The sequence below is a fragment of the Prionailurus bengalensis genome, chromosome D3, assembly GCF_016509475.1.
Source record: "Prionailurus bengalensis isolate Pbe53 chromosome D3, Fcat_Pben_1.1_paternal_pri, whole genome shotgun sequence".
Lineage (NCBI taxonomy): Eukaryota > Metazoa > Chordata > Mammalia > Carnivora > Felidae > Prionailurus > Prionailurus bengalensis.
The window spans coordinates 79,658,366-79,802,544 of NC_057356.1; the positions used below are offsets into that span (position 1 = coordinate 79,658,366).

General features: G+C 44.8%; 1 protein-coding gene and 1 long non-coding RNA gene across 5 annotated transcripts; one reads left to right on the forward strand and one right to left on the reverse strand.

The window, feature by feature from the left end:
* The first annotated feature begins 13,494 nt into the window (after positions 1-13,494).
* LOC122470061 lies at positions 13,495-14,317 on the forward strand. Its single transcript, XR_006293810.1, has 2 exons — positions 13,495-13,868; positions 14,015-14,317. It is a non-coding gene; the product is annotated as an uncharacterized LOC122470061 (long non-coding RNA).
* An 8,027-nt stretch (positions 14,318-22,344) lies between these two features.
* On the reverse strand, positions 22,345-101,257 carry RNF152 (ring finger protein 152). Of its 4 annotated transcripts, none has more exons than XM_043559017.1 (3): positions 100,844-101,116; positions 91,929-92,037; positions 22,345-30,102 (listed from the first exon to the last, which is right to left on the reverse strand). In XM_043559017.1, exon 3 carries the CDS (start codon positions 29,953-29,955, stop codon positions 29,344-29,346), a length of 612 nt encoding a protein of 203 aa, XP_043414952.1. In that variant the 5' UTR covers positions 29,956-30,102; positions 91,929-92,037; positions 100,844-101,116; the 3' UTR covers positions 22,345-29,343. The 4 variants fall into 4 exon arrangements, with proteins under 4 accessions (XP_043414952.1, XP_043414949.1, XP_043414948.1 ...); XM_043559014.1 differs by lacking the exon at positions 91,929-92,037 and adding an exon at positions 99,468-99,591; XM_043559013.1 differs by lacking the exon at positions 91,929-92,037 and having other exon boundaries at positions 100,844-101,257.
* Positions 101,258-144,179: the final 42,922 nt, after the last annotated feature.

The following is a 144,179-nucleotide window of genomic DNA, read 5'->3' on the forward strand; positions in this document are numbered from 1 at the left end:
TTCCTGGGCCCTTCTCCAGTGGGGGCTGTGAGCAGAGCCCAGAGTATCCCCGGGCCCCACCAGCTGCCGACAAGCCAGAACCCCTGGGAGAGCCAAGGCTAAGCTTGCTTGCTCACAGCTAGCACGTTATCAGTAACTTTCCCAAGAGTGCAGTGAGAGTTAATGTTTATAAAGTGCTCTGAAAGCCTCTGATAAAAGACGCTAAATGGCATTAATAGAACACATTCTGCAGGCCCCGTGTCTCACTCGGGCTTGATTGATATGCGTCCCTCTTGCGCAGTAGGTGGACTCTTTACTTCAGATGAATTGAGCTCATTAATTAGGATCCTGCGTGCAGTTTGTTGTGAAGGATGCTTGGTTATTACCGTAATTAGGACCCTGAGCCAACCCAAGACTATCTCACTGTAAACATATGGGGGAGGGGAACTGTCTCCTTGAACCCTTTGTGCGCACAGTTGCTAAATTCAAGCCCATTATCTTGCACAGACAGGCACCTGAGGTTCTAATAAAATAGTCACTGATTGCAATGGGGCTCTTTCTTAGACGAGTCTCGGGTAAGCACGTGATTAATGCATTGCTTAATAGTGCTTCCCTATTTCCAGACATGAGCTCAACTCTGGTCCTGTAACACCTCCATACATCATTTCCACTCAGCATCTAATAGGCATTATGAAGCAGAATCAAGTTTCTTTACCCATTTGCCATCAAGGGGCTACTTCTATCAGCCAGAAAAGTGGTGGTATCCTTAAGGCAAATCCTCATAAACCTGGTTGCAGGCTTGTAAAGCCTCTGGGGAGCTTTAAAAAACATCTGGATGCCCAGATCCCAGCTTTAGAAATTCTGATTCATTTGGTCTGGGGACTAGGCATCAGCATGTGTGTGTGTGTGTGTGTGTGTGTGTGTGCGCGCGCACGCGCACTGGCATCTTTCTTTTTCTCCTCTTTCTTTTAATTAATAGAATTTATCTTTTTAGACCAGTTTTGAGTTTACGGAAAAATTGATCCTAGTCCAAAGAGTCCCCATGTACCCATTCACATATACCATATAGAATATATATAAATAAATTATATATATAAATGAACTGAGTCATTCAAAGGTGCAAGCAGAGCTGAGAATTCAGTTTTAGTGCAACCAATATCTACACAACTGGACTTCAACAGCTTTTTGCAAAAATAGTTTCTGATTAAGCCACAGCCTAAACTCTTCCAGGTTTTCTCAACACTTGTCCCTAAAGTAGCAGGCATTCATTCAAATGAAAATGGCTCTGTTCACCATCGTGGTTTATGCCTTGGACATAATGAATGGCCTTACCGATTATTGGAAGTCTTGGGGGGTTCTCTTCCTTCTTAGGTTAAAGGGAACATATATAGAGATAATACAAGTTGTGGCAATCTGGAACTCTCTGGAATGGTTGACAATTCATGGAACTTAAGGAAAATTCACATAGTACTTCTAGAAAGTAGTTATGTGAATGTTTTTGACATTAATGGTCTTGCTGGAAAGATCATTAGTAGGACAAAGGGAATAATCCATTTAATTGAGAATAGAAAATTTGAAAAAAAATGTGTTTTTTCATAGCACCCATAAGGGAGTAACATACTTACTTACCCAAGTCTCTTGGGTCCCTAATCATTCATTCATTAAACAAGTATTTATCCAGCATTTACTATGCTTCAGGTTCTAGGTGCTGTGGATAAGCAATAATCCAAACAGGTAATAGTGCTGCCCTTATAGAATTTACGTTCTAGTGGCATATTAGAATATGTACTCTCCCACTTACCCAAAACGTTGTTGGAATTATCTAACTAACAACAGTTGAATACTTCTGGAAATGTGAAATGTTAGGTAAATTGTAAACTTGAATGATATTGACATCACTATGGTTTTCATTAGACTGACATCAAGATAAAAGGAAACTCTAAAATTCACTATGAAATACACTTCATTACTAAATTCTGATTTGAGAGAAAGTTAATGTGCTTTGATACTGGAGTGATACAACAATCGGCTGGTTGAGGTATAAGTCATAAATCACATGTAAAATATAGAAAAGAAGTGAATTCGAGTTCCTTTTGTAAGGCAAACAGCTTATGGGTATGTTGGGTCTATTTCGGTTGATAGATATGTTTTAGAATTTTGTTAGTAGGAAATGGGATCTTTATTGAAGGGCGCTAGTATCTATCACTTAGCTTATGAGGCATAAGCAAACGTCCCTGAAATGAAGCAGCTTAGAACAACACAATTTAGCTTTTATTCAGCTCACAATTCTGTGAGTCAGCTGGGAGTTTTTTCTGGATTGGCTCAGCCGATCTCTGTTGGGCCCTCTCATGTGCCATGGCCAACTGATGAGATGGCCTTGCTCATGACTGGTGGTTTGCAGACAGGCTGGTCTAAGGCCTTCCAGCTGGGATGGCTCATCTCTTCTCCATGTGGCATCTCATCCTCCAGTCTCCTGGCCTCCTTCACATGGTGACCTCAGGGTTTCAAAACACAGAGAGAGCAAGTCCCGATGCTCAACTACTTTTCAAGTCTGTGATTGTGTCACATTTGCTATTGCCCTCTTGACAAAAGCAACTTACACGGCCAAGCCCAGAGTCAGTATGGGAGGGCACTACTCAAGGGCAGAGAAGGAAATTATAGAGGCATTTGTGCAAACAATCCACTCCAATATTCCTTTGCTAGGTATAGATTTTTAGGTGAGAATCTCCCAGAAATTGCTATTTTATGAGACGTTCCCCCTTTGATCATGGGCCCCACATACGCTCAGCTCTAATTGTTCCCAATGAGTACTGCACCGCCTCATGAGGTCTGGGATCTGGAGGTGTACACTTCATCCCCCGGACCATATGAGGCTCCCCCTCTGGGGCCCATGCTTTCCTACCTTAATGTGTCTTCATATACATCCCTAACTTCCACACAGACCACACCCCTGCATCTTTAAGAGAGGAGAAAGATGTTTGCAATACTGCTGGGAATCTCTCTCTCCTAGGACTCAAACCCAAACTATCTTCCTCTTCCTTAAGCTAGGAAACTAGCAGTGAACCATTGTTAGAACCACATGAAGGGGATTGAAGACCCAGCATTCACGGGAACCAGGTCAAGAAAGAGGCTCAAGAAAGAGAAGAATATACCTCCCGGGGGGATTCAGATCGGACTGCCCCTCAGAGATGAGAGGAAGTGCAGTAAAGAGAGGAAAGCCAGAAGAGTGTTGTTTTCTGGCTTCTGCCCCTCCTTCTTCGGGATTTGACAAAAATCCATCAAAAATTTGTTTCAGAGGCATCCGGGTGGCTCAGTCAGTTGAGCGTCGGACTTTGGCTCAGGTCATGATCTCACAGTTCATGAGTTCGAGCCCCACGTCAGGCTCAGTATTATCAGCCTGTCAGCACAGAGCCCTCTTCGGATCCTCTGCCCCCCTCTCTCTAGCCCTCCCCCACTTGCACTCCCCCCAAAATAAATAAATATTAAAAAAATTTTTTTTTTTTTGTTTCAAGTTTGAATAGCATCGGCATGAGTAGAACTCCCTGTCCTGGCACAGGAGGCGGTCTAGTCTAGTGGTTATGAGAGCGGACTTCCCTCGAGTCCTGCTTCCACCACTCGCTACCTGGGTGACCTTGAACGAGTTGGCCTATGGAAGCCTCCCTTTCTCACTCTGTAGTGGTCAGGGTTCTCCAGGGCAACAGAAGCAATGGCTACGGATGGAGATCGAGATCGATTTTAAGGAAGTGGCTGGCAAGTCTGAAAGATGCAGGACAGCCTGGCAGGCAGGCAATTCTGAGAATTGACGTTGCCGCGTAGAGTCAGAGCTCCACAGGGCAGCAGGCTGGAAACTCAGGCGGGGTTTCTACGTGGCACTCCTGAGGACACTTTCCACTCCGGGAGGCCTCAGTCTTTGCTCTTGATGCCTTCCACTGATTGGATGAGGCCCACCCAAGTTACGGAGCATCATCTGTCTTCCTCAAGGTGTACTCATTTAAACGTTAATCATATCTACAAAATACCTTCTCAGCAATATCTAGATGAGTGTTTGGCCAAACAGCTGGCACCATAGCCCAGCCAAGTTGACGGGTATAATTAACTATCACACTATCTATTAAAGGGGAAAAAATAGTATATGTGTCATAGAATGGTAGTGGAACGGAGCATGAAAAGCAGTAAGAATGGCTCCTTGGCATTGCTCTTGGTTGTCGTTCTTACCCATACGATACGGAAAGAGTAAAGGCTGGTCGTCCATGTAAATTAGGGCCATCTAGTCTGGGGAAGGGGTAAGCAGAAGGCTTGCTGGATTTACGGCAGGTAAGTGGTTTTATTCCTTATAGAACCAGAGTGGGGCATCTGGGGTTAGTTTTAAATTGATGTTTGCTTTCAAAAGAAACGGAATTTAAAAAGAGCTCTGATCCTTTAAGACCGAACTATTGCTTTAGAGACCCATCACCTAGCAACACGAAGATAATACCTTCTTTCCTCCAACAGGTAAACCTCTGGCTTCTCTAATTGAAATTTCAGGCCTCCTGCCACACTCCTGGAAAACTATCGCTTTAAAGGGATCCAACTGCACCAGCCAAACAAAGTCAAATTTGAATGCGCTAGTTTTCAAATGGCAGGCTAATGAGATTTTCATTGGGAGAAGAGATGTGGAGCTGTACAGCTCATAATTCAAGTAGCTTTGTTCCATTTGCATTCACTGGATTTCCCAGAAAGACGGCAGTAAAATCCTTTCTTTGACTCCTGTCTGGGGATCAAAGATAAGTGATAGAAGCAGAAACAAAGTGTAAATTGTAAGAAAATAAAGAATTATCTAGACTTTTCACCAGGCTGAGTTATCTTTTACTCTTCCTTCCCTATTCCCTGACACTCCCTTCCCACGTTCCTTACAAATGCTCTCCATTCTACTTCTGAAATGACGGCTCATGTCATGCTTTTCCACTCCACTGACGCTGCCCTTTCCAGCGCTCCTGATTGATCTCCCCGACCAAACGGTCTAATCTATTCTTTACGGCACTGGCCAGCTAATTTCTTTCAGGACACGGCCTTTCCTCATTCTATTTCTCTGCTCAAAAGTTTCAATAGCTATTATTGCTTTGGTGTTTTTCAACAAAGTTCAAACTCCTTTGCCTGGCATTTAAGACCTTCTGTGATATGACCTCAAATTTTCTTCGCAAGCTCATTTCCATATTTCTATGCAGTCATTCTAGCCAAACACAAGCTTCTTTTCCTCACCGAACATGCCCTGAGCCCTCGTGACTCCATACCTCTGTTTATGTTTGCACTTCCTCAAATGCCCTCTCCTTGAATCCCCGGAATTCACCTAGGCCCAGATACACCAATTCCTCCAAGAAGTCTTCCTTGATTTCCCTTCTCTCAAATAAAAATAGAGTCTCACCTCTCAGTTACACCTCCGCCGTGATATTGATCACATTTAGGGTAGGGCACAGTAGTTAGGTGCACAACTTTGGAGGCAGAGAACTGGGTTTGAGGCCCAGCTCGGCCACTCCTTATATATGTTACCTTGAACAAGTTGCTTATCTTCTGGGAGTCACAGCTTATGTTTGTCTTTTTGAAAAACGAGGTGGCCAGTGGTTGTGAGAGTTAAATACATTAAATCATGGAACGTGCCTGGCAGGGAGTTGATAGTAAATATTAACTCTTGTTTTTAAAAACTCTCATTTAGGGGCGCCTGGGTGGCTCAGTCGGTTAAGCGTCCGACTTCAGCTCAGGTCACGATCTCACAGTCTGTGAGTTCGAGCCTCGCATCGGGCTCTGGGCTGATGGCTCAGAGCCTGGAGCCTGCTTCCGGTTCTGTGTCTCCCTCTCTCTCTGCCCCTCCCCTATTCATGCTCTGTCTCTCTCTGTCTCAAAAATAAACATTTAAAAAAAAATTTAAAAAAACCCTCTCATTTAACCTTTATTATAGTCTATATATTCCCCATTTCATTCCTCCATTGTAAAACCCTCTGGGGGTAGAATCTGTATCATAAACCCATCCAGTTCCTCTCCCTCACAGTGCCTGCCATGTATTAATACTCAAAAAAAAAATTATACAAAATCGGGCTCACGGGGGCCTTCCCTGGGTACCCTATCCAAAATGGCTCCACTCCACCCCAGTCACGTGCTACCTCTCTCTCCACTGGGCCTCATCACGACGTGACACTAATTCTCATCCGAAGTCACAGTGTATGCCAACTGTTTTTGTCATATGTATATTTGTCACGCATATATTTTATTGTCTATCTCCCCCATAAGAATACACTTTCAAAAACACGGGACTTTTATGTGTTTTGACTATTGCTGAATCCCAGCACCTGGACCAGTGTGCATAGCGGGCATTCAACAAATGTTTGCTGAACACATGAAAGCATGAGGATCTCCTTTTCTTTCTCTCTCTCTTTCTTTCTTTCTTTCTTTCTTTCTTTCTTTCTTTCTTTCTTTCTAGTTGTATCTCTAAACAAAGTGATGATGTCTATTGCCAGTTCCTCAAAGCTAGCTAGGATTATAGAGAACAAATTAGAATATTAACCAGATAAGTTTGGTATACAAGTGTCAGGTGATTGGAAAGGGGCAGTAGCGATATCTACTGCTCACCCGTTTCTTCTCTGCCTCTCCTTTGGGGTGTGTGACAGCATAACATCTCTCTGCTTCCCTCCCAGTTAGGCAGGACCATGTTCTGGAGCAGAAGTGAAGCGTGTCACTTCCAGGCCAAAGCGTTTAATGACCAGTGTGAGACCCTCTTCGTCTGCCCTGTCAACTGAGGAGGTCACGTGTTCCAGGAGGTAGAGCTATGGAATGGTGGGCTCTCCGTTCAGTCTGGATCCTGAGATGTTGCCCAGAGGGCATCTGTCCTAGATTGAGACACCTAGACCCACAAACAGTGTTGTAAGAGCGAGAAATAAGCTTGGTGGTGCTCACCCTTGAGACTTAGGGGTTGTTTGTTACTATGCATAACCTAACTATGCTGACTAATATAAAGTGTATTGGGTGGATTGATTGACAAGTCAGAAGGAGGGTCTTGGCATTTACCAACAAATCTATCAATGCAAAATAGTGTCTCACCTGAAATATTAAATAACTCATAACGTATGCTCTTTAGTTTATTTCAGTGATCGTGGAAATATTCTCTCATCTTCCTTAATTGTCCCTCATTCTTTGTAGATAGAACTAATCTTTACTGGACTTCACTGGACTCCTCGCTTTGCCTGCTACCATATTTACTGAAACCTGTGCATCTCAGAACTGAATGGTCCTGATTCTAACATGCATGTGATTCAGTTAATGCTCTACTGTGCAAAGCAAGGACTGCCCAAATTTGACTTTACCAAAAAGTACTGAACTACAAAGGGACGAGGCTTTGACACTCGATTACCCGCCAGTTTTCTTTGGTTTTAGTTCTTTCTTTACAGATCAAAAATGTTTTGCCTATAAATTAACGTGACTTCTCAATAACAACGAACTCCACACACTCTATCTTCACATTGCGGATTGTCCTGGTCTTCTTTCTTCATATCGAAACCACCGTTCTTCCTAACATCTAACTAATATCGGTTATTGGCTTATAATCATTAATTCATCACTGATTCACTCAAAACTTTGCAGCATGAGCTTAAAAACAAATAGCTGCCATCTTCTTTTGTAAAGATGCCTTACTGTCTAAAGGACAGCCTCCTTGTACAGAAATAACAAGGCCAGCCCATGAATCCTTCCCCAGGACTAGGCGATGGATTTGCATGTGTCTGCCACTCTTTCTGCCCGTTGAGCAAGAATGGGTATTGTCCAGAGGATGAGATACGGTTCGTGTGCGCAGGATGGGACCAATGGATTGACTCTCCAAGGGATGAAGTCCCTGCTGTTGGCCGCCTTAGCACAATGCGCTAAATCGCTGAACTCACGAGTCATCTGCATTCTTAAAGAGGTTCCCAAACCTACTGATTCATTACTGACACCAACGCAACCCATGCCGGTGCTAAAAAAAAAAAAAAAATCCGATGATATAAGGCGTAGCCTATGCACTGAAGGGTCTTACGATCTAGTTTGGGTCATGAGTGACTGTGTCTTCTAAGGCAGAAATGGAGAGTAGTGCAAAATAATTACGTTTGCCGTTTCAGAGAGTCTGGAACTTTCTGTCATGTCTATATGACATTTTAAAAGATAATACACGATAAGGGCCAAGAGTAGCGTAGGCATAGCGAGTGCTACAGAAATCAAGAGCTGCCAAGGGACTGGGCAGTTTTATTGAGGAGATGAGATGAAGGGTAGGGAAGTCTCGCATCTGAGGTAGGAACCCACACGTGCAGGGGGCTGAGCAGAAAACGTGAGCGAGGGAGCAGATGGAGGTACTGAAGGTGCCCAGCCTGGACGGGACAGCCTCGACCCCCTCTGCGTACCAGCATGAGGCCGCGCTGCCCGACCTTCCGATTTTTCAAGGAAAACGCTAGAAGCGCACATTTGTAAGAAATGGCCAGATTTTAACCTGCTGGCCACTCAGGCAAGCACTCTGGCAGGTCAGATAGAACAGTTTCTGGCTGGACTGGGCTGCAGCGTGGCACCTGTTGACCTAGGTCAGCCAGGCGGGAGGCTCGAGCCAACCCTTTGCATTTCAGGAGACTCCACTTTTCCTGGGTGCAAGATACAGTTAGCTCTGATTAAAGTGACGTTAGGTAGAGCACATCTACTTTGCATAATTCCTTAATTTTGAAGAGGAAATGTATACTCCCTCCCCCCCCCCCCCAGATACTTAATTTTGCTCTGTCAACAGTAATGGTCCTGAGCCGCTGCCACACTGAAGGGCTGCGGAAGAGGGGGGGTGGCCGTGAGTAATTAAATTCTATTTGCTGAGAGCAAATGGCAGAGCCCTCAATCACACGTCAGGCCTCTTCGGCTGCCTCAAGAGGAAGCTGTTGTCCAGGATTATACAACTGCTACCTTGCTTCGTATTTTATTTTTTCTTGCGGTCATATGCACATAACATGTACCCTTCGTACCGTTTTGAAGCGTGCAGCTGCGTGACGTTAGGTACGTTTGCAATGTTGTGTAACCACCACCGCCGTCCATTTCCAGAACGTTTTCGTCATTCCCAACAGAAACTGTTTACTCACTAAACAATGCCTCTCCCTCCCTCCCTCCCTCCCTCCCCACCAGCCCCCAGGAACCTCTATCACGCATTCCGCCTCTGCACACTTCACGTAAGCAAAATCATGCAATAGTTGTTCTTCCGGGTCCGGCCTATTTCACGAAGCATAACGTTTCAAGGTCCAGCCATGCTGTTGCAAATATCTCATCTCCTTTTTATTTTGTTCCGCTCCCCCTGTTTCCTTCACCACTTTCCCCCATTTGAGTGGTAAATATATACCAAGAGTATAATATTTTTAGCACAAAAACCACCTACGTGTGCACCATTCAAAGCTTTAATTCTCTCTCGAAAAGAAAGGATCCTGATTATCCAAATCTATGGTTTTCAGACTGCCTGGATTTGAATTTTGACAACACCATCAACTATTGTATGATTCTAGCAATGCTGCTTAACCTTTCCATGCCCTAGAGTTCTCACACAAAAAGCCTGGAGAATAGTAATTCGTATGTATGCTAATATCCCATGTGATATACAACACAGTAGGAGCCATTCATTCGGAGCAGTTTTAGTCATTTAAACGTTTTGGAAACTTAACTTGGGGCTGATTTTGTATCTGTGCGTGCGTATTCTAAATAATGTCTTTAAATAAGTTCTTGTGGCCTACTGGTTAACCGGGGGCTGCTCAGGGACCCCGGGACTATCAGAAGATAAAGCTGCCACAGAGCCCTTGCACGGCTCCCTGTTCGGGTCCCATTCACGGCGGTCATAGTGAAGTTTGGGGCTAGAGGACACCTGACATGACAGGATCACAGAGACAACTCTCAGCAGGGAAGTTGACAGAAATATCTGAAAGGAAAAAAGGAAAAGCGAGAAGAAGGAACAGGGCAGGCGTAGATGGCAAGGAGGGATCTAAGCCACTGAACAAGGCCATTCAGCGTCGGGGCAGAAATTCTGACATGCCACTCACGAGCCTCAAGAGCGTCAACTTTTTCGATAGCCAAGCACTGTTCGAGAAGTACAGGTGCAAGAAAAGATACAAGTGAGAAGGCTCTCTACAGACCCCTTATACACAGGAACTAAGTTAGACCCCTCCCCACGGGCAGGTTACAGTCCAGTAGGAGACAGAGGTATGTAAGCCCACGAGTTCCATGATAGTGCCTTTCACAAGAAGAAAGGTACGTAAGATACCAGGTATCACAGAGGAGGGACGGATGAACCCTCTCTCGGAGGGTCAGAAAAGCTTCCCGGCCTATACGACATCAAGGCTAGAACATTGAGAAGTTCCCAGTCACACCGGGAAGGGAAAGAGAGACACCGTACGGACAATTGCATTCAGGGGACATTTAAAATCCTTAAACGCTGCTGGAATTGGAGAGGTAGGTGCGGGGAGGAGTGAGGACCCCTGCGTGTGATGCTAAGGTTTGGGGACCCTGGTCTTATTGATGGGACCAAGCCAATAAAGGGTTTAACCAGGAGAGGGGCGTGCTCAGAGATCCGTGGTTTTCGAAAGCTCACGCTAGCATTGGTGAAGAGTATACGAAGTGGGTAGTAGGGGGTGCCTGGCTGGCTCAGTCAGATAAGCGTCTGAAGCTTGATCTTGGCCCAAGTCCTGATCTCATGGTTCATGAGATGGAGCCTTGGTTCAGGCTCTGTGCTGACCGTGGGGAGCCTACTTGGGATTCTCTCTCTGCCTCTTCCCTGCTCATGTGTGTGCTCTCTCTCTCTCTTTCTCTCTCTCTCTCTCAAAATAAATAAATAAATAAACTTAAACAAACTATTCAAGTGGTTAGTAGAGATAAAGCAGAGAAGGCAGGGACATTAGCCAAGAATCTACTGGAATCTCGATGAGCTTTAAAACCAGGGCAGTGGCCATAAGAATGTCCAAGAAAAATAAACAAATTCTATGCTTCATTTTTTTTTAGTCTATTCGTTAAGATTTTATTTTTCTAAGTAATCTCTACACCCAGTGTGGGACTTGAACTCATGACCCTGAGATCAAGAGTCGCCTGTTCTACCGACTGAGCCAGCCAGGTGCTCCTATGTTTTTAGCCTACAGCCACTGCTTTAACAGGTATTTAATGAGCATTTACTGTTAACCGAAGCATTTCATTAATACATGTTATATTTTTCATATTTTTGAAGCATCTTCACAAGTGTGAGCCCTAGAGTATCTGTGCAAGGTGCTAGGTTTTACCGTCCTCGATTTACAAACGCAGAGACTGAGGTCCAGAGAGGTGAATTCATTTTTCCCAAGGCTACACAGAGAACTTGCTGTGAAGCCTGAGCTTACACCCAAACCTTACCCTGGACCAGGTGTCCCCCCTGCCCGCACCCCATGACGTCAACAGCTCAAGACAAATTCCCTGTTTATGCATCCCCCCCAAATGAAAGTCAGTTTGACAACGGGTTATTGGTCAGGGGGACGGAAAATGTCAAAGAAAGCCAAAACTTCTAGTGAACTGTAGACTTCTTGGAGTCATTGATCTAGATACAAACGGCCCAGCAAAGGGGAAGGAATGCAGGGCTGTTTCTGGTTTGTTTTTTAAATAAGTGGTGAGTCCACTTACCCATACACACAGCGCTGGCACAGTGAATCACAAGGATCTGTGGGGCACCTCACAGGGTGCCATCGCCTCCTTCCCGCTGCCGGGGTAAAATCTGTAAAATCTCTGTGTTAGAAAGGCCAACGGGGCCGAGAAGATCCGTCTTGATCACTAAGAAGAACCGAAAAGCATTTGGTGACCCATTTAGGCTTAATTTGCTTTCAGGCTTCTCCACCATCTGTGGAGGCTGGGAGGTGAGCCTTGTTTAGCTCATTAACACACACTGATTCTGTTTGGCGTCTCCATACGCCTGTGTCCCAAACATGAGTGAGTGCCTTCAAAAGGGCAAAGTCACATCTTCTACCTCTTGCTAAGTCTGTCATTTATTTGAGGCTCCCAGACCTATTTGTTGAAAACATTTTCCATTCAGAGTTAAATCTGGCTGGTTCCACCGCTGTATTTATATGACTGGGTCTGCGTTTTATTGCTGTAAAAAGAGATTAGTCCTGCTGTAATAATTTTTTTTCCATTTAGAGAGCACTTTGGGCTGAGTGGCACATTCAAAACCACAAGGTTGTGAAGCTGCTTCTTTAAAATCAGCCACTTTCTCTCATCAAAGTCTGTAAAAAATGACAAATAGCCTCTGGGCACAACCCCCACAATCACCTGGTAGGGAGAACAGCTTTTTTTTTTTTTTTGAGTTTATTTATTATTTTGAGAGAGAGAGAGATCCGGGGAGGGGCAGAGAGACAGGGAGAGAGAGAATCCCAAGCAGGCTCTGAACAGTCAGCGCAGAGTCTGATGCAGGGCTCGAACCCACAAGCTGCGAGATCATGCCCTGAGCCGAAGTCAAGGGTCAGACGCTTAACCAGCTGAGCCACCCAGGTGCCCCAGGAGAACAGCTTTAAAGAAGACTATGTTGGCAATCTTTCCCTGAACCCCCGTGGGAGAGGTTGCCCACACCTCAAGTTTAGACCCAAATTAGGGTCAAACAAATTAGTGGGAAAAGATTGGCTAGAGAAAAGGCAGAAATCTCCTTAGAATTTGTCAAGGAAAGTGATTTTCTTTTTTTTTTTTTTTAATTTTTTTTTAACGTTTTATTTATTTTTGAGACAGAGAGAGACAGAGCATGAACGGGGGAGGGGCAGAGAGAGAGGGAGACACAGAATCCTAAGCAGGCTCCAGGCTCTGAGCCATCAGCCCAGAGCCCGACATGGGGCTCGAACTCACGGACCGCGAGATCGTGACCTGGCCGAAGTCGGCCGCCCAACCGACTGAGCCACCCAGGCGCCCCGATTTTCTTTTTTTTTTAAAAACGTTTATTTTTGGGGCGCCTGGGTGGCGCAGTCGGTTAAGCGTCCGACTTCAGCCAGGTCACGATCTCGCGGTCCGTGAGTTCGAGCCCCGCGTCGGGCTCTGGGCTGATGGCTCGGAGCCTGGAGCCTGTTTCCGATTCTGTGTCTCCCTCTCTCTCTGCTCCACCCCCGTTCATGCTCTGTCTCTCTCTGTCCCTAAAATAAATAAACGTTGAAAAAAAAATTAAAAAAAAAAAAAACGTTTATTTTTGAGAGAGAGCAGGGCTGGGGGGCGGCGGGGGGGAGGGTTGCGGGCAGGGAGAGGGAGACACAGAATCCGAAGCAGGCTCCAAGCTCTGAGTTGTCAGCACACAGCCCAATGTGGGGCTCGAACCCATGAGCTGTGAGATCATGACCGGAGCCAAAGTCGGACGCTTAACCGACTGAGCCACCCAGGCGCCCCAAGAAAAGTGACTTTCAAGTTTATTTCTTCCGATAGAATTCCTTTTACCGGACAGAAATATGGTTGGCACCTTCCCAGTCCTCCCCTTGCCCTCCACTGGCGTCCCCCAGGCCTCCCAGGAAACATTCTCTGAAAACCTCTACTGCAGGCCAGCTTCCTCCTTTTTTAGATAAGGAAACAGAAGCCTGGAAAGACGAGGTGACCTGCTCAAAGGCTGACAGCAAATGACAGGGACAGTGTGGTGTCCAATGGGTCTCCTCAGCTGAGGAGAGAATTAACCAAAACAGCCAAAACAACATTCTGGTTCCTCTTTGATCATGTCGCTGTTCGTGCTTTTCTCCTGAGCAGGACTTAAGAGATCTTCAGTCTGGGTTCCTCTTCAGTGTGCTCCTGACCTCCCCTCAAGTGAGGACCGGTATCTTTGATTTTTTCTGCTTGAACCTGGGTTGAAACTACCTGACCTTTTGAGAACGTGCAGAATCCTCCGCCCCAGAATCCTCCCCTTCGTGAGTTGCAAAACAGACCTCCAGGGGACAGAGCCCGGGCCTTTGCACAATGGTTGCGGAGGTCGGGGGGAGGCCCACCCCCTGCCTCTGGGTCCCACTCATTGCCCTGCTGGGGGCTCCTCTCTGGCTGCCCCACCTCCACCCAGGGACCTCGCTGTGCTTGTTGTGTATGTCAAAAAACGGGCAAGCAACGTGCACATAAAATGTCAAGATCCAAGAAAACTGCAAGACCAACCTGCTTAACCAAGCATTTCTGGAAGGGAAGAGTCCTTTTGACTAATGCTTTCAGACGGTCTGCTCCCTGTCCATTTATCACCAGTTCCTGTTTGCCAATCCCAAGCATATCATTTATATGGGCCCAGAATCCCTGGGTAATGGGCATGCTGTAAAAATAAATAGAATAAATAAATTAGTTCTTGAGCTTCTCGAATAAATCCAGTTGAATTAAACGCACCTAAAGTCACTCAGTCTTGAAGAGCAAAGTGAAGACCGTAATGAAACAGGCTTCTGGTTTGGGAAAAAGTGAGAACAGGGAAAAAACTGTGCTCAAAGGCGTGAAAAAATTTAAAAAACAAAGCAGTCTTATTTGCACAGTTAGTTATTGTTATTTTCTAGACGCTTTGTCTCTCAAGTGCCTTTTTCCATAGCCTCAATTCGCCTTACATTTCTAGACCCTTCCACTGAAATTTGAATGCAGGTCTTTTTAAAAAAATTTTTTAATGTTTATTTATTTATTTTTGAGAGAAAGAGAGAGAGTATGCACAAGCTGGGGAGGGGCACAGAGCGAGGGAGACACAGAATCCGAAGCAGGCTCCAGGCTCTGAGCTGTCAGCACAGAGCCCGACGCGGGCTCAAACCCACAAACTGTGAGATCACGCCCAGAGCCGAAGTCGGACGCTGAACCGACTGAGCCACCCAAGTGCCCCAGTGCAGGTCTTTCAAATGTGGAGTCGGTGACAGTTACCTGACAGTTACTAGATCTGCCCAAAGAGAAGGCAAGATTGTTTACCTCAAAACTTACCGCTCCTAAAGGAAAGGAGAAAGTAGCCCAAATTTTCACATCCCTATTGTCTTGCCTAGTATGAGGTTTGTGTACTTTGAAGAACAAAACTCAGCCTGGATGAGACCCGAGCTAGCAACTCGCTCGCCCACACGCGCATTCGTGCCTCAGCCCTTGGTGGAGCCCTCACAACGTACCAGGCAGGCACTGCCCTAAGCCCTTGCTTTGTTTGCATCAAATGTTTTAACCCTCACAACGACCCTACAAATCATACACCGTTATTATCATTTCCATTGCAATACGAAGAAACTGCTAGTTTTAAATTCTTGCGGAGGTCACCTGATAGAATTGTTTTTAAAGGCAAAGAGCGAAACGTCACCCAAGATTTAAGACTCTTGTACAATTAAGGTAAATTATGTTTAAAGCAGACATTTGGCATCTACGCCTATAAAAGTTTCTATATTCAAGTTGGCCTAACTTGCATATTTTTTTTTTAGCTCTTCCCACCGGAAAGATAAGGTATCACCTTATAATTCAGATTGTTTTCCACCTGAGCACATGCGGTGTGTGGAGACCCGCCCTGCGAGTGTTGGCGGAACCGACGTGCGTCTGGCTCTCACTTTCGATCCCATTGTTCGATCCCGTACTCGCTACTCTCACACACGCTCACCAACGCACACTCGTGCTCCCACACGCTCAGGCTCCCGTATGTACACGCACATAGTCACACCCAGGCTCTCACACACTGATGCACACTCGTGCTCACGTTCACACAGCTGTGCTCCTGCTCAGAGACTTACATTCACACTCAAACTCACACCCACACTCATACTCACACTCTCACTGATGCACACTCGTGCTCACACTCACACACTTACCCACACGCACAGTCATACTCACACCCAGGCTCTCACATACTGGCGCACACTCGTTTTCACACTCACATACTTACCCACACCCACACACTCATACGGTCACGCTCACACACAACCTCCCCCTCTCCTCCCAGAGCTGGGCCCGGGATGAGGTGAGGGAGGCCTCCGGGAGTGAGCGCCTGCTCCGATGTGCCACGCCGGCTGCCTCTCGTGCCCGTCACTCCCTCATCCAGACCCTCCCCCTCCCTCCTAAGACACACACCACACACCGTCGTTCAGTACAACAAAACAGAGCGCGGTCGTGTGCCCCAGGTAGGCCGCGGGGAAACGCAACATCTGTAGGCGGCCGAGTGAGAGGGCTGGTATAGACCTGACATCAGTGAGTTCTGATGAACAAGTGAAGTCACCAAGGCATTCAGCCTTGGGCACGAACAGTTTAAGGAAGAGGAAATGACTTTATTGCCGGAAGACAGCTGAACAGGAACAGCTCATTAAAACGGGCTTGATGGGCAGGAAAGAGAAAGCAAACTCTTCCCCTCAGCAGTGGCAAGAATCTAAGTGTGGAAAGTGATGAGATCGGCAAAGAAGAGAATCCCAACCACCCGGGTATTCCAAAACTGCCAGCGCATCTGAAGCCTGCTGGCGCCGAGTTATCCCAGCAGACAGGCTGACTCATACCCTCATTCATTCAGCAAATACTCACTGAGCCTCAATCACTCCTCTGGGTGCTGGGGGGTGCAGTGGTGAGTGCAAAGCACAGATAGGTCCCGGTCCATCAGGGGAAAATCCAGGCAGCATTAACATGAACCCCTCTGTCAGTAGTACTGTGTTCAAATTCTCTTATAGGAAGTCTTTCCCCATGTAACCCCAAATCCACTAATTCTGCTTCTCCAAAATTTACATATTCAGTCTCTCCTCTATTTTATTTTATTTTATTTTATTTTGAGAGAGAGAGAGAGAGAGAGAGCACCCAAGCATGGGAGAGGGGAAGAGGGAGGGGGAGAGAGAATCTCAAGCAGGCTCCACACTCAGTACAGAGCCCAATGTGGGGTTCAATCCCACGACCCTAGGATCATGTCCTGAGCCGAAATCAAGAGCCAGGTGCCCAACCAACTGAGCCACCCAGAGCCCCATCTTCTTTTTTTTTTTTTAAAGCAAAACCCAGTTTTTCAGAACTGTATAAACTGAAGTCATTCTGAAATTAATAATGGTTTGTATATAAGAGATAAGTCACCAAATCTCTTTGGAAAAGGCTGGAGGAGCTCAGCTGAAATTTGAGGAAGTGCAAACCTTCTACTTTGGAATGAATGTTACCTTTACGATGGCTGGGGAATGAGGCAGACTAGCATGGGTAAACTAGGGACCATTTCTTGGTTGCCTGACGTACAGCTAGAAACGAGATGTGATTTGTCCTAAATGGGGTGGGGGATGTAATTTAACTGTGCAGTGGGGCCAATTGTGTTTAAAGTATATATAAACTGGGGTGCCTGGGTGGCTCAGTTGGTTAAGTGTCCAGCTCTTGGTTTTGGCTCAGATCATGATCTCCCAATTTGTGGGTTCGAGCCCTGCATCGGGCTCTGTGCTGGCAATGTGGAGCCTGCTCAATTCTCTCTCTCTCCCTCTCTCTCTCTGCTCCTCCCCACTCTCTCTCTTAAAATAAATAAACCTAAAAAAGTAAAGTATATATAAACTGATAGAAATTTATGGAAGCATAGATAGTCCTTATATTGCCTATATATTGGGTATATGGAAAGTAACTATTACAACTATTGATTTCATTCCACGAAATTTATATTTCTGTTAAAATGATTTCCTATGAAATGGGAAAACAATTTATTTTTAATTTATGTGTCGTGCATATCTTCGTAAACTCCTTTGTTTTTTTGTCTAGTCCTCTATGCAGCGGTTTTCAAAGTGTGGACCTCTGCCCATGGCAGGGCCAACAAATCTTCCTAATGGGTTGCCCTTGCCAATCTCAAAACTTTTTCTTAAGTGACTGCATGAAATCAACTCATTAATAACTGCCTACATATGTTCTGCCACATTTGGTATTTTTAAACCAAAATTAGTGCTTTTTAGATTTTAGAGAATTTAGGCATGGCTCTAATTCAGTATTTTACTAATATCGCAAGGCTCCAATTACATGTATGCATATGCAAATGGTTGGATTCCTACAATTTGGGGGAAGGATACATATTAATTATCAGGACTGCCTTGAATAATCGGTTTTTAATTGCCACGCTTCTTGCTTCTTCACAGCAAATTATTGTTAGTTTTGTTCCTCATTATCAATTTAGTTTGTTGTGGGTTGTTTTTAACCCCATAGTATGTAGTACTGAATATTTATGAATTTTTAGGCTATAATTTTCCAAAATTACTCTGGTATGTATGCACTTGTTCGAGTATGAATCATCCATTCTGTTATTACTAAAGCAGATGTATACATAGTTCCCCTCATAATTTACTGATATGGGAACATTTCATCAGTCATGTGTGCAGAACACGGAGTTTTAGCATGCAAATTACAATATAACATGAAAGTAAATCGAAGTATTGGGTTATTTTACATTTACATGTTATTGTTTTAAACAGCAAACATGCAGGCTAATGGTTTAATCTTATTACATAAAAATTAAGCAGTGTGTGTGTGTGTGTGTGTGTAGCCATATTTTAACTCTCTAGAATAAGTCAAATTGTGAATCATTATTCAAGGTCAGTAGTCTCCAAACTGTGTTTTACCAGATGTTAATAGGTGTTCTGCAAATAATGGATTCTTTACTCACCTCAGTTGGGAGAAAGTGATACGTATTATGTTTCCTTTTTCCAGATGTGCAAGGCCCTTTAGCATATTGTGATGATTAATTGTATGTGTCAACTGGGATAGGCCATGATGCCCAGATATTTGGTCAAACACTGGTCTGGATGTTACTGTGAAGGTATTTTTTAGATGAGATTAACAGTTAAATGGGCTTTGAGTAAAGCCCATTGTTCTCCATAGTGTGGGTGGGTCCATTCAAAGATCTTGAGAGAAAAAAATACTGACCTCTGAGGAAGAGGGAATTCTGCCAGCAGACTTCTTTGGACTCAAGCTATAACATTAACCCTTCTCTAGGTCTGCAGCCTACTGGTTTACTCTGAAGATGACCGCTTCTGTGATTTCATGAGCTAATTCCTTAAAATAACTCTTATAGATAGATACGTATACAATATGATAGATTTATATAGATATATGTGTATAAATACACACACACACACATATATATAGAGAGAGAGTATACACACACATACACATACCCTATTGGTTCTGTTTCTCTAGAGAACATGCTGTGTACGTTAAAGTCTCTGAAAAGTTCTGCAATTAAGAAAAAAAACTGTTCAACCCAGTATTATCCCAGTTTATTTAACCACAAAACATTTTTCACATAATACCTACAACTATCTCAAAATACAGCTTGGGAAATGCTTTTCTCAAGACAAGATCTTAGCGGTTGACCCATAGCCTATGTCAGCAAGCTCAGACTCGACACCTATTTGGCTCAGAAACTAATAGCATAACTATTGGAACAAAAGACTCGACGTGTCCTTTTCTTCTGCACATGGCACAGGCGGATAACAACCACGTGTTCTGTGAGCACAGCGAGGTGAAATGTTCATTGTGGAGCGGGTTTCACATACAGTGATGTCTGATGAAAATAACTACCCGTGAAACAGACCCCATGGCTGTGCTTTTGTAAAAGGTTCTTTTGTGGCTATTTCTGGGGACTGGAGAGTCATACTGAAATATCATCAATCGCCATGCAACACGGCATAAGGCAATGCACAGATGGCAGGGAGCCTGGCAAGAAAAGCCAACTCTGCCTCCATAAAAGGCATCGTGCCTCCTCTGTCTCTTATTGTCCCTTCTTGAATGTGTTTTCACAAATGGTTCTCGCTGACCCCAACTTATCCTTCAGATCTCGTTCTAGAAGCCATTTCCTCCAGAAAGCCTTTTCTGACTAATGCCTTACCCTGAAACCACCAGATCAGCCTGACCTCTTCCCTATTATGTGCATTTAAACACCACATACCTCTGCAATGGCCATAAATTGTAGGTATGTATGTATGTATGTATTTTTAAAATGTTTGTTTATTTTTGAGAGAGACAGAGACTGAATGCAGGTGGGTTAGGGGCAGGGAGAGAGGGAGGCACAGAATCCAAAGCAGGCTCCGGGCTCAGAGCTGTCAGCACAGAGCCCGACATGGGACTGGAACCCATGAATTGCAAGATCATGACCTGAGCCGAAGTTGGACGCCTGACCGACTGAGCTACCCTGGCGCCCCAACAGTATTTATTTATTAATGCCTGTCTTCCCTACAGGACTGTGAGGTCCAAGAGGATGGGGCCATTTCCATCTCGTTCATCTTGGCAGCATCAGTGCCTGGCAAGCATCGGAAATGCCATGTGGAGGAATGAATGGCCCAAGGGGAGCTTCCTCCTCCCTATTTTCCCAAGTGATTATATATAAATTATCCTTTCTTTACAGCCCAACTGGTGTACTCTCCAAAGATCTTCACTTTTTCAACCTCTAAAAACCTCTGTGCCAAGAGTCTGTGAAATGTTCACATGCATTTCATATGAACATCGAGTGTTCCTATGCATGCATGCACGCACCATACACATACACATGCATGTGTGCACACACATGCGCACCTCCACATTCACCTGCCCTTGCAAACAATAATAGAAGCATTCATTTATCGAGGCAAAATAGTGTGAAGAGGTGGGGAATGCAGGGAGCAAGAAGAGGAATGAGAGAGACTGAATTCAGTTGCAGCTACAGCGTTTTCTGGGTCAAGCATGGTGCAAAAGTTTTCAAACGTATAAAAAGAAAACCAGAGGCTCAGTCCGCTCCCAGGATCTCAGCTCCTTTGCCCCCAGCTCCCATCTACCCAGCTTGGTGCTATACTATGTACACGGAACATGGCTTTTTCTTCAAGAGTCATCACTGGAAACAAAAGCATTGAGAAAAACAAGGCACTGGCAGACAGACAGGCTTTCGTTTCAGGAAATCTGGCCGGATATTTGGAGGCGACACGTATGTAAGGACTGAAGGTGAGGGTGGCATATGCCGTGGACACCAGGCCTGGTTCCCATCACTTCCTGGCGTCCTCTACCATCCACTCCCGACCCTTCGCTGCTCATGTGCAGTGCCCCGTTGTTGGGAGGGGCCAGGGTGGCAAAGACCTCGGAGTGGATACAGGATCCCCCCGCCACCCCGACCTTCGTCCAACCCTACACCCAGAGGCAGAAAACCTGTGCTTTCCGAACAGAGTCGCATCTAAAGAGACTGCCAACGCGGACATTCTCAGACAAGACATGCACGTGGGGCTTGCCTGTGATCCCCTCTCATTCACCCAGTTCCCACGAAGTCTACAGAGAAGTCTCCAGATAAAGCTCTAGGCACAATCCAGTTCTGGAATGGAGGAGCGTAAGTTATTTAATAAATGCCTTACATGCCTTTCTGCCCCCTCCCAGTCGACTCCTTCTCCAGCTGAAAGAAAAATTCAAGCATGAGAAAGCAGCCCTAACAATAAGGGAATCCCTCCCCTCCCCAACACACCCACCCACACACACACACACACACACACACACACACACTCTAAGACCAGGGAAATCCATACCAGGAATTCTAAAATATGCTAAATAAATTTATTTTCAAAAATCTGGACTCCCTAATACAAAGCTTGCTCTTTGATACAAGAAATGGGTATTGAATCACAGTAATCTCACACTTTTAAAACTATGGGGATTATGTTTGAATTGTCCAGAGAGAGCCTGGTCATGCTTATTCTAGCATGCATGCATATCAGATCATCGATGACCCCTCAAGCAGGATTAGGCCACTTGCTAAACTAAATTGAAATTCATTCATGTGACCCAGAGTTACTGAAAGGATGCTTTTATCAAAAAAGGCTCTCCGGGGACACCTGGGTGGCTCAGTTGGTTAAGCGTCCAACTCAGCTCAGGTCATGATCTCCAGGTTCATGAGATTGAGCCCCGTGTAGGGTTCTGCACTGACAGTGCAGGCCTGCTTGGGGTTCTCTTGCTCCCACTCTCTCTACCCTTCCCCCTCAAAATATATATATATATATATATATATATATATATATATATATATATGTATTTTTTTTTTTAAAGGCTCTCCAAAACACTCTGCCCCACTGATGAAAACATATACTGAAAGATACCTCTCCAGACAGACCTCTCACTACACAGGAGCCTGTGTGAAGTTGTTCTACACATAGTACAATAAGATGGTCCACCTGGGGTCGGACACACACAATGCCGTTTCTAAACAGTAGAAGAGAAAGGTAGGGCCACCAGAAGCCACGAAAACCCAAGTTGCAAAACCATGTTTGGGCTTACTCATTACAAATGCGTTCTTTGGCTTCTCAGAGGAGCCACTTGAAGGTCACCTCCACTTAAAATTCTTGGCTCGGGAGCTCCTTGTTGCTTTATTACCTGAGTCTATTAAAATTCTTAGACTAGCCGATGATGAAAATTCTAGCCAATTTTTTTTTTCTCCGTGGAGTGGGAAGAAAAAAGAAACAAACGCGTGAGTCTATTTGAAATCGTTTTATGAATTTTAATCATAGCAAATGTGTTTTAACAGTAGTCATAAAATCAACATTACCACATATACAAAGGACAAGACACCAGTTTGGCATACAAAAATACCATATATTAAAATGGGGTTCATTGGAAAACCTCAGGACTTGCTAAGACACCATCTACAACAGAGAGAGCAAGCAAGAGTGCTTTTAAGACATTCAGATTTATAAACAGCAGCTTGATATCCCCCTTCCAAAGTCAATTATTTGGCAACATTTGAACAATATTTTCTACACAGCCCAGCAGCTCATTTATCTGTAGGGCTATTTGGCCCTTTAAAAGAAAAGCTCCCAAAATAAATAATCCACATAATTGTAAATGAAACACGTCAAGGACTTGAGTTAGCCTCTGAGCAGCATTAATCTAGCCATTTGACTGGAGTATTAGTTATCCAGAGGGCCAGGGAACCCACCAGTGGAGCTGGAAGAAGGGCAGGAACCCCGTGCAGCAGCTGCATGGCTTACGTCGGGGAGTTCCTCTGCCCCACGCTGAAACCAGCCTCCCCACCTGCAACCGTCAAGTGAGGCAAACAGGAACACGTGGTGGTATAAAAACTATATATAAAATAAATGACAACAACCAGGAGAAAAACCAAAATAGTCTCGAATAGTCTCGAACGAGTCTTCCCAATAGTATCAACCTACTCAAGTCAGGATACATCCACAGGCACAGGCATGGCATTCCACTGTGAAGAGGCCATTGTGAGAGTTTGTCTGTAATGATTCAGCAACCACCTCTAAGAGCAAGCTCTCAAATTGACCGGTGTGGGGACAACCCAGGGGTCCTCCTTGGATCCGCTCATCAGCTGAGCCCATTCCCTAGATGTCTTCAACTTCAACACCCTGAACTGAATTCGGCAGGCCATTCTAGAATGACAAATTGTGCTTGGCTAAGTTATTCCTAGTTGTCCTTGTGTTTTTTTCTTCAGCTGGTGTCTGCCATGATGGACCTTCAGCTCCTTTATATTTGGTTTTGGACCCATAATCCCATTATAGACTTCCCTCCTTTTATGCAAGTATTTTCTCACCGTCTTGGGCAGATCTGCCTATCTATTGCTATAGATCCAAGATCACGTCCCCACTGCTCCCACACAGTGGGTGGGTTGTCTCTCAGCCAGAAACATCAGACCAGGACTTTTCTGAAGCACAGTATAAGACAGCAGCCTGTTCTCCCACTGCTTAAATAGAGATGACACAGATTGAGGTTGATACTTGTTTCCCTCATGGGGGCATCTGCCTCATCTATTTCCTCCTTCTTATAGCCCATGCTCCTTTACCACCAACACATTCAACTGTCTTACTTCTGGATTCTCAAAAAGCAAATGTCAAAGTAAAAATCGAATGTCCCTTTGGAAAACTCTTGTTAGAATCACCCAGTAACTCACAGGAAGAACACAGAAAACTTCCACATGAGCTATTAGCCCTACATCCTGTGGTGATGAATTTAGAGCAGTGTTCTAGAAGAACAGGGACAGCTATGAGAGCACCCCCAGAAAAACAAAGAAAATACATGCTGTCACAGACTTTGAGAGACTCCTCTGTACTTTGCCCCAAATATTACTGATTGTCCCTAAAAAGATCATAATATGAATAGTATCAAAAATCTTAGACTAGAATAATAAAGTCCAGCTAACGAGATGAGTGTTTTCAAGCACCACTACATCACAAGTGAGAGATACATAGTGGGATACCCCAGGCAGTGAATCCTGAAAAAAAAAAAAAAAAAAAGGAAAAAAAAGAAAAACCCATTGGCCCAACTGTGCAAGGAAACTTGCGCAGAGAAATCGGAGCCATGTTGCAAGAGTTCAGGAATAATGGTACTCCCCGCATGATGCTTGAGCAGAGCCAAAAAACAAGCCATTTGGAAGACAGAAATTAAATGCCCCACCTGTTTATGTTCTTCAGTCATCAATGGCTTTCCAATAAAATGTATACAGTAGAACCCACCTCTTTGTATATTTGAAAAGTCTCATGGGTTTATTTCTATAGACATTCCCAAAGGTGGTTGGTTTGATATAATGTATGCAGCCTATAGCATGTGCTAAGAAATTAACATCTAAATTCAACATCATATAACCCACAAGTGGGAAGACATGACTAATAACATTTTTACTTGATTTTTTAACTCTTATTACAGCTACATTGTGTGTGTATCTACATATATGTCTATACCTACATGTGCAGATATAGATATATATCTCTATACAGTGGATCAGGTCAGAAAAAAAAATCAATGGCTTGAATTGCCACTTATTTTTTTTAGAAGTATTTCATGCTTAATAAAATTTAACTGATCTTCATTGCTTTTGAAATAGACTACTATTTTCAATAGTTACTGAATGATCTTGATCACTTAATTCTTTGGAGCTTCTATTCTGGTAAGGGTTACCTTTTAGATGGAAATGGCAAGGAACGGTCTTTCCTTCCAGGTCCAGGACAACAGATCAACTGACTGGTGACTTCTTGTGTGGAAAGAAAACACTGATTGGCTGGCAGCAGTATTCTTCTCAGATAAGATAGAAATTCAAACCTTTTCGATATCACTCCTCATACCAATAGCCTTTAGACCTCTAAGTTCCTCTTAGGCCTAAAGAAAAACTACCATTTTGGCAAAAAACCAAGCTAAAAAGAACAGTCATGCCCACGGATGAGTTCTAGGGAAAAAAAAATATTCACCGATTCTGCTCAGTCGAAACAAATGCGATGTTTATGAAATCTAGACTGGAATAAATTCCATACTATCAGGAAGAGTCTCATCTTTCTATGAAAACGTATTTCCAATGGAATTTTCTGCTTTCCTCTACTCACTTAAAAAGCAATTTTAGTCATTTTAATAACCCTCAAGTCTTTAAATTCCATGGGCAATGTTTTTTAATGTAAAAAAATAAAAGTCTTTGAGCCAGGCTGCAAATTTTTAATTTGTCCAGTGATAACTGAAAGGAAAAACCAAAGAGACTATAAAACAGTGTCAAATCTCATTCTAAAATCGTACCTATGTTTTAGTCTGGCACCTGAAAAAGGATGCCCACACATGCCCACACCAAATACAATGACAAGCTGGCAGACTTCAAGGGCAAACGAAAACCCTCTGTGAACACTGCAAAACGTGCTTGCTCTTACATTTCACACCTTACTAATGCAGTGAGAAGTTTGAGTAAGATGATAGAAGTGAAGAGGAATTTCATTTGACTTTTTTTTTTTTTTCTGTAACATTTACTTTTTGGACATAAGACCCTAAACACAGTTTCACAGTACAGGTCATGCATAGCTTGCAAGTCAAACATTTTACAGCTACTGTCTAACTACTATTTGGGGACGATAGATTCACATGCAGCTAATGATCCCAGAAACGGGGCTTCATAAAGCACTCTTTAAGCTTCGCTGATCATTCTTTGGCCCAACGTACATAAGTAACAACCCCTAAGGGTGATCAGTACATTTTTATTGTCATACTTGAGATCATATACTTTTTAAGCCCAGAAAGGAATTTTTCAACCAACTGCATCTTACTAAACCACAAACTGTCTTCTTGGCCTTACTCTGTTACTCTATTAACACTCTGATGCTAGATCCCAGTGCACACCCCTCCAGAACTGCACTGTCCACTATGGTAGCCACCAGCCATATGTGAGTGACTATGTTTAAATAACTTAAAATTAAATAAAATGCAAAAGCCAGCTCCTCAGTTGTACTCCCCCCATTCCAACTGCCCACTAGCCAATGTGGCTAGTGGCTACTATCTTGGACAGCAGAGGTTATAAACCATTTCCATCATCAGAGAAAGTTCTATTGAACAGACTAGATCTCAAAGGCTGCACCAGCATACGGTTTAACCTTCAAGGGACCTACTCTTAAGTCATGCGCAAGATTAAACTTAATTATATTCTTAAAGAAAATACCTTTTAGCTTTCTAATCATAAACCATGACCGGAACTGAGAACTAATTTGCCTTTTCATCACAACTTATGCCCCAGGTCACTACACGAAAATTTTCCAAAGACAATGCTGTTTTGATAGCATACTTGGCTCTATTTAACATATTAAGCATTCTTTTGCTTATGTCAAGATCATTAATAAAGATGAAAATTCATGCTTCTTAAGGTTTACTATTTACACAACACTCATTGTCCTTTATATAAGAAGGGGGAGGGGAACCAATGGTTTGCAATTTCAAAACTTCAAATCGCATTGTTTTTATTAAATGTCTATACTCTTCCTTCAATCAACCCTCCTGTCATTTTCCAGAGAGGTAGATGCTAACTAAAATGAATATATATATTAAAAAAAAAAAACCCTAAAGCAATAGCTGAGTTAGTACAGTGTATTCGTCCACCCTCGAAAAGATCATAGCCCAACAGAGATGTCAACGGGCCTAGGCAGGAGCAAGAGAGAACTACAGTGCAAAGTTCTCGACTCCCCTTTGCTGCAGAATTGCAAGCTGCCACGTGCCTCTGTGGGCCTCAACGGACTCATGTACAAAATGAAGCCGGCAGAGGCTGCTTTCAGCTCCCAACTTTCTGTGCTTTCGGTTGTGACTTTTTCATTGATGTGCAACTGTGACTTCTGGTTGATTGTGTCACTGGACTTTTGCCACAGGGGGCAGGTGAGTTGTTAGTGTCGTGGGTAAATGTCGGAAGAGGCCAGAGCAGTGGGATGTCAACCATCATGAAAACATCAAGTCTAGGAAAACTTTATCTGCAGGCTGAGATATGACACACACACATACACACACACACGCACGTGTGTGCACAAACGCACACCTTAACGAGCAGTGCATGAATAACTGCAGGCAGAATCCATTTAAACAGGATTTCTCATGTCAGTAAGTCTCACACAAAAAATTCTGGTTTAGGTGTTCTCGCTACCTTAAACTGTAAAGTCAAGAATCTATCACAGAGCCGATTAATTTTGCACTGCTTCACTGCAGCTCTAGCATGGGATTGTTTTTTAAGTTACGTGGACATTTTTATTCTACAGCTTTGCACTAAGAAACACAGGGCGCTGTATCATCACACACATTAGTGTCTATAAATAACCTACTTAACACGTAGAACTCTAGGACACGCTACGCTACAGGGCCAGTCATTTCCTACTGTACGTAAACAGATGTAGATTATCATTCAAAAAATTAACTTAAATATGGCCTGGCTGAAAATTGCAAGGGTAAAAGCCCATTTGAAATGTAGCATTCTTAATGCGACATTTTGGTGTGTTTTTTCTTTCTTTCTTTCTTTCTTTTTTTTTTTTCCTCCAAGAGGAATAGAAATTAGGTCAGACATGCATTATGGCAGCCTGGAAGAGTTTGAGAAATTGACACTAACCCAACAGTATATTATGTTACGTAATAGAGGATAGTATTTGGCTAATATGATACCTAAATTATTAATACCAAATAAATCCTAGATTATTTGTTGTATAATGCCCAATAGCTTACACAATAAAATGGCATTTTAACCTAATTTCTACTTTGAGCTCTCAAATACACTTGCTTTATGAATTCCATAAAAGAAATTAGAAGAGAATTGTCAAACTCATAGCTATTTCTGAACGCACACACATCCAGGTACAGGAATTTACCCTTTGATGCCAGTAGATCTTTCTTCATGAGCATCTATAGACTTACTACACACTGAAAAATATTTGAGAACTTCTGATGGAACTGGTCCACTGAAATTGGGAATGTGAGTTGTTAGTTTACCTTGTCACTTGTCTCAATAACAACATATGTTGAAATACAAGAGATTTTCTCACTTACGCCAACAAGAGGACACCGGAATTCTAAATGGTTTAGCTCTCATGGAATAGTATCTTTCAAAAAGTAATCATGGACTGTCTGTTAAAATGCCAGTCTAGGTTTGGCATCGATGGACAACATTCGTATCTATTACGATACCTCCAAATCGGGAGAAGAGACAGAATCTCTTCTGTTCCTCTCCATTCGTGGCTCACAGGATACAGGACTTGAATGCATAGAAGAGGAGCAAATGTTGGAAGTGACATGCGAGTGACACTTCACTGTGTGGGTCCCGGTGCTCAAGAGGGGGCCACCGTTTCAGACCCTGGACTCAGGCCCACAAAGTCTTACTCCCGGGATTCTTCTGAAAAGATTCAAAACCTGAGGTAAATCAAATGACACACACACGCACACACACAAATACGCAATATTTACATTTAAAATCCTTATTTTGTGAGATGGCTTGAGAAAAATTGGCATACAGGGTTCCTGTGGGATTAGGCATTTCTCATGATTACTCAGTTTATTGCTCCCCTGTTGGGCTTTCCGTTTAATAAACACATAGCGAGCTCTAATTACAAGGGAAGAAAACTGAAGGTACGTAACAAAACGCAACACGCTGGAAACACTTGTTCAGACATTTTCTTCGAAAAACGACTGTCCACTTCACTTATTTTAATGTGGGTGCCATTCAAAAAGTATAAAAGGCCTTAGCAACTGAAGGAAGGCTGGGTTTCCGTTAAAAAGGGGAAAGAAACCGGCGCTGCATGTTGCCGCTGAATTTTTACATGGATTCTCAGGTTTAATTCTACTGTATACATAGCATCTTGGTTTTAATCTACCACATTTAGAGAAGATCACATTGTATGCACTTGCACGGTTTAACGTCTAAGTAGAATACGTCTGTCTATCTCGTAACATGATTTTGAAAAATCATAAACTACAGTCCATTTAATAAATGATTATGAGGATGCATGCAATCGTCTTCGAAGCTGTTGCCGCCAATGCTCAGAATGATTTGCCTGGCGTGTCGTTGAGACCTCGCATCTACCCTTCGTGTCTGTCTGCGGTTCATCAAGCGGCAGGCCCAGAGGCCAGCGCTCGGCACCAAACGATCAGCGTCGTCCCCCCATCTCCTCACTGCGACCCCATCACCAACACCTGCTCAACCCCCAGTTGGCACCCACGAGAGACTTCCTTCCCTTGCAGCCCCGTTCAGCCACAGGATATCACAGTGAAGCGCTTAGAAATGCAAGACATGTTGTGCAGCACGATGCCCAGAAGGAAGACGAGGACGCAGGCCACCAGGATCACAGTGCACACCCCGGACCAGGTGGAGCTTTTCACCACGCCCCGCCGGTCCGGCTCCTCCTCCGCCGCCTCCTGGGGAGCCCCGCCTTGCAGGGGCTGCTGTTCTGCCGGGATGGTCACCACGGTGACGGACTTCTGCTGGCTCCCGGGCAGCAGGCGGCAGCCCATGTCTCCGGGCAGCAGCGCTCGCTCCTTGGCGATGGGCAGGGGCAGCATGTAGCACCCATTGCTGGGAAGTTTGATGAAGACCGGGGTGTGCTCGGACGCGTGCGGGATGGCAATGACCGCGAGGACCTCGGGGTCGTCGGGCAGCTGCGACACGGAGAAGCCCGGGGGCAGCTTGGTGATGCCCCGGCACCAGGGGCACCTCACGTCCTTCTGGCTCGTCCTCATCTGCTGGAGGCACACCGAGCAGCAGGTGTGTTTGCAATCCAGCAACTTGGGCCTTCGCCGGGGGCTGTAGTAATTGAAACAGATCTGACATTCCAGCAAGGAATCTTGGGAGAGCGTCTCCATGGTGGGCTGGGCGCGGGAAGGCCAAGGCCAAGGGGAAGGAGCGTGTTCTCAGAGTCCAGAACCCCCACGCCTTCCTTGTCGTCTTGCCAAAGTCGTGAGGAGATCAGGTAGCTCACAGGCACAGGGCATGCTCAGGCGTGTTCATTTCTGGAGGAAACAAACAAACAAAATGCACAAAAGTTAATGACTTCAAACAAGCCGAGATGGTCAGCACATCTGATGGACTTGTGCACCACCGTTCAGACGTCTTGACACTGGGTCAAAAGTGTAAAAATTTCCCACTCGTGAGGCTAGGATGGGATTCCTGCTTGTAACGTCCCATGGAAGGTAAATGAGTTGTCTGGGTGGCTTCTTACGGTAAATCCTTGGCTCATTTCTAAAGGGAACACCTTCATGGCCGTGGATGCTGCCCCATATGTTTGATAAAGGGGGAGTCTTGATCCCGTTCTGTGTATTTCAGTGGACCCTGGGTTGTTCTTCTAAAATACACTGGAGAAATTCTCCTGTTTTCAGTAAGTTTCTAGCATTTCCTAAAAGTCAAGGTCTTTCCTTAGGCCCTCTGGTCTTCTTTTCCTGACACTACTTACCCTACTGTAAGTATTCATTGCTAGATTCAGGCAACTTCCCAAACCTAGGGACTCCATGTAACTAGCTCGCTCATTTTATACAGGCTAGAACTATTCCTCTCTCATAGGAAATTAAAACGATGCCTCCAAAAAGCAGCACACACAGGCATCTGTTAGTTTTTCCCCACCAAATCATTGAAACAAAGTAATTCTTGTCATCTGGTTTTAAAGGAGACAAAAACAGAACAAAACCCCAAACCCACGGCAACAAAAACCAGCAGTAGCATCGCACCTTCAGGCAGCGGCATCACAAACGCACATAAAGACCACTTGTATCTTTCAGTCAATTCTAATTTCATTACTGTTTAGGCTTGCATCCGGCAACGGGACCCCAAGCAAATACTATTAACTCGCCAGTCGTAACCAAGTATTAAGTAGTGAAAGGCTGTCAGAGAAGATGGTAGGCAGCCCCCCACCATAAAACAGTAACAGCAAAAACAGTGTTAGCCTCCTGGTCTCAAAAGGAGGCAGAGCAACTTAACCGGGGTTTGAAGAACCCGCTAGTGTGCCAGTGTTTCAACGAAGGCTGCCCAACCCTGTTTCCTGTTGAAAGCATCCAAATTACGCGTCTCTGGATGGAGTCACGGTGACTCCGGAAGGAACGACCCAACCACTATTGCAGAAATAACTGCTAGTCCAAGAACCCCACCTGCCCCCAGAGCCACGAGCTAATGACACGGAAAAGCTCCTGCACGTGCTTCTTAAAAAGCAAACCTTTTTCTAACTTCCTTTGTGAAATTAAGAGGGTACTCCTTGCCAACAACATGGTTGGTTAAAAATCAAAACTAAAAATGCAGAAAAAGCTGAAAGTTAAAAATAATCACTGGCAAAAATTCACAGTGACAGTCAAAAAGAGCGACGTATCGTAAAACATTTTAGCTGTAGTGAGAGTGCCTAAATGCAATTATTGAAAGTCAGATAGAGTAACGGCATTCAGGAAGTTCGTATCATAATCAACTGCGTCTTTATCCACTGATTCAAGAAATGTTTACTGAATAATGGAAATTTGCTAAGGGTAGGCCTTAAGTGTTGTCACCGGAAAAAAGATATATATTAGGTGATTGACAGGTTAATCAGTTAGATGGGGGTCTTTTCACAATGTGTGTGTGTAGCAAATCACCACCATGCACACCTTAACAGTTTTGTCAATCATACCTCAATAGAGCTGAAAAAAGTAAAAAGTAAAGAAATAAATATCTATAGAGCATCTATCATGCACAAAGCACAATGCTAGTAGCTACTGTAGGATATAAGGATAAATCAGATCCAAATCCTACTCTTAAGCCATTTAAGGTTACGTATGAATAAAAACACGAATAGATTTCCTCTCCCACTCATTTATTCATTCAAATTATTGAACATCTAACACATGTGAAGCATTATGGTATTTGTCTTTGTCCCTTGTAACTAAGACCTTATCACTGCCCATAGGAGACTCCCAGCCTAGAGATGACCATTTATGTATGTAAACAGTTGTAATATAAATACAAAGTGATGCACGCCCTAGGGGAGCTGGAGGAATCAGGAATGATTCAATGAAAAATCTGGGTTATAGGGAGGATATTTAGGCATGGAAAAATCAGGGGACAGTTTATTTTCAGTGTGAGCAAAGGAAAGAGTGTGTGCAATTACAGAGTTATTTCTCAACCTGCAGCAACTGGCTAGAGGACTTTTTTCCTAATACTACAGTAACTTAAAAATGCCCACTCTGATTAGTCGGCAGTCAAAAAGAACGAAATCTTGCCATTTGCAACTACGTGGATGGAACCAGAGGGCATTATGCTAAGCGAAATTAGTCAGAGAAAGACAAATATCATATGACTTCACTCATATGAGGAATTTAAAATACAAAACAGATGAACACAAAGGAAGGGAAGCAAAAATAATATAAAAACAGGGAGCAGGACAAAACAAGAGACTCTTAAATATAGAGAACAAACAGAGGCTTGCTGGAGGGGTTGTGGGGGGGGGGAAGGGCTAAATGGGTAAGAGGCATTAAGGAATCTACTCCTGAAATCATTGTTGCACCATATGCTAACTACCTTGGATGCAAATTAAAAAATTAATTAGGGGCACCTGGGTGGCTCAGTCGGCTTGAGTGTCTGACTTCAGCTCAGGTCATGATCTCGCAGTCTGTGAGTTCGAGCTTCACGTCAGGCTCTGTGCTGACAGCTCAGAGCCTGGAGCCCGCTTCGGATTCTGTGTCTCTCCCTCTCTCTGCCCCTCCCATGCTAATGTTCTGTCTCTCTCTGTCTCTCAATAATAAGTAAATGTTAAAAAATATTTTTTAATCAATTAACTACTTAAAAAAAAAAATCCCCACCCTGGGGTACCTGGGTCTGTTAAATGTCCGACTTCGACTCAGGTCCTGATCTCCCAGTTGGTGGGTTTGAGCCCCATGTCAGGGTCTGCACTGACAGTGTGGAGCCTGCTTGGGATTCTATCTCCCTTTCTCTCTGCCCTGCCTCCACTGGCGCTCTCTAAATTTTTTTTAAAAAGCCCACTCTAAGAGTTTTATAGTTTTAGCTGTTATGTTTAGGTCTCAGATATAGATGCCTTTGAAAGAAACAAAATGCACACAGAACCTGCAAGCACCCTCCCACGGGCCCAGCTGGGGAGCACAGTCCTGCAGGGAGAGGAGAGGGGAGCGTGAGCACAGCCACGCGCAAACCACAGACTGTGGGCAGCCTGGAGCACCAGACCCAGGATGTGGGACTTTGTAGCGGGCAGTGGGAAAACACCAGAGGGTTATGAGTCTGAGAGCGATTCATTAGGTAGTCATATTCAGGACAGATTGGAAAGACCTGCTGGGAAGCTATTATAACATTAGACGAGAGGTAATGAGTAGTTGAAGGAAACAGTGGCAATTGGGATGAAGAGATGAGAAGTGCCGAGTGGTTCTAGAGAAGCCGGTGGGGAGCTGGCCGCGTATGGCAATGCAGGGCTGTGGTGGGAGAAGCCACAAGTGAAGTCTGAGAGGAGGGTGGCATCCGTAAGAGAAACAGGGATCCCGAGAGAATGACCATGAGTTCTGTTTGGGCCCTATTCCACTTGAGTGCGGGGAAGATATACGGAATAAATTATTCAGGAAGGTATGAAAGAGTCAAAAATAAATAAATAAGTAAAGCTGAGGTGTGCCTGGGTGGGTGGCTCAGTCAGCTGAGCAGCCAACTCTTGATTTTGGCTCAGGTCCCAATCCCAGGATTGTGGGATCGAGCCCTGTGGCGGGCTCCGTGTGGAATGTGGAGCCTGCTTAAGATTCTCTCTGCCCTTCTCCTTTTGCGTGCTCTAAAATAAAAAATCATAATCATAATCATATCTTTTTTTAAAGGCTGAAAATGTGGGGCTGATATTGCAGACAAGGGTCAGGCTTAGACCTCAGAGACCCAGCTGATGGCCACAGAGAACTGTCATCCAGAGACAACAGAACAGAACAGAACAGAGAGATACCCTTGGGGAACACATAGCTAAGTCTGATCAAAAGGAAGAATTGGGACAGAAGTAGAAGGAAACCCATCAACATATCCCAGCACGTATTGCCGGCAAAAAAGACGTCTGAGCAGCACAAGGTTATGGAGAGGGAACCTTAGGTGTTGGCGACCGCAAAGGCATTAGTACTTTTGAGAGCGTTTTCAGGGCAGTATCAGGGGCATACTGGAGTCTGCAGGGTGCTAGTGTGTGAGTACTGGAGTCCCTTATGAGACGGTGTGAAGTGAGGGGGCAAGCTAGTAGCTTGGAGGGAGAGGAATCAAGAGACACTTTGCTTTGAGAACAGAGAGCACAGGAGGCAGGAGGACTCCAAGCTGGGCGGTCTGTGCTGCGCCGTCCAACACAGGGAGCACCAGCCACAGTGCAGGTGAAGGTAGTGTGTGGCGTCACAAAGGGGCACGTCCACGGGCTGCTGCAGTGGGGGGTGAGGGATGCAAATCCCCACTATGTTAGCAGTTAGGGTAGAATCTGCTGATCTCATACACAAGGTACTGAATTTGTTTTTTCTTTGCGTGCACACGTGAGCAGGGGAGGGGCAAAGAGGGAGGGAGAGAACCCCAAGCAGGCTCCACGCTGTCAGCGCAGAATGGGATGAGGGGCTCGAACTTACGAACCGTGAGATCATGACCTGAGCCGAAACCAAGAGCCAGATGCTTAACAGACAGGGCCACCCAGGTGTCCTGTGAATTTATTTTTTTTCTTAAAGAACAAAAACAAGACACAAGGTTTGCTGGTGAACCTTGGCAAATGCTCTTATCTCTTCTTACCATTAAAGCCCGTGGACAGAGCTAAGGTCACAGTATGACAGACCACAGGGAGATGCGAATGTGTGCGCATGCAAAGGACTGACAGCTTTGAGCTATGGTGACAGAAACGACAACATCGGGGAGGGGTATGCGGAAAAGCACAGACTCCTGCAATTTTGTGAATCTGGAGGCAGCTTTGCTTAACCATGGCCTTTAGGACAACCACCTTCAATATACACGGAGCTGGAACAAAAAGGTTTTCCTGACACCAAAATGAAAACAGTGACCACCGATTTACTAACCGTCCTCCTTGCCAAATTATTTACCTTACTTCCATATAAAAACGCGGGAAGCAGCTTAGCAGAGGAGGAAGAACAGGGGCTTTGGCCTCAAGGAATCCTGGGTCAAATCCTTGCCCTATCACTATCAGCTGTGACACGAGAGCAGGTCATTTAACCTCTGGAAGCCTGCTTCGTCACTGGCTAATGAGTTAAGACGGAGGTGTAACTGAAGATCAAGTGAGTTGAAAGAGCTCGAGGACTGTGCTGTAGTGAAGGGTGCTGGTGCTCTCTCTCTGCCCCCCGACCCCAGACGCCTTCCGGTGCTGTGCGCCATCTGCCCAGAGAGCGCTTCCTGACTCTCAGAGAGCTGCCATTTTGAACAGCTTGGGAGGAGGCATGCCGGTGTTCGCCTCGGCAGTGCCCCAAGACCCGCCACACCATCGTTTTTCAACAAAACCAACAGGCGATTTTATTCGTGAATTTATGTGCCAAGTAAGGTTCACCTAACTGGTGTTGAGCTCCCTTAAAATTAGATTCTACCACTGGATTTCCAACACTATCCAAGGAAGGCTAGGCCCTACAATATAGGCTGAGCATAAGAACAGAATGGGGAAACAGTTCCAATTTACATGCCCAGCCACTCAAGCCATTTTGAAGGCCGCATCTCTGATTTATACATGGATTTGCTCTAGGGTAGGCCAGCCTGTACTGCATTCCGGTGTATTTTCTGCAGCGTAATTAGTAATAATGATGATTAGTTAGGTAAAGAGAAGAAAATTTATGAGGCTATGGACCGAAGCTAATGGTGATTCATCCCATTTCCCTTTCTTCAGAAACTGGAAAGGTGTGAGTCGACTACGGAAGAAAGGGAATGGAAACGAGGCCCACGTGAGCTGGAAAATAAATTCAGAGATCCTGGCCAAATGCATCACACACAAAGCACACACTGGCGGAAGCTTTAGAAACTGGAGTTTGATGTTTATTTCCTTAAAGGAGCAAGATACACGCTCAAATAAGACACTCATTACACTTAAAAGGAAAGTGCACTTTAGTGGAATGCGTACAAACAGGTGTATGTGGAAATACCCTGGAAGAATTTTTTTTTAAGTTATCCTTTTTTTAAATTTTTTTAAATGTTTTTATTTTATTTTTGAGAGAGAGAGAGAGAGAGAGAGAGAGAAAGCAGGAGTGGGGGAAGGACACAGAGAGAGGGAGACGCAGAATCCGAAGCAGGCTCCAGGCTCTGAGCTGTCAGCACAGAGCCTGACGCGGGGCTCGAACCCACAAGCCGTGAGATCATGACCTGAGCCAAAGTTGGACGCTCAACCGACTGAGCCACCCAGGCGCCCCAACTAGAACAATTTTTAACGTCACTACCATTTATTTTGAAAGACTCTGAAGTAAAGATCAAAAATCAGATCACAAAAAGAGGAATAGCAGCTAAAGGTGAGCATTCTCAAGAAAATTATGACTTATAAGATAGAACTTATTTTCAAACATATTTTCATAAAACAGTACTTAGTTTCATAAGTGATGTCAGCAGTACAATATACAGATCAAAGGCCTTGAATAGTCATTGAATGCAATACTAGCTCATGCCCTGTTTTAAAATACTTTTAAAAATGTATTGAGATTTGTGTAAATAGAGGGAGGTGCAATTTGGGGTGGGGGTGGGGATGCCCAAAACTAAAGGGTTGTGTATGTTGCTGTCGTTTGGGGGCAGTGGATAGCTGATGCTTTACAACATTGATCCATCCATTTTCACAAAATAAAATTTCCTCATTTTTAAAAACAACTGTATAATTTTAAGCACCTTTATAAAAGGTGTGGGCATGATAAAGCGCTACCATGAATTTAGTGGGTGGTAAAACAGCAAAGGTCTCCAATACTGAATTTTTATAGTCCCAGTTGCTGTTACAAGTTCAGGTATACAAGGATAAATAAGGCGATGAAGTAAGTAATGCAGATAGTTTTATTCTGCTTGCACTCTTAAGACTCTTCATTCATTCTGATTTAGATTTGCGGCTGTGACATGGGACTCCTGGGGGTTCAGTCAGTTAAGCGTCCGACTTCGGCTTAGGTCATGATCTTGGACTTTGTGAGTTCCAGCTCTGCATCGGGCTCTGTGCTGATGGCTCAGAGCCTGGAGCCTGCTTCGGATTCTATGTCTCCCTCTCTCTCTGCCCCTCCCCCACTCGCATTCTGTCTCTCTCTCTCTCTCTCTCTTTCAAAAAGATAAATAAACATTAAAAAAAAATGTTCAGGTTTGTGGCCGTGACATTAATTGGGAAGCCTCCCTCAGAACTGTGGCATGAACTGACAGTGATTACATCTGGCTGACCTTGAGCTGTCCCATCTGATGAACTCCATGAGGACCTTAAATTCAATGGTTATGCTGAACAAAAGTCAAAGTCAAAGATTAAACTAGACACTGTCCTGCCTCGCTTACTCTTTTGAAAGAGCATGTCTTTCTGATGCAGATAATTCACTTCATTCTTTGAGAAAGTGTAAGGATTGGAAACGGGATTAAATAAAATAAATACAGTTCCATTTAATTTGGTATTTCAGCTGGCAAGACCACTTAGTTACATTGGCTCTTCACAAACACTCTCATCAGGGGCAAGAATGGGAATAGCCTGGCAGTCACAGATGTGTCACTGACTTTTCGTCCTCTGACAGCCGAGAGCAATCCTTTCAGGACACAGTTGCCCAATACATGCAGACTCCCACTGGTGTAACTATCTCTGATTTAATGGAGAAGGCAGGGGATTTTGGGACTCTGACAAATTTTAGATGAGAACTCCATCAACCCAAACTCGAATATCTGCATTGCTTCCTCCTCTGACCATCCTTGGTCTGCTGTATTTAACGACGTAAGGAATCTAGGAAATGAATACTGTCACTTATGAGTCTTGGGTGACCAGAAAGATGCATCAGGGAATGGTCTGGAGCCAGACTGGTCTGGGTGGCAGAGGCAGGCAGGGTGGGCCAGAGGTACCGTGGCTAGGCAGGCAGAGGGCAGCAGGTTAGCCAGAATGCCGGGGTCAGCCCCTGGGACTGCTGCAGTCCAAATGGACCAGGCCACGGGACAGATGCCAGTTCTGTCCTCTGAAAATGCACACAACCAAGCAGCTGAGATGGAACCACAGTCTGCAGAGATGTTGTTCACCCTGGCACATCTCATTTATGCAGAAGAAAGATGAACGAATCTGACCCATCCATCATCTGGCAATGCGTATTTAAAATCAAAGTGTAATGGGGCGCCTGGGTGGCGTAGTCGGTTAAGCGTCCGACTTCAGCCAGGTCACGATCTCGCGGTCTGCGAGTTCGAGCCCCGCGTCAGGCTCTGGGCTGATGGCTCAGAGCCTGGAGCCTGTTTCCGATTCTGTGTCTCCCTCTCTCTCTGCCCCTCCCCCGTTCATGCTCTGTCTCTCTCTGTCCCCAAAATAAATAAACGTTGAAAAAAAAATTTTTTTTTAAATAAAAAATAAAATCAAAGTGTATTGGAATCAAAACATCTTAGGAATTAAAGCCAAATTTCAGAATGGCCATGAGTGATAATAACCATTGGTTTTTGTTTCTTCCCATAGCTATCAAACACTCATTGATTGCTCTTAGGGGTCAGGAGGTGAGGATTTTAGCTCTAATTCTACCCTAATCAGATGGGTCGCCTTAAGCAAGTCAGCTCTCCACGAGCTGCAGTGTTTTCACCTAAGAGGGCGCTAGACTAGATGATCACCCAAAGTACCTTCTAGCAAACCTAGTTCTATCACCTGAACACACTCACACTGCTGGGTTTCCGATGGCCTGACAGCGTTATCAGGCTGTTTATTCTGTGCTTATAATACCTGACAGATAATTTGTACATATCATGTTAATGATCTCGTAAGAATGCACATCTAAGTGAGAGAGCGGCCACCTCAATAAATGGGAGGCAACTTACGTTAGAAACTTCTTCTTTTGTGCCTCTGCTTTAACGAATGAGTCTAACTAGAGCTAACACGCTAACAGAAACAACCACAACTTCAATTTGTAGCAACAGTCCAAAGAAAAACCATCTTATGTCTCATCAATAACCTTCTTAGATAAGTAAGATACCGCTATTACCCCAACTTGCTATCGGGTGAGGGTGGGCCCCAGCTTTCCCTTGAAAAGAATTCCGCACAGCTGTCCCCCTCACACAGAGGCTAATGCTGGCATAAATCAGACACACTGCCTCACCTTTGCTTGTTCTGATCACCAAGTAACGGTCAAGGAAAAGTTGCAGACACTCATAAACACAGAGAAGAGATATAAAGACCTGTCATGGGATTCCCCAGGCTCCCTGGAGAGAAGGGATAATAAAAGATGCCATCAGACAGACAGGCAGGCAGAACAAAGGGAAAATGATCAATTACCCCAACTCCTAGAATTCTGAGTACAGCTGAAGGAACTGACAAGTCAGGCATACAAGTAAAGCCAAAGAAATGAAAAACAAACAAAAATCTGAAGCCTTCTCAATGGCTGGTCATCTACTAAGGCAAAACATTTCAGCAAGTATTTATTGGGAACCCAGCGTGTACCAAGCATTACCCAAGGCACTGGGACACTATGGCAAACTAGAACCTTTGCCCTCAAGGAGCCTGGATGTGCACCTGAAGGAAGAGCTACGGAGAGAGATCCACAGGGGAGGGGGGGAGGGCAGACAGAGCACTGAAAGGAGCTGCTTATCAAGTAATCGTAGTGTTCAACGGATCATGCACAGGGCTTAGACAGAACTACGAAACAAAGAACTATCACTACCTGTTAGTGATAGTGTTAGATAGATGGTGATAGATAGATAGATAGATAGATAGACAGATAGATAGCGATAGTGTTAGATATTGTTAGAGCCAGAGAGGCTGCTGGAACTGAAGGAGGCTACCAGCTGGCCCTGTGTTCTTTCTACTCCAACGACACTGGAGAACAGAAGAGTCAGAGGGAAGGACACCAACATTTTCTTTTAGGATTAAGCATCACATCTGATTCATGTGGGCATCACCCCAGACAGCAGTGTGGGCTCTGAGCCTCCAAGCCTCAAGAGAAGCAGGGATTTGAGGTGGCACCTCAAGGCAGTTTAGAGACAGCCCATCAGGTCATCACTGGGGAGGAGGGTCTGAGCGCTTAGAGTTGTGCATTAAGGACCGTGAGGCTCTAAGTAGGCAAGCTCCTTGGAGAGCCAAGGCTCCTCTCTGCTGTGGGTCCCCACAGCCCCTGCTCTTCTCATGCGGGGTACAGGGGACCCCTGAAGGCCCCAGACAGACTTCCTATGTATGTATTTCCATCTCCAAAATGTGAGTCACACATGTGCATTGCATGCTTTTTCTCTTGCCCAACCACCAATGCCAGCACAAACTGAAGCCTTCAGGCAATTTGTTTTTCAAAGTGTTCCCAATACATTTTATCTATATCAGGGACCCACAACCTTCTTCTATAAGGAGGTAGATAGGTGGGGCGCCTGGGTGGCTCAGTCGGTTAAGCGTTTACTTCGGCTCAGGTCATGATCTCACAGTTCGTGGGTTCAAGCCCCACCTTAGGCTCTGCACTGACAGCTCGGAGCCTGGAGCCTGCTTCAGATTCTGTGTCTCCCTCTTTCTGCCCCTCCGCTGCTCACGCTCTGTCTCTGTCTCTCAAAAAATGAAAAAACATTTAAAAAAAAAAAGAGGTAGATAGGTATCTAAGGCTTTTAGGCTTTGTGGGTCATACAGGCTCATTCACAAATCCTAAACTCTGCAGTCAAGGTTGTGGAAGCAGTCATAGACAACAGACAAGGAACAGTGCCTTTATAAAAACAGGCTGAAGCTGGATTTGGCCAACAGGCCATGGTTTGCTGACCCCAGATCTCCATCATTCCTCCTCAGCCCTGCCCTTCATCCCCTAAACTCAGTATATTACTCCACAGACACCCATCCTCACATCAGCTTCCTGCTCTAACATTCGTTGTCTCACCTCGTTCCTGTCAAGCTACAGAAGGCAAAATATTTTCATAGTTATTCAGGGGAGACAATAAGAAAACATCAGCTTTATAGAAGCAATGCCTTTTCAAATGACTGTTCTCAAAAACAGGAAGGAAGAGAGGTGAACAAAGAATAGACAATTTCCATCAGTCACCCGTCCCAACAAGTACTAAGACCACTCATGAGAGCATAAAGGTAGGGTTCCAGACTTCCTTCACACTTAGAAATACAGATCTAGTACTTCAACAAAATGGGCAAGAACTCTAGAATTCATCGTGACCGCTCCAGATTAAAGATGACCCCTAACTGGATGGAACTCCAGAGACACGATGGTAATGCCACTTGACGGTCTAACTGTGGACACAATCCTCTGTTCGTCTCCACAGGCACGGCAGGCCAAGAAACAGCTGGACAAATTGATTTTTTATTTTTATTTTTTATAAAAATTTTTCATGTTTATTTACTTGTGAGAGAGAGACAGAGTGTGAGCGGGGGAGGGGCAGAGAGAGAGGGAGACACAGAATCCTAAGCAGGCTCCAGGCTCCGAGCTGTCAGCAGCACAGAGCCCGATGCGGGGTCTGAACCCACGAACGGTGAGATCAGGACCTGAGCCGAAGTCGGATATTCAACCGACTGAGCCACCCAGGCGCCCCTGGACAAATTTAGATCCGGCTGGGTGAATCTCAGCTTTACGCTGTAGCATCTTATGGTCGTTCACCTTTATCAAGAAGGAACATTGGGTAAATTTCCCAGACATACAAAGAATTCCTTCCAGGTGCCACGGAACATGTATGATGATGATAGCTCCACTCATCTGAGGTGCCCTAAGGCTAGAAAGGGTGCAGGACAGGAAAGTCTTGGCTCAACCAAAAAAAAAAAAAAAAAAAAAAAAAAAAAAAAAAAAAAAAAATCTAACTATTGGGACTCATCTACTTTTACATATTTAAAAAATTCATATTTCTTAAATTTCTTCAGATTACCCAGAAAGCATTCTATATTAAACATTTGGAAGGAACAGCACATGAAAAACCTGGTGGGTTTTATGGCTATCTCTTTAAATAAATCTATTCAGAAGCCATTCATAAGATTATTCTCTTTGAGCAGAGTGCGTTTATGGCTGCAGTCTCTCTACCCTGCTGTCAATTTCGATGATTCATGGCATAAGTCTCAAACCGAAGTTGCTAAGGATTCCTAAAGGCATCGGCACTAAACGAAACCCAGGAAGCAGCATGGGGGGGGGCACGGGGGGAGTCAGCTGTCAGCCTGCGTGCTACACTTCTGCTTTTCCTGACATTCAGCTGCAGCAATTCAATGAGACTTGATTTTCCACTTAAGCAAGGTAGGAAGAAAAAAGTACACCCCTCCCCCAAACTGGATATTGAATGGTAGTGCAACCAAATGCCACCGATCATTAACCCATCCTTCCCAACCAAACAAGAAATCCAAAAGATTTCTCCTTTGCTTCCTTAGATTTATTTCTATGTCAACACTGAAGTAATATTTGACAATAAAATGCACGTATTTTAAGTGTGCAGTTCAAGGAGTTTTGACAACTGTACATAGCTGTGTGACCACTATGCCAATCAAGCTCTTTCCATCACCCCAGACGGTCCCTTTGTGCCTCAGTCCATCCTCCCTGCCCCATCCCTTCTCCATCTTTGACTCTGTTTCCAAATTTAAAAGCTGATCTGTAGGTGTAGGTTTAGGGGGAGTGGTAATATTCTGAGCGTCCTTTCAGATGACCTAGGACCGTGCTTTGGGGAAGAAGGTGTTGAATCAGCTTCCTATTCCCCAGAGACAACCATAGAGTAACAAACAGTACTCTGAAGGCACGCAGCACTTTTTCAGGAAAAGGTGGCATTTTAACTTCAAGGATGAGGACACAGCATACGCGACAGCACCGAGTCCTAGACGAGGCAGTACCAGCAGTTAGGAGCAGTGATCAGAACCTGTGGCCTCCAGCGGTACCCAAATTATGTCTGTAAAAGGTGATAATGACAGCGCCTACCTCAGAGGTTGTTCAGATTAACGCATGTAAAACACTTAGAACAGTGCCTGACACCCTGGTGGCCCCTCCTGGCATGACGACTATCTGATGAGGATGACAAGAGGAGGCCTAAACAGAGCCTGAAAGACGGGGAGGCGGTGTGGTCTGAGCAGTATGTTGACCAGTCGGTCACTTAAGCACAGCCCTTCCCTCCATGCTCCGAGCCCAACAGAAAGGCAGACAAAGAAACAGGTGGGACTGAAAATACAGCCTTGGCTACACTCAAGCAAGACTGGAGGAAGCGGGTTGGGCCCCAAAGCCAAAATGGCACTTCCTGTTTCTTTGCATTCTGGTCCCGGAACACAGCAGCTGTCCCTGCAGGCTGGGAAGGGCCAGGTCACTAGGTGGCAGTAGGAACAGAGACCAAAACATGCCCCCAAAGAGGGCAAATAAGTCAGCGAGAGAGAGAGGGGAAGAGGAAGGGAATGGGGAAGGAAAGAAAGCAAACCACAGCGGGGGCTCTTCCCCTCCTCCTTCCAAATCCTCAGCAAGGGGTGCCAAGAAAGGCCCAGTGGCAGGCAGGAGCCGCACATCTTATTCTATGGAATTCGATTCCATTCCAAGGAATGGAAACATGGCTGCTCCCCTTCCTGTTACTCAGAGTTTGCATTTTATCCCGTGAGTGACAGGGCTGGTGAAGACTTCACTGCGGAGGAATATCACAATCATAACTGCATTCCCTTTTTTTTCTTTTTAACCATTTTAAAGTATATAACTCAGTGGCCTTCAGTGCAGTCATAATGGTGGGTAACCATCATCACTGTTTCCAGAACTTTCCCATCACCGCAAACAGAAACTCTTGTAGGGGCCAAGGGTAGGCCACCCCAAGATGGGCCACTTTGACATGAAGAAGATTATTACAAGTTAAAAGCAATCCAGGGGCGCCTGAGTGGCTCGGTCAATTGACTCAAGAGTCATCTGACGCTTGGTTTCAGCTCAAGTCATGATCCCACTGGTTCACGGGATCGAGTCCCACGTCGGGCTCCATGCTGACAGAGCGAAGTCTGCTTGGGATTCTCTCTCTCCATCTCTCTCTCTGCCCCTCCACTGCTCACTTTCTCTCTCTCTCTCTCAAAATAAATAAGTACACTTAAAAACAAAACCAAACAATCCAAACCCAACAGATTCAGGAAATGCTCTTCACCTCCCTGTCAATTGCCTGCTTGTACCAAGAAGAGAGCTGTTAACAGAGTTCTCTTTACCTAAGAAACTTATCTCCTTATCAGAGCAACCTTTGTGTTGCAAACATCTCCTCTACTTCCCCACTAATGGTCTTTCTTATAGGTCTAATAGGAATTTCTTCCTCCCTGACACTCTGTACTCTAGAACAGTAACTCCCCACTTCCCCTTCCCCACAGCCCCTGGTAACCTCTGTGCTGCTTTTGTTTCTCAATGAATTTGCCTATTCGAGGTGCTTCATAAAAGTGGAATCATATCGCTGTCCATTTGTGTCTGGCCTATGTCACTAGGCATGTTTTCAAGGTTCACCCATGTTGTGGCACGTTCTCAGAGTTTCATTCCTTTTAATGGCTGAGTAATATTCCGTCGTGCATTAGTTGGTACAGCTCCTTGGGCAGCAGTTTGGGGAATGAATTGGGAGGGGTTCAAGTGAAGGGGATGGTCATGGCTGGAAGGCAGTCAGGGGGGGATGGAGGGAAGGGGGAAGAGCAATTGAAGAGGACTTGAGGCTGCTTAGAATTAGAGAGGAGAGGGAGTGTAGACAAGACAGCTGAACTCATGCTCTAGCTGAAATCCACTGTGTTCATTTCTTAACACATTTTCTTGAGGCACTGACTCAGCTGTCTCACAATGACTGTAACATTCTAATCGCCAGGCCAGAAAAGCCCAGATAGCAAGGTAATGTCTAGAAGACCACACCCCACAGGCCTCCTTCCCTGCCTGTGATCACGTGCTGAATACATACCAACCCCCACCTGTGATCATAGCTCCCTGCCTGCTCTCTTGCACATATCTTCCTGAACTTCTCCTATAAAGTCCCAATGGACATCTTGCCGGCATAGAGGTCAATTGTTATGGCTTGAGCCTGCTGCCTCCCCAGGCTGATAGCACCTGAAATACATTTCTCCCTTTCTCTTTTCGAAACTCATCTCGTGAGTTATTGGCTTCTCTCACAACAAGTTTATCCAAATTTGCTTGGCAACAGTGTCGGCCAACCCAGCCAGGAGCTACGCTTTTGATCCGTCTGGCCCCCTTGAGTTCCCCAGGATGAGCGGCTGACCACAGCAGCACCAGGGCTCAGGCATACATTTCCAAGTTAGTGACTATGATAAGACCATTTGGTAACACAGAGTGGGGGAGGGAAAGATCCCCAGGTTTCTGGTTCAGCCTACTGGATAGAGGTCAGACTTCTGAGGAGGGCTGCTTCTTGAAATGTGGCACAGGGTCTGAGGGTTACAGAAATGGCCAATACATTGTGAATTTTGAAATTTTTTAACTGCTCAAGTCATGACTTCTATGTGAAATTTAGACAACCACTGGGAAACCAGCATTACTGCATAATTTTATTTATATGAAGTTATATTTCACCAAGTCAATTATTAGACAATTGAAGAGATGGGTATTTTCATTAGTGGGTCTTCTAGAAAAAACAGGGGAGAAGAGACTGAACCACAAATGTCTAACTTCACAAAGATTAAAACTTAGCAGTATTCAAATTCTTCTCTCTGAAAAGGCACAGTAAAATACTTGTATGAGGTTCTATGGTGCTGGGCTAGAGTGGTTTATTAGGTCACCACATTGTCCAATAACAACTGTCACCAGGCTCCAAGCCATTTTTTGCCTTGTAAATTCCTTTCTCTCTAAACCCTGGCTTGATTACCAACTCCGTGCAAGGAAATGCTCAGATTCACCATCTCTCTCTTGCTTATTCAGTTTTGAGTTCCCCCCTCCTCTTCAAACAGACACATCTTTACAGATTACTAAAGCTTGCCAAGCCCAGTAGACGGTATACAGCGGGCACTCGTTTATGAAATAACACCCAGATAAAAGCACACCTGCCCCTCACTCTCTTATTACCTCGATAAGAAGACTACTCAACTTCCCCGGGGAGCTGGGCGGCTCAGTTGGTTAAGCATCTGACTCTTGATTTCGGCTCAGGTCATGATCAAACGGTTCGTGGGTTTGAGCCCCGAATGGGGCTTTGCACTGACAGTGTGGAACCTGCTTGGGATTCTGTCCCCCTCTCTCTCTGCCCCTCCCCTGCTTGTACTCTTTTTCTCTCCCTTTCAAAATAAATAAATAAATAAACTTAAAAAAAAAAAAAAAAAAAGGATATTCAAGCAGCCCCAAACTAAAATGTGAGGTTATGGATTATCCAAATTTTTACATCCAAGACCACACACAAAGTATTTAAGCTTCAAGGGGGAAAAAAAAAAATCAAGCAATCATGCTTACCCTGCTCTCACCAAGTACCCTTGAAGCAAAAAGACACTGTAAAAATACAATTTCTAAGTTTGTTAGAAGGCGGTGATTCATGTTATCAAAAAACTTTACATGTAAATGACTTCTATAAAAAAATATTTTCTTGTTAAACGTTAAAGCTTAAAGATCAAATAGGAAATTTAGTTCCAAAACATTTTCTTAATTATGTAACCTTTTCAGAATGTGAATACATATTCTAAATATAGTATGTACTTGTAAGGATATATATGTGTCATGATCTATAAGAATATTTACGTATAGGCCACATAAAAATCCGATTCATTTTTTTTGAAACTCAAAGACGCAATTCCTAATTCTTAAACTAGTTTTATTACAGAGTTATTGTAATTATTACAATAATTAAAAGCAAATTATTGTAATAATTATTACAATAATAAAATCAAATATATTCAATTTTAGGGGAAGTAAAATATTGTCACATTTTTAAACTATTGACAGTCACTTAAACATCTGAATTCATCAGTAATGATCAGCACAATAATTTTTAACTAATGCAAAAGGATACTTTTTGGTTGGGATAAAATCATTCTGTAGTAAAGTCTTCACTGTTGCTCACAACATGGATATTTAATTTTTGTTTTAAGTATACATGTCTATACATATTACCTATAAAACTACTTAAAGCATAAAAATATCAATTGATCGATCCTTAGAGTACACAATATTTGTCCTAAGCTAGTAGTTCAGTTATAGTAATCAATGTCTTATTTAGGGAAAAGTGCTATCCTAGTTCACTAAGACAGAAATATTTCCCAAGTAGCCATGTACTACCCTATTAAATTAAGCCTGTTTAATCTACCAATTAACTTCCTGAGTTTCAGTTTTCATATCCCTTGTGGAAAAAAATTCTCATACTTACCTTTCTCAGAATAGTCACAACATAGATCTAAAAGCAATGTTGATTTTTTTTTCTATTAACCAAAGTCTACTTTTGAATTTAAAACGCAGCGAGATAGCAATAATAGGAGTGAAAACAACAAATACAAATTTCAATGAAAATAGATGTCTCACAAACCATTAGCTGATGTAGGTCATGGGAATCAGATTATATCGGTTTATTGAGACCGCCAGTCTATTTCAGAAAATAATTCTCTAATGCTCTCAAATTACTGAGTGACTTAAAATAAAACAAGGTTGAATCTAACCTACATTGAAAGGGGCAAGAGGTAGCAAAGCCTCAAAGAAATTCCAATCTAAGGTGATGCACAGCACATCCTTCCCGCCCCCTCCCCCCTCCCACTACCTCTCCCACTGCCCCTCTACCCCCCCACCCTGGCAGCTGCAATCCAGTCCCAGTGCCCACAGGAACTCCCGTCCTTCACTTTAACTGTCGCCATCCCTGTGTCTTCCCGTCAATGGAATATCAATGAAACCACAGAACCACAGACTCACACACAAATACATGTTCCTGAGGAAGTGATTCTAGAGCTAACATCACTGAACTCGAGGCCCAGGCTGTTAGTCTCATCTGTTGGTTTTCCTTCAGCTGATGGGAAGCATTCTAGGGCTCTCAAGGCCAAAGGGACTATGCATTTTTAAAATGCCTTCTATCCCTGAAGCTGGATTATAATAAGCAGATAAAGAGACAGAAACATTATGACAACAATTTGCAGAGATGTTTCTTTCTGCCCATCAATCCAGAATGGGGCAATCAATACATCATCCAGGCCACCCTTCCCAACAGAACCTGATTGCCATGTGCGTTGAAAAAAAATTCATCCACAAGATGAAATATCATATACACTGGGAATACCAAGTCCTTTTATTATGGGTGCGGTTAGCAAAACACTAATGCAAAACTGCTTTATTCCCCAAATCAGCAAGTCGTCATTCGTGCAATCAGCCATCCAGGGGATTACTGAGCACCTACCACCACCAGGCACTGGAGCAACTGATGTGGCCCTTGATTGCTTAACCAAGTCCTTGTCACGCTCTGGCTTGAAATCCACCCTCCAGCCACTCTGAGCCACTTGCACTTCTGTAAAAGCAACGTGCCTCTCTTGCCTCCAAGGCCCCGTACACACATCATTCTCTTAGCTTAGAATGCCATCCCCTTCTCTGGCCTGGAAAACTCCAGCCCAGAGGTCCACCACTCATTCCAAGATAGCATCTCTTACCCCTCTAGCTGGGTTAGGCGCCACTCCTACGTTCTCATATTCTGTTTACTTGTGTCTCCCCCGTTGGAAAGAGTTCCTTCAGGGCAGGAACCTACTCACATCCTGTGTTTGACCAACTGAGGGGTTCAAAGGACTCCTGTTTATCTGCATCTCCCCAAAGCAGAATGAATACCTGAGGACAGGGATCTGGCCTGTCCTGTATCCTTTCCTTAGTACAAAGGCAATGACTGCCATCCAGTAAGAGCTCAATAAATGCTTACGGACTAAATGAAAACTAACTGAAATCAGGCCACTTTTGAAAAATTAAGGACATACGGTCACCAGTATTTGTAGGGAATTCAGGAATCATGAACATGGTTAAGATACATGCATTAACAGTATGCTTTCATTTACTTCTTCCTAGAATGGTAAGCTAAAGGAAGGGATTACTGTGTTGGTTAACAAACTTAAATGTTAAACTAGTACTTCTATAAAATCATTTCCCATGCCTCATAATGTCCACTGACCACTGAATAAATCAGTGCTTGGGAGTGTGGTACCAATGCAAAAACTCCAGGACTGATTGTGATGTCAACTAAGGTTTGAGAGCCACTGATCATTCCTCTAAACTAAAAAGGACTCTAACAATCCACCCCACACCAGGTACACTCACACACTGCTCTTGGGAGAACACATCAGCAGGAGGGGCGGGTGTCGTTATCTGACAAAGCTCTGTGTGATTTACATTTACCTGTTGACCTAGTAATTCCTAGGTAATTACATTTACCTGTTGACCTAGCTTAGTGAGCTAAGTGCTCACTCTGAAAATACACCTCCATTACTACAAAATAAAACATTCACAAGGTAATTTCATTCCACCATTATTTGTAACAGCCTTATGCTGGGGGGGCGGGGGGTGGGGGGAGAAATTTAAATTCCCATTCACAGAAGCTAACTGGTTTCTATCCACTCAGTTGGAGTAGCATGGTATGTGGTCATACAGAAGAATGTGGAAGATGCTATGAATGACTTTGGAATGACAACCTGGTTATACTATGTGGAAGGAAAAAAACAAAGCAAGGTGAAAGAAAGAAAGCGAATAAGAAGATATATTTGCTTATTTTTATGGAAATAAACAGAGAACAAACCAATTAATGTAAATGGCCACATATAAGGGGGTGGGTGGGAATGGAGAGGAAGGGCTTGGGGGTGAGGCCTCTCTCAGTGTCTCTTTTGTACAGCCATGACTTTTGAGTCATGTAGACATTTTAAATATTCAAAAAAAATTAATTAAATCAAAAAAGGATGAAAATCAAACCCTAAAATTAAATAGATTAAATTATATATATAATTTATATAATATATATTTTATATAAAAATATATAATATATATAATTAATTAAATATATTAAAAAACATATAAAATTAAACAACCGAGCTGAACTCAGATAGCCAACAAAACCATCATAACAGAGCCAACATAACCAAAGGGGGAAAATGTAGAAAGAGAAGAAGAAAGAGAGGAAGGGGGAGGGAGTTCTCTCTAATTATGAATCCTGGCTCATATATGAAAAATGACAAATTAATTTTTACAACCACCATTTTGCTACCCCCAATGTAGTGACTGACTTGGGCAATGATCATCCATAAATGCTAAAAATCACTGGGTTGAAAAGTTGCTGGAAGACAGCATCGCATATTTACTTGCCTCAAAGATCAGCTCACAGATTGCTTATTAAATGGTGAAGAGAAAAGTCATCTCTACACTGGAGGGATCTGGCACGTATCACCTTAACCAAAGATCTAACTTAGCACCTCCCAATAATGGCACAGACCGATGTCATGTGCCTTCTACAGCGGTGCATGGAAGAACACAATATTGCTTGTGAGGTACCATGCCAAAATGTTCACCTTGAATTTAATCACAAGGAACAAGACGCGTAGGACTTTTATGAGCTCCTCAACACTGGCAACATTGTGGAAAGGAAAACAAAAGCAAGGAGACTGTTCTAGATTATAAGAGACTAAGAAGATGCACGAACCATGTTGGGATCCACGACTTGGCGGCGGGGACGGGAGGGGGGGAGTGACTCTACAGTGATAAAGGACATATTCTAATGTGGACTTTATATTAGATGATATTATTGAACTGACGGTGAATTTCTTGGGTGTCATGCAGTGATTTTGTAGGAGAATGTCCTTGTTCTCAGGAGATGTATTCTGGGAGTGAAGTGTCATGATGCCTGCAAATGTGTAAAATTCATCTCCATTCCACCTGTTCAGTTAGTCCTTCTATTTCTAAGATTATAGGTGAGAGAAAGCTCAATACAGCTAAAGCCAGCCTCGTACGCGTCTCAAAAAGCTGCCAGTCATAACTTCATCAACTTGGGAGGATCTACAAAAATAAAACCTCCTATTATGGGCTGAATTGTGTCCCCCCCATAATTCACAAGTTGAAGTACTAACCCCAGTTCTCACCTCACAATGTGACCACGTTTAGAGATGGGGCCTTTAAAGAGGTGATTGAGTTAAATAAAATGAGGTCACGAGGGTGGCCCTAATTCAATATGACTACATCCTTATCAAGAGGGGATATGAGGGCACAGACAGATATTTCGAAGACCACGTGAAGACTCACGGAGAAGGTGGCCATCTATAAGCCGAGGACACAGGCCTCAGAAGAAATCAACCCTGCTGATACCTAGATCTGAGCCTTCTAGTCTCCAGAACTGCGAGAATATACATTTCTGTTGTCAATGCCACCCCACCCGTGCTACGTTGTCATGGCAGCCTAAGCAAATGAATACACTGGCTTTGTGCTGTTCTTTTCTTTCTTTTTGTTTAAGATTTTATTTTTAAGTAATCTCTACACCTAATGTGGGACTCGAACCCACAACTCCAAGATCAAGAGTTGCATGCACGACCAACTGAGCCAGCCAGGTGCCCCTTGTGCTTATCTTAATTTTCTATTTTACCAGGCCAAGTGTCTAGCAGGGCTCCTGGCACCCAAACGCATTCTTTCCTTTAGACTCCACTAGGGTGGTACTCAGGGTCCTTAGACCTCGTCCCCGTTAATCACACAGGCTCCGTCTCCCACCCCCACAACTTCCCCTAGGCTCCAGGACACCCTCCAACTCCTGGTTCTTTGCCTCTGTGCCTTTCTTTGAAGAAACATACACGCTGTTCCTCCCGACTCGAAAGTTTCCCTCTACAACTCCTCTAAAGTTGGAGGAGGGGAGCCTGGGTGGCTCCGTCGGTTAAGCCTCCGACTTTGGCTCAGGTCATGATTTCATGGTTTGTGGGTTCGAGCCCCACATCAGAGCCTACAGCCTGCTTTGGGTTCTCTGTCTCCCCTCTCTCTCTGCCCTTCCCCTACTCATGCTCTGTCTCTCTCAAAAATAAATAAACATTAAAAAAAACAAAAGTTGGAGGCTCCCTCCTCCCGAGTTCCTCAGCCCTGTACAGCCTCTATGAATCCCCTTCCCATGCTGCATTGTAACTACTTGTTCATTCAGTTCTCCCCTCCCCATCTGGTTCCTCTAGAGCAGGAAATGGGTGTTCTTTGTCTTTATAAACCACAGCTTTTAAGCACATGCTAGGCATTCATAACTTTGGTGAATTAAATTAATATGAAATACGAACAATCCTATTTATTCGATTTGGGGCTCTTTTTTTTATGTTTATGTATTTTGAGAGAGAGAGGGAGAGAGAGAATCCCAAGCAGGCTCTGTGCTGTTAGCGCAGAGCCCGACATGGGCTCCAACTCATGAATTGTGAGATCATGACCTGAGCCGAGATCAAGAGTCAGAGGTTTAACCAACTGAGCCACCCTGGCGCCCCGATTTGGGGCTCTTCTAACTCTTCATGTTCAAGAGATGAGAAATCCAATTACAAGAAGGACTCCAAAGTTCAGCCCTATAACCAAAGGTGCAGGAGTAATACTTAAATGCTCACATTTCAGCCTGTACTTGAAGCCAGCCTGATTTTCATTAGTATTAGCAGAAATGAATCTCAGAGAACCAAGATCCAATGAAATGTACCTCAGTGTGAACTTAAACCAACCTCTCTTTCTAGAATTAACTGCTGTAATCCTTCTTTAGTCCCTGGCAAACCACCTCCCCTGCCACCCCTCCCACCCAGCTTGGCCCCAAGGCATCTACAAACAGTCACAGAGCATCCTCAGACAGTGCTAACAATGACTGCAAAGAGACAGAAGAGCCGCCATTGACTAGGCAGGCACTTGGAGGCTCCAGCAAAGAACGAGCACATAAGCTGATGCATGTCTGCTGTTCAAAGTCCCATTCAAGGTCCTTGCTTTCCCCTCCCCACCCAGATCTATCTGAGTCTTCCCCATCCTCTTCTCAGGACTCACCTCCTGGCCACCCACTTAATCCCTCCTGGAGGACTTTCACCTTTTTGTACGTTGAGCTTCTTTATCCTAAACTGACTACTCCCCATCTGTTCTTCTGTCCTTCTTGTCCCTACTGGTACCTGCTTCTCCGCTAATGACAACATGACAACACGGGCTGCCAACCTTCCTCACCCATCAGCAATCCGAGCTGAGCTTTTGCCATCAGCTTCCACAACTTCGATACAATGATTACTCATAGGACCCCCACCTCCTTGCAAAAAAACAAATAACTTCCCCCTTCCCTGTAACATTTGATGGTAAGTTGCAGACCTGAAGTCCCTTACTCTCATATGCTCAAAGTATTTCCTACGTTAACAGCAGTACAACTATTAAATTCAGAAAATCTCACCAAATGTCCTAATAATACAAAGGGAGAGAATCCAGGGTCACAGGTTGTATTTACAGGTCACAATTCTTCATTCCTCAGTGTTCTCTTGACTTTCTACAACCTTCACAGTTTGAAAATTACCAAGAGTTACTTTGTAAAATATCCCTCAATTGAGTGTGCCTGACGTTTTCTCATGAACAAATTCAGTTTATACATTTTATTTGGTGGGCAGAAGAGAGAAGAATTACAGAAGTAATTCTAGTAGGTGGTTATGTTATATTAATTTGATCACTTGTGTCTCCCAAGTTTCTCCACTGCAAAGTCAATCTTTAATCCCTCCCCTCTTTTGTATTTTTTTTAAATTTTTTTTTAATGTTTATTTATTTTTGAGACAGAGAGAGACAGAGCATGAACGGGGGAGGGTCAGAGAGAGGGAGACACAGAATCTGAAACAGGCTCCAGGCTCCAGGCTCTGAGCTGTCAGCACAGAGCCTGATGCAGGGCTCAAACTCATGGACCGTGAGATCATGACCTGAGCCGAAGTTGGCCGCTTAAACGACTGAGCCACCCAGGCGCCCCACCCCTCTTTTGTATTTAACGAGCGTTTTGTAGAGAGATATGTTGAAGCTTTATAAAGCTTATTCCTTATCAAACTTTCATCCACTCACCTTAGCATGCTTTAAAATTTCTTGCCTGAATTAACTATAACACGATGGTTGCCAGATGGTGATTTTTAATTCTACCCTTTCTTCTACATTTATTAGTTGACATTCTGATCGAATGTCCTCTTTTCCATATTTATTTTATTCATACTAGTATGGGTTCATTGATTTTATATTATTCAATGAGTTAGGACTCATTATTGCCATATTTATCTTCATGCTGTAAATTTATGTGGCTCCTGGGGGCTCCTTTCAGGCTGGTTCCTATGTCCCCATCGCTCTTTGAGCACTTCCTTACTTTGTGACATAAAAAGATGCTTTAGATTCATCTTATACTTTTCCTGTCCCAGGCCCAGAATCGGCCACTCCTCCCAAGAGCTCATTCCTCTCAGCTGCAGAATGGCATTTAGAAACCAAGATCTAAGTGGGATGCCCGGCTGGCTTAGTCATAGAGTATGCAACTCTTGATCTCGGAGTTGTGAGTTTCAGCCCCATGCTGGGTGTAGAGAGTACTTAACAATTTTTGGTTTTAATCCTTAAAAGAAAGAAACCAAGATCTTATTAACCATAGGGGTGCTCACGGTCATCAGCTATCACTGCTCCCAGGCCCTGTGAGTGGATGCTGCTAGGAGCTGAGCTCCACTGGAGATGTCCAAAGTCTTGCCTCCATGTAGTGGACAACACCAGTTAAATGGCCTAGGATCCTGCAACTTGGACTGGTGGGTCCTTTCTTCGTAGCCCACATTCCAAGAAGCTATGCCTACAAAGCAGAGGTCCTGTCCTGTCTCCCACGGCTCCCTCTCTTCTTCCAAAGCCTCATGCTCTGGCCTGGGAGCTTCTAGTTCTATCTGACTGTGTCATCCTTGCTCTTTCTCCTTGTCACACTAATCTGTGTGTTCGCTTCTAACTTCTTGGTTTCCCGGGTGGACTTTCAGAGTCCATGGGTCCCAGGCAGCCCAAAAGCTGTGAACAATCCATCCCAGCTCCCAGAACCCAGGACCCCAGGAACCTGTTTGTCCCAGAGAAGAAGTCTCCCACTGAAAAACAGCACCAAAAAAATATTTATGTTCCTCCCGGTAACAGTCCATCTTTCTCTATATTAATTTCTAAAGGATTAAAAACAAAAAGTTTAAAGTGGTGTAGTAAAGTGATATGTACCTTTTTAGGCTTGTGGGGGTGATATTTTGGTTCCAAAGTCAGGGCTCCTCAGCTAGGCTTGCATTTCTGAGCTTCTTCACTTTCTCTTACCTCTGACACCACAGTTTGTTTTTTTTTTAATGTTTATTTATTTTGAGAGCGAGAGAGAGAGGGGGCAGGGGAGGGGCACAGAGAGAAGGAGACAGAATCCCAAGCAGGTTCTGCATTGTCAGTGCGGAGCCCAACACGGGGCTTGAACCCACGAACCCGTGAGATCATGACCTGCGCTGAAATCAAGAGTCAGCCGCTTAACTGACTGAGCCACCCCAGCGTCCCACCACAGTTTTTGCTAAAAGCACCATTGTTATTCCTTCCTCTGCTGATCTGCTCAGCTTCCATCCCCAGAAACGTGTCCATATATGTACCCTGAAGATGATATATAAATCTTCTGGTTCCTACTACCTACTACAGGTGCCTAACCTGGGGTGAGAAAGGCTCACAGAGTACATGAAACAGCCGTTCATGGGAAAGGTGATCAGAAGTCAGTCCCAGCCCATTATACAGTCGATCTTCTGCTTCTTGGAAATTCCTACAGGGTTCCACACATGATGGATGTTTAATAACGTTGTCAAGCTAACTAGCAGTCATTTCTAGTGGATACCCATAAAAAGTCACCACCAAGGCCTATAATTTTGGACCTCAGAGCTTTCATTTTTCCAAATGGGAGAGGCACGTAATAAATATCTCCAGAACCACAATGTGATATGACACTAGCCATTAAGGCTCAAGGAACCAATATCCATGAAACAGTCCCTTGTCCATTAATAATAGTTAGGAAATGTCATATCTCACTGCTGTATACTGGGCTGCAAATCTTACATTCTTTATTTAAGAACAGATAAATAAATAAGCATAAGTTGGTCTGACTTCTCTTGGTGTACAGTAGTGAGATCTTTGTAACCATCATTTCAAACACGAATCCATGAGTTCTGAGTCAAGGTCTCCCTCTTCAAGACTAATGATTCTTCCCTTTTAGGGCTACAAACCATTCTGAGAAAGTGACAACGGGTGCAGATTCCTCTGTGTCTGAGAGGGTAGAGGTGCAGAATAATATGCATGTGCCCCAGCAGAAGTGTGCCCATAACCTCAGGGAGTTCGATCACTGAAGCTCCAGGTAAGGAACCCCTGCCCCCGGCCAGCGCTTCCCAAACGTCAATGTGCCAACGAATCACCAATGCTGCTTTGAGTGGCAAACTTCTAGAACAGAGGTCAACACACTTTTCCTCTACAGGGACAGATAGTAAATATTTTAGGCTTCGCGGGCCACACCGTAACTGCCACAACTACTCAACCCTGCCACTGTAGGAGAAAGCAGCCACACACTAATTCCCAAACGAATGGATGCCCTGGGTTCCAACAAAACTTTGATTTGCGGAAACAGGGGGCAGGCTGGATTTGACCCGAGGAATATGCTAGAAGGCATTACTTTGAAACCCAGCACAAGGACTGTAACAGCAAATTACAAAACTGAACTCAGCTCTGATGTTTTTAAGACTCACATTTCTTTTTACTGCAAATCTACCACATTCGGTTTGTTATCAACGTAACCAACAATTCCCACCACTACACTTTTTCCTACTGGACAATTTGTTAGGAAGAAGCCATTGTTCCATTTTGCAGCCAACACAGCAAGGGTCAGAATAACTCCACATTATAAACATTTCCTGAAAGACCCTTTGTGGCCTGCTTTTCTAACTCACAGAGCAGTTCTATTAATTGACAGCTGACCGCACGCCAGACATAAAAGCAGAACACATTCTCCCGTGTTCCGAGCTGCCCGTTTCTCTTCTGAATCCTGCTGTCATTTTAACAAGCCTGGCAGCTGTCAGACTCAGGCCAACAGTCACAAGGGCTTTGTCTCCACAGAGACTTGTTTTCGCAAAAATTAGGACCCACACTAGCCTCTTGCCCGGCCTATCCCGTCCTTCATGGCAAAAGAGCAAATGCTTGACTACCGAGCGCCTTCCTGGGTGAGATGCCCGGGTCGCTTCCTGTTTCCTGACTGTTTCAGGCAAGCCCCTTCAACCGCAACCACCTGACTCCACAGAATGGAAGTGGTTTCGACGGGTCTTCCTCCCAAGTGTACTGCATTCTGGAGTTCACACCTGGCCAGCCAGCCGCCGACCTGCTCTGTCGGAGGGATTTTAGCATGACCTATGTTGGGTGTATATCAGCGATACCTCAACAACCACTTTTTTTTTTTTTTGAAAGAGAGAGAGAGTGAAAGCATGAACGGGGGAGAGGCAGAGAGAGGGAGAAAGAGAATTCCAGGCAGGCTCTGCACACCAGCACAGAGCCCAACACGGGGCTCAATCCCACAAACCATGAGATCATGACCTGGGCCCAAATCAAGAGTTGGACGTTCAATCGACTGAGCCACCCAGGCAACCCCTCAACGACCGTTTTGGAGTGACTGAGAAAACTTTTCAGCTATTGCACACCCTAAGAGAAAAAGCCAGCTCTAGCTAGAAATGACTTAGGCCCACGATGTGTTTCTAGCCATTTTCACTGGTTTCCCAAGGTGAGCCTCACGAAATTAGACATTAACTTCTTTAGGATTGCCAGCTATTGTTTAAAAACCTACAGCATCTAGGTGTCTAAACAGCACAAAGGGCAAAACTCTACAAAGCACAAATGATGCTTAGCATTTTGTATGGAGGTCCAAGTCAAATTTATGAGCAAGCGCCTTTTATCAAATCTCACACAACTAATCGGAAAAGAGTTATAAGTAACAGAACACTGGCAATCATAAAATCAATACCTTGCCGCCCACCTCCTACCATGGCAATGGACAAAGGACATTCATCATCTCGATCTGGTGGAATAAGCCAACACAGTGGCTCTGGGGTTTCTCGTGTGTTGGTTATTGTTGTATGTTTGAGGAATGTGTTTGGGACTGTAGGGCATTCACGGCGGCATTTTTACCTGGAGGTCAGATTTTTTTTTTTTCCCTAAATCGCTGGCAGAGATTGTCCAATCACAAGTGATTCATCTTGTGCCTACACAGTAACTCTAGAGGTTATGAGAGAATGAAAGTAATAATAACATGAGTCTGTAGGTCACAGGTACTTTAAACTTGTATCTCCAACAAGAGTAATAAGATACAGTGAGACTTGATTTCTTAAGGGAATGAGCAAAATATATTTTATCTTAGTTTTTAAAAGCCCTGATGACCCTTAGATATTCACAGTGGCCTTGCAAAAGCGCATTCACTCACCTACTCACCTTGGTGATGAGCAATTTATAGATGGCACGTAACAAACAGGCTATTTCATTCATTTTATTCTCCCTGCTTCCCCGGGGGAGAAGTGGATCCATAAGTGGATCCAAGGGACCTGGGGATCCATAAGTGGATCCAAGGGCAAAAAAATACGGGTGATACTGTAAGACTTTTATAACAGTAGGGAGGTTGGGTTAAGATGATTTTCTTATTCACTTGTAGAGGCGACAGTTTTGACCGTGCTAAGAAGAGAAATGCTAGGGATCTCAGATAGAATCTAGTTAAACAACGAAGATGGCCTGGAGTGCCAGACCTCTCACCAGCTCCACATGCCGGGGCCACGCCAGCTGGGCATACAGCGCGCGCCGACCAAGCCATCTGGAAGCTTTGTGCTAGAAAACATCAACCTTTCATCTATGTACGTGCTGAAGGGTGAAGTTTATAGTCAAAAAGATTTCTTCCCTTACAGCGTAGTTTTGTTTTGCTTTGTTTTTTATCATTTCATCTTACATGGGGAGGCACATGCGTCCTTTAAGACACTGCCAGGTTTATGTGAGTACCCCCCAAACACTCACACTCCTCACTCTGGGACACTAGCTGCCCAAAGCAGAGGCAGCCCATCTTGCATTCCTCCCAGTTAAAACTGTCCTCCCAGTAGTCATACTTGCACGTGATGAGCCTCAGCATAAGCCCGCTCAAAAGCAGCCGTGCACCCTCACCCATCCGCGCTCACGCTTCTTCTGGTCTTTTTCCTAACCTTTAAAAAAATTTTTTTTTACATTTATTTATTTTTGATAGAGAGAGACAGAGCACAAGTGGGGGAGGGGCAGAGAAAGAAGGAGACACAGAAACCGAAGCAGGTGCCAGGCTCCGAGCTGTCAGCACAGAGCCCGACGTGGGGCTCGAACTCACGAACTAGGAGATCATGACCTGAGCTGAAGTCGGACGCCTAACCGGCTGAGCCACCCAGGCGTCCCTTTTTCCTAACCTTTAAAAAATATCCCCAAAAAACGAACTTGAAGAGCAGCCATGGGATCGTGAAATAAAAAGTCAAAGACACAACAGTCGTTCAGTACTACAGAGCAGACCACTTCTGTCTCCCCTAGACCACTTCTCTTCCCTCCCCACTACACCTGCGCCTCTAGCTCATCTACCCAGGCTCAGCCCTGCCTCTGTTTGTTCCTGCTACGCCTGCTGTCCAGAGCCTTCTTCCTCACCTCCCCGGCTGGACTATTCTTCAGCTTAGAGGCTGAAGGGCGAGGTAGAAGTGGTCCCAAACAGACCAAGGCACACTTGTGATGCACCTGCTCCTGCCTCTTGCTGCTCTTCACCCGTGCGTTTCCTTACTGTTTGCTCAACTGTAAGCCCTGAGATCCTGCCGCCCCGCCTACCACCACTGAACATGGTGGAAGCATGTGGAAGCATTGACGAAAGAGGCATCGGGCACAGAAATACTAGTGCTGCTCCCCTCTTCTGCATCGGTAAGTCCAGATGAGGCAATGCACTAACATCTAGAAGCACTAAGGTGCCCGAAGACAGAATTTTGGGCAGAGCAGAGTCCCTGGACCTTGGAAATTCACTAATGGGAATCTCAGCTCGGCACTAATTAGCTACATGGCCTTAGGCAAATCATTTAACCTCGCTGAGTTTCAGTTTCCTCATCCGTTAAGCAAGAAGAATCACACCTCGCTCAAAATACTGTTTTGAGGATGAAACGGGTAATTGCTAAGGTATCCAGTCCAGCAGCCAGCTGCTCGATAAACACTGCTATCCTCTCCCCTACTTGCCGCCTAACTTCCCTTTGGGAGCAAACGTGACATTACCAACAAGAAAATAGAACTTTCAGGAATACATCAGAAGGAAGAAATGGAGAGAAAAGCACAAGAAAGAGGTAGCAGAATTATCTTTAAAGGCAAAATGTATCTGAAAGGGCAGGAGAGTTTTAACACACGAGCAAACAGGAACCTTGCTAAATGTGCTATTTCCATTTGCATGAGGTCTGTTTTTGTGGCTGACTAGAAACCCTCATTGCATAATGCCATAGAAGGCAGCTGTGCTCTAAAAAAGGTTTGGTGTAGTTATAGTAGGAGCTGGTAAAACAGTGCCAAAAGTCTCTTGGCTCAGGATGAATTCCCACAAGTGTCCTTGAATCTGTTAACTATGCAAAGATGGCTTTGCATCAATGGAAAATATAGGCATTGCATAGTCTGCCTTGAGGCTTACTCTCAAAATCACTACAGCCATGGTATAAACATTTCTTCAAAAAATACTTTTTTTAAGTTTATTTTTGAGAGAGAGAGAGAGAGAGAGAGCGAGCAGGGGCGGGGCAGAGAGAGACACAGACACAGAATCTGAAGCAGGCTCCAGGCTCAGAGCTGTCAGCACAAAGCCCCATGTGGGGTTTGAACTCACAAACAGCGAGATCATGACCTGAGCCAAGGTGGGACACAACCAACGGAGCCACCCAGGCACTCCTACACATTTCTTTTTCTTAAAACACACCTCAGAGAAAGCCAGCTGCCAAGGGTAATATAATTGGAAAATTAAAATTACCATTCAAACATTGACAACAGTCACACATCTGAGATCACCACTGGGGTTCCTCATAAACTTCTCAAAGTGAGCATGTCCAGCACGGAATTCTGGTCTCCCCTCAACACAGCCCCAGACCTGCTGTCCCCACAGTCCTCCCCATCTCACTTCCTGGCAACTCTATCCTTGTAGCAGTGCAGGTGAAAACCCTCAGCCCCATCCAGTCTCCTCTCGTTCACATGCCTCATATTCCACCTACCCCATCGGCTTCACTCTACAAATGTCTGGAATCGGACCACTTTTCCCTACTCCCCTGCTGCATCCTGGTCCAGGCCACCAGCACTCTCGCCAGGAGCATTGGCAAGATGGTGGTCTGGCTCCCCGCACCCCTCCTCTGCCCCCTACAGTCTACTCTGGGTACTGCATCCAGGGTACGGTAAGACAAAAGTCAGAGCAACGGACTCCTTCCTCCCTCAAGCCCTAGGATAGCCACAGTGCCGTGAGAAGTAAAACCAAAGTACTTCCAATGACCCACAGGGCCCCGTGACACCACTGTCACATCTCGGGGCCTCCCCTTGCGGACCCCTGGCTCCCTCTGCTCCAGGCCTGTTCTCCCCACTGCCTGCCATCTCTGCTCTCAGATACTGACTGATGGGTTTTCCTCCTCACCTCCTTCGAGGTGACTTCCTTAAGAAGGTCTTCTTTGACTGCCTTTTTAAAAATTGCAGTGCCTCCCAACATCCCCTCTCTTCTTCTTTCGGTTATCCTTCTCTGGACACATCATCTTCGAACACCGTGTGTCACTCACCTATTTTATTCGGCATCACCCCACTGAGTCCCCAGAACGTGGGCTCTACGTGTGTTGTATTTGGTGCCGCATCCCCAGCCTCTAGAACTGTGTCCAGCACATCCTGGATAGATGCTCCACTGAAAAACTGCTCTATCACATCAGGGGTTGCTATCACACCAGCCAACTAAAGCACCACGGGGGCCAGGAAGGCTCTTACTGACTCTGTCCTCTCTCTCTCTGTCCCACCACGACCGAAGTTTTCTAGGTTTCTCAATATTTTTGCAAGAGATGTCAGGCTCCCATAATTTTTCTGACCACTAAAATCATACCACATGTGTGAACGATTCCATATCCTAAAAGAGAAGTGCACGTGTCAGATATAGTAAAAATTTAAAAAATAAATTAATTAATACCCCTCCTCTACCATCACCTTCCTCTAATTAAACTGGAAGTCAGTAAGAAAACAACAAGCAACACTCACATGTTCACCATTTAAAAAAAATTTTTTTTTAAATGTTTATTTAGTTTTGAGAGACAGAGAGTGGGGAAGGGGCAGAGAGAGAGGGAGACGCAGGCTCCAGGGTCTGAGCTGTCAGCCCAGAGCCCGACGCGGGCTCGAACCCAAGGACTGTGGGATCATGACCTGAGCCGAAGTCGGGTGCTTAACCAACTGAGCCACCCAGGCACCCCATATGTTTACCATTTTTAAAAATATTTATTTCATTTGGGGGGAGCACCAGCGGGGGAGGGGCAGAGAGAGGGGGACAGAGGATCCGAAGCAGGCTCCGTGCTGACAGACTGACAGCAGTGAGCCTGATGTGGGGCTCGAACTCACAACCCGTGAGATAATGACCCGAGCTGGAGTCGGATGCTCGACCGACTTGAGCCACCCAGGCACCCCATATGCCGGTAACACGTAGCGATCCAGTCTGTCCATGACTTAAGCTGGACACAGCTATAGCTTCCTGGGAAGTATCTGAAGAGAGTTAATGAAGGGACTATATGCAGGTCTGGGCAGGGGTGAGGGTCCTCTCAAGGCCCCCAGGGATTAGCAACACTAGAAGGCCCCTACCAACCCCAGAGCTGAAGGGCAAGAGAAGAGACCTGTCACCACAGTAAGTAAAAGCTTGGTGTTCTGGAACATGGAAAGGGGCTCTTTCCAGCAGGAGCTAATAGAGAGAGGGAATGGGGGCTCAGGCAGGGAGGGAGCAAGGGTGTGGGAAAGCAGAGGAGGGTTCCGACTTCTCTCTTCTCTGTCCTATTATCTCCTGCCAGTAGTCAACCCCAACCTGAAACCAGAGGGCAAGGAAGGCTGGCTTCCCTTGGCACAGCCCAAGAAGGTCTGGGAAGATGGGAGACTGATCTGGAGGGATGAACAGAGAATGTCTGGCACACCCCCAGTGGAGGTCCTGGAGTCTTGACCAATCCAGGAAGGGCATGGAAAGGGAGCCTGGATAAGGGCCGAGACTTTTCCTTGTTTCTCCTCACTGTTAGCTGTTAGGAGCCAAGTCTGTGTCACGGAAATGCTGCCCTGGGTGGAACACTGGAAGGAGGGGGGCGGTTAACAGCTCACAACCTACGCACGAAGTGCCCTTTCCAAAGCAAATGGTCTTCGGTACCCAACACGCAAAAACCGAGATGCAATTGCTGTGTGGTATGGCCAGAGAATTTTTTAGAAAGTCTCCATTTCTGCTACCTTCAAGTTGACCCTGAAGAACTTCCCTAGGCGCATGATTAGAGTTTTGAGAACCCAACTCTCCCTGAGGTTATTTCAAATGCATAACAAGTGACCAATCAGTGAGCGATTATAGAGAATACCTACAAAGTTCCAGGGGCCACCAGCCCCGCTTCCTCCCAACAGCCACACAAAGGAAGTATTCACTGCTCAGTTGAGGTAATGTGCCCAAACTGGCATTGCCCAATCTGCCCAGTCTGCCCTAGCAGGTGCCAAAGCCCGCATAGTTTTAGAATTTCATCCAAATTAAAAATTCTTAAACATCTGACTTCAGGTTACCTGTAACAAAATGGATCCCTCCTTCTTCAACTCATTTGAATCGATGGAGATTGTGCAGGCGCGTCCACTGAGCCTTCACGGAACGGGTTTGAAAAGCACCCGGCTTCTGGATTAAGTTCTATCAATGATTTACTTTGTGGTCTGAGGCAATACTCAATTTCTCAGCTGTCTGTATCTCTTTAAATACAATGACCCTTCATCCAAACCTGTCAGGGAAATATGGAAGTGAATTACTTAATATGTCCTTCCTGTCTTTTCTACAGGCTCTGCTTCCCCAACCACCTCATGCGCATTTTGCCCAAAGCAAGAACACAGTAGTGTAGAAAGCACATCTGTCAGACGCATCTGGAGTCAAGTGGGAGACCTTCAATGGCGAACCATTTGAACTTGGACAATTTATCCAACCTTGTTGTGCCCTTGTGTGCGTCATCTGTAAACGTGGACACTAGGAAAGCCTGGGCTCACACAGTTGCTGGGTGATAAAATGAGAATGTGTGTGCAAAGCCCTCAGGATATTAATCTGGAATAGAATAACCACTTGAAAGCCGATGTAATCATTATCATCATTATAATCCTCACTATCATTTTTCATAGGTGGTTCTAAGTAGAATTGGTGAAAATGCAAAATTTCTTTGAGCATTCTCCAGAATTATTCTATGACCTTAAAATAATTCTTTTTTTTTTAAGTCTTGATAAGCAGAGTTGAAAATAACACAAATGGATATTATGATCTCCACCAAACTTGATTAATAGCTCTCATAGATAATAAAACCCAAGTTACTGAAAAGCTGGGTCAAGCTACATAGACTTGATTAGGGTACAAGAAAGGTATACTATGGGAAATTTGGGGGCAAGAGGATTTCATTTTGGACTATATGAAAAAGATATAATTCATGACAACAAAGTAAATCTGTTTGTGAATGAATGGTACCCAAAATACAGGTTAAAAAAATAAACAGTTTCATGAACGATAAAATACCCCACACACTTCTTTGAGCTCAGGGATCTGGTGAAAGCTTCCTGAAGCTTCTACCCAGCATTCACAGTATGAAGTACCCCTGCCCTCAACTGTAAAGTCTTCTGATACTCAGGAAGCTCCACCAGGCAGGGACCAGCCCTCTCCCCCACCCCCCTACCCCTCCCCGGGTCCCGGAGAGCTGGCACAGTGCCAAGCACACAAAAACGCCTTGTCACAATGTTTGCTTTGATAAATGACCGATTATCTGGCAAATCAGATCAGAGACCATGTCCATTTCCCAGGCAACCACTCAGTGCATCAGCAACATGCCTACGACCTTCCTGTATTTGGTCCCCAAGGCCATCTACTGATAGCCACAATTATAAAAAACATCTTACAATCTTACTCTGGTTGGTACAGATAAACCACAGCAGTCTTACATTTCTGATCTCACAGAAACAGACAGGCTTTGCTCAGCCAGTCCCGCCCCATCACCACTTTGTATCAATATTTTAAATCAAACGTTTAAACCATTAAAGTTCTGGAACTTTATCTACTTCACATTAATACTGTAGCCACAGTGTAGTTCCTATGAGTAGCAGGTATCCAATAAACATTTACTGAAGGGAGGGATGGAGGGAAGAAAGAAAGGTGGAAAACACATTTACCTAGGTTCCTGAATTGTCCCACATTTGAGTGAGGAGGCAGGAGAACAGATCTATGGGACACATCCAGAAACGGTACCAAGTTTTCTAGGGGCCTCACTTAATCCTTACAACAGTCCTGGAGAGGGTATCTCACTCACCCATTTTAAGGATGCAGAAACTCAGGTACAGAGAAGTTAAATAGTTTCCTGAGCATCCCCCAGCCAGTAAGTTTCAGAGCCAAGATTTAAACAGTACCAGAGATACACTGTAGTACGGCCCTACTATCTGGACACCCAAAACATCATTAGTGTTTTCATTTATAGAAAAGAAAATTAAACCCAACTAGCTAAATGACCACTAAAAAAAAAAAAAAAATCACATGCTGGGGCACCTGGGTGGCTCAGCTGGTTGAGCGTCCGACTCTTGATTTCAGCTCAGGTCATGATCCCAGGGTTGTGGGATCGAGTCCTGGGCTGGGCTCCACGCTGAGCATGGAGTCTGCTTAAGAGTCTCTCTCTCTCTCTCTCTCTCTCTCTCTCTCTCTCTCTGCCCCTTTACCCTACTCATGCTCTCTCTCTCTTAAAAAAAAATGTTTAAAAAGTCACATGCCATCTACAGGTGCAAGACCCAGTGCATCTCCTCGGTCACTACCTTAGAACACTAGAAAATAAGGACCTCTATCTGTTCTTATACATGAATATAAGTTTATGCTACAGGCTTTCTATCAGCTTTCTAACTTCAACCCAGAATTCCCACTGAAAATACAATCGCAACATTCGCATAGCACCTTGTGATTTATAAAAACAATTCTATCTATAATACCCTCCCTGTGACATACGAGATGCAGGTAACATCACCTGCTGTCAAAGACAAGGGCCATCTTAGTGACAGGCAGCCCAGAGATGCCCTCAGCGACACATCACAGCTCAAAGCACCCAGGAACACAGGGAGGCAACTTTCAAAGACCACAGCTTCTGCCACCAGTGGTTCCAAAGGAAGAAATTTCAAAAATGATTATTTTCTCCTCCAGACTGGAAATGTAAGGACATATAACGTGAATAAATACAATTCTTATCAATTCTCAAGGAGATCAACCATTTACGGAGAAGGTCTCAACATCCCTCTTCTCTCTCCCTCACTTTTGCTTTTAAAAGCCTTTGGGCAATACAAGGAGAAAAGTATTTGCTTATTGAAATTGTGGGCACACCAATCTGCTGAACACCTCAGGAGCTGTTGGCTAACTAGACTTTTGTATTTCTTGCCAGAATTATACCACAGCTCATAAACCGATTATGTTAATACCATTGAAAGATATAACACAGAGTCGCCAGCAGAGCATTTTCCCCAAAACTCAAAAGAACATCTAGGTTGTCAGACTTCAGAAAACTGATTTAAAATCTTACTTAGCAGGCGCATACCTCTGCAGTGGGTCTCATTCTTGGCTGAACACTACAATCACTTGGAGAGATTTAAAAAACACCAATGCTCAAGTTCCACCTGTGGAGATGCTGATTTAATTGTCCTGGGGTGAGGTCTGGACGCTGGGACTTTTAAAAGCCCTCCCAGTGACTCCACCGAACATCCGAGGTTGAGACCCACAGGTACAGAAAGCAAGGGGCACACCTGTCTGCTCAACTAAGTGACTCACAGATGCTAATGACCATGAACAACTTCACAATTAGTAATTAGCTGATAACATGAGTTTAAATTTTCAGACACAATCTTTCGCTGCATAATTGAAACTGCTCTCCTGGTCTTCCTGACATCTCCATACCACTTTAATCTGGAAATTCAGATGAATATAAAAATGCACTTTAAAAGTACTCAAATCCATGCAGCACTTACAAATATAAGAAAGAGATTTACAGATATAGAAATACAAAGTCACATGTAATCGTTATAAGCACTAGGAGGTATTAGTTTTCTCTTGCTGCTATAACAAGTTATCCCAACCTTAGTGGCTTAAGACAACATGAATTTATTCTTATGGTTCTGGAGGCCAGAGGGGCCTCTTCTGAGGCCAGACTCAAAAGAGCCTCCCTAACCCAAAGTCAAGGTGTGGGCATGGCTGGTTCCCTCTGAAGGCCCTGAGGGGAGAATCTGTTCCTTGCTTTTTTCAGCCTCTAGAGGCCACCTGCATTGTTTGACCCATGCATGGCTCCTTCGCTGCCTCCGTCTCCTCAGGAAGGACCCTTGTGATTACTTTAGACCCACACAGATAATCCAGGATAACCTCTCCATTTCCAGATCCCTAATCACTTCTACAAAGTCCCTTTTGCCATGTAAGGTAACATTCACAGGTTCGGGGGATCAGGACAAGGATATCTTGGGGGGGGGGCCATTATTCAGCCTGCCCCAGAATAAGGCAAATGTCACCACTACCATCCTGCCCGTCGCCCCTGCCCACCATCCTTATTTTTCAGTCAAAACTCAGACTCAGAGCTGCATGACTTAACCAGGTCTCATGTCTGGGACCGGGCTGAATTTAAATCTGATCTCATATTTCTAAGTCCCACTTTCCCTCTGCCGCAAGTGTTGCTCCCCCACGCTAAGGTGATGTTTGCAATATTACTTTCCTTTCCAAGCTCTCACCACACTGCTAACAAGAAGTGTTTTCACTCAGCCTCAGTCATTATCTCAGTTCCTCAGCCAGTACATGCCAAGTGGAAACTTCCATGCACTACCACTGGTAAACACGCTTCAAGCCAGACCCCTTCCCTACGGCCGGAAGAACCAGAAAGCCCACTGAGGCAGTAATCCATTATACAGACTATGATGTCATAACTATCTCAGTTAGCTGCGCAAGAAAGTACATGCAGAGAAAAAGCGAGCTCTCAGTTTGAAGAAACCAAAACAATCTGAACTTGCTAAGACATATACATATATAACACCCATCTCGAGAAAAATTTATAAGTGATGTCCATAGCCTGCACGCTGGAAACCAGCACGATGCCCCTATATCCTGCATGCTATTCAGAATTACCTTCCGTCTTCTTAACTGAGGACGTGGTATGTATTTAGAATCTCCGTGGTTTTTCTGGAAGGTGGTATTATTTTAGCTAGAGTCATCAGGAAGCAGTGGGTAAGGCTTTTCTACACAAAGGACGTTCTCATATGATGGTCACACTTTCACTGATGCCTTGGGGTCACACATACCCCTCCTCCCAAGCACATCAGGGAGAGAAGAACCTGGTGCTGAATCATAGCCACTTTAACAATGGGAGAAAGTAAACAAGCCAAGAAAATCTCACTGCCAAGCTTATACCTTGCCTGAGTCTGTGTTCAATCTGATGTGAAAATGGTAGGTCAGGGAAAAAAAAAAAATATCACTGCTGCATCAGAAGGCAACTGGTATAATGCGAGCAAGTTACATGATTTACCTGAACTAAGATAACTCATCGACTCCATACCCAAAACTATAACATAACAACAAACAGGGCTTTTTTTTTTTTAAAGATTTTTTTTTTTTCAACGTTTATTTATTTTTGGGACAGACAGAGGCAGAGCATGAACGGGGGAGGGGCAGAGAGAGAGGGAGACACAGAATCGGAAACAGGCTCCAGGCTCGGAGCCATCAGCCCAGAGCCTGACGCGGGGCTCGAACTCATGGACCGCGAGATCGTGACCTGGCTGAAGTCGGGCGCTTAACCGACTGCGCCACCCAGGCGCCCCAGCAAACAGGGCTTTAAAGATCATGTGGAATAATTCAAACAACAATATTTTAAATAAGCTAATGTGGTGGGAGACAGGAGGAATACTGAAATAGATTTCGTTTTTATTCATGCCAAATCCAGGCTCTGAAGCGATCATTTTTACAATTATAACCAATATTTTGGAATGATTCTTGGGGGCAGCAAGATCCCCTGACAACTAGGAGTCACTTTGGGCCACTATTTCAGAAAAGTACACCAATGCATTTTTAAAGCTTCTCAACAGGGTAGCTTTACACGGGAGTTCTGGTTTACCAGGAGTCAACCATAAACTTGTAATAAAATGAGGATGTTCTAATCCATGTGACTCAGGTATAAGCTGGCTAAACTAAAAGAGAACACACCTGCTAAGTATTCTTTACTCCATGTTTCCCTACATCCAGGTGGTTGAAGAGCCCTGGGTTCGTGTTCTGGTTCCGCCATTAATTCACCTGGACCAGCCACTCAACTCCTCTGGGCCTCAGGGTTCTCACTGGTTAAGGTGTGAGGGCTGGACAAGATGACCTCCAAGGGCTCCTCCAATGGTGACTCTAGAAGCTTCCAAAAAGAGCCATTAACAAAGTTTACTGGCTGACTTCTATCTGGAATTAGATTCCAACTGAGTTGGTAAATAAACTAAAGACGTGACACTGATGGTCAAGACCCTGAACAACAAAAAGCTGGAGAACAACATGGTGAAATAGAAAATTGGGTCCCTCTCCTGAGAAAGCTACAAAGCCTGGAGGTCCCGAGAGTTTATTTCAAAGACTCCTGAGGGTGCTCATACAACAACCCTGCAGGAGGGTCCTCATTTTCTGGACGCCTCCAGGGCTCAGAACCTCCCAAGAGACAGAGAAGGGATGTGCGAGAATGGGGAGAGGGGTCAACCTTGAGCTGGGGATTCCACCCAAAGCATCATCGGAGCATCATCACTAGTGCCCCTTCTGGCCACTGGGAGCCCGGTATAGCGTTCAAGGTCAGTCTGAGGCAGGGATGGCTATTCATTATGAGCTGGAGACTGACTGAGTGGTTAGGAATTTGCTACACCTTCTTCCTTCTGTCCTTACCTGGGCTGGGGAAAGGGGACAGTAAAGCAACCTGCATCCTCTTGAAAGTCTGCAAAATTAGCCACAGAAAATGAAAAGTGGATTCACAGAGCTGCTGAGCTCTCCCGGGATTCAGGGCCCCGAAGAGCTAGTTCCATGAAACAAATGTGCCTGCTTAAGTGGGAGAGCCCAGAAAACAAGTGACAGGAAAATTGAAGACTTGCTATAAAACTCATCTTCAAAAAGCCATAATTATCACAATCGTGTCACCTAAGCATTATTTACAAACATCCTTCTGCACAATTTCTCCTCTTTGAACAGCCCTCGTCTAGATATAGTGCCATTACTCAGGGCAACATTTTAGATTAATTAAGTAGTAAAACACGGGAAAACAAGCATTTTTCAATCAAAACTCTGGAGTGAATATAATTTAAATTAAGATGCAGGGGAATGGGCATAAAAGGGGGAGAAGCTGACTTTTCACCTTTGTGCTGATAACCCCTACTTACCAGTTGTATAACATATCAGTTTCCAGTGTTGTGTCCATGACCCAACACCGTAAAAGGGAGAAAGTGTACAATTTTCCCTATTTTGCAGATGGGAAAACTGAGACTCTAAGGAAATTAAATGATTCCTCCAAAGGCGAGGCACCCCACTCCCGACCACCCACCTCCTTATTTCGATGCCTCCCTCAGGACATGAAGCACTGTCCATGTGATTCTGTTTTCATGGTGACACTAAAATAATTTTTGCATCAAAAGCCGTCGTACATTCCATCTGGGCCTTGCTTTTGAACCTTTAGGGCCTCAGAATACTCTGGGTTGAGTCCTGGAAAAATGAAGTAAATTTTCAACACCTGCATCAACAGGGTTTTGCCTACAAGCAGAGACAGGCAAGAGAATGCTCCTCATTGTCTGTTGTTATTACTGCAATTCTCCTCATAACCTACCAATTACCTTTTTTACATTTTTATAAGTGAAGTGTAATTGACATACAATGTTATACTGGTTTCAGGTCTACAACATAGTGACTCGACGACCCTATACATCACTCATTGCCCATCACGATAAGTGTCCTCACCAGGCAACGTGATTATTCCCCACGCTGGACTTTTCATCCCCGTGACTTGTTTTATAACTGGGAGTTGGTATCTTTTAATTCCCTTCACCTGTCTTGTCCCCTCCCCTGCCCCCCTCCCCCTCTGGCAACCACCAGTTTGTTCTCTGTTTTCAGGAGTCTACTTCTGTTTTTGCTTGTTTGTTTTGTTTTTTAGATTCCACATATATGTGACATATGCCATTTGCCTTTGTCTGACTTGTTTCACCTAGCCTAAAATACCTTCTAGATCCATCCACGTTGTCCCCAATGGCAAGATTTCATTCTTTTTTTTATGACTGAGTAATATTCCATTGTGGGTACATGGATTTCTTTAAGGCCCAGGCCTCATGGTTCATGGCCATGTTCTGCTTGTACGAAGCGGAAAAGTAGCACATAATTCCACATTACTTCCACGTCTTCCAGGCCCTGGCCAGCCAAAGACAGGGCTGTTTGCCTTTCTTCATTCTATTTTTGGACAGCACTCTATCACAAAACACCTCGCAGTCCCAGCCCTGTTAATCAATAGTCACTTAAGGTAAATTTGTCACGGAAGTGTATAAACATCTAGGTTCAACAGTGTTTTCCAGGGCGCCTGAGTGGCTCAGTTGGTTAAGCGTCCAACTCTTGATTTCGGCTCAGGTCATGATCTCACAGTTTGTGAGTTCAAACCCTGCATCAGGCTCTGCACTCTCAATGCGTAGCCTGCTTGGAATTCTCTCTCTCCTTCTCTCTGCCCCTCTCCTGCTCATGCGCTCTCTCTCCCTCTCTCTCTCCCTCTCTCTCTCACACACACACACACACACACACACACAAAAGAAAAAAAAAACTTGGGGCGCCTGGGTGGCTCAGTCGGTTAAGCGTCTGACTTCAGCTAAGGTCATGATCTCACAGTTCATGGGTTGGAGCCCCACATCGGGCTCTGTGCTGACAGCTCAGAGCCTGGAGCCTGCTTCAGATTCTGTGTCTCCTTCTCTCTCTGCCCTTCCCCTGCTCTCTCTCTCTCTCTCAAAAATAAATAAACATTTAAAAAAATTATAAAAAAAAAGGAAAAAAACTTAAAAAAAATTTTTTTTAGATAGCATTTTCCAAAATAATGCATTTGCCCTATTACTTTAAGTCATCAGATAACTAAAACAACAGCAGCAGGAAAAACAGCCCCAGTCTATGCTCAGGTGGTGGGTGTGAGTTGAGCTTTATTTTTAGGATCTCTAAGTCTACAAAGTCTATTGAAACGAGTGAAGCAGGGTAGGGTGATGGCTCTGTCCCACATGTGGTCTGTCTCAACTTGGAGTCAGGCTGCCCCAGGCCTCTTGTGTCACGAATGAATCCCTCCCACCTACTCCAGTTTCTAGGATCAACCCCAACCTTAGTGGAGACGCCTGGGTAACTCTGGTGCCATCCTCTGGGACCCCACCCGAGTCCCCCCGGAATGCCGACTTGGCTATGACATCCTGCCCGGGCTCCTCTACCTCCACTGGCGTTGATTCCTTAGGCTTCCAGGTCTGAAGCTCACTGGACCCCTGGCTGCCCCTCCCTCCCCCAAGCACCTGGATCCACCACCCTTCCTTCAACCCTGTACTCTAGGACTGGGACTCGGTCCCTGAGATACCGCCACCTCTGGCAATACTCCCCGATCTGCCTGCTTCAACTTCCCATTGCAACCCATTATCCCGAGGGGCCGCCGCCGAGTCCCCGACCTTCCGCGGCCTCTCCATCGTGTCTGACAGGTGGACTTCCTCCCAGGGCTCCCACGGGGCAAGTCCACCACACTCCTTCCGGGCCTGGCTGGGCCCCAAGGACAAGACCGGCAGCTCTTCGACCAGCCGTCTGCATTTCAGACCACGTTCTTCTTTAAACGTCTCCGTTTTAGCCTGTTTACTGGTGGACGCAGAGCGACTGAGAGGCTGTCCTCATCACCAGCCCCTCACTATTTACTTGAGGTCTGCCGCAGCTCGCATACAGCAACCTATTAATTGCCCTGCAGACATCATGATGCGGCAAATTTCACTATTTTCACACAGAGATGAGAAACCTAGGATCCCATTCTAACAAGAACCGTGCCTAAGTTCAGTTGGCGAGATGGGGGCAAAATGAAAACTAACCCAGAGTCTCCCGGCTTCGTCTTACAGTATGAACTCTCTCTGGGGAAACCAGGTTTCGTACACACCGAGTTATGTCGATTACCCAGTGCAGGAGGGCAGAGGATGTCCCTTCTGGCTCATGTGGGCCAGCCCCCTATTATGGACATGCGCTGGGGCTCCCTGGCGAGCCCGTCACCTGCCTGCTGGACTCATGAGGCCACCGCATACTTGTTCCACTGCACAGAAGGGGACAGAGCACGCATTTGCTCAAATTCCCAACTCAGTACTTCTGATAAACCCAACTGTCTCCAATAAAATCGGAAGGACTTTGGTACTTCCCACCGGTACCATCGAAGCTTCTTGGTTTCAGGCTTAGTTGACTTAAGTGAAATCGGCAACAGAGCATGAGAGGGATGTTTGGTACTAATTCAAACTCTTGAGTTTCTTCCGAAGTGCAGCAGAGGCCTCACCGACCATGTTCTCAGAGGCCCTGCAACACAGTCACTAGAGACATAATGTCACAGCTACCGGTTCTGGAAAGAGTTGGGGGAGCTGCCTTCCTGTCCAGGGTGTCACGTGCTACCCTCTGAAAAGGGACTTGAAGCTGTGGTGTGCATGAGTAGCAATCCACGTGTGTGTGTGCGTGTGTGTGTGTGTGTGCGTGTGCGCGCGCACGCATGTAGCGGGTGTTGAAGGGAGTCTCAAAAGAAGGTATGTTCGAGCCCTAGCCCCTCGTACCTCAGAATGTGGCCTTGCTGGGAATTAGGGCTGCTGCACATGTCATTCAGTAAGATGAGGTCATGTTGATGAGAGGGCCTTGAATCCAACACCACTGGTGTGCTCGGCAAGAGGAGAAGAGACACCTGAGGAAAGAGGGTCCTGTGATGACACAGGCATGAGATGAGATGCATCGGCGAGCCAAGGGTTGCCAGCAACATCAGGAGCTGGAAAAGGCAAGGAGTCATCCTCCCCTATAGGTTTCAGGGGAGCGTCGCCCGGCTCTCACCTTGAATTCGGACTCCCAGCCTCCAGAGCTGTCAGACAAAAAATTACTGTTGTTTTAAGCCACTCAGTTCCTTGTACTTTGTCACAGCAGTCCTAGGAAATTAATAGGAGGTGGAAATGAACAACCAAGGAATCACAAAAACCTCTCGATTTGGAAGCAGCACCAAATAGGAAAGAGGAAATACAGGTTTGTGCTCAGGGGCATCCTTCGCACCAGGGCCACCCACCTGATAGAACTGGAGGAAGAAAGACAAGGTCCTGAGTCCCTCGGAGGAACCTTGCTTCCCCTAAGAAGGGAGACGAAGTAGGGGAAGGCCCTAAGTAGGGGAGGGAATGGAGGAGGAAGTCCTGCCTCCTCCAGCCTGAGCCTCGTGGCACCTCTCTGCCTCACATCCTTAAGAAGGTACTAGACAAGTGTTTTCATATGTATGATCTCATTTAACCATTATGCCCATTTGCGTAATAGAGAGGAGGGCAGGTATTATCATCCCCTTTTACAGACAAGGAAACTGAGGCTCAGACCAGACCGTAGGCTGCCACAGATGACCATTCCAAAAATAACTTCAGCTGACACAGCAAAAGGCTTTCAAAAGAGGTAAGATGGGGGTGAATCTTGTTTGGGGAGGTGGGGGGAAGACAAGTTAAACCAAAGTTTAGACACCTTCCATGTCCAAATCAAATTTGCTGGCCTTGACACGTAGCCCCTTTACCCTTTTGTGAGCATAACAATGTTCGCATAATGGCAGACACAATCTGCCAATTCTCTGGCCAGCTCTTTACATTAAAGTCTTTGAAGGGAAGAAACTGACCATGTTTTCCAGGCTTGAAATGTAAGGAGTCTGGCTTTTGTGTGCTATCTCACCGTGTGCTCTAAAATCTTCAAGCGCTGCCGTGTAACCACCCAGCCCCTGCCCAGCCGTCACCTGCACGAGGACGTGCCTTCCCGAAGCTGGTCTTGAGTGTTTGAGAGGCCGGAGCTCCCACAGACTGTGTCCAACGACCTCGATGACTGCGCGAGCCCTATCCCAAAGCCGCACTTGGTAAGGCAGAAGAAGGCAGTGACGCAGAGAGACGGCAGGTGTCCCACGAAAGGACAGGATTGAAAGGGTTAAGCAGGAAAGCACTGGAGGTAAGGACCTTGGTTGGGTGGGGAGCTCTGACTCTAATCAGCTTCCTTTTCCAAATATTTAAATCTCTCCCCTCTGGAAAACACCCAGTCACTGGCCATGGGGAAAACCTGATTTCTTCTTTCATGCCCCAGACCTGCACCAAGATGTCAGGCACACGTACCCCCAGTACCAGCCTCTCTGGGAAAACACGTCCGTGAGATACCATTCCACGTGCTGTCGGCTTGAAAATATTAAACACCACTGAACAAAATTTAAGGTTTCTTTTTCAGATTTAAATGTCTACTTATTTCAAAATGAATTAGTGGCTCTCTGGGTTTCATAATGTTTAATTCATTAATGATAACTACAGCTCGAGAATTTGAAAGGAAATCGCTTCCAGGATAAAATTAAATGCGAAACTCTAAGCAGTGATTCATGGCTGTTCCTATCTAAATTACTAGTCCATGTGACAAACCTGGTTGGCAGCACAAAAAAAGCAATACTATTTCCCCCCATTGCCTTTATATACTTTGCTGAATTGTTTTGCAAACTGCCTAAACCCAAGTCCTCAATAATCGCCTGCTAGCAGCCTCCATTCCGTTGTGGAATTTAGTACTTAGAGTCTCTATTGCCTCAGAGAGGTTCATAATGGACTAATACTTTTGTGCCTCGGGAAAAGAGTTTTCTCAACATTAGAGTTTAGACATATAATCCGATGGATTTCCAAGGAAACTCATTTTAAATTAAAGGCAAATATCCCCATGATATCTGTCCACATCTCCCCAAAGAAACCCGCATGCAACTCTAAAAATGGCAATTTTCTTTTAGTTTGCAAGGAAGCCTAGCCAGCTAAGATCCAATTACATATCTCCCCGTTAGAACAATCGGGCACTGGAGTAAGCACACTGTCCAAAAGACAAGATAATATAATGCTTCTGAAGTTTCATCAAGCCCAGGTTACTCTGCCTCCTGAAATTTCTCTCAGGTCTGTTCCCGCAACCACTGCCTGGGTTCACAACCCAGCCTAGAGAGGAGAAGCAGGCAAAGATATTCCTGACCACACACACCGCCTCCAAAGGAACTCAGGGCTCCCACAGGGCACATATCTGGGATTTGATTCCAGATGGCCACAAAAATCCCTGCAAAGCAGGTCCCCCCAGCCCCCCACTCTGCCGCACTCCAACCGTCCTGTGTGCTGCCCCTAAGTGGCAAGTCAGATACCCACCAGCCCTCAGGGGTGCCACTCCATGCCCGGGATTTACATATGGTGACTCCTCTATCCTTGAGACGACTTGGGGGAAGGTGTCCTCATCGTCCCCGTGTTGCAGAGCAAGAGATGGTGACAAGGATGCTCCAAACACGTGCCCAAGTCACAGCGCAAGTAACCGGCAGAGCTGGGATTCACACCCACACTTTCTGCCTAATTTCCCACGCTTTGAACCGTCTGATCAGGCCACTGCTTTGAATCCCCACTCACTGCTGACGACCAAGGGGGAGGGCCCACATAGCCGCCAGGCTCCATGGGTCCTTTGGTGATTTAGTTACATTTCCAGCCTCATCTGACCAACTCTTCTCCATCCACCTCCCTCCATCTACATGCTCTCCCTCTACCTGTCCTCCTACGACAGCCTCCACGTCCCCGCTGGCGGGGGGGGGGGGGGTCTCTTCTCCCCACCTTTATGCACCTGGAGTGCCATGTTCTTTCCTTTAGTTGACCATTCACGACTTCCTACTAACACCAGGGACGCCCTTCGAGCATGTGTGTGACCTTCTCCAGCCCCAGCTCCGGCTTTCCCACGACCAGCTCCTGTGTTCCCACAGCTCAGCAAGGCCATGGGGAGATGGTCTGTAACCTCTGGAACTCACGAATGTCTTACGGCAAATCATCAGGGACATTTAAAAAAAAAAAAAAGCAAAACCCAAAAACAAACAACAGGGGCTCAGGAGCTTGTCCCCAAATGACTCCTCCGTTCAGTCGCTTAAAAGTGAAGACGAGGGGGTGGCAGATTTACGTGAACTTTTGAAACGCTCTGTCAGGAAATACTTTATCAATTAAGCATTCAAACACCGCGACCATATGAAGGAGAGATCACCTATCTATCTGCTCACCAGCTTGTGGCTTCATGCAACAAGCCTGCTTGGGATTTAAAATCAGCAAGAGATAATCTTCAGAATGGGAACTCAAGAGTCACCCAGGCATCACAAAAGCAAGGACTTGACAGCTGGATCCACAACTCAGACTGCTTTTTATTGTTGTTTCCTAGCAGCGGGAGGGGGAGTAAAGAGACAGGTGAAGAAGTTCCTTTTTAATTTTTAAGGAGGGAGGGCACCCACTCCCCAAAGCTCTTCTGTGGCCCCTGCCGCAGGGTGAAGGGATGTAAACCAGGCTGGTCTGCCCACGGTACCAGGCTTACCAGGCGGGCATCCATTCCCGACTAGGAAATCGATCGGCACCAGATAAACCCCGATACCAGCAGCAACACAGCGTGAGAAGCAAACGTAACAACCATAACTCACGGTAATAATTTAAAATATAAAATAATGCTCCTGAATCCCATAAAACGGGTACGAATGCACAATGCACGCAAATTCTCTGAGGAACCCCACGGTACTGGGAAAACACTTAAAACGCACATAAAAACACAACTCCGCCACTATGCAGAATTAACCTAAAACTACTTTGCTAGCTGAAACAGGCTCTGTGTTAAATCAGTTTTGCTCACCTTCTTAGAACTCAATGAGCCCCATGGGGTGGGGCACGGGGATGTGATTTGGATGCCCCAGCCTCCTTCACGAAACCTCCCAAGGAGACTCACAGTAATGGACGGAGCTGGGTTTTTCCAACCTCTCCCCATTTTCCTTGTATCCAGCACCGCCCTTCAGAACCTGCTGACCAGGGAGGTCAGCTTCAAGGGTCACTGTAGGCTTATAACACTATGTTCAGAGGTGTTTCTCCCAGGGACAAGCATTTTTTTTTTTTTAACTTAAATCCAAGTTAGTTAACATACAGCATAATAATGGTTTCAGGAGTAGAACCCAGTGGCTCATCTCTCACGTATGACACCCAGTGCTCATTGCCACAAGTGCCCTCCTTAATGCCCATCACCCATTTAGCTTAGCCCATCCCCCCACCCGCCTCCCCTCCAGCAACCCTCAGTTTGTTCTCTGGATTTCAGAGTCTCTTATTTTGCCTCCCTGTCCGTGTTTATCTTATTTTTCCTTCCCCTCCCCCTATGTTCATCTGTTGTGTTTCTCAAATTCCGCATGTGAGTGAAATCAGAGGCTATCTTTCTTAAATAGTTTCCAACGTTTCCCTTTTCCTCCCAGCTTATTCAAGGTCTCCAGAGCAGCCACACCTGCCCAGGGTCAGCTCAGAGAATGCAGGATGGCGGGAGGTTGCAGCCTGATCACTGTTAGCTGACCCTGCAGGGCACTTGCTGCCCGGAGCCTCCACAGAAGCCATTTCGGATCGCAAGGACAAGTGCAGGTTTTAGAAGTAACGTCAAAGTTGTCCACCAAATGGACAAAAAGTGCAAATCGGTAGCACGCCCTGTGCTTACACGGAGGAAAGAGGCAGAGCAGGAAAGTGTAGAGGGGAGTCAGGAGCAGGCATTACAAAAGCAGCTGCCTGAGAAGGTCAATGGCATACAGGAGGCTTCACACGTGACTTAAAGCAGGTAAAGCGTTGCCTATACTTGAGGTTCTTAGAGTTCCCATGTTAGTGAGTAAACAGAAGAACTAAAAGTGTTCATTGTTTATGAAAATACAGGTCTTGGGGCACCTGGGTGGCTGAGTCAGTTAACTGTCCAACTTCAGCTCTGGTCATGATCTCGCGGTCCAGGAGTTCCAGCCCCACGTCGGGCTCTGCACTGACAGCGGGGAGCCTGCCTCAGATTCTGTGTCTCCCTCTATCTCCGCCCTTCCCTCGCTTGTGCTTGGTTTCTCTCTCTCTCAAACATAGACACTTTTTTGAAAATTTAAATATAGGTCTTTCATAAGATTTGAAATTCTTAGAAAGCATTTTTAGAATCTTCTAACACCTTGCAGGTAAGCTTGTTTGTTCCGTGAACATCTTAAGCCCGCCATTTCTTTGTAAGGATGATGCGCTAAAGGAAACCCCTGTCTTCACTATTTCAATTACCACGAAATCCTAGTGTGTAAAATCCACAGACATGGGAAATTTCTAGCCTCAAATTTCAACTGCTAACTATACACACAACAATGATATAAAGACGAAATAAGAAAGCTTACAAGCATGTGTCTTGAACAGGCCATCATCACAACAGTGACAATGTAATCAGGACTCACTATAAGCATCTACATTTTCTTTTTTTATTATTATTATTTTTTTTAACATTTATTCACCTTTGAGAGACAGAGAGAGAGCATGAGTGGGGGGGCTGGGGGAGGCATGAGGAGGGAGGGCAGAGAGAGAGTAAGACCTAGAATCCAAAGCGGGCTCCAGGCTCCGAGCTGTTAGCACAGAGCCTGACATGGGGCTTGAACCCACGAACAGTGGCATCATGACCTGAGCCGAAGTCGGACGCTTACCCAACTGAGTCACCCAGGTGCCCCAAGCATCTGTATTTTCTGATAGAGGCTTATACACTAGCTGAATTTAATCCATGGGGAAAAAAAGATGGGCAAGTCTATCAACCCAAGTTGGGCCTCACCATGTATCTTGTCATATGGTCTCTCTCCACTGCTCCTAAACCTTGCTCTCGCTTGGAAAGAAATAATTTGGAAGTAAGGAAATACTGTTTTACTGGACCCACGTTTGACACTAATCTCCTGCTTTCAGGATTATAAAGAGGCTAGAGTGGGGGGTGGGGTTGAGAGCACACAGGAACCCTTCGGTGGCCAAATGTCATTTGGGCCCTGACACTGGCCTACACACTCCAAAGAGAAACAGCCTTTACTGATCAGAGTCTGAGGATGGGATTTATTGTCGCAAATACACTCAAGGACGGATTTTAAAAAACACTTCATGTCATGTGTTCTGTCTCCTTGTCTCCCACACAGCTCTTTTCAACTAAGTGGCCTCACCTGCTCTGGTTTTCTCCTACCCAACAGAGAAAGTGCAGAGTGTTCCTTCCGTGTTTCTGGGTCTGTCCCCTCGCCCGTAGGCTCTGCACAGCTGGCTTGCTCCCCCTTTTCAGGAGAGACTTCACAGCCCCACCGTCCGCACTGCTCCCGAGTCCAGGCCGGGGCCTGCGTCTCAGCCAATGACGACCCATCCCCACTCCCTTTAGGTTTTACTCCAGGACGTCACTCTTCTTTCTCTCCCCCCCCCCTTTTTTTTTAAGGATGTGGAATGGAGAGGAGTTCTTGTAAGGTTAACCAAGCAAGAAAAAGGACCAAAGTCCTATTTTCCTGCCGGCATGTTTGGAGACCTGACCTCTTCACATCCAAGAAAAAGAAAAGTGAAGGCAAAGCAAGGGGCCAGCCTCATCCAAGGCCAATCGGTCCAGGTACAACGGAGTGTCTCAAGGTCTCCCCGTGTCCGCCCATCCGGCCCTGGTGTTGGTGCTCTCTCTCCTCCCACTACCCCACCGCCATCATACCTGCCCACTCCCTCTCTGCACCTGCGTCCCCGTGGGGCTGGCAAACGCTTGATCCAAGTGATTAGGTGACTGTGTCATCCTTCACGAGGGCGCTCACATTTTAGCAAAGGATCCATGGACACAAAACCCAAAAGGAAAAGAGAAAGGAACTAATTTATAACGAACTGTCTTCATACCAGCCTCAGCCCTCAGACATACCATTTACTTTCTCTGGGCCTGCCTCTGACTCCTACCTCAGACTGCTGTTCTGAGAAGTAAGTAAGTGAACATATACCTAATACTTAAAACAGCACCTGGCACCTTGCAAGGGCTCCATGCACATCACTTATCATCGTTAACCATGACCTTCACCATGACCGTCTGAAGTTAAGTACTAACCGGTCTCATCTTAAATGAGGACACGGAAGGACTTGCTCAGGATCACAAGGCTGATGAATTAGCAGGGCAGGGATACAGCCCTCAGTCTACCAAGAGACCACAATCCCCCTGCTCTTTTCACCACACCACAAGGAATGAATCTCTAATGGTAAAACCAAAGACACCCTGCAGGCCCATGGGGTAAGATCCCACTGAAAGGGTCCTATGGTTTGCTGATAGTGTACTATCAGAAGAAAAGGCTGGGCAGCTGGGGTAGACACAGAATGATTCCTGGAGCGTGACCAGGGTTGAACAGCGTGGCACATTCCGTCAGGGCTAACTCAAGGCCCAGCTCTCAAGGGCAGACCTTGGGCTACCCACTTACCTCATTTGGGCTCAGCTTTTCCTGACTATAAAGTGGAACAATTTACTTGGGACGCTGTAAGTTCCTGACATCTGGAGGTGTTCTCAGCGGAAGATAAAACCTCTTACGGGGAAACTCCATAAAGGGATCCTGCAGCAGGGAAGACAGCAAACCTGGGGATATAAGTTACTTCTAATGTTAGAAACGGGAGGCTTCATAAAACAATAGTCTAGAGATTAACAATGCTTAATAAAAAAAAAAAAAGAAAAAAACCCGCCAGAGCCAAAAATATTACTAATGACCTTGATAATATCTGGTTAAAAGTTCCACATTAACTCTGAGCAGTGTAATTCTTAGTCTCCAAAATATTCCTGAAAACTCACCTATTTCCATTATATTATTACAAATCCATAATTAGGCCCCTTTCCTTTCTGCCTTGCTCTACATTTGAAAAGCATTCACTATTCTACTGACGCGGACTTCCCTCATTATTCTATATTTCCACAATTATGTCATGGATATAATTACTACCATCATGATTTCAGCAGCTATTTGTTGCACTATAATTTCCAGATGAATTTCTGGTGTGGAAATAAAATAGCCACAATAAGATAATTAATTACAACTCTATTATGACTACAGCACAGAGTGACCGAAATTGAAACCCTGAAAGTTTTCGTATTTCATCCTTAATATCACGTTCATCTTTGTAGCCAGCAAATCATTACTCTAAAGACGCTTATTGTGAGTATATTTTCTTTGCAATAGCCGCTGTTTCTTTTTATTGGTACTTTTCCATAACTACTAAGGCGAAGTCTGGAAAGACCACCGTATTGTGACGCTCTCAGTTACCAGTGCTGTCACCCATCACACTCAGGGTTTGCAAGCTGCTTTTGCCACTCGGCAGCGTAATCTTGACCAAGCTACCAAACCTCCCCGTGTCTCAGTTTGCTCATCCAAAAAATGAGGCTAAACACGGAGCCTGCTCCTAAATTATCGTGATAATTAGCTTGGATAACTCACACAGAGCTTTGCAAAATGCTCTGGACACAGTTACCGCCAAGCAAAGTTAGCAGTTACTTCTTTAACTTATAACGTCAATTCAAAGATATTCACTGTTTAAAATTTCACTCCAGGGGCACCTGGCTGGCTCAGTGGGTGGAGCGTGAGACTTGGATCTTGAGGGCGAGAGTTCGAGCCCCACGTTGGGCATAGAGCCTACTTAAAAACAATAAAATAGGGGCAGTTGGGTGGCTCAGTCCATTAAGCGTCAGACTTCAGCGGGGGTCATGATCTCACAATTGCTGAGTTTGAGCCCTACGTTGGGCTCTCCGCTCCGAGCCCACTTCAGGTCTTCTGTCTCCCTTTCTCTCTGCCCCTCCCCCCACTCGTGGTGCATTCTCTCTCTCTCTCTCTCAAAAATAAACAAATATTTAAAAAACCAAAATAAAATTTTATCAAAATGTTGCCATCTCCGTATGTCATCTCCAAATGCCACTGCCATTTGCTTCTTTTTCGGCCAATGTACTAAACTGATTATTCAACCACCACTTATGCACATCAGTCTACCTGACACAGTCTATAAAGTTCCTTCCTTCTCCACAACCCAAAGAAAGCAGACTCATTTTCTGAGACCACGGAACCAGCTAGAGCAGAGCGCAGGGCAGCAGATTCGAACTAATCGGCACTGAATACCAGAGTTTTTGAGACTGATGGGGCAGAGATCATACTAGTAAACAAACTCCACAAAAGGGAAAGGAGGCACCTCTAGGCGGCTCAGTCGGCTAAGCGGCCGACTTCAGCTCGAGTCATGATCTCGCAGTTTGTGAGTTCGAGCCCCACTCGGGCTCTGTGCTGACAGCTCGGAGCCTGGAGCCTGCTTCGGATTCTGTGTCTCCCTCTCTCTCTGCCCCTCCCCGCTCGTGCTCTGTCTCTCTCTTTCTCTCTCAAAAATAAACATTAAAAAACAAAAGAGGGGTACCTGGGTGGCTCAGTCGGTTAGGTGTCTGACAGAAAAAAAAAAGGAAAAGGAAAAGGAAAAGGAAAGCCTCTCCTGTCCCCAAAAGATTTTCCTCATCTATCTAAACACGAAGCTTTACTCTGTATATTTGTGAGCACTCCACACACTATGCTAAATGAATTTCGTCTGATTAATTTAATTTTAGAAGTAGAAAAACTAATTTCAGGCCTCTACTACTGTCCTACCCACTTAGGCTCCAAGTATATTTTGGTTCCTGAAAATCTACCCTCAACTTCTTCCATGAAACCGAAGGCCACACTACAGGGCCATTCGCCCCCGTACGATCCCCTTGCTGTTAGTTTCACAGCGCATTAACTGACCAGAGAGAGAAGAATCAATCAAGACAGTCAATGTATCTTCTGAGTAGAATACAAGCTAAGCCAGGGGTGGTAACCGACATATCATACTTCCAATTGCCAATACGAGACTCAACTACCAAGATACAGGACCCCAAAGAGAAAAGAAAACTTCCCAATGATCCAGTCCTTAAGCAACTAGTAGCATTAAGATACCATATCCAAAATAGTGGGGGAGATGTAAGAAAGCGTTAGATCACTGCAGTCTCTAAGGAGATGAAGAGCCAGTGAGAGACAGAAGATTAACAGTTTATATGACAACAGCTTGTGACAACACGGTGGGAAAAAATAAGCCAGGTCCCTGAGATGCAGAGATGCGCGAGGTAGGCACAGCCCTCCCAGAACCCACATCTATCGTCAGTCAGCAGCGGGCCGCCCCCGGGACCTACGCTAGGTCCGCAAGAGGTAGGGAAGCAGCGACGGTCGTTTTCGGTAGCGATCATCAGGGATTCAGAAATGGGATTTGAACAGGGTATCAAAGGAAGAGTCAGGATTTGAACAGAAGGACGGAGGAAAAAAGAGAAGGCAAGCATCCTCAAGGAGGCAACGAGAGGAAGGCAGCCTGCGCTTGCCCAGGGGCAGGTGAGTTAGCCGGTTCAGACGAGCCAAGCATCGTCCATCCGGATTCCCAGTATTCCAGGCAGGGCCCCATGTGGGCCACTCTTCATGCGCTATTTACATGCATGGAAAATAGCTCAAATATCTTAAGTCTAGGAGAAATCACAATCAATTCGGGAATAATACATGTAAGTTAAGCTACACTATGACATGAAGTCACTCTTGGTTCTCAATACATGCAAGTACCCTCTGCTCCAGAAAACAAATGTGTTTTCTTTGTTCCCACCTCCCTTTCGACCTACGATCCTTCACAGCCAGCTCGCAGAGGCTCTCTCTCCCACTTGGCAACACGGTTCGACCTCAGACTCACAACGGCCATCTGGATGTGGATTATTCTCAAAGGTACAGCTCTGACCTCTCTTCCAAATGCCATTTCCAAAGAGAACTCTTGATCTCCTCCAAATCTGATCTTTCCCATGTAATTTTACAGTTGCTACTGTTATTCACCCAGTACCCCAGACTTGAAAACCCATTCACCTCCCACCTCTCGTTGAACCGGTCTCCAAAATTCCACTAAATTTGTCTCTGACATGTCTCTCACATTCATGCATCCTTTCTGTTCCTGTGGCCCTCTTCCTGGGGTGCAGGTGTTCACTATGTCTTTTCTGGACCCCAGCTGGTCTCCCCAGCTTTGTCTTTTCCAATCCACACTGACCGCTGCCAGACGAAGCTGCCAAAAACACAGCTTCAAACCCGCATGATCCCCAGCCCCCAAACCATCGATGACTTCCAACCAAACAAGTCCCAAAGTCCCCCCTCCCCCACCTTCCCACCAGCTACTTCAATCCTTTTTCGACAATCGAGCTCACATCCTCCACGCTGTAGTCATAAAGCATTACTTGGTGTCCAGAAGACAACATCCACGCTCCCCTGTCACCTTGCTGCTGCTGGAATGTCATTCTACCACCCGCACGCCTGGATTACTACCTGCACTTCAAGAGCATCACCTTGCATGAAGCTACGTTAAATCCTGTAGCCAGAGTAATCTCTCCCCTCCGAGTCCCGGTATCACTTCATCCAGTACCACCTGGCACGTGAGTCCCTTGTGTACATGTGTTCTTACCCCGACAGAGGTGACCTCCAAAAGGAGCATCTCTGTGTGAAAACAATCAAGCCAACGTGCTATGTTAGTACCCTTCTTACAAGGAAGCATTGTGCCAAGAGTTATAGAAGACCCAAGAGTATCGGTTGACAGCTCAATTGGGAAATTATGCTCAAACGACCCAAAAATAAAGCAGTCCTATCACTAACGCTTCGTAGGCATCATATGCAGATGTTTGCTGGATTCATGAAAATATGGAACATCTCAGAGAAAGGCAGTCTCCTGAATAGAATGAAGAATCTGAGGCAGCACACCGCAGTGGCCGATGGCACAAACTCTGGAGCCATTTGTGGCTGAGTTCTGATCCGCGCTCTGGCATTTCCTCACTTTGTGACCTTGGGCAAGTCACGGAGCCTCAGTTTCTTGTCGACAAATTAAAATGGAGATATTAAAAGTACCTTCCCCTTCAGACTGCAGCGAGAATTATGCACACACCTCATACAAAACACTCAGAGCCTGGCATATAATCAGTGTCATCCATGTAAGTTAGTCTTATTACTGGAAGGTGTTCTCTATTGGGGGAAAAACACAAGAATCTGCTATTTGGTAGTTAAGACACCTAAGAGGATCTCTAACTCAAAAGGGGGCCTCTCCCATCTTAAAATCGTCAATCCGCATTTACTCTACTTCCCGACAGGAATTCTCTGACCGACTGACAGGTAAGGTGAAATTCAGCAGGGGGGGCTCTTTGTACCACAGAGGGGATGCTGTGCAAACAGAGCAGGCACCTCGACCACTGAACCAAACACAAAGCCCTCAGCCACCGCGGGGCTCACCCACAAACAGCCATTGTCTCCCACAAACAACCCCGCTGTTGTCCTCCAGACGGATGCCAAACGAAACCGTTTGACTCACGCATTTTGGTCAGTGGCTCTGTGTAGACACAACCACAGATACAATTAATTGCTGCAAAAGAAATTGAGAACTATGCACTGAATTCTGTCTGATAAGCAAGCTTTTGGGCATTAATCTACAGCATTCGGCTGGACTAAGCGTATATGAGTCCGTTTCAAAGCCCATCGCGTCATACAGAGACCTATTAGTTCATGGTGTGGGGAACAGCTGTGGCTGTAGGGTATCAACATCTGTCATTTTTCTCCCCAAAAATGTTACAATGCGTTAGACATAAATTGCCACAAATATCTCAACTTGAGCTTGCATTCCAGACACACATATACAGTGAAGTGAAACCCGCTAGGACATTTGATGTTTTATTACTTTTTACTAAAGTTATCTATAGCTCAACATTCACAGGTCAGAATTACCAGAGTGGTGGAAATAACAAAGTCACATTTATCATTATCTCATTTTCTGACAAAATACAGAAATTAAAAGACTTAAGAGCACTAAGACTGACGCTATACAAGAACAAACAAAAATATCTGTCCCTTTTTCCATGGCTGGAACGTCTGTTTTTACTTACTACCTGGAATATGGGCATGGGCGCTCCAACAAGGTCTCTTCATCCAAATGTCAGGGAAGGTTAGGCACAGTGAACTGCCTGCCTGAATAAAGCACCCCCCAATCTCACTGGCCTAATACAATAAATGTTTTCATCGCTTCTTCACACTGCATTCCAGTGCAGCTTGGTAAGGGAGGTTCTACTCTACTCAGTCATTCAGGACCCAGGCTTCTTCGATCTCGTGGCTCCATCATACCCTGGGGCCTCACGGTTCCCCCCAACTCTCCCTGCAGCTGGCCTGATGACCAGAAAGATCGCGAATGTCTGGAAACATCTTTGATTGTTACAACGAGGCAATTGGCATCTAGTGGGTAGGGCCCAGGGATGCTACTAAACACCCCACAGTGCACAGGTCAGTTTCCCCACAACAAATAATTATCCAGTCCCAAATATCAATACTGTCGAGATTCTGCTAAGCCTCTAACCAGTCACCAAAATCAAATGACATGTCAATGCTCAGGTCTACCACCATTTTTCATGGAGATACACTCTAATCCATCCCAACAAATCCACATATCAAGTTTGTTCATTCACTTGTTCACCCTTTCATCCATTCATCCAAGCTCCTGAACAAGACAAGGTCCCTGCAGTCAGAGAATTCTCAGTGGAGCAGGGAGGTAACCACGTACAAAATTATCACACACAGAGGTAAGTGGGATTACAAAGAACAAATGGGAGGGGTGGGCGCCTGGGTGGCTCAGTCGGTTGAGTGTCTGACTCTTGATTTTCAGCTCAGGCCACGATCCCAGGGTCATGGGATCGAGCCCCGTGTGGGGCTCTGTGCTGGGCAGGGAGGCTGCTTAAGGTTCTCTCCCCCCCCCTCTCTAAAATAAAACAAAATAAAAATTAAGAACAAATAGAAGGAAAACTAATTCTTGCTTCTTCCTGAGATAGCTGGAGGAGAATCCGTAAGGCGGTGGAATGAGTAAGAAGTCTTGAAGCAAGCATATACTTACAGCTTTCCATCCAGACATGGTGTTTAGTGGGAAGGGGCAGTGGGGGGACAGGCAGACGAGGCACTCCAGGACAAGGAAACTATATGAACAAAGGAATGGCGATATGAAAGGATATGATCTATTCCCCTTTTGGTGTTGGGCAGAACAGTAACCAGGGGAGAAGGGGTTGTAAGAAATGTGTTTTTGTTCAAACAATGTTTTCAGTAGCATATTCATGAAAGTCTTAAGCTCCCAGCTACACGCACTGGCTCTCAGTCAAGTGGCCCTTCAAGGAACAATTCACACCACCAAACTACATAGAAACTTGTTAGCACAGGGCAGAGCTCAGATAACAGTCGGAAATCTCACTGCAAATTTCCCAACAGATCCCATCACCGACTCTCCAAACCATGCGGCCTCAAAGTCAACATCAAACTGATTGAGGCAGATGTGAACCCAAATCATCCATCTTGGTTCCCAGAGACAGAACAGCGCAGCAGTCAGATCTCTTTTTAAATTATATTACACCGAACTCATTTTTTAAAAAAGCGCTAACGCTTTTTTTTTTTTCTTTTCAATCCCAAATCTCGGCTGTGAATGCGGCTCCCAGGCTGTGGATCAGAGCACAGAGCACACAAATGCCTATCTCAGCTCTGACATAAACTCACCAGGTGACCTTGGGCAAGACACCTAACTTTCCAGGATCTACCGCCTCTCAGAGAGCATGCTTAAAGCAGTTGGGGCTGTGCCTGGAGCCTATGATAAACATTATCTGTCACCTCTGCTCTATAGGTATCTCCTCCATCCCCCGCCCCCCAACTTTCTTTCAGTTGTCAATCCAAACACTGTGGAATCCAACACAGTCTGGGAAGGGAAGCATCTGATAAACGTCCATGTCATTTCGTAGAACATGCATTATTAATAACAACGTCAATTTGCTTTGGGCAAGATGCTTTTAATTACGAAGCCAATAGCACCATGTAAACAACAGTTGTTCTTGACTTTGAAGCTAAAATTGAGTTTAGAAAATACCACGCTCCTACACAATTATTTACCCCGTTATTCGCTTTAACTCGCCTTTCCTCCCTCAAACTGTTGTCCCTCTCTCTCCTTTTCTCCTTTTCGCTGTGATCAGCTCTGGGAAAACAAAGTGTATTTAGCTGTTAAGTACTATAGATTATATCGAGCGACACCAGTCACCTAGCACTAAAAAGCCTCATAAAAGGAAGAAATTTGTTTCTCTACAAGTCAGAATCTCCAAGGAGAAGTTAAACCGAGGGAAGTGAACTCCAGAACCCGAGGAACATCAGCCCGTGCAGAACTGCTTCCTCCTGCAGCGAGAACAACCCACTTCTAGGCTGTTCTAAGTGGACATCCATGTGAAGCCCATTCACCTTTAGAAAGAGTAGCAACAGAATCTAACGGCGATGCCCTTTGCCATGAGTCAAGGACAAGGAGCAAAATGAAAGCCAAGGCAACCAGAGAACCGAGGCCGAATCACATTTATGCTTCCAAATTGATTACCACTGCCTTCCTAATTTACAAGGAATTCTAAACTGTCTGGACAGCATCCGTTTTTCAATTTCCATTCCAGACTAGCCTTGATTCCTGAGGGTGTTATTTTAAGGAGCAACTTAAAGACAGGGTTTGGCGCTCTCCACGGACAGGTTCCACAAATAAGATGTAATAAATCTGGGGGTAAAATCTAACATCTTCTTTTTAACTCTTTGGTGAAGGCATTTTTTTCCTGGCAAATCAAAGACCTCCTTGTAGGAATGAATGACTGAGGTAAGATGCGATTCTCAAATACCTTGTGTATTATTATTTTGACATAACTCAAGATGTGTGAACGATTTGTTTTTGATAGCTCTGACTCCACTGTTGGAAGAAAAAAAGAGAGAGCGGGTGATTCTGCAAAGAAACACTAACTCTCTCAACTAATATGTAGCATCCGTGTGTAGAAATAAAGGCAATTTAGAAAATGAATTCTGCTTGCCTGTGTTTCCCCTTCCATAGACAAACCATTTACCTTTTTCTCAGGTGAAGCAATAGCCCACGAAGAAATCTAGCTTATCAGGAACATAAATGAATACGATTTCTCAGTGCAAGAAGTGATTACACAGGAATCTGAGACGTGAATGTCGAGCAATTGCCCTCAGGTGCTATGTGCATGGGGTTTTTGCAGACCTACCAAGCTAATTACTGTTTCTGGCAATTTGCTGCAGGTCCTAACATCCCCAGATAAATAGTTACACTTCCCAAAAAGAAACAGAACACAAAGGGTTATCACTGGAGGCATCGGCTAAAGACTAGAACAATCTGTGGCTTATCCAAGGGCCTTATCGGTTGCCATCAATCCCATGTGTTAGTAATGGAGATTCAGGAAGAGGGAATGTCGGCAAATTGGAGCCCAGGCTCCAGCTATCTCCACTCAGTAGAGTGGCCCAGTTCCCTTCCCGCCCCCCAACCCCACCCCCCAAACCTCCCACCTTCCCCCACCCCCCCCACCCCCCCCACCCCCGCTGGAGTGAACAGACTCCTCGGGAAATCTCTCCCTCAACTCTGGGAGGGAAGCACTGGGCACTGTGCACACAAGCACTCCTATCACACTACTGTTATGTTCACAACATGTGTGCATTCCAGAAGCATCCTTAGCTGCAAACAAAAAGACACGGCAACTCATCAGCTAGCATCACATGGTTCCACCAAGAAGAAAAAAAAAAAACCAGGCAAGAAGAACATAAGCTCATACATAAAAACACGAGTTATCTGCACAACAAAGGAACCCAGAGCAGATCTAGGTGTATGCATTTTCAAATCAGCTGTCAAAGGGCCCAGACTGAAATCCTACAAAGATCAGCAACCCAGCCCTGAATTGGAACCCAGCTCTCAAAGATGAAACTCCACCAGTCCCTCAACAAGTATTTATTGAATGTCAACGGTGCCCCAAGCCCTGTGCAACAACCCTACCAGGCACAGCAAATACCGTGGTTTGTGGAGCATTTTTAAAAGATCCCATTAACTTTACGTTGTATAGTCCAGTTTTCCTTCCTGCCTGTGCTAAAGAGATCTCTTCTTTAATAAAGATGGCAATAATAATAATAAAGATCCCATTCCAAAAAAAGATCCATAAATAAAAGGACTGACAAAGCCACGCTGGCCTTCTGCAGTCTTATCCTGTCCTGTTCTCTCCTACCTCCTTTCCGAGGATGGCTGCATCTGTAACCATGTGAAGTGTCCCCAAAGCCTGCTTCAGGATACTAAGACAGTCACCGAACCAGGACAGGACCCCTAAGTAGGGTGATTAACTCATCCTAGGTTTCCTGGGACTGTTCTGGTCTTAAAACAGAAAGTCCCTCAACCTGGGCATCCTCTCAGTCCTGGCCAAGCTGAGTCACTGTGTCATCCTACATCCCAGGAAACCAGACCCTAGGAAACCAGACCCTCGCTTTGCCTGGGAGGAGCGAGGCCACAGGAAGGGGGTCTGGTGCTCTTTACGGAAAGCCTGAGTTCCCTGCAGGTGGTCTCACAGCCTCCCTGCTTCCTCCAGCTTCCTCCTGAGAAGGCCTATCCTTTTAAACCCCACATCATTTAAGCAAAGCTTTACAGAGACTCTCCAATGACAAGACTCCGATGACATGACATACAAAGCGAATCCTCATAAAAATGCCAAAGGCCGTAGTTACTTAGATGTGGTTATCCTCTTGGCTGGTTAACGAGCTTCTTCAGTTCAGAGCGCAACTATTCATCCTGAGATTTCCAGAACTGAACACCAAGACCGGTGGATGGTAGATGCTAAATAAAACAGACATTAATAATAGCCGCCATTATGTAGTGTTTACAATGCACAGGGCAACACGCTAAGCACCTTATGTAAATGATCTGACTTACTCTTAAATAAGTCAATGAGATTGACTGCCCCTCCATTTTCCAGATGAAGAAACCAAGGCCCAGTCAGACCTTATTTACTCAAAGTCATTACAGCACAGCCAACACTTGAACCCAAATCCATCTTGCTTCAAAAATTCCATGTTTTTAATCACTTAACTAAATTAGGATCAAGTAAGGTGGGTATGGATGGTAAGGGATCAAGAATTGAGAGAGAAGAGTATCAGATGCATTTGGTTTATTCTGTCCCCTGTTAGCTTTACCATTACAAAAAATAAAAGGTAGAAAACCAAATTAATTACAAGTTTGTACATTAAGCTAAGGAAAGGCAAGGATTTTACTTAGAATTGTACAGAATTGTGCCCAGCAAATGGCAGGCACTGAGTATTTGAATAAAATTAATATACACAATTTTACATCTAACATGGAGTTTAGTCACTGATTCTCATGCCCAGGTGCCCTGGGTGGCTCAGTCGGTTAAGTGTCTGACTTCGGCTCAGGTCGTGATCTCGCAGTCCATGAGTTCGAGCCCCGTATCGGGCTCTTTGCGGACAGCTCAGAGCCCAGAGCCTGTTTCAGATTCTGTGTCTCCCCCTCTCTCTCTGCCCTTCCCCCACTCACGCTCTGTCTCTCTGTCTCTGAGAAATGAATAAACGTTACAAAAAAAATCTAAGTCACTGATTCTCAGTGTTTCAAATGCCATTTTACCCATCACCAGAGGTGAATAGATGGATTCCTACCTTCGGTTTCTTACATGTTAGCCTGATGAAGTAGGACTGGATGGACAAGTTCTTGCCCCAGATAAGGATGGCTCTCTACCTGTATGGTTGAATTAGCTATTATTCACTTAAAATGACCATAATCCTTATGTCTCATGCAACAAAGGGGCAAATTCTCTAAACAAGGTACAGAGATCTTGTTTTTCTCCAGCCCCTTTTAACCTGCAAGGAAGCAGTTTACAAACCCATCCCAGAGCAACACAACTGGAAGAGAATATCACACCAAACACTTTGTTTCTGAGACATTTATCTCTGCTCCATTCATTATCCCTCAAACTGAGAACATTATTTTCATGTCAATGTATTCCTGGCCATTTTCTTCAGGCAGCTGAACACATTTCCTCTTTCATAATAACGCTATCCATAATGATCAAGCATTCCAAGTGTTAAACAAAAGTTTCTATCATGTGAATGAGTATTCCAAAATCAAAAGAGGCGAGGCAAACCAGAGGTCCATCACGAAGGCATTTATGGCTAAAAGCTAATTACAAAGGGAGATATGGTAGTCAGTTGTGGGCAACTGTCACCCGCTAAGGTTCAACCCAAACAGCACAGTCTGTTTCTTGAGATTGTGGGGTGGCCTTGAGATTATGGGATGTAAAGTTCTGACACGGCTTGCTATATGTCACAAAGGAGAAGACATTTTTGTTTGTTTTGTTACTGTTTTGGAAGAAGCAGACAAACTAAAATCAAAAAACAGACTACCAATAACGATTCATTTTCTTAGAATGATGACCCTCAGTGAGAATGTTCACTTCCCAACCACTGAGATGTACAATGCAGCCTGGCAACTCTAATTTGATTCGATATTTAATCATTATTAATGCAAGTAGGGGAAGCTCTTAAAAAGAAGTTTTCTTCTTCTTAACTTCCCGTAGGTCTAGGACCAAAAACATCCATAATTCCTTTATCGCAGTGGGCCGAGATCATTTCTGTGCTGTCAAAGATTCATCAATGACTGAGTATTTATTGAGCCCTTATGCTGTACGCACATGGTGGGGAATACAAAATAGGTTCAAACCTCATCCAGTGTTCATCTCTGAGGAGCCTGCAAGAGAAAGGAGATCTTGCTGGTTTCCGTCCCTACATCCACCAGCTCGAAGGTCCTCCTGGAGGAAGCCAGATCCCTCACCCTTCCCCCCAGCTGAGCAGAGCCTGGAAAAGTCCCATTCCCATCCTGGGACATCGTTTCAGTGTATCTCCCTTTACGTGAAGTAGCTTGAGTGGGTTTCTGTTCCTTGCAATTAAACAGAAAGAAAAAGACACCTCAATCTCAGGTGATAATACAAGACAATCTATGATAAGTGCCCTTTGTGGAACGAATGAATGAATGTTGAATGAAATGAGAGACGTAGGCAATTTTGTCAGAGAACCTGGAAGAAGTGAAGGATTGTGATGGGCTAAGGAGACAGACTTAAATTTTTTAGAAGAGTTAAGAGCCAGTCACACCTTCAATGACAGAGTATAGGGAGAGGACATTGCAGGCTATGGAATATTCCAGAATTTTAAAACAGGCTATGCAAAGCATTTGGGGGGAATAGTGTGTTAACCATCCAGCTAGTGTGGCATTTTCAAGTCAGGCAGAGTCTAAGTCAGGGATGGACATGAAGTCTGGGGTCTAGGTGGGGAAAACTTTAAAGGGAAGACTAAAAAAATAGGAACTTCGTCCCCAAAAAGCAGAAGCCACTGAAAGCCATTCCGTATTAAGCAAGGGAATGAACAATTAAAACGGCCTACTGTCCTGAGGGTATCAGCATTTTGTAATATGGATTGGGGTGGAAAAGCCAGGAGGTAAGGCTACCCACTCTTACAGTCCAGAGAAATGAGGTCCCCATCTGGGATATGGCGGTGGGGACAGAAATGAAGGGAGACAGGGGATCTGTCAGTAAGGAGACATCTAAGTTCATCTGTTAATCAGCAGAACCTCAATATTAATAAGAATACTCCCTATTTTCACACTTATCTGTCCAAGCTTTTGCCAAAACCTCATCAATGCTGACAGAACCTCAGGGAGGAGTGTATTAAGTGTGGTTATCTGGATTTACAAATGGAAGGTGAATCAGAAAACACCAGGACAGAGCATGGCCCTCCAAGATTCCGCCTCATCTTGACTTTGCCTCCACCAGAGGCTCGTCTGCATTTGATCAATACCTTCCCCACAAGCAGTCTGATAGCCCAGGAAGCCTGTGTGAGGTCAGAATAACTTTTATCATGTGAAATGTTTGCAGTGAGTGTTAGGTACGCAGGCATTAATAAATCCAGTGGCAAAGAAGGCATCCTGTCCTCCGCTCCCAGTAGATCACAAGGAGCACCCCCCCCCCCCCGACCCCACCCCACGATTCTATAAAAAATGCACTCCAAGCCTCAGCAGCCATACAGGGTCCGGGCCAGAAAAACCACAGGCCTCGACAACCACCCAAAGGAGAAACGAGTCGCACACACGGCTGGCCTTACGTCTTACGATGACAGTAGGTCATCCAGGAAAAAAAAAAAAAAAAATCCTTAAACATCAAACAAGGACTTATTTTATCCGAAGGAGATTTCAACTGCGAAGGCGGGCTCCTTGGAACACCTCGTGGCTCACCAAGCAAGGGGTGGGGGAGCAGGAAGACCGACACCTTCCTCCCTTTCGCTTTGTCCACCACACCTTTGGGACGGGTATCGCTAGGAGCCACCTCCACTCGGCAAGTGTCCTCCCCCTGGACGGCCGCCTTCGTCGTGCAATTACAGCGGCGGGTGCTCAAGAGGCCAAACAAAATACAGACGTGTGTTTTGGAGCTTCCGAAATGTATTTCGAGCCTAGCCTCTCAGGGCCTCATTTCCCCTTCTGCTAGGTCTGCGCCTCACCCTCAGCCCAGCCCCCACGCACCCCGACTTGGCTCCTGGAGGTCCCGGATGGGCTATATTTGGTTCTCCCTGCCGGTTTCTCCGCCACTCATTTCCCACTTTCCCTCCATTTGGAGGCAATAGTTTGTCACCCCAGGGAAGCAGAGGGTAACCTCCGCATTCTGAAGCTAACACTGATGTCCTCTAGCCTCTGTGACTCAGGGGCCAGCAGGCATTTTACCGTATCGCCTGTCTGGGGAGAGCTGTCTTTATAGAAATGACTTCAGCAAGGTGATTACTGAGCCAGAAGCAATACTCTTTTGTTAAATTCCACACTTATGCCGCAGGTACTTATCACATCCTAAAAATTCTAATCCACGCATGCATTTATCACAACACCGACAAAGGTATTTAAGGAACCGGCGAGTCCTACAGCAAACTCTACCAGCCACCAACTGCTTAATCCACAGCCCCTTGCAATGCCTGCCCCTCAGCACCCAACCATTTTGAGGGACAGCGTGGTGAGGAAGGCTTTAAAACTGACCACCTTCGTTGTCAACGTGGTTGCTGATGGAAGCACGAATGTGCCAGAACCCAACCCGGTGTTCTGCTGGTCCCGTGACCAGAAAACAGCACATATCCAAAGTGCTTTTTCTAAACATCAGAGTAACAAGGGGGTGACCCAAGGCCACCCTACACATATGCCTGCCCCCTTGAAATCTTAGTTGTGGCCCTTATTAGGCCCACGACCACTCCTTCTCTACCCCAGGCTGTTCCAGACAAACTCAGGAAGTCTTAGACAAGAGGCAGATGGTGAGGGAGAGAAAGTCTGTAAGTAACAGCTCTCTATTACATAATGCTAAACACAGAATCTCCTAGAACTAGCCCTGGAACTACTTCCTGGCCTATCGCTTCAGAATAAACAACTACTCAAAACAGGCAACAAGAGAGAACACTGTAATTTTTTATTTGATGATCAATGGACAATCACATTAGTATATAGAACACCAACATATCAGTAAATACCATGGTGGGGCAGGACCAAATTCCTTAAGATATTTATTATTCATTCATCGCACTGGCACTCGTAAACACCCAATGTCTACAAAGCATGAGCTAGCCCCACAGGAACACACTTCATAACCTCATCTAGGCCACACCACCTGCGGAGGCCATGAGAGAGGCTCACCTATATCCAGCTGTCCCTTCTGCAGGGAGAGAAATATTGAATTGGGGTTTAAATGGCAGCATAGGACTAGTTGTGGCCAAAGCAACATCAGTCACTTGTGGGTGACGTGGGTGTCGTGAATACAGACAGCAAGATCCTCCAGAGTTTCCTTTCCCACACTGCAGGGACCTCACACACACACTCAGGGTCACACCTCCATCACTTTGGGTCCTAGAGGGACCATGACGAGCAGGCCCCACCTGCTGACCACACAGGACACATCGTATGGGAGAGAAAGAAATCTGTATTTGGCCAGAGATTTGGAGGTGATTTCTTACTGCAACATAACCTAACCTACATTGCCAATACGTCACTGTTTATAAAAGACAGAACCTGCAAAAGTGCCTCCCCGCTCCCACCAACTGTTTCCTAAATCAGATAATACAAAAAAGCAGGGTTTGTTTCAAAATTCAAGTAATTCTTTGAAAAGTAGAGGGTGCAGACAGGATAGACAGGTTCAAGCAACTCTGAGGGAATAAAGAATGAAACAGAATGACCTTTCAACAATGCTGAAATCTAAACATTCATGTGGAATTTAGCTGAAGAGCTGAAGAAAAGGTCACCTTCGGACAACAGGTCCGGTCACTTATGAAGTAGTGATCTCCCCAATGAAAGAGGCATTCAATGATCATAGTCCCTCAGCAGTCCAATACCACCCTTTGTTCCTCTCTCTCTAGCTTCCTTTGAATTTAATCAGAATCAGGTCTCTGAGAAGCTCCCTGAAGTTGGTTCATTTTTATGTCTCCAGACACCCCATGCCCCCACCCCTTGGCATCTTTCACAGTCTATGATCTATCAGGTGCTTGATAAACATCTGCTGAATGAATTAAATGAACACTGTAGAAAGGACTCGGGCACTGGACGCAAAGGTTGGTCTGATAACCTTCTAGGGCTCCCCCAGCCTACAGCTAAACACTACTGCAGACATCTGGGGGCGGGGAGCCTCCACCTACAAAAAGAAAAACCAAAATAAGCATCAATACAACACTTTATTATGATTTGTTACCGCACACAGTTTAAAACCACAGGAAACCTAACACTGCACTATGGCTATCTTTGTTCTTGGACGTGCATTTACATGTGCAGGCAACTGGTCTTCCCATGGGGAATTTTGTGTGTGAGGTATTTATTTTTTCTATTAAAAAAAAAAACCACACCCTTTGTTTCTATTGCATTATTAACACTCCCTATTATCCCATCACGTGGCTTTTCCTCTTGCTGGAACACAGCACACACCCTGCATTATTGCTGACATTAAAATTACTTGTCAAAGTACCTCTATCCTAACACCATTACAAATCTGATCTTCCCAAAGCGGTGGCCTTTGTTCTAGCTGAGACCAGATAACTCCTTCACCTCTCCCAGGGATTCCTGGATGCTCTGAGTATAGGGATCAATGCCAGTGCCACTCCTGTTTTTTCAAAGTCCCCTTTCAAAACACAACTACCCTAGAGGTGAATGACACATGTTTCAAGTTTTTCAATTTTATCTTTCTGTGGGTTTGGGGGTGGAAATGGTGACGAGAGAGTCTGCCATAGCCACGGCACTGCTGTGGCTGCAGTGCAAGAAGACAGAGCACCAGGAGCCCGTGGCCCTCCGCAATCGCTTCTCCCAGCAAGATAAACCTTGAGTCCACCCCCATCACCATTCTTACTCTCTGCTCCTCGTGCAGGATGCCAGGACTCTGCCCTCTAGGAGACAATGCCAGTGCCAAGGTGTCCTGGTATGTCTGAAGGTTACCTTTTCATGGAGCTCTATCGAGATAACCCCAGATTTCGTCAGCTCAACATCGAAGCAGAACTATCCTTGGAAAGAAAGGTACCGGCCAGAGTTTTTGGAAAAGCACCAACAACCTAAAGATAAAATGCAGACCAAGAGCCTAATGGTTCATGGCTATGTAAATGGAAACTTAACTAACGCTCCCGGCTCTCTGTTCTCTTTCTGCTCCCCCAACTGCCCTCCCTTCCACCTCCCAGTTAACTTACTGCTGGCGTGTCCCTCCTGATATTGCAAACACTATTACAATGAAGGCTTGGAGGAGAGATATTATTTCGTAAGAAGGTTACTACATCTGACCAATGCCCTAATTGAGCACTGGTCAAATTTATAATCGGCCTTCCAGCCATACCTTTTCAACAAGCAATATCCATTACCAGACTGGAGCCAAAATGTATCACTACAGATAAGAAAGGAGGCATATATCCAAACCCCACATCCAGACACAACTGTCTATGTATTGATTATATCAAAATTCCCATCAGTAGAAACCCGGTGGAATTTATTCGACCCCAAAGGCACCCTGCCCTCAATGACTTTTTCAAAAGGAAGGGTTCAAGTCATTTGCAATTTCCTTCTCAGACCCAGGAGTTTCAGCAGCCCCCAGGCTCCTCGACACAGACAGCAAAGGAATGGATGCAGAAACCACCCAAACAGCCCCGTGCAAACACTGCTGGCCCAAATGACCCAGAGGCACCCAGGCGGCTACCCAGACTACTGGGGGTTACCTGCATCTGTCACCGAGTCCCTTTCACCCCCTTCTGCATGATGACATCAAGTGGAAACGGTACGCGTTTGGGAGGCAAGAGGCTGACAAGCAGGAAGCACAATTGAGCCTGAGCTTTGTTCAGCCTGCAGTGAAATACATGCAGTAAGGGTTAGATACGCGCAGCAGAGAAAGAAATCCGAGCACCCTCCCCGGCCAGCGGCGGTGGAGTGGGTGCACCGGGAGGTGGAGGAAGGCGGCGGAGGCGTGGAGCGCCCGCCAGCCGCGGAGGGGGCGTAACGCTCCCTAATTGTCTCTACAGGATAAATACCCCCCTCCCCCCACTCCGCTGCAGTCTCCCCCGCCCCCAAGTTCCCCGGTGGTACAGCTTCTACCAGCAACCGTAACCCCTCAAAAGGAAAGAAAGACGAGAAGGCGTAGAATAACATCTTGGGGCAAACACACACTAGCAAAATATACTAGTAAACCAGGTTATATGGGAATGCGGGGCGCCCGGTCACCCGCCCAGACGCACACACACACACACACACACACACACAGCGGCGCTGCATTCACAAGCATCCTTTCTTTCGCCCCTGTCCGCCACCTCATCAAGTCACTGTCACACTGTTCAGCCGATTTCTCTACTCTTTCCAAAACCGTGCAGCGCTCCCCCCGCCCCACCCCCACCCTAGGCGGGCTCGGGGACGACCGCCTCGCGTGCAGCGTCCCACGCGTCCAGCCTGCTTTGTCCTGCCGCTGCCGTTCCAGGAGCAGGCGCCCCAGGCACGTGGGTCCGCACAAAAGACCCCCCAACATCTGGCCCGCCACTGCTCCCTCTCCTCCCGAGAGGGGCTCCGGGGCGGCGGAGTGGCGCGCGAGGGCAACTTCTGGGGGGCGGGAAAGGCGCTCGACCAGGGGCTCGCTAGGGGACCATCCCGGGGCGCGTGCGGGGTGGGGGCGCCGCTGGGGCGCGCGCGCACGTGCACCCTCAGGGGCGCGCGCGGCGCGGGCACGAGACGCGCTCCCTCGGACCGGAGCTCCAGGGGGCATCCGAGGACTCCGAGGAGCCGCCGACAGCGCCGCTCCCCCGCCCCAGCCGCCAGCCCAACTCCGCCAGCGCTCCGGAGACACGCAACTCCAGGGACCCCGTCCCCGGCGCCCGGGGGCCGCCCCGCTGTGGCCCGCGCTCCCCTTCCCGGGACCCCTGCGGCCCGACTCCCCCCATCCACTGTGCAAAAGGCGCCCCCCGACACACCGGGCGGCGGCTCCCCTTCCCCGCTTCCCTGGCTCCGGGCGCGGCCGCCGTGGGGGCGAAGACATCCAACCCTTCGCGCCCCTCTCGCCGCCCCCGACCCGGGAGGGCCAGAGCAGAGAAACAAACCGAAAGTCACCGACCTCTCTCCGCAGCGGGCTCGGGCGCTCCCTACAGAGGCGGCGGCGGCGGTAGCGGTAGCATCGCGGGGTGGTCCCGGCGCGCCCGCCACCCGCTCCGCCAGACGCGCGCAGCGGCAGGCTGCGGGGCGGGCGCGGGGGGCGCGGCGTCGGCGCCCGCAGCCCCTGCCCCCGGCTCGACCCTGCGGGAGGCGCCCCACCTGCCCGCCGCCCTCGGCGCTCCCGGTCGGACACCGCCGCCAGGCGCTCGGCTGCGAGCGGGAGCTTTTTGTGTCACCGCCCAGACTCAGGCACCGAAGGGGGTGGGGGCGGGAGGCCGGGCTCCGCTCCCCGCGGCACCGCCCCTCCCCGGCGGCTCCACCTCCTCCGACACCTCCCCCCCCCTCCACGCCCCCGCGGCGGCGGGTCCGGGACGTGCGTCTGTCAGTCCGGCCTGCCACACCGACACCCCGAGCGCGGAGCTGCCCACGCTGGCTCGCGCGCTCCCTTGGCCACGCCCCAAGTGCCCAACCTCGGCCGGGACCTCGGCGTTGTCTTTTCCCCCGCGCACGGGGGGGGGGGGGACCTGGGCGACGATCAGGTGTGAAGAGGCCGCGTTCAGCCGGCTCCAGAGCGGAGCCGAGGTGGGGGCAGAGGCTGTCGGGGACAAATGTGCGGCTGGCGACCGAGGGACTGGAATCCGCGTCACCTCAGATACTTTTGGGCTGCCCCTAAAAGTTCACGTAATCCAAGCAGGGAGGGGTCCTGCTTTTGTGGAGTGGAGGACGCGTCCGGAGACGCCTTAACAGATACCCCCTCCCCCCCACACACACACACATCACCGCCTCGCTCCCTGGGAGGGGGTCGGGGAGTAGGAAAGAGGCAGGTGCAAGTCCTGAGGGTTATATGGCAGGTGCGACCCACCGGGGCCCACCTTATTCTCCACCTTGAAACCCTGCTTAGAATGACTACTTCCTCCAAGGAAATGTAAAGACCTGGTCTCTTGCCTCTTGTTGTGACTGCAAAATTGGGGAATGAAGGAGGGGGAGTCGCCCGTAGAGGAGGGTATCCGTGCTCTTTTTAAAGGATTTCTATGCAGAATGAAGATCCAAAACTCTGTTCTATGACTCCGGTAAAGATAAGCCTTGACCATCCTGCCCGGATCTTCAGCACCAGGGCTTTACTGAATCCATCAACAGAGCATATGCAGCCTTTCCACTCCTGCTGGAGTGGAGCTGTCTTTCTGTCCTACTGTCTTGTCCACAAAGAAAGCACTCCCATTCTAACCTTTGCCAAAAGCTCATTGAAGTGCTTCTCCCAAGGAAAGGAAACCCTGTGAACCAACGAGGGGGCCCTGTATGACCTACTAAAATTCAAAATGTACTCAATCGACCCTCCTTGTTCCACGAGTAAAACCTGTTAATGGTCTTTCCAAATGTGTTGTCACTAAGCACAGACAGAAATCAGTCACCCAGGGACAGGTTTATAGCTCGATGGCTGTCAGTTCTCTCCTAACTAAAGCGTTCACTTGGCTACTACCCCTTTTCCCTTCGTTCCCTGAAGTTCCTCGCTGCACCTGGCAGGAGTGAAAACTAGATGGGGGCTTTAAAAGCCTCAGGTATTCTTGAAGCAGGCTTTAGGAGTCTTTATTTTCGGCCTCAATTTCAGGGCAGAAAAAAAAAGGGTTTTTGCAATGAGACGCTAACGAGAGTATTGAAATCTCTGATGGTGACCAGGAACTTGGAATAGGATGGTAAGTTATCACACCCAAATATTTTACCGGGAAAGTTTAGCCTATAAATATTATGATTATACACGAGGGTCTTTAAAGCCTACTTTTAAGAAGCTAATTTCAGGGACCAGTAATTATTCCAAAATATTTAAACTCTTCTTTCAGCTGCTTTCAAAACAACCCCTTGGGAGGATTTGAGCATTCGGCGTGGTGTGGGGTCACTTGCGTCCTTACTCATTCATTCCCGCTGGCTGGCATTTTAATTCACTCGACATCATGGGTGTTCTGCCTTCTGTCCAGTCTTGTGAAGCTGTCACGTAGAGAAGGTTAATTAACTGGGGCAGACTGGGATAGGCCAGTTCTAAGACTAGTTGGGGGCAGCTCCCCCGGGGAAGGCAGCAACCGTTTGAGTCAGGGGAGGAACAGGCAGCAACACGTCTGAGTAGAGTGTTCACTGAGGCCGGTCCAGGAGCAAGGCGGCCACGGCCGGGCAGGGTTTGGAGCTGCAAGCTGGCAGGCAGCGTGGTCAAAGCTTCTGGCCTCACACGCCAGACGGAGACACCCATCAGGATGGGCGCTGGTCCTGAGGAATAACATAAAGATCAGATATTCATGAGTTCATTGGACAGATATTCTTTTTTTTTTAATGTTTTTATTTTATTTTTGAGAGAGAGAGCATGAGGAGGGGAGGTGCAGAGAGAGAGAGGGAGACCCAGAATCCAAAGCAGGCTCCAGGCTCTGAGCTGTCAGCACCGAGTCTGACATGGGGCTTGAACTCACAGACGGTGAGATCATGGCCTGAGCCGAAGTCGGACACTTAACCGACTGAGCCACCCAGGCGCCCCTGGACAGATATTCTTTGAGTACGGACTAGGATCAGGAGAGAGAGGAAAACAGACCCGAATCGCTGCCCTCACAGGACACACGCTCAAACAGAGAAAGCAGAGAATATACAGCCTAACAAATAAGTAAAATAAATTGCACGTTGGAGGGTGGAAAGGCAAAGGGAGGAGCAGGAGAGGGGGTGATGAAGTCTCTGTGTGGGAAGAAATCTGAAATTTTAGTTCAGGGGCCAGGGAGGGCCCTTCGAGGAGCTCACTGCAGGAAGTGAGGGAGCAGGACAGGCAGTGAGCCCTTATCAGACAGCGCCCAAGAGATGGGTCTGTACTTCCCACGGGCAAAGGTCGGGAGACCAGGACTGGGTCACAAGGTCAGTCAGACTGGTAACATTGACTGATGCTTAGTCACCTGAGGTTGAACTAAAGCTGTTTAAATCCTGACAGGGATGAGCTTTTATTCATCTTTATACTCGCAGCATTGAGCACAGGTACCCAACGAGTGTTTATTGGCCTGAGCCCTTAAGTCTCTGAGAAGGTGGGGTAGGGCTGAGACAAATGTGACCCCACAACCCCAAAGACACCCCTTCTATGGGGGATGATGCTTCCACAGAAGAATGTGATGATGTCTTTTCATGGATTTTGTGACTGTCTTACTGTTCTTTGAGGGCAAGGATTATCTTTCACCTTCTACCCGGAGCACCTAACACATGAAGAGAGCAGAAGAGAAGGAAGGAAGCAGGGGGAGGAGAAGAGAAAGAAAGAGGGGAATCAGGACAAGGAACAAGCAAACCCTGCTGGATGCTTACAACCCCGAAAGATCTTAATCCAGCCCAACAGTGAAGGTGAGTTGTATAACACGTGTGAGTTTTACATGTCAAAACTGCATCTTGAAACCGAATCACGGTAATAGTTGCACACTTAAAAACAAGTGGATTCAGGGGTGCCTGGGTGGCTCAGTTGGTTAAGCGTCCGCCTTTGGCTCAGGTCATGATCTCACAGCTCATGGGTTCGAGCCCCACGTCAGGCTCTGCACTGACAGCGTGGAGCCTGCTTCAGATTCCGTGTCTCCCTCTCTCTCTGCCTCTCCCCTGCTCGCACTCTGTCTCTGTCTCTCTCTGCCAAAAATAAATAAACATTAAAAAAAATGTTAAACCAAGTGGATTTCATGGTATGTATATTATACCTCAGTAGAGTTGTTTGGAAACATCGAAGAAGCACCCCGCAGTCAGCCAGCTTTCACATGCTGTCAGTGATGAGCGAAGGAGCCATATTTAACCAAACACATTATCATCCGTCCTGATGGATAATTAAACCAAAGTGATTTGTGTGAAATAGCAGAAACTGTATTTTTGGTCTCTGCCCCCGGTTCCTGGCACAGAGCTCCTGAAACCCTTGTAATTTTCTAAGTGATAAAGGCACCAGGAGCATCTTTTGTTCTAATATTTGGCCTTTGCCCCCAGTTGCTGATGCCGAGTTCCTAAACCCCTGAGGATTCCCAGGGTGATAGGAATGTCTTTTGTTCTAATGCAGTGACTCTGGGTGGGCTCCTGGCTGAGTGCTGGTCACCCGAAAGTCCAAGCCATGAGGAGAAGCTTGGAATTTTCAGCCCCACCTCCCCTTCTCCAGGGAGGGGAGAGAAGCTGGAAATGGAATAACTATTGAGTAGGTCTATGTGATGAAGTGTCCATGAAAGTCTCCAAAGCAGAGATTGGAAAGCTCCTAGGTTGGTGAGTGTGAAGAAGTCGGGGGTGGGGGGCGGGGGAGAGGAGCACCCAGAGAAGGCATGGAAACTCCCAGAGCCTTCCCACCTACCTTCTGCTTCACATCTCTTCTATTTGGATGGTCATCGGTATCCTTTATCATATCCTTTTATGATAAACTGATAAACAGTAAGTACACTGTTTCCCTGAGTTCTGTGAGCCACTCTACCAAATTAATTGAAACTGAGGAGGAAGTGATGGGCCATAAACGTCTGCTTTATGGCCCACCAGTGGTCAGGTGTTCAGGTGACCACATGGAATTGCAATTGGGAGACAGGGCAGCAGGCTTGTGGGACTGAACCTTCGACCTGTGGGATCTGGCTGTATCTCCAGTGTGAGAATGGAGTTGACTCGTAGGACACCCAGCTGGTGTCACAGAAAATTGCTTGTGGGGAAAAAGAAAAACCCATACCTTTGGTGACCAGAAGTCTCAGAAATACAGTGGTCTGTGTGAAAGTAAGGGAAGAAGAGTGAGTTTTTCTCACTCAATTTGCAAATTTACTTTTCCCTTATGGGATATTTGCCACTTCAGGGCATATATAATCTTTTTAAGAGTCTAGAAAAGTTGTCTTAAACGACAGTCTAGATAAAGTTTACCGATAATGATTGCTGAAGAGGGTGCACATTTCAAAACTGGTTTTTATTTGGGGGCCCTACTGAAGCCAATTCCGACAGACTAATTATTCTGATAAGGTATACCAAGTGAGAAAGGTACTCTATTGGATACATTGTTAAATCTCTTACCTACTTACAGCCAGGTACTCTGGATCTAAGGACAACGAGATCTCTCGGGAACAAAATACTGAAGTATTCTGGAGACCCCACAGGACCTTCAAGGAACTACATCTAGATCGCTTTTCTAAAAGTGGTGATAGATTGAACAAAGACAACTCAGTGTTTTTTAGCCTCATCTTTGACAGGTACAGCAGACATTATAGAGCAGCTGTCTAGAGTTATGTGAGCATAGTCAGGGTAATAGTCAACATGTTTAACCAGCTGTAGGCCTAGGCATCCACCAATTTGTTTGGACGATGACCATCAACAATATAGCCATTTGGTGCGTCCTGGCTGAATGTCAGCCTTAGACTATGACACCAAAGTCCTCTAGGCACCCCCCTCAACAGCAGGTGTCTGCTGTGTCCTCATCACATTTGTACAGTTTGGGGTTGAACAAGATCCTCATATCCACCGGTCAGTTGCTAATGTCTGCTCTAAGTACAGTAGAGGGAAATCATTATAAACTGAATTCCTTATACTGTACCATCAACATGAGACACTGTTCTCACTGCCTAATGGGCTGGAAGGACCACATCCGATCGGCCAGGGAAGATTTGGACTATGCAGCTCCTTTCTTACCCGCTGTCCCTCCCCTCCATCATCTGTCCTATTCTCTTTTCATCCATTTGTTCACCCATGCCCATCAATCACTGTCCTCCCTATCTTTCCTTTCCATTGGCTGTCAGGTTCCTGGAACCCACTGATCTCCCCTCGGCTAACCTGCTGATCCAGCTGCCGGATGGCACAGTGGTGCAGCCCTGAGACAGGAGAAAAGGAAAACAACCACAAGGAGGTTCCACCACCATTGTTGAGACCCAAGTCTGCATCTACCACTTTGCCCTACTGGTCCACGAAGCTGGCTCCAGTCCTTCGGCAATGCATCCTTCCATACTCCATTCCTAGCCTGCATCTTACTCAAGCTGACCTGGCACCCCTTTACCCGACCCAGGTCCAGATCCAGCTTCACCCGCCCCTTCTCCCCACTGTCTCCCCTCTGAGCCGCAGTCATTCTGAGCTGCAATCTCTCCAACATGAAGGAAGCAAACATCTGTTTTAGGCCCTCTGGATCCCAAGGGTCAAATCAGGGCACCCTCTAGTGGTCAGGAGGAGAGATGTCAACCTCTGGTCTGCATCACCTAGAGGTCAGACCCCTGTAGGGGCCAGGATAGCGCAATGCTGAATAGGCTATTCTCTATATGCTTTCTACTCTTTTTGCTTTAATGTCTTTCCTCTTGATTCTCTCCCTCCCGGTGGGTGGAGTGCGCTGGGAAGGGAGATGGAGTCAAGCACCCTCCGCTCCATTCCCAACCTTTCTGCTTCACCGTTGTCCACAGCGGTTTGGCACGTTCTCATATTTGGCTGTTCTAAGGAACCCAAATTATTCTGCTACCGGGCAAGAGAACCATGAAGTCCAAAATCAGTAAAGGATAACTTGCTTTTTGTTGGTGAACAGTAACTGGGCCTGTGTACCAGATAGTGTTGCTGACCATAACCTACAGTATTTCATCCTCCCAAGTATGATGTAGAAGTAGTATGATCACCCCCACTTTACAGACAAGGAGACTGATGCCTACACCACTGACATACCTTGCCCAATAAGACAGGACCGGTAAATGGTGAATACAAACTTGACCCAGGTCTACCAAACCCAAAGCACTTCCCCTGACTATCTGCACCAAGATTTCTGCCGTGGACCACAGTCTCCAGGCAATTCCACTGCATTTGGCTGAAATGCATCTCAGCCTCTTCCAAGCTGCTCCTGTTGTAGCCCACGGGCAGCAAGTGGCTTCTAAGCCTGACACGGTGGCTCATAGTACTTCAGGGCCCCAAATCATCCCCAGATTTCAAGTGGATCTGTTCTTCCCTCTCCTCACCCTCACCCTTTGTTTGAACCTTATGCAGCTATGTGACCATTTATAATTGTCAATCCCCAAAGGTTTGGTGCTTTCAAGTTTACAAGACTGTCTACATCTCTCTCACCGTGATCTTCTGTCCCTTCAGTTTATTTACTTATTTTGAGAGTGGCGGAGGGGCAGAGAGAGAGGGAGAGAGTCAGCATGGAGCCCAACGTGGGGCTCGAACCCACAAACTGTGAGATCATGACCTGAGCTGAAATCAAGAGTCAGACGCTAAGCAAATTGAGCCACCCAGGTGCCCACCTTCTGTCCCTTCAAAGCTCACTCAAATTTCTCCAACCAGATTCATTTTTACTTTCTGTGAATTCTTGTGGCCTATCATTGTTCTTTTATTTTGAACTTAGTGCACTCTGCCTTACATCATAGCAAGCTGCCATGTGCACATCAACATATCCTTAAAGACTAGAACTCTTGTTTATTCCTTTCATCCGCTCACACACACACACACCCCAGCATCATATAGAATAGAGGGCTCATGCCTGCACATGATCGGTGCTTAATAAATGTTCATTTTGATGACCAATCAGGAGTTTCTATTTTCCCTTCCAGAGTCATGCTTCCTAGCTTCCTGTATCAGCTCTCAGGGGATTTTCCTGAAGTTGTTTCTTCACATTTCTGTTATAACCTAGCTACTCCAGCTCAGCCAAAGTGGGATTTAGGGTTATTTCCAAATCATAGTGGGGAGGGAGGTGGGTATGGTGGGATAAAGAATTATGACGTGACCTGAGATTTCTCACTCTGGGCTTCAGGCATATGGACTTTCTAATAGCTATACTTACCCTATGTTATGGGTTGAAATGTGTCCTCTCAAGATCTGTATGTTGAACTCTTGGGGCACCAGGTGACTCAGTCAATTAAATGTCTGACTTCGGCTCAGATCATGATCTCATTGTTCATGAGTTCGAGCCCCGCATCGGGCTTTCTGCTGTCAGCATGGAACCTGCTTCAGATCTTCTGTCCCCTTCTGTCGCTGCCTCTCCCCCGCTTGTACACATCCACACACACACTCTCTCTCTTTCTCTCAAAAATAAATCAACATTTAAAAAAAGTTTGTATGAAGTCTTAAGCTCCAGTACCCCAGAACATGACTATATTTGGAGAAGGGTCTTCGTAGAGGTCGTAAGTTAAAAGAAAGTATTAAAGTGGGCCCTAATCCAATATGACCAGTGTCCGTGTACGAAGGGGAAATTTGGACACAGACACGTAAGAAGAAAGACGACGTGAAAACAGGCAGGAGATGGCCATCTATAAGCCAAGGAGAGAGGCCTGGAACAGATCCCTTCTTCACAGCTCTTAGAAGGAACCAACCCTGTCAAGACCTCGATCTCAGCCTTCTAGCCTCCAGAACTGAGATAATAAATTTGTTGTTTAATCCACCTAGTTTGTGGCACTTTCTTATCATAGCCCTAGCAAACTAATGTACCTTAGGACTCCTGTTCACGTAGAATTGGATACCACACCCATGGTGGGATATCCAGGTGCCATTTATTTCCTGAGTACTTACCGACACTGGGTAAGCTAGAAAAGATAACCAAGCAGGGGCACCCGGATGGCTCAGTCGGATAAGCATCCGACTCTTGATTTCCACTCAGATCATGATCTCTCAGTTCATAAGTTTGAGCCCCGCATCGGGCTCAGTGCTGACAGCGCAGAACCTGCTTGGGATTCTCTCTCTCCCCTCCCTCTCTACACCTCCCCTGCTCCTACTCTCCCTACTCTCTCTCTCTCTCTCAAAATAAATAAATAAACTTAAAAAATTACTTCTTTAAAAACTGAATAAATAAAAATGATAGCCAAGCAAATGCTCATTTACATGTTTGGGAGAAGAAGAACAGTAATGACGGCTACCATTTATGAAGCACTTACTGTGTGAGTAATGAAGTATGTTTAATGCAATAATGTGTATAATCACTCTGTTAGGTACTTTGCAAACATCACCTAACTAACTCCTCCCATCCACCCAGCTGGGGTAGGTATTGTTACCCTCAGTTGTGGAAAGTGAGATTCGGAGATATTTATGTAAGTTGCCCAGGATCATACTTCTCGCAAGATTCAGTGGTCGCCTGTGACCTGTTACTCTACTTTGCTCTCTTTCCATATAGCATAACCAGCATCCACCCTACCCCACATGACTTCGGCAATCCTGCTTAGTCACGTGGTCACTCATGGTAGTGCCATTTCTTTTGCCAGGAATTGGTTTAGGGATGAGTACGTGACACAGTCCTGGGTAATGAGTCACAAGAGGAAGTTGGCTGGAAGGCTTCTAGGAAAGAGTTCTGCGCTCTGGGAGGGAGAAGTAGTTCCCTTTTTTTTTTGCTGCTGGATGTTACCTGATCTGCATATGATGTCAGGATGGGGCAACTGTCTTGTAACAAGGAGAGCTTCCTGGAGAACATTCTAAAGGTGAGAGGAGGGTAAAGGACAAGGCTGATGACATCACTTTGCACGCTAAGCAATCCTAGCAGTGTTCTCCCTCCATATTTATCATCCCACGAGGTAATAATCCTCCTATTATAGGAGACACTTTGCATTGTTTTCTGCTACCTATAACCAAAATCGTCCCAATATGCCACTTCCACAAGTATGCTTTGATTTTCCGCTGGGAGAGCAGTCTTTATATGAGAAACTATGTCAGATGGGCTGCCACACAGAGTTTCAAAGGCCTAACAGAGAGAAACAGCATTTTTTTCTTAGTGTGATAAAATGTACATACCATAAAATTTACCATGGTAGCCATTTTTAAATGTATGGTTACAGTGGCATTAAGTACATTCACACTGTTGTGCAACCATCCCCACTATCCATTTCCTGAACTTTTCGTCATCCCAAACTGCAACTCTGTATCCATTAAACAATAATAATTCCCCATCCCCCCTCCTCCCAGCCCCTGACAACGGCCATCTACTTTCTGTCTCTATGAAAATGATTTCTCCAGTACCTCATGTAAGTGGAATCACACAACATTTGTCCTTTTGTGTCTTATTTCACGGAGTCTAATGTCTTCAAGGTTCATCCACGTTGTAGCACGTATCAGAGTTTCCTCCCTTTTTGAGGCTCAGTAATATTCCATTGTATGGATAAACCACCATTAATTTATCCACTCATCAAATAGACATTTGGGTTGTTTTCACTTTTTTCCTATTGTGAATAATGCTGTTATAAATGTGGGTGTTCAAGTATCTGTCAAGTGCCTGCTTTCAATTCTTTTGATATATACCTAGAAGTGCAATGCTATATCATCTGGAAATCCTATTTTTTAACTTTTTGAGAAATACCCATAGTGTTTTTCACAGTAGCTGCACCATTTTACATTCCCACCGATAGTGCACAAGGGGTCCAATTTTTCCACATCCTTGCCAACACATATTTCTGTCTCTCTTTTTTACAGTGGCCAGTCCAGTGGTTGTGAAGCAGTATCTCACTGTAATTTTGATTTGTATTTCTCTAATGATTAGTGATGTTGAACATCTTTTCATGTGCTTATTAGCCATTTGTATGTCTTCTTTGTTGGAGAAGTGTCTGTTCAAGTCCTTCGCCCATTTTTGAATTAGGTGGTTTGTTTTTTGTTTTTATTGACTTTCAGGCATTCTCTGCTCTTCCGAAATTATATTTAACTAAAACGAAGCATTTATATGAGCTTCTGGATGGTCACCTTCTTGGTTCACTTACCTCTGGTTCATCTTTGCATTACCCCAGAGCTGTAGCTCAGTGCTGTCATATGGCAGAAACTCAAGACATTTGTTGGCTGGCTAGACATCTGGATGCAGATGAACCATATTTAGGAAATAGAAGATAAGGTTACAAAAGTAATTTGGGTTTCAATGTGAGGATGTATCGGTTTGATGGGAAATGGAAAGTAGGATAGTCTTTGAGCACGAGCGGAATTTAGAAAAGCTGATGTGACCCTGGTGTGCAGGAGGAATTGGAGGCAGAGATCCTGGAGGCAACGGACACAGCTAAAGAGTCCTAGTGCCTGTGAAGGTGATTAGGGCTGGAATCAGACTGGGAGCAGCAGGAGTGTGACAATCATAATAACAGTACCTAGTTCTTTACAGTTACCATGCCTTTTCACACCACTATTTCGTTTGCCCCTTCAATAATTCTGTTAGGCCAATATTATCACCTTCTATAGAATTGCAAATTGATTCTCAGAAAGTGTGAATGATTTCCCCAGGAATTAAAGGCTAGGTCAGCATCAGATCCCCAGACAATGCTGTTTCTCATCCACCAGTACTACCAGACTACATGTCAGAGGCACAGGATAAACTTCCAAACAATAAGATGTCTAGGCCCCAGCCCCACATGTTCTGACTTAATTGGTCTTCAGTGCAGACTAGGTGAGGGAGTTACTGAAATCTACCCAGAGATTCTAACCTGCAGCGAGGCTGAGAACCTCTGGAGAGGGAAGGGGAGGCGGAGGTGATGAGATCCAATGACGAACTGCAGAAAAATACCAATGGCATGACAAGGTCTTCAGCCCAAGGGACTGTCCTTCCCAAGAACCTCATCTCACCAAGTGCAGAATTCGATGCACGCAGCTGCATTCAGGGTTAGAATCAATGGAAAATGGCTGCTTGTGACGGGATCTCAAATAGTCATCCACAGACGGTAACAGGCAAGTGTAGCACACATGTTGGGGCAAGGGGATGGATAACTCTAAGGGTAGCGATACAGACCTTGCTTCCTCTGCATTGTCCCACAGACTTCCATTCAATGGCATTAAATTGCGTCCTTGGAAATGCTCCACAAGAGACTTCTCTTTTTGGATTCCCACAACTTTCCCCACTTAGTGGTCTCTGGGAAAACAACCAGTAGCAGTGCCATCCTTGAGGTTTAAGGTGGTCAGTTACGGAGGATGGCTGGAGGGGAAGATGAATTTAGGAGCCAAAACTATTTGGGATACTGGTAGCATATCCAGGTGGAAAAGATCAGCACGCATTTGGAGGTGAGAGACTGAATCATTCAGGTTAGGTCTGGGCTAGATTTCAAAGCAAACCAGGTAGAAAGTGGTTAAAATTTAGGTGTGAATGAGATCACCAAGGAACTCCATAAAGAAAGAGAAGAGGTGCAAGGGGCAACTGACCGCCCTTAGTGGTTTAGGCAAGAAAAAGGATCCACACAGGTGTTTTACTGTGTCAGCCCACCTTACCTGCCTCATCGCCCACTAGTCCTTATTTGCACCATAGATTGCAGATCGTGGAGATTGTCTCTTGCCCTGAACATGACCTTCACTTTTCTATCTCCTTGTCCTTTCTCCTGAAATGTTTCTTCTCTCTCCTCCATATGCACATACATGCTCAGTTCTCTACAAGACCAGTTCCAAATGCCATGCGCCTCCTTTGGAGGCTTTTACTATCCTCCCATGGGGACATGACCCCTCTTTCTTTTAACCCTCATTGCACATCTTTGTAAAGCTCTTGTGCACTATAACGGTTACCTATTGCTGCGTAACACATCACCCCCAAACTTAGAAGCTTCCCCCAAAATCAAGTATTATCTCTCACCATTCCTGGGGATCAGGAATCCAGGAGAGGCTGAGCGAGGTGGTTCTGGCTCTGCTCTCTGGTTGTAAGGTGTCAGCTGGGGCTGAGAAAGGGTGAGGTAGTGCCCAGAAAAATTTTATCTGTAACACAGATAAGAATTGTCTGCCAAGGCAGGGGATTGAGGGTCCATAAAAAAAGGTAGCAATGTCTCCATAAGTAGGCGGAGAGGACGCAGCACCCCCCACCTTGGATAGAGGACCTGCCAGCTACAAATAATCGGCCAAGCTTTTTCTCCTTCTCTGGGTCACTAGAAAAAGCTTTCTGTGGTGTCCACCTTCCAGCTTCATGGAGACTGATCTTGCTCTCCACTCTTGTATGCTCAACACCAGAGATGCTCAAAGTGTCAGGTTCCCCCCTCCCACTCTTTCTTTGCTGGTAAAGGCAAAAGAAGGGAAGATGTAATAGAAGCTCTGGTCTGAGAAGCCATTACTCTGCCTTTGTTCTCCACTCTTCCTAACCAGCCTTGGGATGACGCTGACTTCTACCGAGCCAAGTCAGAGAATCTTGATGAGAGTTTCGAAATTCAAATCCAGCACAAGCTCTTTTTTTTTTTTCAACGTTTTTTATTTATTTTTGGGACAGAGAGAGACAGAGCATGAACGGGGGAGAGGCAGAGAGAGAGGGAGACACAGCATCGGAAACAGGCTCCGGGCTCTGAGCCATCAGCCCAGAGCCTGACGCGGGGCTCAAACTCATAGACCGCAAGATCGTGACCTGGCTGAAGTCGGACGCTTAACCGACTGTGCCACCCAGGCGCCCCAAGCTCTTTAACATCATAGATCTCATCTGCTCACACCTCTACACCTTCCTCAGGGTGTGTCCTCCAAGAAGGTTTAACAGTTTGCATTTTAAGAAAGAAAAGAGGGGTGGGATGCCTGGGTGGCTCAGTTGGTTACACATCCGACTTCGGCTCAGGTCATGATTTCACAGTTTGTGGGTTTGAGCCCCACGTTGGGCTCTGTGCTGACAGCTCAGAGCCTGGAACCTGCTTTGGATTCTGTGTCTCCATCTCTCTCTGCTCCTCCCCCACTTAGGCTGTCTCACTCTGTCTCTCAAAAATAAAATAAAACAGAAGCGCCTGGGTGGCGCAGTCGGTTAAGCGCCCGACTTCAGCCAGGTCACGATCTCGCGATCCGTGAGTTCGAGCCCCGCGTCAGGCTCTGGGCTGATGGCTCAGAGCCTGGAGCCTGTTTCCGATTCTGTGTCTCCCTCTCTCTCTGCCCCTCCCCCGTTCATGCTCTGTCTCTCTCTGTCCCAAAAATAAATAAAAAACGTTGAAAAAAAATTTTTTAAAAATAAAATAAAATAAAATAAAACATTAAAACAAATTTTAAGAAAAAAAAGAAAAGAAGGAGTAGTGAGGTACTGGAGTTGGTAAGAGTACCTGACTCCTTTTTTAATTTTTTTATTTAAAAAAATTTTTTTAATGTTTTTACTTATTTTTGAGACAGAGAGAGACAGAGCATGAGCAGGGGAGGGGCAGAGAGAGGGAGACACAGAATCCCAAGCAGGCTCCAGACTCTGAGCGGTCAGCACAGAGCCCGACATTGGGCTCAAACCCACAAACCAAGAGATCATGAGCTGAGCTGAAGTTGGATGCCCAACTCACTGAACCATTCAGGCGCCCCTTGATTCCTTTTTTTAATTCAAATTTTATTCTGGTTATTCTGATCTGTACTTTATTTAACCTCTTCTCAATTTATTTTTTTTATTAACATAGTTTTATTTTATTTTTATTTTACTCAAATCCAAATTAATTAATATACAGCTTAATAATGGTTTCAGGAGTAGAATTTAGTGATTCATCACTTACATATAACACCCTGTGCTCATCCCAACAAGTGCCCTCCTTAATGCCCATCACCCATTTAGCCCATCCCCCACTCACCTCCCCTCCAGCAACCCTCAGTTTGTTCTCTGGATTTAAGAGTCTCTTATGGTTTGCCTCCCTCTCTGTTTTTATCTTCTTTTCCCTATGTTCATCTGTTTTGTATCTTAAATTCCACATAAGAATGAAATCATATGATATTTGTCTTTCTCTGACTTACTTTGCTTGGCATGATACATTCTACTTCTATCCATGTTGCTGCAAATAGCAAGATTTCATTCTTTTTGATTGTCGAGTAATATTCCAGTGTGTGTGTGTGTGTGTGTGTGTGTGTGTGTATACCACATCTTCTTTATCCACTCATCAGTCAGTGTATATTTAGGCTCAATCCGTTATTTGGCTATTGGTGATAGTGCTGCCATAAATATTGGGGTGCATGTGCCCCTTCAAATCAGCACTTTGTATCCTTTGGATAAATACCTAGTAGTGCAATTGCTGGATCATAGGGTAGTTCTATTTCTAACTTTTTGAGGAACCTCCATACTGTTCTTCAGAGTGGCTACACTAGTTTGCATTCCCACCAATAGTACAAAAGTGTTCCCCTTTCTCCACATCATCGCCAACATCTGTCGTTGCCTGAGTTGTTAATTTTAGCCATTCTGATGGGTGTGAGGTGGTATCTCATTGTGGTTTTGATTTGTATTTCCCTGATTATGAGTGATGTTGAGCATCTTTTCATGTGTCTGTTAGCCGTCTGGATGTCTTCTTTGGAAAAGTGTCTGTTCATGTCTTTTGCCCATTTCGTCACTTATTTTGTTTTTTGGGTGTGGAGTTGGATAAGTTCTTTATAGATTTTGGATACAGTACCTGACTCTTCTAAACACTTATCAGTGCAGTGCAGGTGAGAGCCAGAACTACCTCAAAGGAGTAGCAGCATTGAAAAAAGTCTCTAAGGCTGGTAGAGACCTAAATGTATGTATATACCAATGAGGAAGATACTGTAAAGAAAGAAATCTAGAATTAAGAAAGAATTATGTATTTGACTAATGTATATAGAAAGGTTGAGTTAACAATTGTATTTGTTTAAGAATACTAGTTTACATGTATCCATGGAATACACACACGTGTACATGTACATGTATGTGTATATATATATATATATATATATATACACACACACAAATAGTTAAATATGTAGGAAGAAAAAAAGGTAATGTCAATAAATTCCAGATAGCAAAAATATTATAGGTCACATTCTCTGTTATCAGTACAAATAAAAAAGTAATAGAAATTTAAACAAAAAACACTCCACCATCTGACATCTAATACACATTCTATTATGGTACCATAAAAATACAAAGTATTTAGAAAAAACAGAAATTAGAACCACACATATTAAAACTTAAGGTATTTAGCCAAAATTGTGCCCAGAAACAAGTTTGACGTTTTATTTTTTCAACGTTTTTATTTATTTTTGGGACAGAGAGAGACAGAGCATGAACGGGGGAGGGGCATAAAGAGAGGGAGACACAGAATCGGAAACAGGCTCCAGGCTCTGAGCCATCAGCCCAGAGCCTGACGCGGGGCTCGAACTCATGGACCACGAGATCGTGACCTGGCTGAAGTCGGACGCCTAACTGACTGCGCCACCCAGGTGCCCCAAGTTTGACGTTTTAAAAGCTTTAACTGTTATTCGAGAAAGGTTGAAAAAAGAAAATCTAGTCATTTGAATGTGGAAGCTAGAAGAAGATTACAAGACACCTAAAATAAAGAAAAGGAAGAAAATAATAGAGGTAAAACGCCCAAATTAATAAAATTAGAGATTGGTCAACAAATTCGAGAACTTTATATGTGAGAAAAAATAAGCAAAGTAGTCCATATCTGAAAAGTTAAATGAAGAAAAAAATAAAAACAACACCACAAATTTAGAACAGGGGAAGTATGCGACAACAAATATGGAGGGGACTTTAAATAGATAAGCATAGACTTGCATATGCAATGCTCACACCATATTCAAGTCTATGCTAATAAATTTCAAAATCTGGCAATTTTCTAAAAAAACGGAAATTTCCAAAATTGAAACTAGAAATACCATAATGTACTAGTAAAGCAATAACAAGAACTGTCAAAGAACTACTTCCTAATAAGGCTCCAGAACCAGATCATTTACTAATAGATTCTCTCAAGTTCTCAAAGGAGGAAGATTCACATCCTCCGTATTTGTTCCAGGGCACGTAAAAAAGGCAATTACCCCATTCATTTTGTGATCCTTCCCTTCATTTTCTTTTGCCCCTATATTTCACCATTTATTTATTTTATTGGTCTTTTACACTCAGTTAACCTCGTATTCTATCAAACTTGCAGCCTCACAAAAGTCGTTTCAAAAGTGTTTTTGCTTCTGAGGAGTTTTGAATAGGCTGTGACACAGGTTTATAGATGAGAAGAAAACAAGAAAATGTTTTTCTCATCCTTTTCAGAATCCGAACTTTCAATAATAAGTATCTACAATGTGGGTGACCTTATCCTGCGCTTTTTAACACAGGCAAATGGTTTGTGATTATTATCCTGTCTTTTTGTATTGTAATTTTAATACACAATTTTGGGGGGCTTAGTTTAGTTTATTTGATGTCCTTCCCTCTTAAAAAATCTCTGCTCATACTCAAAGGTCGAGGCCAAAATCCTGATGTTGCAATTCTTATCTTTGCAATGACTTTATAACCATGAATGCTGTTCCTTACCAATATTTTTTTCTGAATATCAGTTGAATATTCAGGATCATCCCTCTGTAAACAAGTCGGAGTTATATGAGAAAATGAAGAAAACTGCTTGACTTTAGGAAGAAAGTTGCCATCATGCCTGGCCCAGTTGCTGGGAGCTTGAGCAACCTGGAAACCTAGGAAATATTTCCAATTTGCAGAACTGTATTCACCAATTTCAAGGGCAAAACTAACGAAAGGCAAGTTTTGCCACCATCCTTCTCTGTTGTGCTTCTTCCATGGGGGTAGGCGGGAGAAGTCCTTTCTCTCCCCATCCACGGTGATTTGAATCCTTCCAGGGGCGCCTGGATGGCTCAGTTGGGTAAGTGTCCGACTTTGGCTCAGGTCATGGTCTCACAGTTCGTGGGTGGGAGCCCTGCATCGGGTTCTCTGCTGTCAGCATGGAGCCTGCTTCAGATCCTCTGTCCCCCTCTGCCTCTGCCCCTCCCTTACTTGTGTTCTCTCTCTCTGTCTCTCTCAAAAATAAACTTAAAAAAAGATGAATCCTTCCAAAAGGGAAAGGACTCAGTTTTGCTGAAAGCTTTCATAGTTAATTCAATGCAATCAAAATCATTCATCTCTGAAGCTGTCAGCACCTGGAATGCTGATAGGCATTCGTTCCCTTCCCTCTGCCTCCTTTGAATTTTGTTGTTACCAGGGAACTAACTGCATTAAAGTTAAAACACACACACACACACACACACACACACACACACACACTCTTGTAGTTTGATGAAAGGTACAACTTAACGTTTTGTTCCTTGGAGCCCAGAACCGTAACTAGTACCGAGTTTACACTTAATAAGTGTTATTTGAAACTAAATAAAATCAAATTGAATTGAATTCAGCTAAAATAGGGGTATAAAGACAAAGCTATGGGAGCAACAGAGGAGAGAAGTTTCTAATTCTGCCTGGGAGCATTAGAAAAAGTCCAAATAAAAATAACACAAAATGTGTTTGGAGGAGTCAAACACACCATTTTGACAATGCAATTTAATTGCATGGAGAAAACATTTGTTTAATTTTAATAATAAATGCTTACACATTTTTGCACAGCATTTTAATCTTTGAAACCCTTCCAGGCGCTAAATAATTGAATTTTCTAGATTACATTCTTCAAAAATCATCCACATTGATTTAATGTTCCCAGCAGAGTAGTTAAAGGAAAATGTGCACAAATTAAAGCAGAGACGGCACAAACTCAGGACTCTTCTCCACATTATTTGGACCACCCACTACCCGAGAGGTGGTACCGAAAGGAGACAGGTGGCCCTGATTCTGTCTGTGAGAAGTAGAAGCCACCCCTATCAGTGCAGACACCAATGTCACCTGATCACACGCACAAGGGAGATCAGCAAAGAAAACACCCAGATCCTCTGGGCCCTAAAAGGCAAAATAACAGCATCCAGGGGTCCATATGGGCTATTCTTCTCAACACCCGCTTTCTACAGTCACCTCTTTCCTAGTAAACTGAAGAGCTTCTAGGAACAATGTTGCTCTTTGAAGATCTCTCTAATCATGTGAGGTGAGGTTTCTACGCTGGAATCCACGTGTGCTGTGATGTCTGTGTCTGTAAACAGATGCTTGATGGGACTTTTCTTGTTGTCCTAAGTCCATCTGCAGCCTATTTAAGAAAGACTAGAAATAAGAAAGAGTAATTAGAGAAAGTTACCAAATGAAAGAGGGGAAGCTTCCTTCCACTCCAGGCCAGAGATGGGAGGGTACTGAAAGCCACCCCCGCCTCAACCCCCACCAGAGAGGCTGGGTTGTCCTCAAGAAAACACTGGGAGATGGAGCGCCCGGGTGGCTCAGTTGGTTGAGCGTCCGACTTCGGCTCAGTTCATGATCTCACAGCTCGTGAGTTCGAGCCCCACGTCGGGCTCTGTGCCGGCAGCTCGGAGCCTGGAGCCTGCTTCGGATTCTGTGTCTCCCTCTCTCTCTCTGCCCCTAACCCACTCACATTCTGTCTCTCTCTCAAAAATAAATAAACATGAAAAAAAAAAAGACACTAGGAGGGCAAAGAAACGAGGAAGAAGACCCATCCTTCCCTTCTGGGTCTCTGAGCCCAGAGGGTGAGGCTGAGAGTCCGGGAGGAAGAAGCTCTGGACTGAATGGAAGACTGAAGTTTTGATTTCGACTAGAAGAGACACTTTAACCCTTGAAAATGAGTCATAGCTACTTAAGTGAGATTATTCTTATAACTGAAAGCCACTCGTAAGCAATGAGATGTGTCCACTGTGCCATCATGGATCAGGGAGCAGAGATCTGGCAACGCCATGAAAGGAAAAAGAAATCGCGCCATGTCCTGTTTGTATCCACTGAGATCGTTGCATTTAATAAACTAGTTACACAATCTTACAATGTCACCTCATTTGTCCTAACATGGTCAAGGAAATACGCTATTACGTAGTTGATTCTGTTAGCAGTTGTAATGACCCGGCTGGCTTAACTACATGGTAATCCAAATAATGGTGCAAAAATCAAATCAAATAAACAGCCACACAAAGGGTTGACTGAATGGCCACGGAGAGCAGCAGCTTTAGACTTCTCTCCCTTTTGCCCCCGTAACTCCCAATAAAACTGAATAATAAAATTCAGACCAAGCTGTCATTAAGATAACATTACGACTTGTCTGGATAATCAAAACCCGGCAGACAGTCAGTGTAATTGTGGTTTTAAACAAACACGTCTCCACTCAGAAACAGGTGAAGGGACTAGCCCCAGTGATTAGTAAGGACCAAGTTTAGCTGGAGAAACAAATTTCAGCCTAGCCTTCAGAAGTCCCAGGCTTAAGCTACTTTTTAAAAGGTCAAAATGCTTACGTGATGACAACCCACACAGGTTATTGTAAAAACGGTCTCTTGATTTTGAATCACTGAGATGCCCAGTTCTCATCTGTCACCTGCACTGTGAACCGCACCCATTTTCTCCTGTTAGCAGGGTCAGTCATGGCGACCCAAACAAGACAAAACACGGCAACTGAACTGATCAGGAGATAGCTAAATGGATCCACCGATAAAATTTGGAATGCTTTGTAATTGCATGATAATGACAGAATCTACGATAATAAAATGGCTCACAATTTGAATTTATAATCCCTACTTACTTCATAAAGCCCTAGCATTTTAGAGGCAAGATTATCTATTCACAAGGCTTCTGCCCAACTCATGTAAGAGGATTCTATTATGGTTAAACTGGAGATAAAATGGGAGTTTTAATATGATTATAGGTCAGTGGTTTTTGAATTGTTAATGTACAAAAGACCCCAGAGGCATATGCTGAATATATAGTCCGTGAAAGACAAAATTAAATAAACAAAAAGCAATTTACAAGCTGGAAAACATTTTTTCGTTCTCATGGAGCGTTATAACACATGTCCTCTAGCATCCAACTTAACAGGGCTGAGCTGACACCACAGAAAGGAGGCAAGTAAATTCATTTCGCTTCATAGGCCCAGAACTAGAAGAAAATGGTGTGTGGAAAAGCTTTTCAAAATTGAGAACATGAACCACAGGGGGAGACGCATGATTCCCGAGGGGCATGGAAGTTCCTGAAAATGAGATTCATCCTAGTGATGCAACAAGATAATGAAGATGGCATATATTTATTTATGTGTTTATTTACATTTGTTCTACCCTACCTACTTTCCGAAAGAATTGTAGTGAATGAGAAAATCCTGGAGAACAAGGGAGATATTTTCAGTCTGGGTCAGCCAGCGTCTTGAACATAATCTGCAAGGCTGTCATACTAAGTACGGTACCTATGAGGGGTCTTACACACAGCTTCCCCTTTTGCCCTTCAAGGAAGCCCTTGGCTTATAACCCACGTCCTTATTTTGTTGACCCTTGGCTCCCGGTTGCTCATTTAGGCCACTGATTTCTCACCCTAAGATGCCTATCTGGTAACAGCTGTCCAGAGGAGAGAGCTGACGGTCCCCATCGGTGTCATTGCACACACACACTGGAAACTGGGAAGAGACACACACGTGCCTGCTTTGCAGCAGCCTAGCACCTGAGAAACTTTGTCCCAGCCACCCCTCCTAGGTAATGGTTTGAAAACAAGAGACACGGGTGGGTTTGGTTGCAAAACTTATCAGAAATGGTCACTGGAGGCTCTCAGAGTCCCTGATCCTCCAGCACTGACTGGGTATCTAGCAGATGCTAACTACCCGGAGTAGTTAGTGTAAGACCACTCTCGCTTCAAATGCCAGTGCAAATGGGATGCCCAGGCTGCTCGCACTTCCTTCCGACTTGGCTATAAATTCTAGGGTTCCCATGCCCCCCTTTCAGTTTTGATGGTTACCTGGAACAACTCCCAGAACCTAGGAAAATGCTATACTTACTACTACAGTTTATTATAAAGGGTACAAATGAACAGCCAGATGAAGAGGTCCAGAGGGTGAGGTCCAGAGGAGCCCTGAGCACAGGAGCCTCTGTCTCCGTGGAGTTGGGGCACACCATCCCCCTGGCACATGGAGGGGTTCACCAACTTGGAAGATCCCTAGACTCCCTCATTTGGGGGTATGGATGGAGGTTTCATTATGGCAGCATGATTGAGTAAATCCTTGGTCGTTGGTGACTGAATTCAAACTCCAGCCCCTCTTCCCTCCTCAGAGTCAGGGAGTAGGGCTGAAAGTTCCAACCTTCTAATCATGGCCTGGTCTTTCCGGCCACCAACCCCCATCCTGAAGCTGTCTAGGGATTCTGCCAAAAGTCACCTCAGTAGCAGAAACTCAGGTTGAGTAGTTAAGAGGAGCTCATTATAAATAACAAAAGATGCTCCTATCACCCCTATACCTCAGGAAATTCCAAGGGTTTTAGGAGCTCTGTGCCAGGACCTGGGACAGAAGTAAAACATGTGTTTCTTATCTAGCATTAAACCTCAAAGGGCTGTGAGATCCTCTAATCCAGACCAACTATCCCACAGTAAGATCAAATAAGGCCCATTTCCTTTTCACCTCCACAAACCCCCTGCGTATCTAGTGGAGATTTCAGTTTTGTTCCACCCACATTTCCTACAAGCCGATTCTGAGTGTTAGTCACTGCCAGGGGCAGGAGAGTGAGACCCGGAGCTCGTTCACCCCACTGGCTAACACTGAAGAGTGGGGTCCCTGCTCTATCCCATTCCATCCGTTAACTATCTTATGCAATAGGATCCATGTTACAGATGAGGACCCTGAGGGCCAGAGAAGTCAAGGAGGGCCAAGGTCATATGCCAGTAAGCTGTGGAAATGTCAGTTGAGCTCTCAGGTCTGTCTAGCTCCAGGGTTTGAGCTCTTTACTTGGTACCCCTCTGCCTCGCAGCCACAGTGACAGCAGACTACTGCAGAAGAAACCACTGGATCAGGATTAAAGTAACCCACAAGGATCACAAATAACAGGAATTGGGCATGTCTTCACAATTGAGGCTTCCGACAGTGTGGCTCTGAGGGGGACATCTTTGGCTCCCATGAGTGGGCACTTTGAGTTACTGACGACATCATCGATGCAACCACACACACAAAAAAGTTTAATATAATCAAAATAAATTGTTTTAAAAACAAAAAAAAAGTTTCCCTCAAAACAAAACCTCATTAATTCAGATGCCACTAATTCAAGGTCAGTGTTGTATTAATAGGAACCAGGCTGAATTTTACCTTTGCAAACACTTTCCTAATAAATCGGGAAATTAATTGCATTGTGGTGTGAGATTTATTATATTCATTATCAGGTTCCAGAGCACTATACTATTCTCAATTAAAGTTCTGCAATGCTATTTTGACTATTTTCATCATCGTTATTATTTTCAATCCATACTTGCAAAACTTAATAGAAGGGTAAAATATAGTTCCTGGCGTATGTAATATATAGGTATTAGAAATATTTATGCAGCTTGTATTTGTTTATTTTTACAAAATTTGCATAATCAATTTAGCAAGTTTATATTGTTTAGTGCTTGTTTACAGAAAAATATATACTTCTGAGGTATATTCTATAGAATTTTTACAAAGAATGTGGTTCAGGCGGTTATTTCCTAGGTAATGATATCATTCATAATAAAAACTGCAAGACTTATAAGACTCCAGTAGTATTGGGATTTAGAAGTTATTTAACAGTAAATCTCTAGGGAGATCCTAAAGGTTCTTCCAAGCTATAAATATGTTCAATTGCTTCACATGTGTGAAACAAATCGTCTTCTTTATGGAGTATTTGCTAGACTAAAGGACCTTTTCCCCCTTATTTCAGGTTCAAGTGAGATGTGAATGTGAGGGGCCATGGTCAAGCCAATGAACCACAAGGACATCTTCCTCTGCATGGAATGAACAGAAACACATATGAAGTCCACTGTGTGGGCTTTCCTATCTGCTCCGCCCCTCCAAAAAAAATCTGCGTGTCCTATCCTGGCTCTTAATATGTTCAAAACTTGCCAACAGTAGTGATCGAAACACAGATTGACCCTAAAGCAATCTACTGAAATGGAGGCAGGTTTTGCAAAAGTCAAAATCAAATTTACTATCAGTGGTTTTGAATGAAAAAAAAAAAAGGGAATAAAGAACAAATTTTGGTGGGAAAGGGCCCTCATAGATTGAACGTAGCTGTCAAGGAGCTGCTCCTGGGGCACAGAGGAGGGGAGCACCATAGGTGGGATCCCCGCTGGCCAATGGACTCACCCACGAAGGCCACCCACCACAGGACCCACTCACGCGGCCGATGTCCTCCCTTCAGCTATCTCAGACCACCATTATAGAAGAACCTCAGGAATTCGCGTTTACCGGACTTGGAATCTGACAGCCTTCATAAAACCATAAAACATTAAGACTGAGGGATGTGAGCGAGTACATTACCCAATCTCCTCATCTCACGGATGGTACAGATGAGGACACTGAGGACAAAAGATGAGGACTAAGTGACTTGTCCAAGGTTATGGGTTCCTGAAGAGAATCTTCTCCTCCCTGCCAAACTATGTTCATGGTTGCTATTGTGGGTTGAATTGTGTCCCCACAAAAGATGTTTGAGCCTCAAGCCCAGGTAAGTGTGTGTGTGACCTTATTTGGAAATAGGGTCTTTGCAGATATAAGTAAGTTAAAATGAGGTCCCACTGGATTTGGGTGAGACTTAATCCAATGACTGATGTCCTCATAAGAGGAGGGAAATTTGGACACAGACATAATGGAAAGAAGGGAAGGAGGTGATGACAGAGGCAGAGGTTGAAGCAATCCAGCTGCAAGCCGAGAAGCGCCAATAGTTGTGAGAAGCCAGGAGAAGCTGGAAGAGACAAGGAAGGATCCTTCCCCACAGCCTTCAGAGGGAGCACGGCCCTGCCGGCACCTTGATCTTGGATTTCTGTTTTCCAGAACAGAGAAACAATAAATTTCTATTGTTAAAGCCACCCACTTTGTGATAACTTGTTAGAGCAGTCCTAGGGAACTAATCCAGTAACGTTCACATATAACAGCATCAAAACCCGTTCCATACAAAGATCGTTTACAGCAACGTAAATCTCCAGTGAAGATTCACAACTAACCACAAACACATATCCCAAAAAGCTTATTTATTAGGCACTTGCCATTTTTTCTTTTTTAAAGTTTATTTATCTTGAGAGAGAGAGAGAGAGAGAGAGAGAATCCCAAGTAGGTTCTGAGCTGTCGGCACAGAGCCCAATGTGGGGCTCAAACTCACGAACCACAAGACCATGCATGACCTGAGCTGAAGTCGGATGCTTAACCGACTGAGCCACCCAGGCGCCCTGAGCATCTGCCCTTTTCTTAAGTGTCATACTTTACTTCATAGCATCTTTATAACAACACAATGATGTATGATTCACCCATTTTAAGGATGAACAAATAAAAGCCTGGAGAAATTTAAGGAACTTGCACAGAGTCAGTATGCTAGTAAATGCTGAAGTTGGAAATCAAACCTGGGAATGTGCACCTCAAAACCCATGCACTTAGCACTACCTCAGGCCAGCTGCATATGGCGGGTCAGCCTGCACACTGAGTGTACTAGAGTTGTGCAAGATGGCAGCCCCGCCCTGGGCCATGGGGTTGCAATCGCTGCAAACAAGTTGTGTGAGAGGAATGGCCAGACATGCCCACGTTGTTTAATGGGCCAGTAAAACAGCAATCTGATTCTAATAGTTCACCTCCTTACCAAGAATTCCTCTATATCTACGCCATCATGTTCATTCATTCTTTCCCATAATAAATGGGAAATAAATCTGCCAGCCGCTCCCTTGGGTGCATCGGTGGCCACTCAGAGAATGAAACATTAGCTTTGCCCTGCCTGAGCTCGCAGGGAAGTTGTGGCTGAAGTTAAAAAGACCAGTTCTTGCCTGAAAGAGCGCCAGAAAACCTCCCTGTGTTTTGCAGATGCTAGCACTTCGGTGAATGTAGGATTTTCCTCTACGTATTAAAAAGGTAGCTCAGAAGACCCACAGCAGTAGAGCACTGATTGGACCCTTTGAATTTCTGCTCACTCACCCAGAGGCAGGGGAATGAAAGTTCAGAAACAGGAGACTGAAGCAGAGGAGCACATTTCCCAAGCACGCTCCAAGGACAAGAAAATGAATTTGGTTTCGTGCTCTTCACAGCTAGAGTTTGGGGGCAAATGAGTGATTTTAAGCCACAAGAAAGGCATGAAAACAGCACAAGCAAGGACATAGGAGGCATGAATTTAAGGAGTATAGAGAGCTATCAGACGAGTGCAGCCATAGCCCAGTGTGTGTGTGTGTGTGTGTGTGTGTGTGTGTGTGTGTGTGTCTGTGTGTGTGTATGTGCGTTTACCCGCACCCAGGTACATATGCACAGACATACACACACAGTGGGTTGTAGGGACAGTGTTGGTTGGTGATGCAGGCAAGGTAGATGGGTGCAGCTGAGCTCAGGTGTTTACCAAAGGGGCGCCTGGGTGGCTCAGTGGGTTAAGCGTCCAACTGCAGCTCAGATCATGATTTCACGATTCACAAGTTCAGGCCCTGCATCCGGCTCTGTGCTGACAGCTCGGAGCCTGGAGCCTGCTTTGGATTCTGGGTCTCCCTCCATATCTGCCCCTCCCCTGCTCACACTATGTGTGTGTGTGTGTGTGTGTGTGTGTCTCAAAAATAAATAAACATTAAAAAAATTTTAAGCCTTATTTTTATTTTTTTTTAAAAGGTTTTTTTTTTTTCAACGTTTATTTATTTTTGGGACAGAGAGAGACAGAGCATGAATGGGGAAGGGGCAGCGAGAGAGGGAGACACAGAATCAGAAGCAGGCTCCAGGCTCCGAGCCATCAGCCCAGAGCCCGACGCAGGGCTCGAACTCACAGACCGCGAGATCGTGACCTGGCTGAAGTCGGACGCTTAACCGACTGCGCCACCCAGGCGCCCCTAAGCCTTATTTTTAAATGTGATCTTTCTCCTCTTCTGCAGTCATGACTAAGAGCCTGGCCTGAATAGAGAAGCTTCACAACTTTCAATGTCAAAGTTTTTTTTTTTTTCAATTTTAAAGTTCTAATAACAAAATGAAGATCTCTCTTACTGCGAATATTTTTACAGATTAAGAATCATTCCCTATACATATCTATGTTACAAACTGCCACAGAAACTAATTTTGTCTAGCTCAAAGATTAGCTCTAGACCAGAGGTTGGTAGACATCGTCTATGAAGGGCCAATGAGCCAATTTTTTTTTACGTTTTGCAGGCCTTACGGTCTCTGTCATAGCAACTCTGAAGTTACAGCGTGAAAGCAGCCATATACTATATGTAAATAAGTGAATATGGCTGTTTCAATAAAATTTTATTTACAAATGAGGCAGGAGCAAATTTGGTCTATGCACAATAGTTTGTCAATTCCTGCTATAGCCACATAACCTTATCCCTGTTCAGTCAAGGAATGTTTAACCCACTTTTGTAACTGGCCAGTTTTCATTGTCTTATTATTCAGTTTTCTCCTCAGGTTGATCATTCAGATTAATATTTCATACATATTTATATAAGCACTGACTTTCTTCATCCCTGGGGCAGCATCATATAGATTAGAAAGCATTCAAAAGAATAGTTTTACCATTTCGCTTTCTTTGTTATCAGTAACTCTCTTATAGAGTCCCTTTAGTTTATGTGATCTTTGTAGAAAGTGTGGCTAGGCATCCAAAATGATGTCCCTCTAAGGGGACAAGGTCATAGAGAGATAGCAGAGGGTCTTGCCAGCCTTGACTTTGTATTTCAAGATTTTATTAAAAGCATGTCTGGGAGGGACGCCTGGCTGGCTCAGTCAGTAGAGCATGTGACTCTTGATCTCGGGGTTGTGAGTTCGAGTCTCACACTGGGTGTATGTATGTATTGCTTAAAAATAAGAAAAATAGGGGCACCTGGGTGGCTCAGTTGGTTAAGTATCCAACTTCCACTCAGGTCATGATCTCACAGTTTGTGAGAGTTCGAGTCCCGTTGTCAGGCTCTGTGATGGCAGCTCAGACCCTGGAGCCTGCTTTGGATTCTGTGTCTCCCTCTCTGCCCCTCCCCTGCTTGCACTCTGTCTCTCTCTGTCTGTCTCCCAAAAATAAACAAACATTAAAAAATATAAGAAAAATAAATACAAAATAAATAAAAGTACGTCTAGGAATTTTCTCTGCACTTTAGAGCTAGAAGGCTGCACACCTCATTATTCTTCTCCACAAAATATTCCTTATCAGACAGTCAACAACATAGTTACCCTTCAGCTTGTGGAAGCAGAAAGATTCATGACTCAGAATCTCAGAATCAAAAAGTATCTCAGACAGTGGCAGTTTCCAATCATATGTGGGTCCTTTGAAGTAAAAGAAACAGGAGGGCACATTATGAATGCAAAATTAGGTACAAAAGTGAATTTTCTTTTAAATGAGAAAAAAAAATGTCAACAGATAGAAACTCAAAAAAGCTGAGAAATACTACAACCATTTTATTTCAGATTACCTTTTGGGTTTCTAATAACATACTTCCTTTTGCCACATTTAAAATTTTGGCTGGGTTTAGGGATGCCTGGGTGGCTCAGTCAGTTAAGTATCTGACTTTGGCTCAGGTCATGATCTCTCGGTTTGTGGGTTCGAGCCCCATGTCGGGCTCTGTGCTGACAGCTCAGAGCCTGGAGCCCACTTCGGATTCTGTGTCTCTCCCTCTCTCTGCCCCACCCCCTGCTTGCACTCCGTCTCTCCCTCGCTCTCAAAAATAAATAAGCATTAAAAAAATAAAAAAATAAATTAAAAAAAGTCAATATCGATAGTGATACAAAGATAGTGATACAAAGTGATACAAAGATAGTGTATCACTTAATCGATAGAAAGATCTGCACATTTATGGAAATGTGTGGCCCATTGCTAGGCCTTGAAAGGGTCTGTGAAGAGGAGAATCCACAAGTTTTGGCTTCATTATCATCATGGTAAACCCACCTCTGACCTTCAAAAGCACTTAGTTTAGGTTTCATATCAATTAGTTACCCCTGGTGGTTAACCAGCCTCTTCATAAACACCCCCTGTAATACTTAATTTATTACTTCCCAAAGCACCCCTATCCGTTTTTAGGCATTGTGTTAGTCAGGGATCTCCAGAGAAACAGAGACATTAGGATAGATATAAATACACATAAGAAGAAATTTATTATAGGAACTGGCTCAGCAGTTCTCAGGGCTGAGAAGTGGCATGATCTGCTGTCTGCAAGCTGAAGAGTGGGGAAAGCTGGGGCTATTTCAGTCTGAGACCGAAGGCCCGAGGACCAGCTGCACCCACGTCCGAGGGCAGGAGAAGATGCATGTCCCAGCCCAAGTAGAGAGTGAATTCCCCTTTCTTCAACCTTTTGGTTCTATCTGGGCTTTCAACAGATTGGATGATGCTCACCCACACACTGGTGAAGGCATCGTCTTTACTCAGTCTACTGATTCAAATGCTAATCTCTTCTGGAAACGCCTTTGGAGACACACCCAGAAATAGTGTTCTACCCATTATCTGGGCATCCCTTAGCTCAGTCAAGTTGACACATAAAATTAATCATCATGGGCATCTTATTGTTTTGGAACTGTGGTAAACCAAATCCCACCTCCTAATAACTACTATCCGGTGGTTCTAAGCCTCCCCCTTTATTTTTGAAAGTTTGCTTATTAATTTATTTATTTAAAAGTAATCTCTATGCCCAATGTGGGGCTCAAACTCACAACTCCAAGATCAAGAGTCATATGCTCTTCTGACTGAGCCAACCGGACACCTCCTAAGTCTCCCATTTGAATAGTAAATCTAATCACTCTTCTACATGACAGTCATCCACACATTTGAAGACTGTGGTCACATCATTCACTGTCTTAATTTGGGTTCTCTAGGAGGCAGACTCTTTCATAAGGATGTATTCAAATGCAAGTAGTATCTGGGAGGTGGGTCTAGGAAGCAGCAGTAGAGGAGGAGGGAACCAAGAGGGAAAAGAAAGCAGTCAACAAGAGTGTTATCAAGCCAATGACCACTGTGGACAACCTGAGCTCAGTCCTTGGGAAACCATGAAAGCCAGCGTAGAATACTGGCCTCAGGGTTATCCCACCTAAAGGTTGAGGAAGCTGGGGATTTACACACCGACGCCCATCAATTATTAGTTGAGGGCTGCTCTTGAGAGAGATTGGGCTCCAGCTTTCAGAAAAAGCCTTCAAACAAAGAGATGGATAGGCTGGAAGCTGCAATTCAGCCAGCAAGTACTTCCATGGTAAGATCCAAGGGAATATGGGCAGCACATTCTCTAGGTCAAAATGCCCAGGGGTCCTCAAGGGTTCTGCACACAGAACAGCTAGGGGTCTCCTCCACCCTGTTCTATCAGACGCTCTTGCCTTTTTTTTTTTTTTTTTTTTTTTCCAGCTTAGAACTGAACATTATACTCTATGCGTGGTCAGACTTCTCATTCCCCAAATTTCTGGTCCCACAAAGAACAAGCACAACATAGAATAGGCACCATCATTGATCAAGGGTAGAAGAAAACATAATAAGGTCAAGCCACAAAAACAGCTAAGAATATTTAGGCAAATCTGATACCAGTGGAATGGACTCGGTGTGGTTCTAATGCAGCAGGTCTACTGAGGCTCCTGAATGGCTTTGACCCACCCGTCCCCAGGTCAGTCAACTGGGAAGTTCTATTTTCTTTGAAAATTCCAGACAAATTCACTCTTTCCTTGTCACCTGTCACCTAAAAGGATATTCTTCTTTAGTGCTGTCATGTAAGAAAGATCGAAGTTTGAACTATGGAGAGTGCATGAACGATTGTTTGTATTAGATAAGCAAAAATAGCAAGCTCTTTGCATTAAAGGGACAGAATTTCTTCCAGTGATTCATTACTGTGGCAGTATTTTTTTAAGATTTTATTTTTAAGTAATCTCCACGGCCAACGTGGGGCTCTAACTTACTACCTCAAGATCAAGAGTCACATGTCCTACTGACTGAGCCAGCCAGGAACCCAATTCCTGCTGATTTTTTTAAGTTTTATTTATTTTGTTTATTTTTTAAGTTTTATTTTATTTTTGAGAGAGAGCACAAGTAGGGGAGGGGTAGAGACAGAAGGAGAGAAAGAATCCCAAGCAGGCTCTGTGCTGTCAGCACAGAACCTGATGCGGGACTTGAACTCATGAACCATGAGATCATGACCTGAGCTGAAATCAAGCCTAAGCCCAATGTTTAACCAACTGAGCTACCCAGGTGCCCCATTTTTTTAACTTGATTTTAAAATATATTTTTTAATTTATTTTTGAGAGAAAGAGAGGGAGAAGGAAAGCATGAACAGGGGAGGGGCAGAGAGAGAAAGAGACAGAGGATCTGAAGCAGGCTCTATGCTGACAGCTGAGAGCCCAAGGCAGGGCTCAACCTCACAAACCACGAGATCATGACCTGAGCTGAAGTTGGACCTTAACCAGCCATACCACTCACGCTACTCTGCAGCAGTTTTAAAATGCATTCATAATTCTTTGCTACTCTTACGTTCATAAGTTGGGTCCTAATCACCCTCTCTGAGTGTGGGTTGCACTTTGGTTCTAACAAAGAGAATATGACAGAAGCAACCACATAGGAATTCTGAGAGAGCTTGTAACAGGTGTTGTGGCTTCCTCCTTACTTACAGGCCACTCTCTCAGGGAAGCTAGCTGCCATGTTGTGAAAACACTTGAGCCGCCCCATGGAGAAGTCCACTTGGCAAGAAAGCCTTCCAGCCAAGAAGAGCAACAGGAACAAACCATCTTGAAAGCAGGTCGATTGGCCCCAGTTGAGCCTTCAGATGAATACAGCTCTGGTTGACTTCTTGACAGCAACCTCATGAGAGATCCTGAGCCAGAAGCACCAGCTGAGTCACTCTTGGGTTCCTGACCCTCAGAAATTGTGAGAGAAAATACATGATTGTGTTTTCTTTTTTAAGCGGCTATGTTTTGGGGTCACTTGTCTCACAGTAGTAGATAACTACGACATGGAGAACGCACGCACAGCTGATTGGTCTTGTGAGATCATCAAAACTTGCCAGCTCTTTACCTGAAAGTGGCAGCATTCCTTCTTGTGATTCATTGCCATTTTCCTTCAGTTCTTAATGAAATTCTAAGCCATTTATCAATAACTCCCCATTTCCTGAACTGCACGTGTTTTTAACCTATTTTACCCGATCCCAAATCCCAGCAAAGTAAATGCTATCAAAGACTGCACTACTGGGACTTAAATCCCATCAATGGATGACCCTGCCACCCTGCCCTAAGAGCTATAGAATAAGTTCCTTACTTAGAATGGGGCAGAGGTAGTGGGCATTAGGGCGAGGCTTTATTTTGATATGTTTCATTAATTATCTCTTTAATCTCTTTTCTTAGCACCTTTCACAAATGCTTATTTTATTCGTTTGTTGTTTTTTTTGTTTGTTTGTTTATTATTTTAGAGATAGCATGTGAGTGGGGGGGAGAGAAACAGAGAGGGAAAGAGAGACAATCCCAGACAGGCTCCATGGAGCCTGACACAGGGCTCCATATCATGACCCTGGGATCGCGATCTGAGCCAAAATCAAGAGTCGGTGGCTCAACTGACTGAGCCACCCAAGAGCCCCACAAATGATCTTTTAATAGCAATATGTGAAGCCCAACTGAGTTCGGCTCTAGCCTATAAAAACGCCTTCGTGTCTTTGGTGCCTTGTAAGTAACACAGAAATAGCCCAGCTAACCTCCCTGACTCTGGCCAATTAGCGTTTCAGCAGAGAAGTGTTTCTACATAAGGCAAGGGTTCCCTGTGCCTTCCAGGCTGCTATGGGGAAGTAATAAAGTGGTAAATTATGGCTGGGTGGAGAGCTAGCCTTTGGTCCTTGATCCTGCTTCTCTGACAATAGCCAATAGGCTTCTACTTGCCGTGGATTGAACTTACCTTGATTCCTTTTTCCCCCAAACGGCTGCAGTTGCAAGTTATTGCTTGTCAGAACTTACTTCTCTCATACCTGTTCAAACATCTATCTGTGAGCAAGAAAAAGCTGATGGAAGGAAAAGGATATTTTGCTGTCCTCAGATTATAGGCCATTTAAAGAACTGAATTCATACTGACACCAGGATGGAATGAAGGATATTCTTCCCTGCGATTATGTCAGAACTATAGAGTGAAACAGAATGTGGATTGTGGTTGTAAATATATATGCTCCGTGTTCTTCAAAAAGTTATTTGCCTCTTTTGGAACTTCCAAGTCCATTCAAGTGTGGTTCCTTGCAGTTACTGGATTGCAATTACCCTTCAAAAGATATGCGTGTTTTACATGGCAGTAAAAATTCTCAGAGCGAGTCAGGGAGTTCATGAGCATCTCAGCTAGTGGATTTGCACCTCTGATCCTGGCCACTCGGCTGCCCAAGTGTCCAGAGACCACCAGACCCGTGCCCACTTAGAGCCTCTTCCATTTAGTTGCTTACCTGTGGGTCTTGACTTTCCAATTCACATTTTAAATTGAAATGTTATAAGCTAAGCTGGTTCACTCCCATCTCTTCTATTGTTCTCTAATTATGAGTTGGGTCCAAGATGACTTGAAATCTTGTGCCAATCCTGAAGTTATTCCAAACTGCTAATTTCGGGGATGAGTCTTAGAAATTCTGGCACACAGTAGGCACTCGATAAATGTTTGGCGGGGGGGGTGCCTGGGTGGCTCTGTAGGTTGAGTGTTCGACTCTTGATTTCAGCTCAGGTCGTGATCCCAGAGTTGGGGGATTGAGCCCCATGTTGGGCTCCATGATGAACATAGAGCCTGCTTGAGATTCTCTTTCTCTCTCCCTCTACCCCCTCCCCTGCTCGTGCTTTCTAAAAAAAAAAAAAAAAAAAAAAAAACCAAAAAACAAAAAGAAAGAAAGAAAAAAGAAAATTTTAACTAAATAAAGATAAAAATAAACAAATGTTTATGGACTCCTGGTACATACACATGGTATTTTGTTGTTGTTGTTGTTGAGAAAATTTCTATTTTCAACAGACAGTAGAGGCAAGATGTTCCTGGCACAAGACACACTGACTCAGGTGACTTTGATAACAGGGAGCACTAAATAGAATTCCTGGAAAGGATGAGTTCTTCCAGCTTCTTTATTATCATATCATCTCCCACTCTTCATTAATTTCCTCAAAGATCCACAGATATTAGAATAAACATGCTGGAACCTAACAGTTACCCAGTCCATGAGGATATAGAATTCAGTAGTCCATCTAAAACTTCTCAGGGGCGCCTGGGTGGCTCAGTCGGTTAAGCGTCCGACTTCGGCTCAGGTCATGATCTCGCGGTTCGTGAGTTCAAGCCCCGCGTCGGGCTCTGTGCTGACAGCTCAGAACCTGGAGCCTGTTTCAGATTCTGTGCCTCCCTCTCTCTGACCCTACCTCGTTCATGCTCTGTCTCAAAAATAAATAAACGTTAAAAAATAAAAATAAAAAATAAATAAAACTTCTCACTATCTGAGCTACAAGAGCCTTTATAACACACCCTCTTACATGGACTTGGGTACTAACAGGATAGCTTGGCCCTAAGGATTTTCCTTTAACAAAATGAAAGAGAAAGGGAAAGGGAGAGAAAAGAGAGAGAAGGCCCTTTAATCGCCAAACTCACCATTTTCATATGAACATATAGAGCAAAAAGATACAATGCTAAAATTGAACTTTAAAAATTCCATCCTAGTGCAAGCCTCTATCTGGAACTCACAACTTACTCAATATCAGTTATCGTCCAGGAGCAAAACTGTAAAATGTAAAGAAAGTGGCCAAGCCTTTAACTGGAATTCAATCCTTACTCAACACCCCAAAATGCAAACTAGAGTCAAACCCTACAAACATAATGAATGAGGAGAGACCTTCATTTTAAATACATAACTTTAGTAAGCACCAGAGTGTGCATAAAATAAAGCAACTTGAAAGATACAAATATTCAGAAAAGTGTTTACTTGAACATCAAATGTCAATAAATGTCACAGAAATCAAGTAGAAAGCAGGACATCAGTCACTCTATTCAGACATTACATCAAAATACTAATTATAAGGGACAATGCAACATTAAACACTTAGAAAATGTATATGCTACTCTGCTTCAAAAGATTCAGTGGATGGGTTTTTGCATAGGTATAATGAATTTCAATGTGTGCTTTCTTTCTTTTTTTTTTTTTTTTACATTGACCCTATTTGAGGTTTATGACTAGCAAATGTTAATGTATTTCTACTGTCAAATCACTTCAGAAAATTCGTTGATTCCCAGTGGGTGTTGAAGCCATGTGGCTCATTGTTGCTGCATCAAAGATATGAGATGCCTTTCTTCATTGTGTGGGATTCATGTGCATCTAGTTTTTCAGGGAAGATGGTGGACAATAGAATATACAATATATGAAGAAAACCTAAAATGGAGATGCTGTTTGCGGTTATAACATTGATGGGAGTCAATGTGAAATAGGTGTTGAGAACATCATTCTCCTCCATTTATTAAAACTCAAAAACTTCCTGAATATTGTATATCAAAGGCTTTACCAGCTGGTGTTTAAGGAAAAAGGGGTGGCTGTCCAGTAAAATACTGATATATCTTCATAATAGCAATAGTTAGAAAAATGAGTTGATGTGGTTGAAATGAAGAAGTCTTCATAGTTAACAGAAAGAGGAGAGCTAACCCTTCCCCAAAACGGCAGACAATTGTACATCCACATTTCTTCAGAATTACCTGGGGCCTGAAATTTATGAGAATAACTACCCCCACATCATGATATCAGCACACGAATACTTTTTTAATTCTTGTATCCTGCATTTTGAAGAAGGATTATGGAATGGATTTGAAATGCATTGCTTAGTCTATGTGGGAACTTAATATATTTTAATTAATAAGGCATAATGGTTTTAAAAAATATAATAATAATAAATAAATAAAATAAAAATACCATCCTAGGAGTGGTCTTTTTAAAATTTTTTAAGTCTTTTTTCATGAGCTGAAATCTTCCTATCTCATTTTGGTGAAAGAGATGAGAAAGACTGATGAAAGCACCTTTCTTGCCAAAGTCCTCTCTGTCAGTTCAGAGCAAGGAGAACCAAAATACCAAACAAATTCATCCATCACGACGTACTTCTTGTCTCCTTTCCATCTTTCTTCTACTTCCTAGATTACTAATTTCTCAGTCACCTTGTGTTCACTCCCACTCTGATGGGGAGCATATTTATAATACTTAATACTTGCAATATCTACAGATACTGGTCCCATCGTACTTAGCATCTACAGGATCTCAAAAAGTTTCAAGATATTAATTAGGTGTCTCACGCGATTTCAGAAATAGAACAGGTAAGGAAAGTGAGTGTTAGAAAACCAAAGGATAACTGTCGTCTCTAGTAAAAACTGGAGGATTTCATCAGGACATTGGGGCTGCCTATCACATTTAACCATTGGCTGCTTGACCACTGGCAAGGGGATCAGTCAGCGTAAGTTAAGTTATACTGTGATAACAAACACCCCCGAAATCTCAGTGGTTTATAACTAAGATTATTCTCCACTTACACCACATGTCCATCACAGGGTGGTTGTGGCTTTGTGCCATGCCATGCTTACTCTTAGATGGAGGTTGATGGAGCAGTTTCTATCTTGGATCTGCCATTTTTGTGACAGAGGGGAAAGAGCATGTGGAAAATAACATGCTGGCTCTCAGAGATTTTCTCCAGAAGTGGCCCACATCATTTCCACTCACAGACCGTTGGCCAGAGCAAGTTCAATGGCTCTGTCAATGGGGCAGGGACAAATAATCCTTTCACAAGGAGGGGCGGCAAGGATTCTGCAGGTTATACACTTGTCCCAGGGAGAGAGGTCTGTTTATTCACTTGTGAAAAAGTTACCTCCCAGATAAAGCTTATAATGTAATACTTCTGACCACTTGGCAATAAAGTAGGGTAGTATTACAGTTATTGTTCATACCTGCCCTCTGTAAGTACCATATATGCAATGGTTCCTCATAAAAGCAACAGGCAAAGTTAGGAACGGCTTCTTGTTCAAGTCATGGTTGGTCCAATGTTTCTAGAAGATGCTTACCAGCAACCACCAGTGTTCTTTCCACCTCAAAATTCTATGATACTCTAACACAGAGGAGGTCCACAAAGGCTGAGAATTCTATGAAAACACTCCAGCCAGGGTTTTCTTTAAAATGTATATGCTTCAGGGGCGCCTGGGTGGCTCAGTCGGTTAAGCCTCCGACTTCGGCTCGGGTCACGATCTCACGGTCCGTGAGTTCGAGCCCCGCGTCGGGCTCTGGGCTGATGGCTGAGAGCCTGGAGCCTGCTTCCAATTCTGTGTCTCCCTCTCTCTGCCCCTCCCCTGTTCATGCTCTGTCTCTCTCTGTCTCAAAAATAAACGTTAAAAAATTTTTTTTAAATGTATATGCTTCATAATTATACTTAAAATTATATTTAAAATACTTAAAAGCTGAGTCTTCAAGCCTGTCACAGAAATCTTTGCTACTAGGGTTACTTTACCTACGGGGAAATCTTACCACCTCACTCAGTCTTGGCTTGTGCAGGGAAAACCCATGGGTTTCTGGTTTCCATTCAAGTTATGCTGAGAGATTCACATTCTTTACTTGGTTATATTAAAATGGGAGGCTAAGTTTTATAGACACAATTCTTTAAAAAAAACTCTGTGGCACCTGGGTGGCTCAGTGGGTGAAGCGTGTAACTCTTGACCTCAGGAATGTGGGTTCTGGCCCCACAATGGGCATACAGATTACTTAAAACAAAACAAAAAACAAAAAATAAACTGAAAAAAGAAATCCAAAAACAGATGTTGGGAGAAGGAAAAGTGTCTAAAAGTTACTAGTAAGTGATTTAGATTTTACAGGTGCGGTATGCCTTTTCTGAAATCCTTAGAACCAAATATATTTCAGAATTCCTGATTTTCAGGTTTCAGGAAGGTAATACAGTACATGTGCCATATATTATTTAACAACTCATATATTAAACATTCCAGCATCAAAAATGTATCAAGTATAAATGCACACAAGTATAAAAAAATAAAGACAATAAATAACTTTACATGTGTTTGGGTCTGATTTTTTTGTTGTTGTTGCCCAAATGAGTTTGCTGCAAGCTTATAATAAAATTTTGGATTTTCAGACCTTTGAGAATTTGGGAATCGTGGATGAGAGCCTGTGAACTCGTATTTTATTTAGCATTTAAAATAGTCGTATTTAGTGATCTATAGCATATATTAAGTGAGGAAAAGCAAGCTGGAGAAAAGCGTGTATTGTATGCTATCTTTATCTTATGGGGGAGAGAATAAATGTTTGTTTATATTTTTTAAATTTGCTTATACAAAAAAAAAAAAAGAAGAAAGAAAGAAAGAAAGAAAGAAAGAAAGAAAGGAAAAGAGGAGAAGAAGCAAGAAAAGATAAACCAAAAACTAAAACAGTGGAAGTCATGTGGAGAACAAAGGCAAAGAAATGTAGGGGAAAAGTTAAATTTTCTTCTAACTTGCAGCCCCCTGACAAGTCTTTGCGACAGGCAGAGTGACCTTCCTCCAGGAACTCAGCTGCCTCCACGTGAATACTTTGCTAGAGGCAAAAGGCAACCTTAGGTGGACATTAGCCTGACCTCCAGGATTCTGTAAGTCTTCTTTAACATATAAAAAATCCCTTTGGAAACTCTAATTATCTCTACCCCCCAAGGTATATGTTAGCAACCATCCTCCAAACATATGGCCCACTGACACACATCTGAAGGGTCTCATGACTAATGCTGCTTTTTCACTAGACAGTAGTAAATGACCTTATCTTAACAACAGCTAGCCCCTCAAGGTCCTGGATGCCTTGCTTCCCAATTCCTTGGAGATTTACTGCTATCCCTAAGCCCATCCCAAATGAAAAGTATATAATCAATTGCTGTCACAATCCCAGTGCAGCTCCTTCTGCCCAAGGGTCCTGTCCCCATGCTTTAATAAAAACACCTTTTTGCACTGAAAACATCTCAAGAACTCTTTCTTGACCATTCGCTCCTGGCCCACATCACATCACATCTAAGAAGAAAAAATGATAGGGAAAAACAATACTTAAAAGATACTTAATAAACATGCCAAACAATTATTTATACATGTATTTCCTTGTTCTATCCATTGATAAAGGCAATGACCAACTCAGAAGTGATGACCCCTGGAAAGCAATAAGATTACAGTTTCTAAATATAGCCTCCCATTAAAAGGAACAGGGCTTTTTGGGGTATGGTTGATTCCAGGTGTGAGGGAGGAAATGTATAACAGATACCTGGAACTCTTCTCATTTCTGAAGACAGGAAGCCCCCTGGTATTCTGTCAAAATGAGTTAGGAGCGAACTGAAGAAGCTTCCAGTGGCCCAACCTGGGACAATTTCAGCATCAGTAAGAATAACTACAGCGGATTGAAACTGATCATGTATGTTTAAATGTACGAAACAAACTCACCGGTCACTTTCAGAGGATGCTAAGGACATCATTTTTGAAAACAGGTAAACAAAGGGGAAAGAATCAAGCATTTAATCTACCTTTCCTATGGGATCCATCTCTGGGTTTCGGAATAGTTGATGAGAAGACATATCTCTTTACAGAAAAAAATTATCATGCTAGTAAATAAAGAAGGAATGGTAGGATTAGAATATCCCTCTTTTGCAATTCGTAATTAAATAATTAATCTAGACATTGCTCATCGATGGCTGCTAGCATAACAAAAAGAGATCATTGGATACCATGTTCTTTGTAATGGAAGTCACAAAAAATAGAATTTGAATCTGATCAAGCCTTCAGATTTTATTACCAATTTATAGCAAATACAGAGGACAGAGAAAGATATAAAATTACAACATGGGGGTGTAGTAGACAAAAATTTTACGTATTAAGCATGTCTTTTATTCCAATATTTTGATATCTGGCATCTTACTGACCATGGGAGACTGTCCTTGAGCTAACCAATTCCTAGAAATAGTAAACAACTCGCCTTCAAGCATGCCTTTCATATGCAAACTAACCAATACAGAGCCACCCCACCCCCATTTTCACTGGGCTTTCACACTTCAGGTAACATTCGCTTGTCCTAGTCCCACCAAACAACTATAGATAGCCCACAACAAAGGCCCTTGCCCACACTTTCCTCCCATCCTTCTGTCTCCCAACTGACACCAATACTTCCCAGTGTGGCTACCTTGGCTGGGTCTCCTGATCTGTTGGCCTCGCCAAACCTGAACAAGAATAAAATCTACATTTTATTTATTTTATTTTATTTTATTTTATCTTATTTTATTTTATATAATTTATTGTCATGTGAGCTAACATACAGTGTATACAGTGTGCTCTTGGCTTTGGGGGTAGATTCCCGTGATTCATCGCTTACATACAACACGCAGTGCTCATCCCAACAAGTGCCCTCCTCAATGCCCATCACCCATTTTCCCCTCTCCCAAAACACCTCTACAGGACAAATGACAAATGACAAGGAAGAAAAGAATGGGGGGGGGGGGAGGGAAGGAAAAAAGAGAAAAGAAAAAGAGAAATAGTAAGGAAGTAAACTAAGAGGGAGACAGAACCTTTAGTTAAATGAGCCATAAGGGAATACGTCAACCAATTGCAAAGTATGGGCCATAATTTTACTCCAAATTTGAACCAACTCTTAAAAAACATTATGAGACTAAAAAGAGAGGGGGAAACAAACCATAAGAGACTATAGGGAACAAACTGAAGGTTACTGGAGGGGAGTAGGGTGGGGTATGGCCTAGATGGGTGATGGGCATGCAGGAGGGCACTTGTGATGAGCACTGGGTACTCACTGGCTGATGAATCACTGAATTCTACTCCTGAAACCAATATTGCACTGTATGTTAACTAACTAGGATTTAAAAAAAAAAACATTAAAAAAAAAACACCATTATGAGACTAATGGATAAATGTGAACACTGATTGAGTAGCAGACATTTGATATTATGAAATTACTGATCACAGTTTTAGGGGTGATTATAGAATTGTTACAGTTTTAAAGATTTTACTTATTGTTTTAAGCAAACACTTTGCCCAAACGTGGGCCTCAAATTTATGGCTCTGATATCAAGAGTCATATGCTCTACCGACTGAGCCAGGCAGGTGCCCCTCTTGTTAGAGTTTTCAAAAGAGGCTTTATCTTTTAGAAGTTCATACTGAAATACTTATGGATTAAATGACAAAAGACCTGTGATTTACTTTACAACAATCTGGAGGAGGAGGCGTTGGGTAAAAAAAGAAGAAAGTAAGATTGGCTTAAAGCAATAGGTATTGAAGCAGGGTTATGTGCACATGAGGGGTTATGATGTACTATTCTGTTAATGTAATCTTCAAATTTTTTCATCACAAAAAATAAAAATCCTTTGAAGAAACTTCAATGGCCCACATTTTTAGAAAAGAAAAATGGATTCAGAATGACTAAATACCTTGCCCAACTGCTATTACATGGTGGGGCCAGAATCCAAATCCAGGTACGTCTAACCACCCAAATTCTTTGCCCTCCCAAGTCAAAAGAGAGGCTACCTCTGGAGGCTGTCCCTCCAGCTCATCTGTAAAGGAGAGGATGGGGTTCTTTCTTCACCCCTAAGGCACCAGCCAGGAGCAAGAGGGACTACTGTGCTTGTGGTGGTAACAGCCTTAGCACTGTGGCCACCTGCTGGGATCCTATTACTTGGTTTCTCTGGGTTGTACCCCAGCCCTCACCTCCAAATCCCACGCCCCCTGCAACAGAGACCTCCTTGACTTTTTTTTGGATTCCCCTTTCAACGGCCCATAGTGCCCTGCAGAAAGTTTACCAGAATGGACACACAGAGTGAAGTTAAGCATGCAGAAACGTATTCTCAAGCTATTTTCAAAGATGTCTTCCTTCCAGTAATTTTTAGTGAAATACAATCTTTCACTTTCAGCTTATGAGCCACATGAAACAACCTCACCATTTCTGAAGCCTGCATTTTGGGCTCCCAATGCCAAGTCTTGACTTGACCCCTTTCCTCATACATCAGACTTCACTCTAAATTACTTTTGATTGCTTGCAAAAATCAAATCCAAAACTAATAATTGTCAAAACAGACAAACAAAACCCCCCACGATGTCTCCCTCATATTCAGGGCTAGGGACTGCACTAAATGCATTAAGATTATTATCTTCTTCAAGCTTCAGAATAGTCCTTCAAAGGATGAAGATATGCCAGCACTGAGGAGGTTCAAAGATAAAGAGCTGGGGATGGGATTACCTTGGTCCCAAGGTTAGAATTAACCTCTGCCTTGACAGAGGATTTGGCAATGCGGACACCAACAGGAGTCTTTAAATATCACTTTGTCCTGTCATCTGTGAGACTTGAGATCGTCCTCAAACAAAAAGAGCCTGTGAATATCAGCAATCTGCACTCTCCAGTCTCCTACCAACAATGACCATCAAACAGCAACCCGATAATTCTCTTCTTTTTCTGAATTCGATATTCTTCACTGAGGATTGCATGGGATTTGTTTTAGCATCTCACAAGATATAAAACTATTGGGTAAGCCACCGTATTCAGAGCTCACAGCCCTTTACTGAATTTGCTCTTCCCCCTTCTGTATGGAAGGGAATTGAGAGGACATACAAATGAAACCAACACGACTTCTTTTTCTTCCCCTCTCCCAATTCTTCTTGACACCCCCCACTCCGCTTCCCAAGCCAGGTCCACCTCATGGTGCCACTATTTTTCTTCACTCATACATCAAATTCCTACCTGAGCACACAAACTGTAAACATCTCAGTCTGCCACAGGGCAGAGTGAGTGCTGTTTTCTCCTACAAGAGTTTCACCTTACACAGACTAAATTTAGAAAGTTATCAACATCTTGAAAGGGTTAGGGAGTTCTCAGATTCAATTTCCTCATTAGAGGCTTTAAACTGGTTCCTAGTTCTGGTGCATTAAATCCTGGGCCTGGAGAAAAATATCTGCCTCCCCTGCAAGTTTGAGAAAGAAATGGGGGTTGGGGCTGTACATCCCTGCTCTTCCCCTGCCTCTTAGCCAACAAGACAGACACTATGATCTTCAGTAATTTGATCCTTCCAGCTAAGCAATTTTCATTCCTCCTCAGACGTCAGACAGTACCAGGTGTCACATTCACAAGATCTTAACCATCTACCACTTATAATCCTCACTTCGAAATTAAACGCATGAGCAAATCTTCAAAAATATTTGACAAGTAACGTATTTTTCTTTATTTGACGTCCAAGTGCTATCCTAGAGAATTCACTTCATAAAATTGTTATTCCTTTCTGAGTGTGGTCCCTATTCCTCTTAGAGGTTCGTTCCTCTCACCTGTAAATTCCACCATTCCTCCCTTCATCCTTTAAGTCTGTTCCATCTTTCTGGATTAACTCCATCCCACCCTGCCATTCTTGGGTCTAAGGACCTTAAGCACAAATACACCAGATAGCCTCAATCACTTAGTGTTTTTCTGCAAGTTGCTTTTGGATACATTTGTTGCTTCCCTTCCTATTTAGTCTTGGTAACTAGATTGGAAAACTCTCCAGGGGCAGGATTTGTTTTGTCTATTACTTTATCCTCTAGTGCAGGGCTTGGCTCTCGATAAATGCATAGTGACTAGCTAAACTCACGGCAATTAATTATTTGGGCAAGTCTCAAATGTATCAAGATGATGGTTTAATAATAATCACCTGCAGTAATGACAACGCTAAAAATCACATTTAAGTCCTCGTCTCTGCTGGCTAACTGCTTCCAGACAATACTTATGAATTTTGCATAAGATTGCTGTCATCTTGACATTACTG

Bases quoted from the DNA above. Each gene is read 5' to 3' on its own strand.
- RNF152 (XM_043559013.1), bottom strand. From the start codon at position 29,955: ATGGAGACGCTCTCCCAAGATTCCTTGCTGGAATGTCAGATCTGTTTC.